Below are 143527 nucleotides of genomic sequence, written 5' to 3'. Positions count from 1 at the left end.
CCAGGAAGTCTTCCCTGAGCATTCACCTGCCCTCTGGTCTGAGTCTGAGCCTCGCTTTGGTGCCCCCAGGGCGGCACCCCTCCCTCCTCGCGCTATGACAGTGGAGGTGGCGGGGCCCCGCCGGCCCCGCGCTGCGTGTCCCAGGACTGGACACCGAGCATTTGCTCAGGAAAGAGAGTTTCTGAACAGAGAAGTAACCGATGTCCGGAGCAGTTCACAAGTCTGAGGGAACCGACTTCCCCACCATGCAGGAGGGGATATTATTAAAGGGACTCCGAGAGCATTTCCAGCTCTCACATTCCATCAACTGCCCTTGAACTAAGAGCCACGAACACAAGGCTTGGCATAAAAGGTCCCCTTTCCACGGGCTGCTGGCCGCTGTCAGCATTTATCACCATCCTGTGTGCCACGGGGCCGCGGGATCCGTGACCCGGGGAAGGCACGGCCGACCCCACCAGCGACCCACTAGGCATCTCATCCACCATCACCCCCCACCCCTGCCGCAGGCCATGACCCTCAGACCTCAGTTCTGGTCTCAGCTGTAACAGGAGTCGGGAACCATATGCGGCTCGTGGCCTGAGGCACCGAGGGCATGTGTAAGCGGCTCACACTAGGGAAATAATGTGCGAACCCATCGTACAGCTTGTTGTATTTGCGTTTTGCATGTTTTCCCCGTTTCCTCTGGAAACAATCAAAGCTGCATGCCTTGGGATGGTCCTTTCCAGAAACACAGTGTCACTGGAGCACATGGGGAAAAACAGGGGTGCTGTTAATAGGAGCATCGCTGAGATTGGCCACCACACGCCAGCAGGGAGGGGAGAGGCCTGCGTCCCTTTCCCCGGGACCCACGACGACATCCGCTGCAGGGGCCGCCTTCCCTGATTCAGTCTTTGAGTTTTCAGACTGCACCCGGGTGTGTGAGCTCATATTGCATTATTCTGTGTGTGCGAGCGTGGGGTCGGATATTACATACTCCTTTAATGCTGATCAAAGCAGCCCACGTAGAGAGTTTAAATTGATGCCACACTTCTACATAACAGCTGGTACCACCGTCGCTTGAAGTGCCAGCGTGAGGCTCTCGGGACTGGCTGTTCCGGAAGATGGGGACCCCACGGCCGCACGCGCCCTCCTGGCGTGGTGATGGGTAGGTTGATGGCATTTTGGTTAAGTCTGTGTTCGGTGCTCACGTTGTGACCGTGGAGACCCTTCTCGCGGCCGAGCCCCAGCTTGTGACGTCACGTTCCTTTTCCTGCACGGTTCTCCGACCTTGTCGACGCCTGACTTGCTTTCCATTCACTCCGTTTTCTATACCCATCACCCGGAACTAACACCCAGAGCCCCCGACGGAACTTCCCTCCCCGACACGGTCACACCACCGCCAGGGAACCTGTCCGTGGGGTCCTGGGCTCTGGGCTCCCTTCCTTGTCGCCGTCCTACTTTGCACGTAACACACTCCCCAGTAGCTCCCGAGACAGCGCGCCGTGGAGACCCTTTTTGAGGCCACGTGAAACTGAAAATACCTTTATTCCATCCTCGTATCCAGTTGATGATATGACCGGGGCTCCAGGTGGGAAGTCACTTTCCCTCTGGCTTCCTAAGGCTTTGCCCGCTGAGTTTCGCCTTCATCTTTGGTGTTGAGAATCGTGGGGTCACGGGAATGCCCCCTCACCTGTCCCCCCGCCTCCCCCCGCCCCCACCCCTCCCATCACCCCCCGCGCCTCACCCACAGGGAGCGCAGCTGACCCGGGTGCCAGCTACCCTGCTCTGAGGTCCGCGACCGCACATGTGCAGCTGGGCCTCCCGGGGGCTGCTCCCCGCCCCGGGGCTGCGCGGGAGGCCAGCTAGGCGAGGATCCCCGACCCTGGGAACTGTCCTTGGCCGCACAGCTTCCCTGCTCCCTCCACATCCCTCTGCCTGCAGCCCAGCCTCTCTGGCTGCCCCAGCCCTAGCTCGCCCGCCCGGCGACTGCCCTGTGAGATCCTTGTGCAGTAGGTCTGTCTGCAGCCACCACTGTTCCTTTCCCTTCCTCTTCTCTCCGTCTTTACGTGTTTATACTTTTTTCAAATTCTCACTCTAGTGGAATTTTGGGGTTGTTTTTTTTTTTTTTGCGGTACGCAGGCCTCTCACTGTTGGGGCCTCTCCCGTTGCGGAGCACAGGCTCCGGACGCGCAGGCGCAGCGGCCACGGCTCACGGGCCCAGCCGCTCCGCGGCATGTGGGATCCTCCCGGACCGGGGCACGAACCCGCGTCCCCTGCATCGACAGGCGGATTCTCAACCACTGCGCCACCAGGGAAGCCCCGGCTATGCATTTTTATTTCAACCAATTATTTGGCCTTTCCTTACAAGTGATCTTCTAACTCATTTACTGCCCTTATCGGTAAGCTGAGCTGTACATGTGACTCGAGCGCCTGTTTCCCCAGGAGCCTGGGGTTCTAAGCTGCTGGCCGTGGCGCGCCCCTTCTCCCCACGCAATGAGAAGAGCTAGAGACCACAGATGTCTGAAAACAGCTCTACATTCACAGAACGACATCACTCGTTCTCGGGTCGGCACCCTGAACACTGCTGCAGCCTTTGCAGAATCCAGAAGCCTGAGCCTCCCTTCCTTCCCCCAGAGTGGGGCTGGCCAGGCAACTTGGAGCAGAGAGCCCTTCAAAAATATTCGGGGCTTCCCGTCCCTGGTGGCGCAGTGGTTGAGAGTCCGCCTGCCGATGCAGGGGACGCGGGTTCGAGCCCCGGTCCAGGAGGATCCCACGTGCCGCGGAGCGGCTGGGCCCGTGAGCCGTGGCCGCTGAGCCTGCGTGTCCGGAGCCTGTGCTCCGCAACGGGAGAGGCCGCAACGGTGAGAGGCCCGCGTACCAAAAAAAAAAAAAAAAAAAAAAAAGAATTCAGGCTTGAGATTTTAAAACCCCAGTCTTCTGACTTTCAAACCTGAGTTCAGGATCTGAGAAACACGGCGGGGGCGACGGGGAGGGAACCCGCGGTCGGGGGGGCAGTTCCGGCGGGGTTCCCACATCCAGCGCTACTGTTAAACCAAGAGCGATTTTATTTGTCTCCAAGTGTTTTAATCAGATTGCAGAGACGCTTTACTGCCTGAAGATGAAAGCAGCACCTGTCGGAGTAATTTTCCATAGTTCTGCTCTTTTGTCCAACGAGCTCAATGAGCACACCGGCTGCCTGGGAAAGTAACTGCATTCTGTATCTGTGGGAGCCTCAAAAAGCAAGGGAGATGCGAGACTTCCGCAATCACTGAGACACGCTCTGCTAGTAGAAACGTGTACACACTCTACCCTCAAAGTCCTGAAGCGATGGTGTCTGAAGTGACCACAGTTCCTCTTTGTCGAGATGCCAGCCGGCGCCTCTCTGCAGAAGGTGGGAGACTCTCTTGCCGCCGTGCGGAGCGGGCGACAGTCCTGAGACTGACTCATCTGTCGTGAGCACCCCTCGATTGCAAAGCTGTCCCTCAAAGTCCACCGGTGTCCCCTTAGTCTCGCAGTGCCCACGCGGGTAGGTATGTCACAGAACAGGCACAGAGACACGTCCAGCTTTGGGACTTCTTCAGACCCGTGACGGCAAACCCGCGAATGCCTGTCACCACTGAGCTGGTGGGAACACCTGGACCTCGGGGTCCCACCGACTTAACTGGTGGCCGGGTCCTAGGACAGGGGCTCCTCATGCTCTGCAAACACATAAACATTGCAATGCCCAGCCTCATGTTGATTCCTTGGTTCCCAGGGCTCATTTCTGTATTGTTTTAACACCCATCTGATGGACTGAGAGCTCCTAGTGAGAAAGGCAGCCTTAGACAAAATAAACTATTAGGTTGAGAACGTGGGTGTCCACACAGGCATATCTTTCTAAATTGCAAATTATTAGCTCGTTCCCAGACTTTAGCTGTGACAAGCATAATGCCTTGTTTAAGTGGCCTAAATGGGTTTGTTTTGCTCTCAGAGATCAGCCTCAATGTTCTCCCAGCAGGAAGTTTATTGCCAAAAGAAAAAAAAAAAAACAAACATCTTTCTGACTGGAGAGGAAAAGAAAAATGTGCATCTTTCACCGTATGCTAAAAGATAAATATCTGAGAAGTCACATTTCCGGTTGCAAGTGACTGCAAAGTGTGTCTGCGTTTGCTCTAGTGTCCTCACTAGGACACCTACACAAAACTTGTGTGAGAATAAAAGAGAATACGGGGTACAATTTTGTATTTCTAAGTACTCTTAAGATACTGGTGTGGGTGCACTGGAAAGATATGAATGATATGCAAAAATGTGTCAACTCGGTTATTTTATTTTATTTTTAGTTTTTTGGCTGCACCATGTGGCACGCGGGGTCTTAGTTCCCCGACCACGGTTCAAACCCGCACCCCCTGCAAGTGGAAGCACAGGGGCCTTAACCACTGGACTGCCAGGGAATCCCTTAGTTATTTTAAATGAACAAACAGAGCTGATACTTAAAAATTACGAAGCATATTTTTCCCAACTGAAAAAATTCCTTTGTAATGCAGTCAATCAAGTTCTAATTTTAAATTATCCACTTCATGCATTTGGAGTTTGGGGAACCTTGTTTTCTTAAAGCAGTGTCCTACACGGAATAGTTTGAACTCACCTACTCCCCACCCATTTTCCCTTTGAATAAGTGGAAAAAAGAAAGTACACAGCATTTAATGTGATGACTCCTTTAGGAGTTCAAATTTCTCAACATTCCCTAAAGGACTGTTCAAGGCCCCTCTATAAAACATAACAAGATCTGCAGATCTTCTCCTCCTCCTCCTCCTCCTCCTCCATCATCATCATCAAAGTGGTTACAATGTTTAGAAATGAGAGAAGAGAAGCAAATTTTGGATCTGGCTGGTTTTGGAGAATTTATTCAATCGTCAATCCAATTAACTGGCCATCTTTAACAACTTATGTTTATAAAATGCATTACATATTACCCTGACATATGAAACAGGCTTAAATCGTCAAACATAATTCAGGCCATGTTCTAAAAACAGGTCCTTTCTCGAGAAGCTGTCCACGTGCAGTGCTGACAGCCACCAGTGGATGTCATCCCCACGGCTCACACACAACAGTCAAGTCACGGAGAGGGAAATCCGGGTGGTGTTAGGTGCCTACTGTGATATTGTCAGGACATCTGAGAAAGGCGAATTATGTTCTCTCTTTGTTTTTTCTTCCTAAACATATTTGACAACCGATCTTGTATTAACATTTGTGTTCTTGAGATGATTCTTTTGTACACCATCTATGCTATTTCAGCACAAGGTATATCAATCATGGATTAAGGACAAGGTCCTGTATAAAGAATATTTATGTCTTAATTGTCTCGAAAGCTTGGCATAGTAATTGGAAATTCAAAGGTCAAAAATGCTACTGTGTTTTTCTTGTTTTTCAAGAAATCAAGAGGGCAACAACACAAAGATTGATAGAAATACATTTTTGCCTTGTCTCTTTTGCACGTTATACTAAGTGGAAAAAGGTGTCAGGCTGTCAGGACTTTGTGATGTTTCCCACCTAACGGTGAATATGTCTTAGAATGCCTACTAATAGAGATACTTACTGCCTTATAGGTAAAAAGACTAACAGACAAATCATGAAAGAGGTCATACGAAGGAACGTGAACATTGGAAAACACATTTAACCTCAATAGCAATCAAATACAAATGAAAGCCCAACCTGAGATGTCATGATTCACCAATCAAATTATCACACACACAAAATGTATTAATCACAAGTACTATATGAGAGAGGATAAACTGATCAAATCTTTCTGGGAATCTAACCCAAGAAAAGAATCTCAAATCCAAAGATACATGAAGGAAGCTGTTCATTCCAGCAGTATACATAATAGAAGAACACAGGACACATTCTAAATATCACCAACAGAGCAGATAACTAGATTATGAAATAGCCATATGATTATATAGAGTTAGTCAATAATATAATGTCTATACATACTTTCAGAGATAAACATCAGAATAAGAGGTACAAACTACTATGTATAAATTAAATAAGCTATAAGGATATATTGTACAGCACAGGGAATATTTTATAATAACTATAAATGGAATATAATTTTAAAAAACCATGAATCATTATGTTGTACACCTGAAACATAAAATATTGTGAATCAACTGTACCTCAATTTAAAAAAAGTAAATAAAAATCTCATGAGAGGACTTCCCTGGTGGCACAGTGGTTAAGAATCCACCTGCTAATGCAGGGGACACGGGTTTGAGCCCTGGTCCAGGAAGATCCCACATGCTGCAGAGCAACTAAGCCCATGCGCCACAGCTACTGAGCCTGCACTCTAGAGCCTGTGAGCCACAACTACTGAGTCCACGTGCCACAACTACCGAAGTCCGCACACCTAGAGCCTGTGCTCCGCAACAAGAGAAGCCACTGCAATGAGAAGCCCACGCACTGCACTGAAGAGTTGCCCCCGCTCGCTGCAACTAGAGAAGGCCCACCCACAGCAACGAAGACCCAACACAGCCAAAAATAGATAAATAAATAAACTTGTAAAAAAAAAATCTCATGAGAGAGAAAGAAAAATGAACCATAACTTGCACCATAATAAAAATGAACTCAAAATGGATCACAGACTTAAATGGAAGACCTAAAATCATAAAACATCTTTCTAGACGAAAACATAGAAGAAAATCTTTGCAACTTTGGCTAGGCAAAGATTATGTAAGACCCCCAAACCATAACCCATAAAAGAAAAATGATTGATAAATTGGACTTCATCAGAATTTAAAACTTCTGATCTTTGAAAGATACTAATGATTATGAACAGACAAGCCACTGACTTGGAGAAAGTATTTGCAAAACGCACATGTGATAGAGTCTTGCTTCCATGACATGAAAAGAATTCTCAAAACTTGATAATACGAAACAACCCAAACTTAAAACAGGCAAAAAGTTTGAACGAAGATATATGGGTGACAAACAAGCACATGAAAAGATGCTCAATATCCTCTGTCATAGTAGGGAAATGCAAATAAAGCCATAATGAAATACCACTGTGCGTCCATTAGAATGGTTAAAGTTTTTTTTTTTTTTTAAAACCTACAATGCCAAGTGCCAGCAATGATTCGAAGTGACTTCTTCTCTTGTAACCTGCTGATGAAATGCGAAATGGCACAGCCGCTTTGGAAGCCAGCTTGGCAGTTTTTTACAGTTAAATGTATCCTCATATTACTCAGAAATGTCACTCCTATTTACCCAAGGGAAATGAAACTTACGTTCCCTCAAAAACCTGTTTGTGAATAGTGACAGTGCTTTCTTCCTAATCACCCAAAACTGGAAACAACCCAAGTCAGGTGGGGGTGCATGAAGAAATGCGTCTGTCTTTACAGTGGAATCCTACCCTACGCTGATCCATTCAACAGAGCACATGCCTCTCCCTGCCCTGTGCTACATAAAAGGGCACACCTAAGAGACTACTTATTGTATGATTCCGTGTATGTGATTGCATTTATACAACATTCTGGAAAAGACAAAATAAAGTCAAAAAGCAGATCAGTGGTTGCCAAGGACTGGAGGACCGGTGACCAAGAAGGGACAGAAGGAATTTGGGAAGATTTGAAACTATTCTATATTGGATTGAGGTGGTGGTTATATAATTCTACACATTTTTCAGAACTCGTAGACTAAAAACAGTGAATTTTGCTCTTTATTTTTATGAATAAAGTTTTGTAATTTGGGAGAAGATGAAAAGGTTCTGGACATAGATGGTGGTGATGGTTGCACAACAATATGAATGTGCTTAATGCTACTGAACTGTACATTGTAAAATGGATAAAATGGAAAATTATGTTTTGTATATTCTACCACTATAAAAGTAAAGTTTCAGGACTTCCCTGGTGGCGCCGTCATTAAGAATCCGCCTGCCAATGCAGGGGACACAGGTTCGAGCCCTGGTCCAGGAAGGTCCCACCTGCCGAGGAGCAACTAAGCCCGTGCGCCACAACTACTGAGCCTGTGCTCTAGAGCCCGTGAGCCACAACTACTGAGCCCACGTGACACAACTACTGAAGCCCGTGCGCAGAGAGCCCATGCTCCCCAACAAGAGAAGCCACTGCAATGAGAAGCCCGCGCACCAACGAAGAGTAGCCCCTGCTCGCCGCAACTAGAGAAAGCCCGCATGCAGCAACAAAGACCCAATGCGGCCAAAAGTAACATTAAAATAAATAAAATTTTAAAAAGTTTTATAATTGCTAGTCATTGATTTTTTTAATATCCTATTTTACCTTTTGGTAGCAATTGTATTGTCGACTGAAAAAAATACACAACATGAGAGTCGGGAGTTAAGTTTTATTTGGGGCAAAATGAGGACTATAGCCCGGGAGACAGCCCCTCAGGCAGCTCTGAGAAACTGCTCCAGAGAGGCAGGGGGGAGGTCAGTATAGCTGTGATTGTGGTGAAGGCGGAGTCCATGCAATCAAGCGCGTATTTTTTTGCAGAAGGTGACTGCTCGTCACGAGGAGCAGACGTCACCATGAAGGATTTTGTGCTTTTCTAGATACGAGGAGATGCAAGAATTGGGCTCATAAAATCTTCTCCTGAGAATATCCAACTATCTGAAGGCCTGTTCTGCCTGTTTTTCCCAGAGCACAGAGGGCCTCCTTCCTGATCTCCACATGAACTCCTTTCAGGGGGTGTTGAAGGTTAGCAGCTGCAGCAGCACGTGATTTAATCCTCGTAAAGGCAGATGGCAAGTGCCAATTTGGAGGTGACGGTATTTGAAGCACATTCATCTCCGTCACATTACCAATCCTACACCATCCCAATGAAGCCCACTGGGCTTCAGATGACCCCATTTTTAAAGTCAGGAGACAGGTCCATGTAGGTGTTCCGAAGATGCAAGGCAAGCAGCTTGTGGTGGCACCCTTGCCCTCCGTGTTATCAGCATCCATCTGGCCATTTCGCCTCCAGAAAGATAAGTGCTCCTTGCTTTTCCTTTGCTGAATGACAGCAGAGGCGTTTCCTGAAGCTCCATGCGGATTTTTGGAAAGAAGGCCAATTCGGTTACTAATTAATTTTATTCAGTAGCCCGGGCAGAGATTTGAGTCCACAAGATTCAAAGCTCACTTTTTTTTTTTTTTTTAACATCTTTATTTGAGTATAACTGTTTTACAATAGTGGGTCAGTTTCTCCTTTACCACAAAGTGAATCAGTTATACATATACATATGTTCCCATAACTCTTCCCTCTTTTGTCACCCTCCCTCCCACCCTCCCTATCCCACCCCTCTAGGTGGTCACTAAGTACAGAGGTGAACTCCCTGTGCAAAGCTCACTTTTAACAAATGCCTCTGTTCCCTTGGTTTTCTGTTACACAGGAAACAAAAGTTTCATGATGTAACGCTTTAGCGAGGTGCAATGATCCTGATGGTGTGTATTCTGCTCTATACTATCTGGTGTTTTTTTTTAGGTGCTGATCATGACCCACTAAATTGACATTATCATCCACTAATGAGTAGTGACCATGGTTTGAAAAACATCTGTAGTGAGCCTGGTGACACACCCTTTAGTGTCTCATTAACAACTTTTGTAGGGTAAAGACTCATGTTTACACGAAGGAGCCTGTTCATCTATTTGTGAACTGAATATACTTTAAAAGTTTAAAACTATTGAAAAAAAGTCCTTACCTTTTATTTTATTTATTTATTTATTTATTTTTGCGGTATGCGGGCCTCTCACTGTTGTGGCCTCTCCCAATGCGGAGCACAGGCTGCGGACGCGCAGGGTCAGCGGCCATGGCTCACGGGCCCAGCCGCTCCGTGGCATGTGGGATCTTCCCGGACCAGGGCACGAACCCGTGTCTCCTGCATCGGCAGGCGGATTCTCAACCACTGCGCCACCAGGGAAGCCCAGTCCTTACCTTTTAGATCCTCGTTTCCTACTCCTGGGACCAGCACCATGGCTACTCTAACCACATAATGACCTTGCTGTTTCTCACGCCTCCACGCACTGTCCTGCCTCAGGGCCTTTGCAGTGGCTCTTCCTTCTGCCTGAAGCATCTTCCCTCAGATATCCCATGACTAGGGCCTCACCTCCTCCAAGCCACCTTCTCAGTAAGTCCCTCCCTGACCACCAGGTTAAAACAGCAGCCACATTCTCAGTTAGCCTTGCCTTGCTGTTTTTGTGCTATTCATGGCATTTTCACCTTCATTATTTAGTAAATTTATGTATTGTTTATTGTCTGTTTCTCCCAGTTAGACTATAACTCCAGAAAGGCAGGGATCTTTGCCTTTTCTTCACAAATACATTTCACCTGGAATGGAGCAGCATCTGGCCGATATTTAACGCCGGCTGATGGAATTTCTTAAATATTTTCTACAAATTAGAATGAATTGATGGCAAGCTTTTCATTGTACCTGGTCTGGTGAAGAGGAGCTGGGCACATGGTTCTGGGTCTCACCCACACCCCCCTCCCGCAGACCCAGGCTGATATGCTGATTCCCAGAATATAAGCCTCAGAGACACCTGCAGCAGAATCAGTCATCATGCTTACTAAAAATGCAGATTCCTGGACCCCACCCAGACCTACTGACTTAGCCTATCTGATGGCAGGACCAGCAGTTTGTATTTTAAATAAGCCCCAACCCCCACTAGCTAGCTGTTTGGACTTTGAGCTTATCAGCATGCTGCGAGAGTAATCCAGACTGTGTACACTCTGCTAGCAATAGCTAGATGGTGATGGCGATGGTGGCGGTGTTGGTGGTGAAGGTGGTGCTGGTGGTGAAGGTGGTGCTGGTGGTGCTGGTGGTGCTGGTGGTGAAGGTGGTGAAGGTGGTGGTGGTGATGGTGGTGATGGCGATGGTGGTGGTGTTGGTGGTGATGGTGGTGGTGGTGGTGGTGGTGGTGGTGGTGGTGAAGGTGGTGGTGGTAATGGTGGTGGCGGTGGTGATGGTGGAGATGGTGGTGGTGGTGCTGGTGGTGCTGGTGGTGGTGGCGGTGGTGATGGTGGTGGTGGTAATGGTGGTGGTAATGGTGGTGGTCCTGGTGGTGATGGTGGTGCTGGTGGTGCTGGTGGTGGTGCTGGTGGCGGTGGGGCTGGTGGCGGTGGCGTTGGCAGTGGTGGGAATGACCAGGCTGCAGGCTGGCCAATACCTCCCCAATGTCAAGCACCACTTAGGTGCGTTAGCTCATTTAATCCTGTCCATAACCCAGAGGTCAGCACGATTATCACCCACCATCAATCTGAGGACAGGGATGCAGAGAGGAAGGACGCAGGTGATTTGTTTGGGGTTATGGGCTGGTGAAAGGAAACCCAGTTGTAGCTGGTCTGGTTTCCTGACTGTACTCTTTCACGGCCTACAGTGTGGTTCAAACTGCTATTTCTTTAAAATGAAAATAAAGAAATCTTATTTTTCTCATCTAGTAGGCTAAAAAAAACATCTACAAGTAGGTCAAATAAAATCAAGTAGGAATTACTCAAAAAAGGTCAGTTTTTATAAATTCGCACTGAACCCACAAGCGGCGGTCTGGTCCTCCCGGGCCTCCCTCCCCTTGTCTGTGGCGCTGCAGGCAGCAGGAAAAACGCCTCGCACGCTCTGGGCCCTGCTGGGCCATCCTTGGGGCCCGGGGAGGAGCCCTGCGGCCAGGCCGCCTGTGCCCTTCCAGGGAGACCGCAGGTTGCTTCAGCTCCCCGCCATTAGGTGAGTTGACACCTGGGCCTCAAGCCTGAACAGACCCTCCCTGGACGCCCCTGCTCATCCCAGGTGACACCTCAGGGTCCCCTGGGAGCCCAGGCCAGCACTGGCTCGGCCCCTCAGGAGCAGCTGTATTAAACTTCCCAAGTGCAAGCTCTCCATCTGCGTGTGTGCTTCCTGTCTCCCCCTGCTCTCCAGACCCCACCCCTGGGGCCTTGGACTTCGCCGAGGGACACCTTAAAAGTGCTCTGGACAATTTCAGTAAACATGTCCCTTCAACCTCCCTTTGAAGTCTTCATATCCACGCTTGCGGTCTTATGTTTAAATAGGGCACATGGCCTGTGGGCTGAGTGCTGTGTTAACAGCATGGAATTGTGAAAGCGTGTGTCCAGATCGGGCTGACAAGGAGGACGTCCTGGCACTGCCTAATTGCCATCTGTTTCTACCATTCTGCAGGAGAGCTTCAAAGATTGGAATGGCAGTTATTCTGGAGTATTTACTCCACTGTTTGGGACAGTGATATGTAGATGGTCCAGCCAGGGCACCGCCCACTACAGCTTTCACGTCTCAGAGAGTTCTTTGTGCTCCCAACGTGAGCTGACAGCAACAAAGGTAGAGGTGAGTTTCCGACGAAAACACCCGAAGGAGCAGAGACCCCAGATCATCACCTACCCGAGGAGGAGGGATGGCATCGCTGACAGGTCCCAGACACTAAATAACACAGGGCACCAGTGCACGAGAAAGAGGAAAACTGTGCGTGTGTCTACACAGGGAGCTCCTCTCATCTAAGAAGTAAGGAGAATAAGAAAACATACCAGTTGCCTGTTGCAGAAAAGAAACCCGGAAAAGGGGAATCAGGAAACATTATAGAGGATGGTGAGCACGGAGTGCAAAAAATGGGGGAATGGGAAGGGGGTGTCGGGGATGGGGAGGAACCCCTCTCTGAATATACCCTTTGTATGATTCTGACGGCGTAGAACCAAGTTAATGTTTCACATTATTGGATCAGTAAGGAGGGAAGGAGACCTCCAGTGAGATACACACAGAAACAGAGGAACCCCAAAGTGTGTTACACATGAAGAACATAGCAGCACAGAAGGGGGTGGGCAAGGAAAGAACTACAGCTACATTCTTTCTCTCATCTTTCTGTCTTGTCAGATCTGGCTGCTATAATAAAGAACCTCCAACCTGGGCATCTTAAACAACAGACATTTATTTCTCTCCGTTCTGGAGGCTGGATGTCCTAGATCAAAATGTCGGCAGCATTGGGTTCTTGGCGAGGACCCTCTTCTGCCTTTCAAACGGCCGCCTTCTTGCTGTGTTCACATGGCAGAGAACACATGGCATGTGCTCTGCAGTCTCTTCTTGTAAGGGCACTGATCCGTCATGAGGGATCCACATTCATGACCTCATCTAAACCTGATCACCCCCTAAAATTCCATCTCCTAACATCGTCACACCGGGGGGTGGGGTTTCGACATAGGAATTTGGGGGCAGACACAAACATTAGCTCTATGACATACTCTAAAGCTCAAGGCAAAAGGATACGGATCCAACTTGAAGGGTTTTCTTATGGCCAAATCTGTGACAATTTGAACATAATAAGTAATGATAATAATAGATTATAATCTGTAGAATAGAATACAAATTCATGAGTCCACACGGATATAAATAGATAACTGAATAAATAAATGAATAGGAAATAGTGAAAGCTCTTCTTACGGCAGTATTACAAGGGATGAATGCAGAATCGTGGACTTAGAAAAGCATCAGTTGCCAGCCAACATCATCTGAATCAATTCAGGCAAGAATAACCAATGAATGTAAACTAGCGGGCAATGTTTGAATAGAAACAGGATATTTACACAGTCTCAAAGTAACTCCTTATGAGACACTTATCAACTGCAAAGGGAAGAAGAATGGTACAGTGGAGAAAACTAGTAGACACCTCTAGGGGTGGACCAGCTGGGCGGTTTCCTGAGGTGTCAATCTACACACAGAGAGACCCACCAGAAATGTAGAAGGGTGGCAAAAATTATGTTTACTAGAATTCCACTGAAGGGGAATACTATTTGTGGATAGAAATATACTCCCAGCCACTCCCCCCCCAACCCAGAAGACTAGGAAAGGCAGCCCCTGACAGGAAGGGGGGCAGGGGTGGCTCTAAAACACCAGAGGAGAACCCGAGTGGCCGCCCTCACATCTCCACCGTGCAGACCTCTGTTCCTTCTTTCAATATATTATTTTTAAGCATTAAAAATATTGGGTCACACCTACTGTACAGCACAGGGAACTATATTCAATATCTTGTAATAACCTTTCATGAAAAAGACAGTGGAAAAGAATATATATGCATATGGAGATTTTGACAGCAGGACAAGTTCTTAGTTGACTTCCCATTTTCACACCTATCCAGGTGCTTGGCACATAAGCACATGCTTGGCAGATATGCAGGTGTGCAAACTTGTCTTTTTTCTTCTGATGGGCAAAATTTGGACCTTAATCTTTTTGATCAATTTTCCCCAGAGAAAAGCCCGAATGCCCTATTTTGGGATTACTTTTGAGTTGGAAGGAGATTTAACAAATCTTTAGTTTAAAAAGTAAGATGGAACAATACAACTTTCCTGCAAAACTGAAACCAACCTAGAGAATGTTCTTAGGCATTCTGATTCAATAAAATCTCTCTTTTTTGATCAGTTACATCTCAAACTAGCCTGAAAAATCAGCAACCAGTTGATAATCAACAGTGTGATGCGTTTTGCCTTCACGCTCTTTCTATATTTAACTCAAAAACCAATTTCTAATAGAATATTACTTTTTGATTTTCAAGTGTTAAAAATTTCAGACTAATAAATCTGATGCTTTTTGATACTTATAATGACAAATGCTTACAAATAAAACTGCTCAATGGAAAATAAAATATTGTGATAGGAAAGAAGTCACAGAATTCAGAGGGTTCGACTACCATACAGATATTGAACAAAAGCCTGATTTATCATGATGTAATCTTTCAGACATACACTACTTTGTAGAGACTGAAGTTTGAGACACACCTAGCATAAAATACATGGACCCTGTGACTGTGCAGCCCTTGCCCCTGTGCCCTACCAGGAATATTTATCATGCAGGGCCACATCTTTACACCTTGGCTTTGTATGAAAGTTTTCTCTGTATACGTATTTTTTTTTTTTTTTTTTTTTTTTTGCGGTATGCGGGCCTCTCACTGTTGTGGCCTCTCCCGTTGCGGAGCACAGGCTCCGGACGCGCAGGCTCAGCGGCCATGGCTCACGGGCTTAGTTGCTCCGCGGCATGTGGGATCTTCCAGGACCAGGGCACGAACCCGTGTCTCCTGCATCGGCAGGCGGATTCTCAACCACTGCGCCACCAGGGAAGCCCTCTGTATACGTATTTTCATCTTTGTTCATTTTCTGTTCAACACTCTGATCTGAGGTCTTTCCATTTTGCCATGCATAGCTCTGGTTCACCATTTTCACTTCGTGAGTATATCACAATCTATTTTTCTATTCTTTTTCAAAATGTGCATTTGGGGGCTTCCCTGTTGGCGCAGCGGTTGAGAATCCGCCTGCCGATGCAGGGGACGCGGGTTCGTGCCCCGGTCCAGGAGGATCCCACGTGCCGCGGAGCGGCTGGGCCCGTGAGCCGTGGCCGCTGAGCCTGCGCGTCCGGAGCCTGTGCTCCGCGACGGGAGAGGCCACAGCAGTGAGAGGCCCGCGTACCGCAAAAAAAAAAAAAAAAAAAAAAAAATGTGCGTTTGGATACTGTGTTTGTTCTGTGTTTTTATTCGTTTGGGAGCTTTGTTTGTTTTTGCTATAATCAACAACGCTGCAAGCATGTTCTGGTTCTTAATGCACACGTGTGAGCATTTCTTTAGGGTGTGTACCAGCAGGGAGATTGCTGGATAGGACAGCATGCTATGTTCTTCACTAATTAATAACTTTACCAGATATTACCAGTCCCTCTGCAGAATGGTTGTTCTACTTTATGCTTCTGTCTGCACCTGCGGCCTCACCAGCACTTGGTATTGTCCAGCTTTAAAATTTCTCCCAGTCTGATGGGTGTGAATTTGTTTAAATTTTTATACTCCCTTACACAGAGTGAGGCTTCCCGGCTTCTCGTATTGTCATTAGTCATTTGAGAGTCCTCATCTGTCATCTGTGTGTTTATATCCTTTGCCTATTTTTCTATTGGGCTATTTGTTTTTATTATTGTTACCAATTAGTGTGTATATGTTTGTACTCTGGGTACTAATATTTTGTTAGTCATACATGTTGCAAATATTTTTTCCTAGTTTATGGTGTGTCTTTTCACATTTAAGTGACATTTTTAGATAATGGAGCAGTTTCAAATTTTTATGAGCTCCAATTTACCAGTCTCTGCCTGTTTTTGTTTTATGTTATTTTTTTTTTTTTTACGGTACGCAGGCCTCTCACCGCCGTGGCCCCTCCCGTTGCGGAGCACGGGCTCCGGACGCGCAGGCCCAGCGGCCATGGCTCACGGGCCCAGCCGCTCCGCGGCATGTGGGATCTTCCCGGACCAGGGCACGAACCCGCGTCCCCTGCATCGGCAGGCGGACTCTCAACCACTGCGCCACCAGGGAAGCCCCCCCTTTTATTTTTTATTTTATTTTATTTTTATTTATTTATTTTTTTTGCAGTATGCGGGCCTCTCACTGTTGTGGCCTCTCCCGTTGCGGAGCGCAGGCTCCGGACGCGCAGGCTCAGCGGCCATGGCTCATGGGCCCAGCCGCTCCGCGGCATGTGGGATCCTCCTGGACCGGGGCGCGAACCCGCGTCCCCTGCATCGGCAGGCGGACTCTCAACCACTGCGCCACCAGGGAAGCCTGTAAGTGATCTTTTTTAAAAAGAAGATCTTTGAAGTGCTTAGGTAACTAATTCAATACTGAGGACCTGAAAAGTAACAATGGCTTAGCATATGCTCTTGGAATGGATTACCCCATAAATCCAGACCCTGCTCCCCTAGATCCGTCCAGGCTGCTATTCCCTGAATGCCTCCCTTTCTTCCAGCTACTCCTCCAATTGCTTGCTGTTGCTTCACATTGATTTTTCCCTGGTTTCTTTAGCCACATTAAAAACTCCTGACCAGACATAGCTTCAACTGCTGTTTTCACTCCCAGCACTCAGTGTAGTAGCTTATAAATGGAAGGCAGTAAATGAAAAATTGAACAAACATTTGGCGTACGCCACTTGGACAGGATTGTTTAGATTTCATACAGCTGGTAAATATTTATCTACAGCTCAGAAAGCAGCGATCCACATTCGCTTTATTTTCTGCTGGTGAAGATTCCAACCTTTGCGTTGTACAATATGTTAGCCTGACTTTGAAGTCGTGAGAAGTTATTTTTGGACTCTGTCATTCCTGTCTCTTCCTTCCCCTCTTTTGAGCCCGGGGCTCCTGCCGTGGGAAGGCCATGGCCACTGGCATCTTTCAGGCCACATTGTCCCAACCTCATTGCGTGAAAGGCTATTCCCCCCACCCCACCACCAGCCGCTGTGTGCAGTGACCTGAGGGCCCCGGCTTGGGTTACATACCCACCCCTGCGGACAGTCTTGAAGGTGGTGGGAGGGGGAGAGTGACTTCTGTTCTATTATGCAGAAGCTACAGGAACTTCAGAGCGCGCTTTCTGTGCTCACGGCATGGCACTAAGTGCCTTTTATGCATAAATGAGGAAATGAAGGTGCAGACATGTAAGTGGCTGCCATCAGGTTAGACACCATAAAAGGCACCCCAAAATGCTCAGGGCGCCCACGGAGGTGTGGGTTCACGAGATTTCTCACTAGTCAAAATGATAAACAGTAGTTTTAATTTTTAGTTGCAATAATCAATAACCATATTTCTTTTTCCAATCTACAGTCAGTACTCGAGGAACTAATTATGGGTATTAGAATGACAGTGCCAGCTATGGAACGTGGGGATCTCGAATTTCCTTCAGTAAGAACGTGTTTTAATGACTTGGTCTTGCAGCTTCACTCCGGGACCAGGCTGTCCTCGCGTCAAAGACGGGGAGACCCTGGGGCAGGGCAGGATCTTGGTCATTTTGGCATCTCCACTGCCCAGCCCCAGCCTGGCACACCTGCGCATGTGGTGGCTGGATGGGTAGCGAATGTTCATGGGAAACGAATAAGCCAGAAACTTGGGTCCTTCGCCCTCTGGAAGGTAACCTTGAAGGTGAGGAGGGGGCACCCAAGCAACTACTTATCAATTGGCATAATGGCGGAGGGAAAGGAAGAATGATGAGTATTCGGACAAGACAAATCATTTGGACTTGGAAAGATAAAATAATGTTAGCAAGAAAAAGATGGGAGCCTGAACGCACGTTGGAAGCGAAATGTGTAGCATGGACAAGTGGTGAAAGATGAGCTATATTCGTAAGCAGCTAGAAGAATTAATTTAGAAAGTTAACATTCCCACCTTCAGAAGCACTATTTTTCTTTTTGTTTTTACACAACTCTGTTTCGTTATTCACATTATGAACATGATTTCACACAGCTCTCCACAACGTGGGGAAGGATCAGACTGGAATCTCTCCTGGGTAGCCCGCTGAGGTAGTGAGGAAATCTTGTGAGCTTGGTCTTATTCTCTGTTAAAACAGTGAAGGAAGACGGTCACAAGGCTGGGGGACCAGCCACTGCCATCTGTGACTCCCATGAGCGCTGTCCAGATTAACACTTTAAACACGCTTTTGAAACACGACAGAAAGCACCAATGTGTGTGTGTGTCACACAAGTCACCATTAGCAAAAAGGATGAAATCGTGTTTCAGAAACCATCCCGGTGCGAGTGTAGTTTCGTTAGCAGATTTATTATACTTAAGAAGTGGGATAGTTTTTGGTGAGGACCTTAGGCTAAAATTGAGAGTCGGGCTTATCGCTGCTCTGTAATCAATTATCAGTTACCATCTTAGGCTTATACTTAAATCCAACTGAAATTCAAGCCAAGAGTGAAACTCAAGAGCTTGGATTTGCATACTCCTGCACAGTTGCTTGTTCAGGTGTGTATTTAACATCTCTTCATATTCCAGTTGCCACTACTAAATGCATTATTTGACATCTTAAATTGAAAATCACTCAGTTCATATGGGATATTTTAGTCTTATCAATATGCATCAGGGTGATATCCTTTTAACATCTTTATAAAGAAAATGTTCTTAATAACAAAAGAAAAAAATAGGCTAAGAAAAAAACCACCATAAAAAGAAAATTAACTATGTTGAAATTAATAACTGAGAAGTAAAATATAGGATATATGATTATGCAGTTTCTTTCTTTGTAAGTAACAGTAATGTATCCCTCGAAAGGATCATACAGCAGGTATTCGTTGTAGCCACAGCTACCTTCTTTGCACCCAAAGCTCCCAAGACCTCCAGTGCTGGCTCGTGCTGGAATGAGGGCTGGGGTGCAGAGATGTGTTTGTTTGTCCCCTGGGTCGGGGTCTTCTCTTTGCACTGCGCTCCCTAGAGAATGTCTTTGCAGCTCTCCCAACTGTATTCCCACTGTTAGTTTTATTTGACGTCTGTTGGGCTGGTGGCAGGAGGTGCGAGAGGGGAAATCCGATGTTCTCTGTCAGCCTCTTTGGGCCGGCACAGCGTCCTGTCCTGGGTCTCAGGGTGTGGACTCCAGTGTTCCTGCTTCCACCTGTTGCCTGGGCTCCCCTGCGAGCTGTCCCCTTCTCACAGTGGAAATGGGTTCCCCATTGTCCCGAGGCCACCGTTTTTGTTGCTTTTCCCCCCGAAGATTACAGCTTATTTTTAGAGGGAAGATGAGGAGGGGTGTGTATGTGTGTGGAAGGTGTTCTCACGTGGTAGCTGCTCCCTTCCTCAGCCTACACAACAAGGGGTGTGCTCGGGACTCTGCCCATCTTCCCGCTCAGTGCCTGGTGGGCTTCATGGAGAAGAAGCTTGCAAGACGGTGCACGTCTCTCTGCCTCTGTAGCCCTTAGGGGCTTCACGCTCTCTTGCTAGCCCACACGTGGCCTTTAGACGTCACTGAACATTTTTAGCCAAATCTTAGTTCCAGCTTCTACGGCATCCGGCCTCATCTGCCCCAGGTAAGCAAAGGATCAGGTCCTGCTTTTCTTTGCCGATGTCTGTCTTTCTCTCGATTTCCAGTTGGTTGCTCTGAAATCTTTTAATTCTCTGATTAAAGGCTCAAGAAAATGGAAGGGGGTTGTAATTTTTTCTTGTTGTGAGCTTGTGAGTGATGCTCCTTCCAGCTCTCTATGTCTCTCAGATGAAATTGGAAATTTCTAATCTGCTTTTATTCCTATGCACTGAATATTTAATTTCAAATATTGCATTTTTCAGCTCTAGAAGTTCCACTTATATCTTCTATTTCCTTCCTCATTACGGGCCCATTTTTCCTTAAATCCCTGAGCACATTTATAATTGTTAGAAATCCCTGGCCTGCTAATTCTGTCATCTCTGTTTCTATTAATTTTTCTCCTGGTATTGGTCATATATTCCTGCTTCTTCCCTTCAATAGTAGTTTTCTTTTAATTAGATGCTAGACTATGTGACTTTTATTTTATTGAGTGCTGGGTTTGTTTTTCTTTAAAGAAAAATGAAGTTTGTTCTGGTAGGCCATTAAATTACTTGCTGATTAGCATAAACTATTTCGAGAGTTGTTTTAAAGCTTTGTTAGGAGATTCTAGTACTGGTTTGTCCTAGTCCTAATTCACTGGCCCTTCTTGGGTCACTCCTGAATGTCCTGGGTGGTCAGCCAGGATCATCCACTCTGGGTGGTTGAAGTTCAAACATCTCCCAGGCTCTGTGTGAGCTCCGGGAATGGTTCCACTTACAGCTTTCTGGTTGTTCTGGTCCTCTGTTTATCCTCATGGGATTCTGCCCTGCAGCAGCACATTCAACGTGTCCCCGTGTGGATTTCTGGAGCTCTTCCTCATCATAGCTCCATCATTTCCACTACCACTTTCCCACAATGCCCCATGTTAGGCCCTCTAAATTCTGGTCTGTCTCCTCAAGTTTTTACGACAACTGTGTTTCACGTGTGTTTCCCCTCCTGCCTCATGGTCCAGAAAGTGTTTCCAGGCAGAAAGCTGGATGATTGTTAAGGCCAGCTTCATTGGTTTCCTTTCTCTCAGTGACCAAAGGCATGTACTGCCTGTGGCCCAACGTTGGAAAGGAGTTTTGTTTTCTCAAATTTGTCTACTTTTCAAGTTATGATGTAAGGGCAGTCTGTCCCAATATCTTCATCATGACCAGAGGTGGCAGTTTCTTTATGGTTGTTTTAAGATCTCCTTTGTGGATGCTGTTCAGTTTCACCACATATGTATAGGTGTGAACTTATTTTTCTTGCTTGATATTTGTTATGCCTCCTGTATTTGTGGGTTTCTATCTTTCACCAGTTCTTAAAAGTTCTCAGGAATCATCTTTTCCAACATTGCCTCTTTTCCATCCTCTTTTTTCTCTACTTTTTGGAACTCCAATTTGACATTCTCATTCCAACCTCCCAACTTTGAAAACTCTCTGTCATATTGTCCCTCTGCTCCCCCACTTTTCTTTGTGGCGTATTCTGGGAAATCTTTTCCTACCTGCCCGTAATTCTAAAATTCTCTCAACTGTCTTTTATCTGTGTAACTTTTCTTTTGCATTTTACTTCAACAATGAATTTTTTTAGTTTTATTGAGGCATAGTTGATGTACAAAAAACTGCACATATTCAATGTACACAATTTGATGTGTCTGGATATGGGTACATACCCGTGATGCTATCACCACAATTAAACAGTGGCATTTTTAAACAATGTTCTCTTTGGTTCTTTTTTGTTGTGAAGCAATAGAAAACAATATTTAATTTTATAGAAAAATTTAATATAGAGTAAAATTAAAACCCCTTTATTGCGATCCATTTGAGAATAAGTTCCTAACTTGAAACCCCATCACCCTCAAGTAACTTTGTAAGAGGGAAGAACAAATATGACTCCATACTGGATCTGTTTCTTTTACTTTAACCTTTGTATTCTATTGCTTTTGCTACACTTTAAGAATGTTGCCTATAGCCTGAACTATATAGGGTAGCCCATTCTCAGGGCTCTGACCTTTAAAGGTATAACACCTTTCCATTCACGTAGAGATAAAAAGTTGCAGAAGAGAGAATAACATTTGTCTTTTGGGAGGTTTATAAGGACATTGTGACCAGACCTCTGTGGACAGCTGCAAGAAAAAAGGATTCGGGCCCAAGAAGTTTGCAGTAATCAACCACACCCCCACCCCTTTAATATAAAAGAAGCCTGAATTCTAACTCAGGTAAGATGGCTCTTTGGGACACTAGTCCATCATTTTCTTGGTCCGCTGGCTTTCTGAATAAAGTCGCTAATCCTTGTCCCAACACCTTATCTCTCAATTTATTGGCCTGTCCTGCAGTGAGCAGTATGAACTTGGACTCTGTAACACTTAGTATTTTCTACAAAGACTTTCTTCCTGCATAGCACCTACAATCATCAAAATAAGGAAGTTAATTTTGCTATATAACTCCCATCTTATCTTCAGACTTCATCAATTTTTGCAACTTGTTCCAATAATATTCATTACAGTGAAATGATCCAGTTCAGAATCATGTATTGCATTCGGCTGTCATGTCTTTTTTTTCTTCAGTCTGAAACAGTTCCTCAGTCTTTCCTTGACTTTCATAACTTTAACTTTTGAAGACTAAAGGACAATTGTTTTGTAGTATGTCCCTCACTTTTTTTGTCCTTACTTCTTCAGGATTAGGTTCAGTTAGGTATCTGTGACAGGATTACCACATAAGTGATGCTGTTTCTTCCTATTGCATCCTTTCAGGTGGCACACAATTTTGATTTATCCCATTACTGAAAATGTTTACTATCATCAGTTTAGGTGGCCTTTTCTAGGCTCTTCCCACCAGAAATTATTCTTTTCTACTAATACGCCAGCACCCACGTGTACTGCTTGCAGATCTGGAATCATATGAAGTCATTGGACATCTCTGCACCTTTGCTCAGCCTTCTCTTTCTACCTAAAACGACCCCTTTCTCTCCCCATAATCCCCACATTCGTTGTTTTGGAACCAGCGACTGTAACTTGTGGGTACGTAAAGGCTTAATTACATTCACCCCCCCCCCCCCCGCCCCCCACAGGCCAACAAGTCATAAGTCGTCTTCGGATGCTTTATCCTGAGTAGCCCTCACTCTTCTCCGCATCACTGTCTGGTCCCCTTTCTGTCACTCATTAGCATCTTGCTCTCCACCTTTGTCGCTGCTGAAACACAAACTCTCTCGCACTCGTTTCGCGCCTTCTGTCTCAGGGCCGGCTCAGCGCACCCGCCGCTGCCCGCAGTCCGCAGTGCGCATGCCCGGCACCTCCCGGCCCGCCCCAGGCGCGCTCGCTCCCAGCTTAGGTCCACAGCTCAATTACTCCGCCCCCACCCCGCGCCGCACAGTCCGAACACAGAAACCAGGCTCAGGTCCCATTGCGGGGCGAGGGTCCGCTCCCTCCCGCGCCCTCCCACTTCCAACGAAACTTCCGCCGGCCGTAAAGCTCGGCGCCAACTGCTGCAAAGAGCCTTACGACAGAGCCCGGGGCCGAACTACAGCCGGCAACCGCCCCCGCGTTAAACATTAGGCTCTCCGGAGCCGAGCAAGGCGGCAGCTCCCGTGTTTGACTTCCGCGCTCGGCCTGCGTCCCCCGGAGGTGGCTCGGAGCCGCCGCCAGGAGGGGAGGGCCCGCGCTGGCGCCTCCCGGCCGCCATCATCCCGGCGTGCACCGCGGCGGCGGGCCGAGCCGGCCGCCATGTTGCGATAGTTTGTTGTTTTCTTCCTGAGGAGGAGCAGGCCGGAGGGCCAGCCACCCGCCGGCCGCGCAGCCCTCCGCCCCAAGGCCCGGCCCGCTGCCCCCCGCGTCTCGTCCCCCGCCCCGCGTCTCCGGGCCCCGGCTGGCCCGGCGGCCCCCCAGCTGGCTTGGTGGGGCGACGCTGAAGGCCGGGCCCAGCGAGCACTATGGCGGCCGCCCTGGGAGCGGGCGGAGGAACCGGCGCTGGAGGTAAGTGAGCGGCCCCGCGAGGGAGGCGGCGGTGGGGGGCAGCGGGCCGCTCTCGGCCTTCGTTGTGCTCTCGTGTCCCTGCCTTCGCGGCGGTGAGGCGTGAGGCTCACCTGAGGCGGCGGGCGGCCTGCGCGGGGCAGACAACGCCCGCCCCCGGGCCCTTTGGGGGAGGGTCGCGGCCCTTGGGTGGTTGTCCTGTCGGGCTCGGGGTGGCTGGCAGCCCCGCCCTAGACCCGGTGAAGACTCATCTACGTGAGGGGATGTGTTTTGTGCGGCTTTTCGGAGAGCAAGGAGTCTGAAAAAATAATCTCCCCGGGCTGGTCTCATTTTCCATGAACTCCTTAGTGGTCTGATACCGACCCATTAGGGCTTCGTGATCAGCATTTTACAGAGATGGAAACGGGGCCGAAAAGGGTCAGGTACGGATGCAGTTCCTCTGGGTAGTTTCTCTCGTTTTCCGAGCGTAGATGAGTTTGATAGGGGATCTAACTCAAAGCAGATTTCAGGTCAAATCACTTTCTGGTTGAAATCACGTTTTGTTGATTGAGGTTTTTTTTTTTTTTTAACGTGAGGAGAACACTTAAAAGTGACTTTTACGATTGTTCGAAAACTTTGATAAAGGAGACCCTTAACTGGTAAAGTATGAACAACAGCATGTTTGGGCTTAGTTCTTATTATTGGAAGGTCAAGCCATCTTACTGCGTGTTCTTTAGGAATGCTTATTTATGAGTACATTGCAATAATCCTGTCTAGGTCTAAGTATTTTCGTTTAAGTATTGAAGCGCTCATATGGCGCAATGGAAAAACCCACAGAGATTAAATGCAAGAAATGTCACTTCTGGCAGTATGATTTCGTGTATGCCATTTTTCTGTCACGTGATTTTTTTCCTGAGGTTTTCTAGTTAAATTTTGAAAATACTTGGTTTACTTTCCTTACTTAGTTATTTTCTGGGGTTCAAAATCATGGTCCTGTATCATTTTCAAAGTGTAGTCTGGGAACTCCTGGGTCAGAACTGTTTCCATTAATTGTACTAGTGTCATTTGCATGTTTCGCTCTTTCTTTGGAGCATAGTGGAGTTTTCCAAAGGCTGCGTGACATGTGAAGGCATGGTTGTACAGGTGGCCAATGGAATGTGTGCTTGCATAGCTTTTTGAGTTTCTCATTTTTAATTTCAAAAATAGCAAATGTCAGTGAATGTAATTCACATAAACAAAAGCTTTTTGGTGTCCTCAATAAATTTGAGTCCAGAAAGTTTTTGAGAACGGCTATTTTAGAGGATTAAGTAGGTTTTGTTCTTGATGATTTGGAGTTTTTCCTTCCATTTTGTCATAGATGCCTGGTTTCCCATTGCTCTTAGACTAAAGCGAAACTCCTTACCAAGATTCGTGAGTTCTGCATGACTTGGCCCCCCAGCCTCCCCAAGCTCTTGGGTCAGCCTACTTCTCTCTAGGAGGGCTGCTCCTGCCTTCCCTCCGGCTCTTCAGCCCCCAGGTCTCAGGCTCCTTGGGAGGCCTTCCTTGAGCATTCTTCTTTCTGTCTCCAATATGTCCATCTCTTGCTTGTGTGCCTCCCTCACCTAAATTCTGTGGCACCCTTCTTCAGAGCATTTATCTGAGTTTGTGATTTTATTTGGTTATCTCTTTACTTTTAAAAAATCTCCCTTCTCCAGTAGCCTGTAAGCCCCCCGAGGACAGGAATGCTGCCTGTTTTACCTGCCGTGTATTCCAAGTTCCCGGCATGTAGTGTATGTTCAACAAATATTTGAGAAATTAATGATTAAAGAATAAAATATTTTCTTTATGAATGCCTTGGCACACTTTTCTGTGCATATGTAAGTTGCACATTTACAACTGTGTGGTTTTTTATGGAATGAATGGAATCACGTAGTGTGCCCTAGTTTGCTTTGTTCACTTAGTTGTACGTCTTGGCGATCTCTCCTGTGTGAGTAGGTGAGAGTTACATGGATCCACCATTTATTATTGATTAACCATTTTTATATTGATGGGCATTTTAGTTATATGTCCTTTTCCACTGCTGTGGAAAATTCTGCACTGAACGTCTACAGACACATCTTAGTGTGCTTAAGCGAATATTTCTGGAGGATTGATAACTCTGCAAGTGGAAGTATGGTGCTGTAGGCTACATATGTTAAAACATTTGTGTGTGTGTGTTTTTTTGTTTTTCAGCCTTGCCTCTTGGCACGTGGGATCTTAGTTTCCGGATTAGGGACTGAACCGATCAGGGATTGAACCCAGGGCCACACCTGTGAAAGCCTGGAATCCTAACCACTAGACCACTAGGGAACTACTCCCTCCCAAGTGTTTTTTCATTGAAGTGTAGTTGATTTAGAAAGTTGTGTTAGTTTCAGGTGTACAGCAGAGTGATTTATTTATATATATTTACACATATATATATATTTTCTTTTTCAGATTTTTTTTTTTTTGTCACTTGCTTTCATAAATTTTTTTGTAATGGTGTCTCCATGCCAAGAGTTCCTCTGTACTTCTAATACCTTATGCTTCTGTGCTTTTTTATGTTGAGCTTTTATTGCATATGGAATTTTATTTTGGGTGTGGTGTCAGTTTGGGGCTTCTAACAGTTCTAATATGATTTATTGAATTCTCTATCTTTTCCAACTTTATAACATTAAATTCTCATTCATAGTTTTAAAAAATTACTGCTCCATGGTGTGTGTATATATATTATAGCTTTTTTTTTTTCCAGAAATTTCGATTAGCTCTGCTTTTAAAAAAAATAAACTTCAGAATCATCACATTCTATAAAGAATTCTGCTGAAATTCTTACTGGGATTGCATTGAGTTTATTAATATAACTTTGGGATGATGGATACTTTTACAGTATGGGTTCTTTCATTCAGCAACAAGAATGTCTCGCTGTCAAGCTCTTTTTTGCCCATCAGTCAGTCATCTGCCACATTTCTGAGTACCTGCTCTGTGCTGGGCACTGATCTAAGAGGTTGGAATACATAAATATTGGAATAGAAGAGATTGCAGATATGAAGAAAATTTTACTTAAGGTAAGTTCCATAGGAGAAGGGATCTCTGTCTTCTATGGACCTTACCTTAGTAAAATTTTCTTTATATAGTTTTCATACATTTATTGTTTTATTCCTAGATATTTTGTATTTGTTGTTGTGGATGGTATAGTTTTTCATCCTACTATATTCTGAAATTTGTTGCTGATCTATTATAGAAAAACTTTTTTTTTTGTTATTGTGTACAACTGGCTTATTGGAATCTTGTTTTAAGAGTTTGGTGCTTTAGATTTTCTAGTCAGACTGTCATATCTGCATTCTCTTCTATTTCAGTATTTATGTCTCATTTCTTTTTCTTGTACTTCTTGTTCTAGAACCATTCCTTGTCAAGTCCTCCAATATAATGTTGGGTAGTAGGAGTGATGACAGGCATCTTTGTCTTGTAATCTTGTCACGAGTTTAACGAGTGTTCTTCTAATGTTTTACCAGTGAGTATGGTGTTTGCTGTAGTTTTCTGGTAGTTTTTGTTTGTTTAACTAAGAAAGTTTATTTTTTGAGTTGAGGTTTTAATTTTATCAAAGCCTTTTCTGCATCATTGAGGTGATCATGAGGCGCCTTTTTTAATATCTTACTGTGATGTATTGATAGATTTCCAATGCTGAATCAATTATGCAATCTTGTGTTCAAAACCTTCTGGTTCTGCAGGTCCTTTTCAGTGTTTTGTTGCTTTTCCTTTTAGGATTTATGTGTGATCATAAGAGAGATAGACTTATAGTTTTGTATTTGTGTGTGCACATGGTGCTATCCTGTTTTTTGTAAGATAGGCTTACTTCCTAGAATGAGTTGTGAGATTTTCTGGATATTGTAAAAATCTCTTTATGAAATGTCTGAAGAGCTCTTGTCTGCAAAGCCATTTGGATCTGTTGCCTGTTTATTTTTCGGTTTCTTCTGATATTATTGGTCTATTTAGCTTTTTTAAAGCCATGGGTCAATTTTGATAAATTTTTCTGGGAAAATTATTTATGTTTATATTTTCAAATGAACAAATATAGAGTTAAAGGTTTCAGTTTCCTAAGAGTGGGTGTGTTGAAGGTAGGTAAATTTTTGAGACCCATGCATGTCTGAATTACTTTATTTTCATACTTGATTGATGATTTGGTAGGGTCTCGAACTCTAGATTTGACTTAGATTCATTTTCCTTAGATTTTTGGTGGTACTGCTTTGTTCTTTTCTGGCTTCCATTTCTTCTCTTGAGAAGTCTGATGACATTCTGATTCCCTATCATTTGTATGTGACTTTTTTTCTCTTCCTGGAAGGTTTTAACAGTTCCTCCTTATTGTTATAACATTCATTAGCATAGGTCTTTTTCTGTTTCTTGTGCTGCATTTGGTGGATATCTTAGTCTGGAAATATGCATCCTTCAGTTCTGGGAAATTTTCTTTTTTTAAAAATAAATTTATTTATTTTATTTATTTTTATTTTTCGCTGTGTTGGGTCTTTGTTGCTGTGCGCAGGCCCTCTCCAGTTGCGGTGAGCGGGGGCCACTCTTCACTGTAGTGCACGGGCCTCTCATTGCCGTGGCCTCTCCCATTGCAGAACACAGGCTCTAGGCGTGTGGGCTTCCATAGTTGCGGTTCGCAGGCTCAGTAGTTGTGGCTCGTGGGCTCCAGAGCACAGGCTCAGTAGTTGTGGCGCACAGGCCTAGTTGCTCTGCGGCATGTGAGATCCTCCCGGACCAGGGCTCGAACCTGTGTCCCCTGCATTGGCAGGCGGATTCTTAACCACTGTGCCACCAGGGAAGCCCCTCTGGGAAATTTTCTTATGGCACTGCTTTTCTCCTTTCATTTCCTCTGTTCTCACTTTCTGAAATTCTTATTATTGGATTTTGATGCTTCATTTATGTACAAAAGATAAGTATGATGAGGCAGTTCATTAAGATTCTTTTGGAAGGATAGATACTTTGGTAGTTCACAGAGTCAGATAAAGGAGTTGGACAACTAAGACTGCAGAACAACAGAAGTCAGGGCGGTGTGGGCCTTGGGCGGGCTTGCAGCTGCTGAAGGGGCTTGCTCCAGCTGGGCTCTGTGGCTGCCACTTCCTCTTCAGTTACTTTTCTTGTAGACACAGGAATTTTGTTCCCGTTTGGCCAGGTGCTGTTCATCTTTAGCTGATTTAGCTACAGCAAAATGTGGGTCCACTGTTCTAGATCTTTTGATATTTTTATGTTTTTTGAAAGAAGCTGTAACTGCGGTACTTATATATAATTATATGTTTAAAATATTGGCAACCAAGTTGATTAAAAAAAGACGACATGGGGCTTCCCTGGTGGCGCAGTGGTTGAGAATCCGCCTGCCGATGCAGGAGACACGGGTTCGTGCCCTGGTCCGGGAGGATCCCACATGCCGCGGAGCGACTAAGCCCGTGAGCCATGGCCGCTGGGCCTGCGTGTCCGGAGCCTGTGCTCCGCAGCGGGAGAGGTCGCAGCGGTGAGAGGCCCGCATACCGCAAAAAAAAAAAAAAAAAAAAAAAAAGACGACATGATTCAAAGAGAGTGTGTGTCTTCTAGGCCACCAGAGTGCAACCTGTGCCTTAGAGTGATTCTGCCTTCATGATCTTGTAGGTTCCATGAATTAGTGATCTTCCTACCTAAACATTGAGGAAGTTATGGTTACCCTTTAATATTTTTACATAGGAAATCAGAGGGTTTGTTACTGCAGTTGCTTCCTGAGTAAATTCAAGAGCGTTGTACTTCGTGTTTGGTAGACCAGAGTTTAAATCTGATTTTGCTGTTTACTAACTTTGATTAGTCTTATTTTTCACATCTGTAAAAGGAGAATTTAGGGATAGATTAAATGAGAAAACAAATATAAAAGTGCTAGCTTGCTGAAGTAAAATGAAGCCGCTCTTCAGTGCTAGGCTTATTTGAGCTTTATCAGTCTTGATTTAGTTAGGACAGAGGCCATGCTTTGCATTTCAAGTATGAAGGGTTTTAGCACAGGAATTAGAGGCTTGTACAATCCTTGGAAAGACTGGCGATGTGACGGTCAGGAAAACTTAGTCTGGGTATCTGATACTGATGGTTGGGAGCTTTCCCGGAAGCCCTTGTAACTGAAGACTATTGCGGAAGCTCCAGTGGACAGTCTCAAGTCTGCAGTACTGGAGGTGTTGACTTCTGATGGTATGGAGTCTCAACAAGCCCCCACTGACCGTCACAGATCCTGCAAGCCCGGATGCCGCACGTGGTTTTCAAGAGCACATTCTGACCTCTGAGAACCTCATATCTGCTCTGTGTGTGTGTGTGTGTGTGTGTGTGTGTGTGTGTGTGTGTGTCTAACTCAAAACCACACAGGGAAGGAGGCTTTGGGAAGTCTATTCCTCCTATTCTCTGCACCATTGCGTAGAGCGGTGGGGACCACAGTCTCAGCAGAGCTGTTACTTCTGTCTGTGGAAGGAAAGACAGATGGGTGGAAGGACTTTCTCCCTTTCTTTGACATTTCTTCCCTTACACTTCACCAATTTAGCAACTAATCTTTAGCAATTGAGAAGGCACTTTTTAAAAAGAAGGTGTGGATTCTTGGGAAAAGAAATGGGGTGTCATTTTCTCTAGAGTCTTAGTCATGATGGGAACATTCATTTGGCTGAGTTCAGACTTCTTGTCCTCTCCCAGCCTGCCCAGGCCAGCAGAGAACTCAAGGGTCTAGCTTCTATGGCTTCCGTAATTGGGAGGCAGAGCCCTGCTCTGTCTTCCTTCAGGACTCATACTGTGATTAATTTCCAACACAGGAAGAGGAAATTCAGTTGTAAGACCCGCAAACAAATTGTCAGTGTGCACTGCCCTTGATAAGCGAAATACAAAGTTCACTTTAGGGAAACCTCTCCAGGGTCCCATGAAAGTAAGACTTTTAGAACAAGACTACAAATAATTTTTCAAGTACATGATGTAGGGGTGCTTTCTGAAAATTTTACTTGGTTACTCAAAATTCGATAGTTATACTGTAGGGCAGAGATGCTCACTTTGAGTGTTCTTAAATATTAGTCCAATTCCTTTCTCTAGTTGCTGTTTAAATAAAGGGTCTGGATTTCCTCACTTGTAAAATATGGAATTTTGACTCTGTTAGTGATTCAGAATATGAGCATGTATACATGAGAATGGTGTTGAGGCGAAAGAAAGAAGGTTAGAACCTTTGGACTAGAGCAAAGATTGGCAAACTTCGTAAAGGGCCAAATGGTAAATATTTTAGGCTCTGCAGATCACTGGGCTTCTCTTGCAATCCTCTGCTCTGCCTTGTAGCTTGAAAGACCTAGAGAGAATATGTAACTGAATTACCATACAGTGTTCCAGTAAAAGCTTATTTACATAAGTCGGGCAGTAGCCAAATTTGGACAAAAAGAGGTGGCAGACCCTACGTGGCCTGTGGACTGTAGTTTGCTAACCCTTGGACTAGACAGTTGCTAGAACCCCGTTCCAAGCTAATATTGTATAAAATTTCTAATCTAAGCTCCAGGTTCCTGGAAAGGAAATAAGAATGGTAAGTAAAAGAGTTGTGTTCATTATAGATATCTAATTGCTGTGTAATTGAAGATTGTAAAAATTCCAGTAGCTGTTTTTAAGTCTTGCAGATGAGGAAAGTTGATTCCCTTAATAGCATAGCATGTCTGGTATAATGTTTAGCCTTAGAAGGAGAGTTTCTAGGTAAAGGCATTGACCACTCTTGTCTTGCTGAGTTAATCTTCCCCTTGGTCTTCAGGGATGCGCTGTTCTTCCTTTAAAACTCTGGATTATTGTGGACATGTTTTGTTCTCTTGGTTCTGCTCAGTATGACAGATATAAACTAGAACTTTAAAAAAAAGGATTTGTTTATATTGTAAAGGAGAACAGAAGGGAAGTGATGCAGAAAATGTAAGAAGAATAAAAATAGGCATACAGAGTTCTTGTCTTAGTTTGTTTCTTAGGATTTTGAGTTAGAGGTCTTTTCGTATCCATTTTTACATTCCATATTCCAGGTGGAAAGAGAGTATGTTTTTGTTTTCTGCTTTATGAGGTGTGGTTTTTCCTTTGCTTAATGTGGTTTTGTCCAAGCACAAGGTTACCCACATTTACAACCTTTCGTGTCTCCTTTTGGGAATTCTAGTTATTTTCCACTTCCTTTAGGTATTTCGTTTCTCTCCGCAGTGTTTCATAGTTCTTAATTTATAGGTCTTTCACAAATTTTATTATGATTATCCCTAGTATGTATTTCATATTTTTAAGCTAGTGCAAGGATTTTTTTTTAATTGCCAACTGCTCATTCCTTGTATGTAGAAAAACTATTGATTTTTTAAATATTGTTCTTATATTCTGTTCTTATTTCATTCACTGAATAGTTTCAGTACCTTTTTTTCATAGATTCCATATGATTTTCTCCATAATTGATCATGTTTGCTGTGAATAATGACAGTTTTACTTCTTCCTTTTCGATCTGAATTCCTTTTATTTCTTTTTCTTGTCTGGTTGCACTAGGTAGAACTTCCATTACAATGCCAAATTGCAGTGTAATGGAAGCCACAATCCCAGTCTTGTTCCTGATTCCAGATGAAAGCACCGAGTCTTTGCCTTTACCTGTGATGTTTGCTATAGGTTTTTCTTACAGATGCCCTTTGATCAGGTTAGGGAAATACCATTCTATACTTAAATTTGATAAGAGTTTGTATAAGGAATGTGGATATTGGGTTTATTTTAAAAATAAATTTATGTGTTTATGTATGTATTTATTTTTGGCTGCGTTGGGTCTTCGTTGCTGCATGCGGGTTTTCTCTGGTTGCGGTGAGCGGGGGCTACTCTTCGTTGCGGTGTATGGGCTTCTCATTGCAGTGGCTTCCCTTGTTGCAGAGCACAGGCTCTAGGCGCGCGGGCTTCAGTTATTGTGGCACGTGGTCTCTAGAGCGCAGGCTTAGTAGTTGTGGCGCACGGGCTTAGTTGCTCCACGGCACGTGGGATCTTCCCAGACCAGGTCTTGAACCTGTGTCCCCTGCATTGGCAGACAGATTCTTAATCACTGTGCCACCAGGGAAATCCTGGATATTGGGTTTTGATTAATGCTTTTACTTCTTATGTTGAGATGATAATTTGGTTTTCTACTTTTAGTTTGTTATGACACATTACATTGACTTCAGAAAAGTATTGATTTTTGGATGTTAAACGAACCGTTCATTCCTGGGATAAACCCATGTGGTCATGATGTGTATTATCTTTTTAATGTATTATTGAGTTCTATATGCTAATTTGGGGGGTGCGGTACGCGGGCCTCTCACTGTTGTGGCCTCTCCTGTTGCGGAGCACAGGCTCTGGATGTGCAGGCTCAGCGGCCATGGCTCACGGGCCCAGCCGCTCTGCGGCATGTGGGATCTTCCCGGACTGGGGCACGAACCCGTGTCCCCTGCATCAGCAGGTGGACTCCCAACCACTGCGCCACCAGGGAAGCCCTGTACCATTTATTTTTAAAACAAGCTTTGCAAAGTCTTAGATTTCTATTTAACTTCCAAATACTCTCTTAACTTGATTATGTCTGCAGAGACCCTGTTTCTAAATAAGGTCACATTCACAGGTAGGGGAATGGGGAGGTAGGACTTAAATGTGTCATTTTGGGGCACACAGTTCAATCAACTACAGAGTCTGTCAGCAACAAATTTCTTCTGTTTTTGTTTAGCTGTGAACGTCTTTTTTTTCACCTTTATTTTGATAGTTTTGCTGGATATAGAATTCTAGGTATATACCTCTGACTTCCATTGTTTCTGATGAGAATTAGCTGTTACTCTTACGCATTTGTAAGTGATGAGTTATTTTTCTCTTGCTGCTGCTGAGGTTTTCTCCTTGTCTCTGAAACATTTTGACCAAGATGTGTGTATTTGTAGATCTCCTTGTTTATTTTACTTTGAGTTTATTAAACTTTTTGAATGTGTAGATTAATATTTACAAATAAATTTGAGAAGTTTTCAGCTATTATTTCTTCAGATATTTCTTCCTGCTTCTATTTCTCTTTTTCTCCTATTACACATATATTGGTGTGCTTAATGGTATCTCACGTTTCTCTGAAGCTATGTTCATTTTTCTTCATTTTTTCTTTCTGTTGTTTGGATTGGATAATCTCTGTTGATCTGTTTTCAAGTTTACCAGTTCTTTCTTTTTTGCCAGTTCAAATCTGTTGTTGAGCCCCTGTAGTGAATTTTTCATTTTAGTTATTTTTCAATTATAGGATTTCTTTTTGCTTTTTAATAATTACTGTTTATTCATACTGTTTATTTGGTGCAACATTGTCATCATACCTTCCTTTAGTTCTTTACCCATGGTTTCATTTAGTTATTTGAGCATACTTATAATGGCCAATTTGTCTGTTAAAGCTGACATCCGTGGCGTGTGGGGTCTTAGTTCCCTGACCAGGGATCAGACCCATGCCCCTTGCATTGGAAGTGCAGATTCTTGACCACTGGACTGCACAGGCAGTTTCTGTTGCCTGCCTTTTTTCTGATGGGTTATGGGTGGTACTTTCCTGTTTCTTTGCATGTCTTGTAATTTCTTGTTGGAAATTAGACATTTTAGATAACATATTGTGTCACGTCTGAGTGCTGGTCTCCCCACTTCTCCACCGCAGGCCTGTTTTTACTTGCTTGTTAACCTTTTTGGTGACCAGCTGGGTTTTAAGTGAAGTCTGTTCCCATCCCACACCCCACTCTGGGCAGTGTGAATCTTCTGATGTCACTCCTCAAGGGGGCCACATCCTTGGGCATACCCACAGTCACCCTGGGATGGTGGTGCTTTGGCTGGGCTCCTTCTGTCTTTTTCTTTGAGCACACCTTCCACAGTGCCCTGGGCCATAATTTCCTTTACAGACTGACTAGTCAAATTCGGGCTCCTTTGATTGGATAGTGTCTGAGGTCAGTAATTGAGATCTGTTCTAAGTAATTGAGGGCACTGGCCCCTGTCTCCTCACTTCTCTCTGGTCCACTAGGCATCCTGCAGTTCAGTCCTTATCTCCAGTGACTCTTATCTTTCTAATAATCTCTCTCCAAAACCTTCACTGTTTCTGAGAGCACCTTTTGCTTAGGACTTTTTTTGTACTCTGTTCATAACAAAGTTAGTTACCCTGAGAGAGTTTTGGAGCTCTGTTGTTACAAGGTTTGCTTTGCCCCTTGGGCTGACTCTGAGCCCCAACTCTTGTGCTGTGGGTGGGGACAGTGATATACTTGTCTCTTGGGTGACACCCTTGCTCTAGGAGCTGAGTGCCTGGGTGGCAGCAGGGTGGGGGGCAGCAGGGTGGGGGGCGGGTGCTGGCAGTAGCCCTGGATCTGCTTGCTTACGTCTCGGTATGAAACCCCCACCCCATGAGCTGGGGCAGGGGTGATCTGGGCGCCGGTGGCGTCTGTACCACACTTGGGGCCTGGGTGAAAGAAGGGAACCACCGCCTCCTGCTCACTCCTGGGAGTTAGCCTCAGCACCAGGCAGGCAGGTTGTGTAGGGGGAGGAATGCGGAGGTCTGTGTTCTTGGCTGCACTGGTCTAGAGTGGATGGAGTTGATGCCTCACTGAGCTGCTAGGGGGAGGAGTGAGTGGGTCCTGTTTCAAAAACCACAGAATCCTGTAGCAGTTCTTACCAAATTTGAGTAGATTTCTTGAATGAGTGTTTTCTATTTAATGTATGCATTTAGAATCAATTCCAGAGACATTAAATAGTCATTTCATTAAAAATAATTTCCACCAGTTGCACAGAGAGTGGGTTGGTGGAGCTCCTCCTGATGTCATACTGGAGGCAGAATTCCCCAAGGATGCTAATTCTTTAATATCTCTCCTTTTTTTAAAAAAAGCACCTATTCTGTTTGGTAGTGTATGGTAGGAATTGATGTATTACCTTGCTATAACTTTATTGGTTAATTTCTAGCCCCAGGCTGGAAAGATTCCTGGGGTTTTATGCTTATATCATCTCACTCCCCTAGGTGGTAGACTCTCTGGGGAGGCATATGCTGCTGCTTCTCAAGCCTCTTTGCTTGCATGTGTTCTAAGATGAAAAATTTAAATTCCAATTCTTTGATCTTCCTAATAATAAAAATAAATTTGAAAATGAGGTAGGAGATGGTGGTATATATGTGAAATATGCATTCAGTATGGAAAAAATGTAAAATATCTTAATTTTTTCTGTATTGAGTACATGTTATAATGATGTTTTTGATACACTAGGTTAAAATGTTGTTAACATTTAACCTGTTTAAATTTTGTCTTTATTTAAATTTTTTTTAAAATTAATTAAAAAAAATTGAAGTATAGTTGATTTACAATATTGTGTTTCAGGTGTACAGCAAAGTGATCCAGTTATTTTTTTTCAGGTTATATTCCATTATAGATTATTATAAGGTGTTGAATATAATTCCCTGTGCTGTACAGTAAATCCTTTTTGCTTATCTGTGGTAGTTTGTGTTTATTAATCCTGTACTCTTAATTTGCCCCTCCCTCCCTCCGTCTCTGTCCCTTTCGGTAATCATAAGTTTGTTTTCTGTGTCTGTTTCTTTTTACTTTTTAAAATGTGAACACTAGTAAAATTTAAAATTATGTATGTAGCTTGTATTGTATTTCTATTGTTTGTTAATTCTCTACATTATCCCTACTGCCCTTAAATAGGGTCTTCATTTTCCGTGATTAATTTGGAAAAATGTAAAAATTTCAAAAAGTATTAGAGAAGTCTCTTTAATTTTTGCAAAGTCGGCAGTTTTCCCCTTTTATATAGTTGTAGTAAAAATATGTACTCAAAAACCATTGTTTTATAAAGAAAACAGTTTTAGTTAAATTTATGATTAAAAAAACCTATTCTGTCAGTTTTCATGTCTAACAGTGTTTAGTAAGTTGATTTTCTTTAGGTAGATATGTGCTTTAAAATTTTTTAATTATTAAAAATGGCTAAAGCATTTATAATTATTGTATATGAAATTTTAGTATTTTAAAATGTCGTGTCAGGAATCCTTAAATGAAACAAGTTGTTTCAGTATTTGAATGTGTGTCTGTTTTAATTTAGTAAGACTGACTTTCGTGGCCTCTTGCTCACAGATGATGACTTTGACCAGTTTGATAAGCCTGGTGCAGAGCGGTCCTGGAGGAGAAGAGCTGCAGACGAGGACTGGGACAGGTGCGGAAACCCCTGGTTACGTTCAGGGTCCATGCTGATTTATCTCCTGTCGCTAGGCCACACAGAGATCTTTACTGAAAGCAGTGTGTTAGCTACTGATGCTCTTTCCTGGGTAGGCTGGTCCTTACTGGGCTAAAGTAGGGCCGAGGTGAGCACTCCAGGTGGAAGGCTTTGTAGTGGGCTTCTCCCCCAGGCCTGGGCTGTCTCAGGGCTGCCAGTGGAGCACTGGGTGTCTTATCTCTCTGTTTTTATACAGTGATGGTATTGACTTGATGGGCATCCAGCCCTGTTGTTGGAGTAGTTGTACGCCTACAACAACGATAGCGACAGTTCTTCCTCCTACGTAACATTTGGCTAGACATTAACATTTTTGCTATTTTAATTTGTGTAATATGGTATCTCGTCGTTTAAATGTGTATTTCTCTCATAACTAGTGAAGATGGAAATCTCTCTTTAGGAATACACACACACACACACACACACACACACACACAGAGTATTAAAAATGTCGACAGTTAATGATAGATGTCAGTTCCATGCAGTGATTACTTCTGGGAAGGCGCTCTAGTAGGGGTTAGAGGGATATGCACTGGAGAAGCACACAGAGGCCTTCATTTGAGTTGGGGGAGTTCTCAAATGATGACTATTTGTTACATATTTCTTGTCATCTTAAATACTGTGTTGAAAATGTGAACATTACCTTGGAGTTGCAGTCAGAACGTTTGGTAATGAAAGTCAGTAGACCTGAATAACGAACAACAATGATATACTGCTGTGAAAAGAATACCTGGTTGCCGTTTGAAAACTGTGATGTCCCAGAAGTTTTACTGAAAAATCTACGTTAAAAACTATGTAATTCTTATAGTCTACGTAAAGTTGATTACCCTCAATGACTCTTAAGGTAGTCCATACAAAAGTGAGAGCTTAGAGCAAAGTTTTCTATATAAGCAGTGGTCCTATTGGGAAGTACTGATAACTAGTTTTATTTAAAAGACTGTGATGGGGAGCTGAGTAAAATCTTGTGTATTTTCATAGGTTACTCATCGCTTGGACTTTCTGTTCTCTTAGTCATCTGATAATATTTATGTCTGTTTTTCTTTTGGGTTGCTTGTCTTTTCCTTATTGATTTTAGGGATTCTTTATACTTTTTGGAATTTGTTTTTTGCACTTAGAGATATCTCCTTCCAGTCTGTGGCATGTATTGTCTTAAACTTAATAGTCTTCAAGTAGATTTTTATAAATAATATCATTATAATCTTTTCCTATATGTTTTTTGTTTATTTTTTAAAATTAAAATATGAAAAATATATTTGGAAATCATTTTCAGACTTACGGGAAAGTTGCAAGAATAACCCCAAAATTCTTATAAGCCCTTCTCTCAGACTCACAGTTGCTTTTTGTCATATTCATGTTATACTTTCCCTCTTTACACGCTCACATACATACACATAGAACATTTTTCTTTCTTGCACCATTTGACACTAGTTTGCAGTAGTTTGTATCATGCCATTTTCTTCTGAATCTACATTGGTTATCCAAGGTTTGTCAGTTGTCCCAGTAATGTGCTTTCTAGCTTTCTTTTCCTCCTCTTTGTTTCTTCATTTGGAAGAATTCTGTCTTTAAAGACTTCTATAAAGCCTTCTGTAAAGCCTTTGTCTTTAATGACTTTTGACGTTTCTGAAGAGGGCACACTGTTGATCTTGTAGCAGCCCTCAAGTATGGCTTTGCTAGTGTCTCTTCAAGCCTCGATTCAGGTTGTGCATTTGGTAAGGAGCGCTCTTTGGTGACACTGTGGCCTTCCTGAGGGCACCTCTTCAGGAGACATGTGATGTCAGTCAAGGGCTTTCTGCCTTTTGTCCTCAAGAAATTCTTCCCCACCCTGTACTGTGTATGTTCCTATGAAAGTTTTAAAGTGTTTTTTGGTCTCCATCACCCCTCCCTCTCTCCCTCCCTCCCTCCTTTTCTTCCTTCATTCCTTCCTTCCTTCCTGAAATAGATTAAATTGATTTTTTTTTACTTATTGAGAATTTCAAGTGTATATGAGAATAGTACAGTGCAGGCAATGTACCATCCTTCAGCTTCAACAGTGTCAGTAGGAAGCACTCTTGTTTTATCTGTGATCTCTGTAACCCTTCTCACGTCACAGACATAATTTCATCTGAAAATATATCAGATTGTATCTCTCTAAAAAATAAAGGATTTATAAATATAGCCATAATAGAGTTATATCTAAAAAGAAGTCCCTTAATAGGAATGTTTTATTAATGTTCACATTTTCCTGATTGTCTCATGTATATATAAGTGTATTACAAATACACACACGTATAATGTGGATATGTATCTGTGTGTTCTTTTATAGTTTGACTTGGAGTCCAAATAAGATCCATATATCATAATTGATTGGTAGGTCTTTTAAGTATTGTTTCATCTGTAAGTTCTCTCCACAGTTTTTGTTAGTTCCCTGCAGTTTTTGTTGAAGAAACAAGGGGTTTATCTGGGAGAATTTCTACTTTTGGTGGTTGCATCTCCTGGAGTGTTTTTAGTATGTTCCTTCATCTCTTGCATTTTCTGTAAATTCATAGTTAGATCTGGAGATTGGTCAGATTCAGGTTTGAATTTGGGCAGGAGTAGGGGCTCTGCATTGTCTTAGTTGGTGGTATATTCCTCCAACAGGAACTTCACAATGTCTTGTTAACTTTTTGTGGTGTTACCAGCCATTAGATGATCCAAGTGGTGATATTCTCATTCTGTCATTCCTTCTTTTTCTGTTAGTTGTGGTAATTCTGTAAACTACTTGGTTCCTCTGAGGTACAGAGTAAGTGCTTGATTCTTTACTTTTATTTACCAGTTTTCAAAAGAATGGGTCAGTTCCTTAGCATCCTCCAGAAGTGAGTTCTATTTTTGAATCATTTCAAATTCATATTTAAATAGTGCATGTGTTTTTTTTAATCCATTGTAGTTACTATTCTTATTCATGTTTGAATTGTCCCGGTATTTGTTCAGTGGGAATTTATTTCGGTTGTCATGACATTAGTTGGTCTTCTGCTATGATGGAATTGGGTTTTGTTTGCAGTGAGACAGGGCTCTAGTTTTTCTTGTTCTTTCCAGTGTGACTAGCATTTGTCCCAGTGTCCTCTCTTCACTCATCTTCAGTGCATGTTTGCATATGAAGATTCTGTATCATATGTATTTCTTTATTTGATATTTTTAAAGCATAAAATAAACTCTTCCATGTACTGGATGGTAGAGGAGAAGTTTGAAAGTTTAGGAGAAGAGTGAGTCAGAAACCGTATCAGTGTACGTCCTGGTAGGAAAGAGCATGTTGAGAAGGTCTCCGCTGAAGGTCACTTGATGATGGGCGTGTTTACAGGGCAGGCCTACAGGAGCAGGTGTGGCGCTGGGGTAGCGGCAGCAGGCCTGCGGGGAGGGGTGTCTGAGGGCCCAGCCGGGTCTGCACCTGTGTGGGGGGTGGAACTGAAGCTGAGCAGCTGGGGGGGGGCAGTCTCTCCTCCTGCTTTGTGACATTCCGTTGGGGCCTCCCATGGCCGAGCCCATCCAGGAGAAAGGCCGGGGGAACCGGAGAGCCCATGGGAGCCATTCCCGGAGACCCCATCCAGGGCCTGGAGCCTGCAGGGACCAGACGAGGGTGGCCTGGGGTGGGGAGGCACAGAGACGATGAGCTCACGTGCAGTCTTTGTTGTCATTTAGATTTCTCATTTTGAAAGGCTGCAACCAGGTGACTTCCTGCAAAATACCTGTTTCCTGAAAAAGTCTTTTAGTATGATTCTGTTTGTTAGTGAAAATGTACTTGCTCCCTAAGAGCTGCTTGTCTCTCATCTTTGGTAAGAAATACTCGCCAGAGGTGGTTCTTCCTCCAGTAGTGTTTACTGGTGAAATCTTGTGGGAGCTCTGCAGTCGAGTGCAGGAAGCCTCCTCATCCTTTTGGTACTCTTTCACTTCCTAACAGTTACCGTTACTGTCCACGAGCATTACTGCTCACCCCTTTGACAGGACTTGATTTGGACCATTCAGTCCCATTCGTTCATTGTTGTTTTTGGTGACCCTTGGTGTAATTTTGGTAGTGTTTTGTATTTTACAAGTTTCTTCCCTTTTGTGTACCTCTTTGTAAGGATCCAACTTTATGATAACAATAGAGGACTAACTACATTTAACTTTTGTGGGGTGTGTGCATAGTAGTTAGTATTTGGATTCTGGAGCCAGACTGTCTCAACTCATCTACTGGTTTCTTACTTGGAAGCAGGGTGACCTTGGGCCAGTTCTTTAACATCTCAGCCTCTTTGTTTTCACGTTGAAAAAATGGAGAATGATGTAGGTGTCTGGTTGCTGGGGTTGTGTTATGTCAACAAAAGAGCGTGTATGTGTGAAACGCGTGGAGTGATTCTTGGCATGTAGCACACTGAATGGGCGTTAGTGATTTCTTGAGCAATAATTTTATGCGTATTGTAGTCGCGTGCACTCAATCCTTCTGTCTCCCGTCTTGCTTTCTTATTTCACGCTATTATTGCCTTTGTTAGTCATGGAAACAACTGTTCTCCACCTCTGTACACTCCACTCTTTTACAACTGGTAAAGTTTTCATTATCTTCTTTTAAAAATTGCTTTTGTTTAGAAAAAGTAGATGGTGGTCCAAGACTGATTTCGTATTTCCATATATTTGTCAGCAACAAATACTTTCTAGATTTTTGCTTGTATGATTACCAGCACCTGTTCATATTATGGTTTTAAGAGTTCTCCTCAATTAGTTTCCCCTAGGCAAATGGTATTACCTTCCCTTTTCAGTTATTTAGAGTGATGCTCCAGAGGGGTGCTTGTCCTCAAGTGGATGCTTATATTTTTGGGGGGTTATCTAGAATCAAATTCTCAAATGTGGTTATTGTAAATATTGTGACTAGAAAGCATTTTTTTCTCATCCATGGAAAATGATTGTAACACTGAAGATACAAAAATTGTATCTGAAAGATAATTAGTGGATTGAAAACATTGGAAGAAGTTATACATTAGTCTCTAATAACTGTTTTACTTACAGAGGTCCATGAAAGATTTTTTTCCATGAGCTGAGTTCTCATCCTGAATCTGTCTCTGCTGTGTGACCTTGGGCAAATCATGTAATCTTGTCCTTATTTCCTCTATCTATAAAATGATGGTATATGATTTATGTAGGGTAACATAAAATAATGAAAGAGGTATTCAGTGCATGAATGAAATGACTTGTTGAGTTGTTGCTGGTTCTAAAAGGTAGTATATAGAATTTCTGTTGTAACTTCATATGTGCATTCCAGGATATTCTGGCATTCTGCACAGTAGCACACTAGAAGTAAACATGGGTTTTGGGTAAAATAGCGCTCAGAACCTATAGAACTTATAGATATTTGTAACCAGAGCCCTTATTTAAAAAGTAGCAAATCATAATAACATTGGTGCAGTTAAATCTCCATTGGCATTTGTACCTAGAATCATAGTCTAATTGCGTTTCCTCCTTCTAGATGTTTGTCCTTAGTCATTTGCTTTTAAAAGACGTAATTTAGTGGTAGCCACCTTCATCAGTTAGAGAAACATAGTGGGAAATGTCTTCAGGTTTTTCGTCTGGTAAGGGTTTCTATTTTAATTATGAGAAAAACTTCTAATTGTTTCAAAATATAAACATGCTGACAAAAAATTGCAGACAGCTCACATGACTCCCATGTTATAAAGATCATTCTCTTAGTTATGATTTACTTGAATGTCCTCATCAGCATTGATTTTTCACTTTTAAACTTCTTTAGTTTTCGCAGTTTGAGTGTTAAATGGTCTTTCAATGATTTTGGTTTTTAGTTTTCCTAGTTTATGATGTTGGGCATCTATCTTTTCCTATTTCATTGTAGGTAAGAGAGAGCATAGGTACTGGATTATAATTTCCTCTTTTGCTCATTAATGAACAAGTCCAGAGAAATTAAGATCTCATACTGAGGTGAAAAAACTAAGATTAGAAGTCTAGTGAGAGCCACTAGTTATAGCAAAGCTTCCCATACTTAAAGGACCAGATGTTCGCTATATATTTGAAAATATGTTTTCATTATTAATAAAGGAAAATGTAGCAAACTTAATGTGGAAGTACCCAAACCCTAAAGTCCTGGATAAATTTCCCAGTGGTCTACAATCTTTGCATTGTGTAATAGGAATAATTTGTCATGTCTCTTTTTTCCACAGTGAACTTGAAGATGACTTACTTGGAGAAGACTTGCTCTCTGGCAAAAAGGTAAGAAATACAGGTCTTCCTGAAATTAAATGATAGTTATTTAATTGCATTTAAAATATAGGAATACATCTTATGCATGGGATGTGTTACTGGAAAGTTGGGTATAGATTAAAATTTTGTGAATCAAATTACTTTATATATATATATTTTTGTTGTTGTTTGTTTGTTTTCTGTACGTGGGCCTCTCACTGTTGTGGCCTCTCCCATTGTGGAGCACAGGCTCCGGACGCGCAGGCTCAGTGGCCACGGTTCACGGGCCCAGCCGCTCCGTGGCATGTGGGATCTTCCCGGACCGCGGCACGAACCCGCGTCCCCCGCATCGGCAGGCGGACTCTCAACCACTGCGCCACCAGGGAAGCCCGAATTACTTTTTAAATGCACAAAGAGTTGAGTGTTTAATTTGTTAGTAAGTTCTTTGATAACTTAGAATTCAAGCCCTAAACCCTTTGAAGCAAGTACTTTAAGCTTCTGCTACGCCAAGGCACTCTAGCAGGCACTGAATCTATGAAGGCGGCAGCTGCTTCCTTAACATTCAGTGGTTAGTATTTGCATACTGGAGCTGAGATTTACTTTTTGGGAATATTCAGAGATAAGCATACTCGGGCTTCCCTGGTGGCGCAGTGGTTGAGAGTATGCCTGCCGATGCAGGGGACCACGGGTTCGTGCCCCGGTCCGGGAAGATCACACATGCCGCAGAGCGGCTGGGCCCGTGAGCCATGGCCACTGGGCCTGCGCGTCCTGAGCCTGTGCTCCGCGATGGGGAAGGCCACAGCAGTGAGAGGCCCATGTACCGTGAAAAATAAATAAAAAAATAAACATACTCACATATGATACATACTTAGATAAATAAGGATAAAAGTCTAAAACCTGATGTAGGGTTTCCTAAATTCTTGATCAAGTAAAAACTTGGAAGCAGTTATCGTTGATGTGTATATCTATTTATATATCGTGTGTGTATATGTACATATGTAACTACATGTGTATGTGTGTGTGTGTGTGTGTGTATATACACACACACATATATATAGTGGTTTTCTTGTTTTTGGCTGCGTTGGGTCTTCGTTGCTGCGCGCGGGGTTTCTCTAGTTGTGGCGAGTGGGAGCTGCTCTTTGTTGCGGTGCGCAGGCTTCTCATTGTGGTGGCTTCTCTTGTAGAGCATGGGCTCTAGAGCGCAGGCTCAGTAGTTGTGGCGCATGGGCTTAGCTGCTCCGCGGCATGTGGGATCTTTCCAGACCAGGGCTCAAACCCATGTCCCCTGCATTGGCAGGCGGATTGTTAAGCACTGCACCACCAGGGAAGTCCCCTGCCAATATATTTTGAACAGTATGAAACATTAAAAATAAAAAGCCAAAGATTAAAGTGAAATACTGTATTTTTATTTTCCTTATTAACAGTTTAAAGACACTTGTTATTCTCACTAAATATCAAGATAGCTCTTCATACTTAGTGTTTTGGAGTCTTCAGGTTGTGATGGCTCCTTACTGTCAGCAGTTACATTCCAGCCCATTGCACTCGTAGGTGATTGGGTCACATCGGTTGTCTGATTTATCAGACCCCATGAGATTTTCCTTTTCCTTGTGTAATTTAGTTGTTGAAGGTCCAGTACTAGACGTGTACCAGCTTTGCCATTTTCCTATAACTTACTAAGTTACATTAACATCTTCTCTAATACATGAATTTGCTGTAGCCGCTCTCTTTTCTGTTTCTTATTGCACCATAGGCCTTCAGGTGTCTTGGCTTTGGCCTCCCCCAACCTTTTCTCCTTTAAAAAGTGGCTCTGTCATCACCTATAACTCTAAGTAAGGATTAGTTCCCGTTACCTGTAAACCCACTTGCTCATAGTGACTGAAAGGGAAAAACCAGGGAGAGTGCCCCTCAGCCTGCCCATGTGGAGCTTGTGCTCTGGCCTCAGGATGCTGCACGTGTGGTGTGATTTGGGGGGCCAGGGCCAGTCCTTCCTGTGTCATGGTCATAGAGGGGAGGGGAGGACTGTGTTCTTTCTAACTCAGTGAATTAGTTTGCACATCCTTGAACTGCACTCACTGTACTTGGGACTCCACTACCCTAACATAGATACATTTTTTTCCTTTGTAAGTATTTAAAATGCTTTAGTGAGGAATACCAATTACATGTTAAAATGTTTAAATGTAGTAAAGTATTTGGACATGAAGTTGGAGTTCTACCCTTGGGCAAGGCTGATGTATCATAGTTTGCCCTGGGTTTCTATCAGGGAGCCCACCTGGCCTTAATGATTTCACAGGCATTCTTGGCCACTTTCTCTTACTCTTTTTTTTACCCTGCTTTCCTGCAGACCACGCTGACCAGAGTCCTCCCTAGCTATTCCACTCTTGCCTGAGGAAACACTTCACTCCAGTTCATCTTTAAGTAGAAACTCCAGTCTTTTTTTCCTCCTCTTTCTTCCCTTGTGTGCGTGTTGTCGGGGAGTAGTAATGCACATTCACCACAGAAATCATTTTAATAGGGTAGGGAAGTGAGAGGTGCCCCGGGATCTAAGAGACTGGCACGCACGCGTGCAGTGTAACAAAGCCTGGAACTGTAGAAATTTGACCAGTTGGCAGAATCACTAGGCTGCTTCTACTGACTGATCTGATGAGTAGACAAGCCTGTCAAGAACAGGAGAGAGGGTCTAAGTTGTGTTTATTTTCATGTGTTCATCCGTACTGGACAAAACAGAGTTTTCTTTTAGTCCCTTACGATTTCAGTTGGGCACTCTAGTTATCTAAAATCCGCTTATTTCTGAAATTCCACTATTTTTTCTTTTGTCGTGCTAAATTTAGTCAAATATTAAGGATACCATTTTTTTTATGATAAGAAAAAATTATTTGTTTATAGGATACTGCCAAAGGACTCGTTCCTTTTTTTTTCTTTCATTAAGAGTTATAGTAAATATGATCATTATGCTTGCAGCTTCTATGCTTATTTGACTGTGCATCTAAAAATTAGTCTGGGGCTTCCCTTGGTGGCACAGTGGTTAGGAATTTGCCTGTCAATACAGGGGACACGGGTTCGAGCCCTGGTCCGGGAAGATCCCACATGCCGCGGAGCGACTAAGCACGTGCGCCACAACTACTGAAGCCCATGCACCACAACTACTGAAGCCCATGCACCCTAGAGCCCATGCTCTGCAACAAGAGAAGCCGCTGTGGTGGGAAGCCCGTGCACCACACGGAAGAATAGCCCCTGCTCGCTGCAGCTAGAGAAACCTGTGCACAGCAATGAAGACCCAACACAGCCATAAATAAATAAATTAATTAAAAATAAATAAATAAAAATTAGTCTGGGGTAGTTAGCCAGTACGCCATATGTAGGATCTCGACTGTCATATGGTTATATCAAACTGAGAAAACTTTCTGAATGGCACATGTTTTAATAGCAAGGTTAGAAACAATCCAGTCAATGTAATTTTACACTTCTGTAACAAGTCTGTTTTGTGGAAGTGACATTCATTAATTAGATTTCTTACTTTAATTAGAATCAGTCGGATTTGTCAGATGAGGAGCTAAATGATGATCTTCTACAGAGTGATAACGAAGACGAAGAAAATTTCAGGTATTCAATATTAGCTCATTAAAAATGTTCTTTAACTAAATTTCTAGTAATTAATTTATAATTATGGTGGGATATAAATGATAATGTGGTACTGTATCTTTAACATATGATTATATTGTAAACAGGATATTAATGTAACTGATGTGGAAGCCATATATATTTTTCTATAAATAGATCAACTGTTTAAAGTCAGTGTTGGTCTTGCATTTAACAACCTCTGAGAGCTCTGTTGAGTGCTGGTTATAAAAGTTCAGTACAGGTATATGCACCGTTTTTTTAAAGAATTCCTTTATTTGGACGGGGGGCAGTGGCCTCCGACTCTTAATACTGTTGGTCACAGTTTGATGTTACTGCTTTTGTTTTCATTTTAGACCGTTTTTATTTATACATATCTAGTAGCTGAATTGCCATTTTGAAAATTCCTTTGGACTGTACTTCGACTCTAGTTGACTATCTGAATATAGTTGTTTTAGTCTGTTTGGGCTGCCATAACAAAATATCATAAAATGGGTAGCTTACAAAGAACAGAAATTTATTTCTCACAGTTCTGGGAGCTGGGAAGTCCAAGGTCAAGGTGCTGGCCTGGTTGGGTTCTAGTGAGGACCCCCAGCCCTCTCACTGTGTACCCACATGGTTGGAAGGTGTGAGGGAGCTCTCTGGGGTCCCTTTTATAGGGGCACTGATCGCGTTCATGAGGTTCCACCCTCATGACCTAGGCATCTCCCAAAGGCTTCACCTCCAGACACCATCACATTGGGTGTTAGGATTCAACACATGAATTTGGGGGGGGGGCACAAATATTCAGTGCATGGCAATAAAGAATATCTTTCTGTTGCTGACATAGTAGCGCAATTGTAAGAAGAGGATAAGGCATTTAGTATACTCTGTTAGGTGGAATAATTTTTTCAGTTTTATAAGGAAACATTTATTGTGAAAATAGAGATACTTCTTGCTTATAAATATAGTTAACAAATATATTCCATTCATTGTTGAGCTATAGATTTGTAATAGTTTTTCTAACATAATTTTTATGGATAACAAGTTTTAAATTAATTTATTGTCAGTTATTTGTTTCCCAGTTCCATTCTGTGACATCATTATTATATTTTGATCTTTTGAGTTAGTTAAGCTGCCCTTGAAATAAACCTTTGGAATTTTTTTAGCCATATGTCTTCAAGTGTATGTGGCATGTTCAATTTTTTGTTAGGATTGGATACTTAATAAGTGTAAACTTAGATATAGCTACAAAACCTTGCATTTTAAATGTTATTATGCATTTTTAATTGTTTGACATTTATCTGTTGTGATTTAACAGGTGGAATATGATTTCTTTTTTTGCAGTTTTAAAACTGCCTTCATTTATTTTACTCAGAAATTAACTGTTTTTAAAAAATTTGTGGCTAGTATAAACTTTAGTTGAACATTGAAATGTATTTTCATGCAGATTTTTAATATTTTTATTTTTTAAATAGGAGTTTATAGTTTGCATCATAGATTTTTAAAAAGAAAGCAAGTTGTTCTTAAAATTCCATCTATGATTTTCTGTTGATAGAGTAATACTCCTAGTTTTACCTGGATGTTTTAGAAAATAGATACCACCCGTTTCATTCTGGAAGTGAGAATGAAACGTAGTCTATTTGCTTTCAGTCCTGGACTTCTGCCGGGTAGACCTATTTCTCATGGTTGGTCTGATTCTCCCGGTCAGATAAGCTGCAGCTGATGATAGAGGGGGCATCTTATGCAGTAGGAGTCTGGTGCTGGCCCTGTGCGCTGTATAGCGCCCTGAGCTCTGCGGTGCGCAGGAGGAGTTTGTAGTGCTGGCTTAGTAGGCGGCACATTGAGTTTTGCTTTCAGTCGTTGTTGTCAGGGTGCCTTTATCAGTCGCTGGAGTAACTTTTCACCCGTCTTTCTAACAGTCAACTTATGCAATGGTTTAGTTTTGAGCTTCACTCCAGTTGCCTGCCTTTCTTTGTATTTCTGTCCCCTCTAGTTCTCAGGGTGTCACAATTAGTCTGAATACCACATCTGGCATGGTCACATCATTTGAACTGTCTGACAACACTAATGACCAGTCTGGAGAACAGGAATCCGAGTATGAACAAGGAGAAGATGAACTCGTTTATCACAAGTCTGACGGATCTGAACTGTATGCCCCTGAGTACCCGGAAGAAGGACAGTATGAAGGCCACGGTGCTGAGCTGGCGGAAGACCACATCCAGTACGTGGAGGAGCCGGAGGAGGAACAGCTGTACAGTGACGAGGTGTTAGACATCGAGATCAATGAGCCTTTAGATGAGTTCACAGTGAGTCTTTCTCCTTTGTATGGCCGAAGATAGCATGGCTGCCTGCGTATAGGTTTCTAGACTGATTTGAAATCTGTGTCCCTCCCTTGGGAGGGCTGGAAATTAGACCTTATTATCACTGTCTGCCAGTTTCTTTATCTGCGCTATGACAAAGTTTGTGTTGACAGCTTGTTTGGCCGGAGGTAATGCTCCTTTGTCATCCTGGAAGGCTGCACAGAATCGTGACCTTGAGGAAGAAAACAGCTTTGTGTGGTGGAGATACACTGTCAATTGTTAGAAGTACTTAATGCAGGGCTTTTATCCAGGCTTTAGACAAGATCTGATAAAGTCCTTCTAAGGTGAAAAGATTATTGACCTGCTAAAGACATCTTTAAGGTGCTAATATTCCAGAGTGATTGATGTCCTGTTCATTCATCCTTTTTTGTAACTGAGAACTGTCTAAACATGAATAAAGAGATTGGAGGTTAGTTTAGGAAATGTCACACACAGTTTGTTATCTGTAATCAGGAAGCAAAGATTGTGCTGATTTTTATTTCAGAAAGGTGGTTTTGGTTGGTAGCTTTTTTTTTTTTTTTTTTAGGTTGAACCTGTCAAGAAAGAAAAAGTTAATAGTGAAAGATTGCTCCTCTGTCTTCATAATATATCATTAAAAAAGATTTGTTTTTGAAATAAGCACTTAACGAAATTTATGTTGGAAGGGCATGACCTCCGTAGGTGCAGTAGAATCTTAGGGTTTTGGGGGTGCCGGTCTCCCCCTAGGTGCAGTGTGAGTGGGGCTGCTGGAATGGGGTGGAGGCATGCAGCATTAGGGCTAGAGTTCTGCCTTTATCGCTTAATGTTTCCATTCAGAGTAGGTGATTTTTCATTTGAGAAAAAATGTGTGTGTTTGTGTGTGTGTAGTTTTGAAAGACACTAATTGTTTACGAGGAGCCTTAGAATATCTAGTTCCAAACACAGTTGCATTTATATATCGCAGTGTTATTTTTAAGATTTATTCTTTTTGAATGCTTTCTCTTTAGTAGATACAGTAATGAAAAAAGGTTTCTAGGTTTGGTAAACAGAATCCTGTAAAAGGCATCATGGCTCCTGGTTGTTTTGAGAACTCTGTAATGGTCTGTTTTGGTAATAAATCTGCAGTAGTGTGGACAGGTGCTCTCTGGTTTACTGGTGTGTCCGTATACTATGTTAAAGTGAGACGCTGTAATTTAAAATGATTCTTAAAAATTAAGCCAAGATCTTTCAAGAATGTGCCCCGTTATTCCCGGTTAGAGAGCATTCTAGTATTTCTGCTGCTTATCCCTAAAGGAAGATGGTCGGTCAGTCGCATCCCTTGTAAATTCAAAGGCTCAGCAGATCTTTACCAGTGTCCAAGCAGTGGGGACGCAAGTGTTGGTTGAAATATGAAGCATGGCTCCGCCTTCTGTGAACTTAGACTTTAGTGGAATAAATCACAGTGTGGAAAGTGCTTGAAAGCACTTATACATGGTCACGTAAGAGGTATCTCTCACTTTGGTGTTCTTGCAGAGTTTGTTGTAAAGAGAATTTTTAGTAAGTGAGGACTTTCCTTCTCTTATTTTCCAAACTTGAGGTTACATTTAGGCCCCTCGTTGTATAAAATCCAACTTAACTGTGCAGCATCTTGTGGCTAAGATTCAGGTATTGAAAAGAAAAACAGGAAATTCAGTATACTCACAGTACTTCTCCGCATTAAAATAAGTTTTTTCAGAATTAAAAAGAAATCGTAAATAAATTTACTTAACTGAACGTGTCCAAATATTTTCACAGAGAGTTGTAAAGTTTAAAGGTACAAGGCGAAGTGAAACGTCTTTCTGTGCGCAGTATCAGCTCACCTCAGTATATCCAGCTTTATAGCCACACTCATTCTTTCCCTTCTAACCGGTTTCTTTAAGATTATTGGTTTCTTTATAGTTATCACAGTGGTAGAATCTGGCACTGCCTCTTCTTTGCATAGGAAGAGAAAACTGGACTTAAGCTGTGAAATACTTTTCTCCAGCTCTGCAGTGCGGGCCTCTTACTGTCCTCTTAGGCTGTCACTGGTGCACAGATTAATTATTCAGTATTAGAGTAACGAACATATGAGTCGATGGCAGTCCTGTGTGTCCCAGTGGTATTTTAGTTTATTAAATGTTTTATTTAACTGTGGTTCATGTCCTAGTTAGGACTTGTTAACTCATACTCTAAAGCTAGAATTAACTCTGTAGTCATCACGAGTATGTTCTGTCTATTTGAGCTCACACGTAACGTCACAGGGAGGAATTTTGTGTATAACTGGGAGTGGAATCATAAAATTGCAGAATTTTACAATTGGAAGGGACAGTCTTACATATGAAGAAACTGTGTTTTCCTGTAAAAAGTTGGTAGTAAATTGTGGTGTTCTTTCCTTTCATACTCAAAATTTTTTTTTTGAATTTTGCTGTCCTAATCTTGAGAGTGAATTGGGATTTGATGTAAAAACTTGTGTTCTTGTATTAGGAAGAGATGTATATTATTTATTATTCAACAGAATAGTAGAACACTGTCAGATGATTTATACTTTTGAGCACAACCAGATTTACTTAGTGCCTTTAAAGTTAACATAGACTGAGATTTCAAAAAACATTGTCCTGTAAAAACAATTTCAGATTGGTAATTTATGTAAAGTATAGCAGACTTTTGTTTCCCAGTGACAGTTCAGTGGTGTAGATTATTCTCCATTGTGTGTTGGCTGAAAATTTTGATTAGCATCGTATGGCCTTATTTGAAATCCGACAGTTCTGTGCTCAGTGAATCATGGGTAGTGATAGTTGCTCTTTTAGGTAGGATGGTAACAGTTTCTTTTGGGAAGTAAAATGCAGTGTGTTTGGACAGTCTTGAGAGACAGTTGTGGGGACTAAGGTGGTCTGTCACTTTGGGTACAGCCGCTGTTCTTTGTAGAGAGACTCTTGGATTCTGTGCAGTAGGGCTGTGCAGGTCCCGCAGCTGGTCCGCTCTTCCTGCCTGCCTGTTGTTCACTTGAGCTGGTGGCCAGGGGCACTGGGGAGTTCAGCTCCCGTGGAGGGGATCAGATCTTGTTACTTGTAGTGATACCTGTAGGAGCCCTTCTTTCCTTGCAATTGTTGTTTCTAGCCAGCTTGCCTGCTTCCTTCCCTGTGCCCTCAAGAGATGCCTGCCTGCTGCCATGCCCTTAAATTTCACGCACACCTGGAAACATCCTTCTAGTTCAAGGGAGCGGCTGATGGAGAACCTAATTCTAACATGTCATTTTAATACAGCTCCTGAGTTGAATTGAATTGCCCATACTTTTGTTGTCTTCTGTTGCTATAAAAACGGTTCGAATTGGGCATGATTCCAGCCCCCGTACTGCTGCTGAGCTGCTCTCTGCAGGCACATACACACTCTTTTTAAGATTATATTTCCTTAGTGTTGGATTTGAAGAAGAGCTACTTGTCAGGGCCCTTGGAGGTTGAAGCAGGGTCCATGTGACCCTCTGTAGCGATTGGGTTGGCATATGCTGCTCTCTTGCCCTCATGAACACTCGGGAGGCCCCATTCCGGTTTTGTGCTTAGTGCTTTTCTGCTCAGTCTGATAATTGCCGTAGTAAAATCTGCTAACATAACTAAGCATGAGTCATGAAGGTGAAAAGTGCTTAAAAACCCCAAAGCTATATGAGAAAAACTTACTTTCTCTTTAATGGCTGTTAGGATGAAGAATACTTGCAGGCTTGTGGGCAACAAGGGATGAAAGAGCAGGAAGACTGTGTTGCTGAAGAGGAATTAGATGAGATTACTGACTCCCAGGTTGCTCCTGAGACTCAAGAGGTATCTGTTCATCTTTTAAAAAGAGTCCAAAAGTTGGCTGGAGTTTTTTTTTTCTTCCAGATTTAAAATGAGCATCTTTTTAATATTAGCAAAAAGTTGATACATCTCTTCTTTGAAGTATAAGTGTAGTTAAAAAAAAGAAAAGAAAAAAAACAAAACCCTGAGCTTTCTAGAATCTTTGGACAGTGAGTTCTGGTTAGCTGTTTGCCAGATAGCTGTTTGCCCTTTGAGTGTTAAGAATATTTTAAATGTTTTATGGGAGTGTGGGTAGAAATGTCTTGAAATGCGCAGTGTATGTTAGTGCTTTGAAAGGAGTGCTGTAATTATTTTAAATTAGTTAATGTTAGTTAATTTTGACCATTATTCAAAAAATACTGCCGAGTTCCCTGGATTTAGGCGCTGTGTTAGGTATTGAAGAAGTAAGGATGATTGAGAAGCTTGGCTCTTGTGCTCAACGCACTTGCAGCCTCATAACAGGGAGAGAAGACGTGGGCAAATTCCAGTGATGTAAACGCAGAAGTAAACCTCCCAGAGGAGAGGCTCAGGCACATGCTTTAGCAGCTCACACAGGGGTCCTCTCTGGTTGGGTGTGTGTCTTGAGGATGGATTGGGGAACCGGGATGGGATGTGTTGAGGCTTTATGGAAGGGGTAGCCTGTGAAGTAGGTCTGGAAAAATAGATGTCATTGGACGAATAGAGGTGTGCTCTGAGACGGAGGCTTATAGATTCTGTTTTCCAACCTTAGAACTTGTCCCATGGGTCAAGCATGTGAGCCACAAAATCATTCTATAGTCTTAGAACTTGTGGGTTAAAATTTTTTTTCCTTATTAATGTTTTTTCTCAGTTATTTTCCTTAATACTTTTTTCCCTCTTTTTCCCAAGAGATCATGAAAATTGATATTTCACTGGCTTAGGTCATTTCCTTTAGGTCTTACACCAGTGCTTTAGAAACTCAGTATACAAAACATTTACCCTTTCTTTTCCCTAATATAATGCTACAGCAGAGTTTATGAACACATACAGACACTTTCTGGGACACATCCTTGCTTTTCGCCAGAGAGCTAAATTTGACTTCTCTTTTTGTGCTTTCTCTCTATCTCTCTTGCTATTTGAAATAATTTGAAACTTAGAGAAAAGGTAGAATAGTAGAACGCTCCCTTTTCCCAGATTCTTCAATTGTAGGCAAATATGTTTAGCCCAAGGAACCAAGACAAAGTTAAAGAAGATGTTAAGTAAGAAATGGCTCTCCTACTAGTGACTGCTCTGCTCTGAGTGATGAGCCACTGAACCGAGGCTCAGGGAGACCAGATTTATGCGGGTCATGTTGAGTGCTGCGCTCTGCCCAGTGCAGAGCCAGCTCGAGCCCAGGCTAGGCCAGACCTGTGGAAGGGTGTTTTGGCAAAAGACCTCTGAGAGAGAAATCTAAGAAGCTGTTAAGGTGGGCGGGACAGATGGAAGTGGCCGTGGAGGTCATTCTGGGGGTGAGTAATTGAAAGGGAAACCTGGGAATCCAGCTCTCATTAATTAGTTCATGTCCTCTTCATTAGTTTGTAGTATTTTGTAGTTGGAAAATTAATTCCATTGTCCCCCCCCCCCCCCCCAGTAATTTATTCTTTCAGCATTTTAGGTAATACCTCTCCTTACTCTGATAATGTATTGTAGCATATTTTAGAGTGAGAAAAGGTTTTGTAGATCTTAAGCTTTAAATGATCTTTGGAGATATAAACTATTTTATTGTAAAGCAGTTAAAGAATAAGAATGCTAGTAGGTGTTATGCTATTGCTTGGGTGCCTTCTGGAACTGATAAGGTATGACTTGTAGATCTAGATGTTTCTGACTTTGGTTCCTGAACTGTATTCATTAAACTATTGAAGCAAAAGGGGATTATTATTTTAAAAAATGGTAATCTTACCTTCCATTTTCAGTATCTTCTGAACAGAGAGATTGAGGGAGAGAGTTATCTTTGGAAGAACATGAATGATCAGACCCAGCCCTCAAGTAAATGAACTCATAACATGTATGAGTTAATATAACAATATCTCAGACATACTTAGGAAGGCTTAATCATTGGGGGAAAAGTTAGATCCCTTCCTTGTACCTTATGCCAATATTGATCTCAGATTAATGCACACCAAACTTTACATGTATTCGAAAAAATGTTTTAATGTTTTAATAATGGTGTGTTAGCCTTAGGCTTACCTGCAAAACAGAAAACTCACCAAATAGTACAAGTTTATTTCTCACTGATGTTAAAAATTTTTAGAAGGCATTTCAGATCTGGTATTGGCCTCACGAGGTAATCAGGTACCCAGGCTTCTTCGAGACTTCCATGGTACGACTCCAGGGCTGCTGGTCTTACCATGGTCCACATCCAAGCAGTGGATTGCAGGAAGACTGAATGAGACCATGCCCACCCTTTGAAGACACGTCCCAGAGTTCTGAAACAACACTGTGTAAACATCTCATGAGTTACGTCTTAGTTACGTGGCCATACCTCACAGCAAAGGAGACTGGTGAATATAGTGTTTTCTTAGGTGACAGCATGTTCAGTTAAAGCTGGGAGTTTCATGATTAAGGACGTGATAGAGAATGAGTAAAATGAGTACCAAGTTGTCTTGGTTTCACTACTTTACTACTCTTGGTATTAGGCCTTTTTAAGCCGTAAAGGAAAAGAATGATTTGATCATACAGAAATACCCCAAAACACTATAAACAAGTTTAGACAATATGAGGAAATATTTACACATGAGCCTAAGAATTAATATATGTAGTAAAGTTAATACGTTCGGTATGGAAAAGTTAATATATTCAGTATGTTCCGTATATACAGATGAGCACTCCTGTAGAAAGAAAGGTAAATAATATGAGAAAGTAATCCAAAAATAACATAAGCAAATGATCACTAAGTATATAAAATATATTCAATGAAATAAAAATTATAACAGTTGAGAATTCTAACCTGTCCTAATATTGGCAAAAATCAAAATTATTGGTCAGGTATTTTTTATTTTGTTGGGGGGATTATTTTGGATATATTGACTGCCAGAAGAATTTTCCACAGTTCTATCATGTCCCTGCATGTTTGGGGGAGCAAAGCACCTCCTTTGTTCCTGACAGTCTTTTCAAGGATGTTTTTGTAGCAGCATCTAGGAGAGACGCATCTTTCTCTGGAGCAGGGGCAGCCATGCCCTCTTCTCATTCTAACAGCTCCCTAAACTCAGTGCCCCTCCTGTGATACCGCTACCTTCGCGCAGGGTCACCTGGCCCTCTTCGTCCGATGGCCCAGCGGGAATTGGGGCTTAGGGAGCTGGACCCAAATGCTACTGCTATTGTTGAGAGTAATAAATTGTCCTAGTCTGTGGCTGGGAGTCTCGTGCCTTCTCACAGCCTCTATGAAACAGTGGCAGGCTACGTTATTAACTTGCAAGAAGAGTAAAATTGCAGACCCTACACTGTTCGTGACAGTATCAAAAGCCTGAGAGTCCTTTGGCTCAATAATTCCACTTTGATGAAGTTATCCAAGAGTTAATCTAAGATGTGTTCAAGGATACACGCACTGGGTATTTGTTTGCAGTGCTGAAAATAAGTGGAACCAATGTAAATAGATTTTTCTAAAAGGTTGAATAAATGATGGTCAGGGGACTGCAGGTTGCCAAAGGATGCCCTTGCTCTATTGGACATGGAAGGAGCTCGTGATGCGTTCAGTGAAAAGAGCGAGCTAACAGATTTCCTCCCCTTAGGTTCTTCCACAGCTTTGCACGTCGAAATGTGTGTGTGTGTGACTCTCAAACACATGTCTGGATGGATAAAGACAGAAATGGTGGTAGTGATCGCCTCTGCATGGTGGGATTATTTTATACTTTGTGTGTCAAATATTTTTAAATGTTTTTGCCACGAATAAAATAACTTTTGTGAACAGGGAAATACAGAGTGGTAAAAATTTGACCTTTGGTGATTTGGAGGGGAAAGAAGTAGAATGCATTTGTTTAGCTCCTGTGGTTTCTAGTTTCTGCTAACTCTCACCTGAAACATCTTAATGCTTGTTTTCTATGTGACTCTTTTTTTTTATTTTTTTGTGGCACGCGGGCCTCTCACCGCTGTGGCCTCTCCCGCTGCGGAGCACAGGCTCTGGATGCGCAGGCCCAGCGGCCATGGCTCACGGGCCCAGCCGCTCCGCGGCTTGTGGGATCTTCACGGACAGGGGCACGAACCCGTGTCCCCTGCCTCGGCAGGCAGACTCCCAACCACTGCGCCACCAGGGAAGCCCAGAGACTCTTTTTATAGAGAAGAAAGTAAACTCTCATCCAGATTACATAGTTTATACCCTCTGTTAAGAGGTATATTATCTGCTTTTTCTTTTAAACTGTATGTTCCATAATTTAATTTTATATATAGTATTTAAAGATATTTTTAAAAAGTCACTCATACATTTTCCTTATCCTCTGTCCTTGATTGTTGGTTTGTTTATCACCTTGTTTATGTTGCTTGTTTTTGTACTGACTGAAAATTCTTTCTATTGCTCTTTGCTCTCAGGACTTAATAGTCCTTCTTGGAGGCAGATGTTGTGCTGGTCTTTTCTCCTGGCGACAGATGTTTTGGGCTTGTTTTCTTCCTCATAGTGGAATCGCTGAATGTCAGTCAAAGAGATCATTATTGAGAACTTGTGTGCACGGTACTGTTGTAGGTGCTGGGAGGTATTATTTCAGTACCTTTTGGTAGGCTTTGCTTTTGGAGGGCTGTCCTCCCATCATTTTTAGAAGTATAAATAAATTATATAGTCCTCAGGGAAAAGCAGCAGTTTTATTTTGCCACATACACCTGTGTTTTGGTGTCTTCCTAGTTTTTTTTTTTTTTGCGGTACACGGGCCTCTCACTGTTGTGGCCCCTCCCATTGCAGAGCACAGGCTCCGAACGTGCAGGCTCAGCGGCCACGGCTCACGGGCCCAGCCGCTCCGCGGCATGTGGGATCCTCCCGGACCGGGGCTCGAACCCGTGTCCCCTGCATCGGCAGGCAGACTCTCAACCACTGCACCACCAGGGAAGCCCCTTCGTAGTTTTTTGACCCATTTTCTTAAATTAACTGTGTGCAGCGTGTTGATGAACCAAACCTTTGCACTCCACCTTGCGTGGCAGCGTTCATAGCTCTGGGTTGCTTAAGACGGAGGTGGAGCATATTGCAGTTTTTCAGATGACTTCTTTCTAGGAGTTATGTTTAAGTACACATTAGAATCTGAATTATGGAACTAAAAAGTAATTTCAGTTGAAAAGTCTATTTTCAGTGGCTCCTTTTATTTAACTAATGTTCTTGCTTGGTTAATACAAAGGAATCACTGTACTCGAAACAAATTAGAAAGACCTAATTATGGAGACTAACTCTCAAGCCTTTCTAATTATACAGCCACTTCAGTGTCAGGGATGCTTTTGTCTTCAAACGTGGTTAAAAAGGTTTTGGCCTGTATAGAGGAACAAGTGAGAAGTTTAAAAATATCTTTGCACTATTTAAATTCGAAAGACTTTAAAAATTGTGATAACATTTACATGCAGTGATAGGCACAGATCTGAGGTATACGTTCAGTGTTTCGATACATGCATACATCCAAGTTACTGTCCTTCTGTTGGTGAGAAACAGTTCATCCCCCCCGAAAACTCCCCCTTGTTTCTTTCTAGTCTGTCCTGACTCCTCTCAGAGGCAAGCCGTGTTCTTAGTCTTTCCTAGTCTAGAACTTCGTGTAAATGTAATCATACATTTTTGTGATCAGTATGTGATGATGTAATGCTGTGTGTCCAGCTTCTTTTGCTCACCGTAATGTTTTTGAGGTTCATCCAAGTGGTTGTGTATGTCAGTAGTCAACAGTTCCTTCCATTTTATGGGTATACCTTATTTGTTTTCTCTTGATAATAGATACTTGGGTTGTTTCCAGTTTTGTTATTTTTATTATGAATAACTCAAAGCTTATTTTACACATCGTTTTGTGAATGTAATTTTTTGTTTGCCTTGGCATTACTGAGACAGGGTAGCAGTGTGTTTCATGCTATAAGAAACAGCCGAATGGTTTTCCAAAGTGTTTGTACCGTTTATACTCCCACCTGTCGTGTATGAGAGTCTCAGGTCTCCCATTTGTTTATCTAGTTTTTGTACCATTATTTGTTGTAAAGGCTTTCCCATTGAGTTGCCTTAGTGCTTATGTTGAGAATCAATTGACCACAAGTTTAGGTCTCTTTCTGGAATCTCCTTTTTGTTCTGTTGCCAATACTACACTGTCTTGATTACTGTGGCATGAAATCAGGAAGTGTAATTCACCAGTTTTGTTCCCTTTTCAAGATTGTTTTGGCTATTCTAAATCCTTTGAATTTTGCATATAAATTCTGTAATTCACTTGTCAATATCTATTAAAAATCCGGTTGGGATTTTTATGAAAATTACATTGTATCTTTAGATCATATTGGGGGAAAACTCACATCGTAATAACCATGTTGCCTGTTGATAAACACAGTTTAATTCTTCCTGCTTGTTTTTTTATTTCTTTCTTTGGCTGTGATCTCCAGCACTATGTAGAATAGAAACATTGAGGGCACTCGTTTTTGCCTTGTTCTTCATAGTAGGTATAAAATATTCAGTATTTCATCACGTAAGTAATATAAGCTACTTGGAGGTTTTTCAGTCAAGTTGAAGTTCTTTTCTATGTCTAGTTTCCTGAGATTTTTTTTTTTTTTTTAAATCAGAAATGAGTGTTGAATTTTGTCAGTGCTTTTTCTGCATCTGTTAAGATAATCTTGTGACTTTTATCCCCCATTTTATTAATGTGAATTAAATTGGCTTTAAAAACTATTAACTATGTTCCCGAATTAATTTCCACTTTGCACGTTTCTCCATTAGTGTCCTCTTTGTATTCTGGGGTCCAGCCCGGGGCACCACGCTGTTGTCTCCTCTGGCCTCTGGAACAGTTCGTTGGTCTTCCCTTGAGTTCACGACCTTGACAGTCTGAAGAAGTACTGGCCAGGTGTCCTGTGGAATGTCTCCCAACCTGGGCTCCTCTGATGTTTTTCTCATGATTATACTGGGGTTATGGGTTTTTGGAAAGAATACCATGGAGGTTCGGTGTCCTCATTCCATCATACCTCCCTGGCAATGTCACCCTTGATTATGTGGTGAGGTGGCCTTTGCCAGTTACAGATAGTAATTCTGTAAAGTTACTATCTTTCACTTTCTCGGCTCTGTTCTTTGGAAGCAAGTAACTAAGTCTAGTCTGCATCCAAGGCAAGGGAGAGGTGGGACTTAAGGTCCACCCCTGGAGGAGGAGAGAGTATGTACATATATTTGGAATTCTTCTCCAAGTAAGATTTGTTAAATTGGTTATTGAATGTTAAATCAACCTTATGCTTCTGGCTAAACCTCACTTGGTCATGACGAATTTTCCTTTTATTTTTTGCTGGATTCCATGTGCTTTTATTTTCTTAAGGAATTTTGTGTCTGTATTCACGAAGGAGGTTGGTCTGTAATTTTCTTCTCTTGTAATTTTTGCCCAATTTAATTGCTCAGTCTTTCCAGCTTGTAAATTTTAACTGTTGGTAGAATTAGATACTTTTTGTACTTCATGATATAGTAAAGAAGTATTCTCTATCAAATATTTTGTAAGCACTAAAAACTTTTGGGAAGTTTTTTAAAGCAGTGTTCTCTATAGTTGTTTTCTATTGGGTTGGCCAAAAAGTTCCTTCAGTTTTTAAAGTAAAAATAAAAGACGCATTTTTCACGTTCATCAAGAACTTTATTGAACAACACATTCACCCTTTAGTTCCACTACCTTCTGCCCAGAACTGCAGATAACTGGTTCCAGGTGCCCTTTACAGTCTTCCAGGGAATTGAAATGTTTTCCATTGAGAGAAGTTTGTAAATGGAAATCCGAAAATGTAATGTCTGGTGAATACGGCAGATGAATTAGAACTTCCCAGCCAAACGGTAACAGTTTTTGCCTGGTCATCAAAGAAACACGTGGTCTTGTTTTACCCTGATGGAAGATTGTGTGTTTTCTGTTGACTAATTCCAGACGCTTTTTGTTGAGTGCTGCTTTCAGTTGGTCTAACTGGGAGCAGTACTTGTTGGAATTAATTGTTCGATTTTCCGGAAGGAACTCATAATGGACAACTCCATTCCAATTCCACCATATACACAACGTCACCTTCTTTGGATGAAGACCGGCCTTTGGTGTGGTTGGTGGTGGTTCATTTCGCTTGCCCCACGATTTCTTCCATCCCACATTATTGTACAGTATCCACTATTCATCGCCCATCACAATTTGTTTTAAAACGGAACGTTTTCATTGCAGTTAAGTAGAGAATTGCATGCACGAATACGGTCAGGAAGGTTTTTTTTGCTTAACTCATGTGAAACCCAAACATCAAAGTGATGAACGTCACCAAGCTGGTGCAAATGATTTTCAGCGCTCGTTTGGATATTTTGAGTATGTCAGCTGTCTCCCACTTGGTATAACATTGATTGTTCTCAATTAATGTCTTGATTTGATCGCTGTCAACTTCAACTGGGCTACCTGACCCTGGAGCGAGCATAGTCAACGGAGAAATCTCCAGCACGAAACTTCGCAAACCACTTTTGACACGTTCGATCAGTCACAGCACCTTCTCCGTACACTGCACAACTGCACAAATCATTTTTTGCATTTCAGTTGCGTTTTTACCTTTCTTGAAATAATAAAGCATAATATGCCAAAAATGTTGCTTTTTGTCTTCCATCTTCAATAATTAAAATGGCTACATAAAAATTCACCAATTTTGATACTTTTTTTTAAACGCATGCTGATATGACAGCTGTCACAATACAGTCTAACAAAATTGTTTTGAATGAAGTTAGAGACAACTACATGCTCCTTGGAGCCACCTTACGGGAAAAACCAAGCGAACTTTTTGGCCAACCCAGTAGTTCAGAGAACTGCCTAATTTTTTTTTTTTTCTTCAGATTTGGGATGGAATATTGACATTTCTTTCAGAACACTGAGATCACAAGTTCATTTCAGAGTTAGCTGGAGAATGTAACAAAACATACAAGTCTGGGTCTTGCTACCGCTTAGGGTTTCTAATTATTTTTGTATTGATGTTACGGGAAAACCCGAACGAACTTTTTGGCCAACCCAGTATATATGGTAAGACTTCAGTGGACTTGTCTATTTTTAAAGAACTTTCATGATGGTTTTCATATGCACCCTCTATTAAGCATTATAACTACATGTTTCCGGTTTTCAAGATAATTAAATAGCTAAAGATCAAACCTCCAAATATTTCTGGCAGTGTCTATGATGAAATCAGAGATTTACATACATATTTAAATTCTTACAAAATATAATCTGAGGCTAATTTAATTCTTATATTGTTATCCAGCACCACCCTTCAGTGAATGGAATATTGTGAATATGTATGAATGAATAAGTATTCATAAGTATTTCTCTACAGAGAAAGTCAGCATTTTGGCAGGTAGGTTAGTTAGTTAATTCTGTAAGCACATAGCCAAAGGAGATGCCCAGTATTTAGAATAAGAGGTAGTGACCAGTGGCTGAAGGAGCGAGTTTAGCTTAGTGAATGTTGCCAGGTGGCCTATACTTGAGGCAGCTGAGGCCAGGCAGTGTTTCAGTTTCAGCTCAGGACTTGTGTAATCCTTGATGTAGTTCAAAGCTGAACTGGACCCTGCGACTTGGATCAGAAGTTTGCATTCTAGGACATTCCATCTCTCAAAAAGCTACCTTGTGCCATCCTTTTTGTAGTCAGGCCCTCCCTCCATTCCTCATCACTGGTAACCAGTGCAGTTTTGTTTTCTTGGAGAGTGTCATATATGTGGAATTGTCGCAGAGTATCACCGTTTGAGTGATAAACCTTTTGACTTCTCTCAATCAGCATGATGCCTTTGTGATTGCATCCCAGTTGTTGTATCAGTAGTTCATTCTTTTTATGGCCGAAAGAGCATTCCATGGTTTGGATGCACCATAGTTCGTATATCCATTTACTGTTGTTTCTGTTTTCGGTGATCCAAAAGAGAACTATAAACATTTTCCTGTAGTTTTTTACGTGAACATAAATTTTCATTTCTCTTGGGTAAATATCTAGCAGTGGGATTGCCGGGTCATAGACTAGAATTGTTTGTTGGTTTGTTTCTGGTAGCCTGTAGTATTTGTTTCAAAGAAACAATTTTCAACTTGTCTGTATTGTATTTAGATTTCTTAGATGGAGATTTGTATGTAGAATAAACTATTAGCTTCAGGACTGTCATGTTTCATGTTAAACTTGCTTGGAAAGTGTTTGAACTGTAATTGCTTTTAATGGTTGAATTAGAAATGACTATTGTAATAGAATCTTTGCTTTATTGGTAGTGATTTCTTTTCCTCCTCTGTGGCCTTGCTACTTAAAGTGTGGTCTGTGGACCTGCACGTTGGCTTCACTTGGAGCTTCTTGCAAATACAGAATGTCAGACCCCACCCGGGACCTGCGGAATCAGAGTCTGCATCTTAGCAGGATTCCCAGTGATCGGTATAAACCTTAAATTTGAGAAGCACTGCTCTGGAGCATTAATGGCGGTGGAGAAGAGTATTTTGTAAATGAGTTGATGTTTGCTCAGTTTGAGTGTAGTGCAGCACAAACGTAGCTGGGTCCATCTTGCACATCACTCATTCTTGGTTTCAGATATTCAGTAAGACAGAAGTAATGGTATTAAAGCAACAAAATGCCAACATTTTGGTACTTTAAAATTCTTTAGTGGAGGGGCTTCCCTGGTGGTGCAGTGGTTAAGAATCCGCCTGCCATTGCAGGGGACACGGGTTCGAGCCCTGGTCCGGGAAGATCCCACATGCCGCGGAGCAACTAAGCCCGTGTGCCACAACTACTGAAGCCCCCGCGCCTAGAGCCCGTGCTCTGCAGCAAGAGAGGCCACCGCAATGAGAAGCCCACGCACTGCAACGAAGAGTAGCCCCCGCCCGCTGCAACTAGAGAAAGCCCACGCGCAGCAACAAAGACCCAACACAGCCAAAAATAAATAAGTAAAATAAATTTTAAAAAAAGAAATGGACTAAAATATTTAAAAAAAATTCTATAGTATGCTGAGTATCAGAATACTGAAAAGTGGTTTTGCAATTATTAGGCTAAAAGTTACAGTTTACATTCATTATTTTACTTTCAGGCATTTGATTCTCTACTTTAGGGTTTATAGCAATGAGTGTGCATTTTTTACACAGAAAATGTTGGGGAAAGAATCCAAAATGATTGTATCTTTTTTTTTCTTGCACACTTTCTAATGAAGTAGTTCATATTTGTTTCTGTTAAAAGTAAAGGACATGTAAGAATTACGAATGATGAGACTAAAGGAGTAGTTTCTGGGTCTTTTTTTTTTTTTTCAAGTTTACCAAAAGTCTAAGTGAACCTAACCGTCAGTAGGTACCTACCTTATTACCTAACAGTAGGTCACTAAGATGTAACATGAGGTGAAAGTGATTAGTGTCAAAAGGAACATGAGTTATACAGAAAGAATTGTTGATGAAGAAATTACTTTTAGTTTGGGACCAGATTAGGCAGAATTTTTGTAGAAATCCTGATGTAATGAGATATAAGATAAAAACTGGTTTTAGTGTGATGTGAATGAAGAAGAAAATAGTTTTATGGTTAATAATCTGAGCCAGAGGTGGTAATGAGTGAACAGTAGGCAGTGGAACGAAGTAGAAAGGGGTGAGAAATGTTACCGGGAAGATTATGGAGGCTGAAAAAAACCAAATCAATCCAACAGCAGATTTGGAGCGCTTGCCTGGCATTGAAAGTCAGAGTAGATGGGGTCAGGAATTACAGGAAATGTGGAACTTGTTTAACGGGAAGGAGTGTGCTGTCATCTCATGTGAGTTACAAGGTGGGTTATATGCTAATAAGCTCATGGAACGCTAGTGTTAATTTAATTACTGTATTGAACTTTGTTTAGCTCTGAATTAGACTCCAGGCCAGCAGGGATTTTTGGAATTCATGTTTGTTCTCTTAGAAGTATAAGTAGTAACAATGTGTAAGACTTTGTATATTAACCAGGAGTAGGAATTTGAATTTTTTCTAACGTTGTTAATTTTTAAAGTTTGAGATTTTGTCTCCTGGGATCAGTTTAATGTTTCAAATGGCTTTACAAATAGGACATTTTGCAGTATTTTTACATCTTAAATATAAAGAACTTTTATGTGTGCATACACATATGTGTATACATAACCATTATTCAATATTTAATTCGAAAGAATATGAACTTACTTTCGCTCCTCTTGTTTTTTGTATGTCTGCAATGTAGGGAGGCATGGAAACTTTGGAGCTGCAGAAGGACATGAAAGAGGAGTCAGATGAAGAAGAGGATGATGATGAAGAATCTGGACGATTACGTTTCAAAACTGAAAGGAAAGAAGGAACAATTATTAGGCTCTCAGATGTAACTAGAGAGAGAAGGAACATTCCAGAAACTTTGGGTAACTGTTTTTTGCCTGTCTCCCATCCTTCACTTCCATTTCAACTTCCTCCATAGTACTGTTATGATTAATGAAACAGATAAAAAAAAAAGTTGCCTTTATAGAGTATACGCATGGCATTCAGAGGGCGGATGGTCTGTGTGAGGTGAGAGCTGAGTTACGGTGCTGTAAAGGTCAGTCTGTAAAAATGACTTGTCTTCTGGATTAAAACATGTTTGAATAAAATATTTGATTGTTTTTTTTAATAGTTATTCTTTTGGAGTCTGTGGCTTAGACCAGCTCTCATGCATACTGTTTGGTTCCTGGCTGGCTCTGGGAAGGTGGTGTGGGGTGGTACAGGGTCATTTTACCCTTCCTGAGACTGTCCGGGTTGCCAGGGCTAATTCTGGGGCAGACTGTTTTCCTTTTGTACCTTTTAGTGTTCTTGCCACCATCTCTTTTTGTCGTTGTTGCTCTGTGTGCCATTCTTGTCAGTGTTCAATGAGACCAGATGACGTGTTTGTAGCCCAGTCGGTTGAACATCATTCCCGTTACAGACCTACCGCAGGCAGGCCGTTGCTGGTCAGCAGAGCCTTTTCCAGTATCGATCCCCCCGCCCCTTCTCTGTGGCTCTGCCTAGTGCCCATTGCAAAGAATAAAGCAGTGTTCTCACATGAGAGCAGCAGAATCACCCAGAGGACTTGGTAAAGCACGTGTCTCTGGACGCGCTCTCAGCTCTTCTGATCTGGGGGGTTAGGGCGGGGCCCGCGAAACTTGCGTTTCTGGTGGTTCCCAGCTAGTGCTGTTCCTGCTGCTCTGAGAGCCGCTGGGAGGTTGTCCCGTAGTCTAAGGAGGGTGGAAGGGGGGAGGGACAGGGTGGTTGTTCTTGTTCCCTGGCCTTGGTCAAAGTGAAAGTCAAGAAACTATCAGTTACTGCCTTTATTACTTCATAAAACTGTTACTTGTAGCCGTTTTCAGTCCAAACCCTGAGCGTGTGTCTTTAAGTGGCAGATGGGAATTCTCTGTCAGGGCGCTAAGCTCACAAGATGCCAAAGTTAACAGTAGTGAGCCAGTCTTATCATGTTCCTTTACTAAGTGAGGTTTGTGGAAAGATTGACCTAGAGACTTAGTGTTCTCCATTTCTTCTCCCTCCAGTTTCCTCCTCCTACCTTTTGGCCCAGGATTTCCCTAGACTGTTCTTAAGTTATGGTATAAAGTTGCCGTTGGTCTGAACCAGTGCACCATAGGTTTCTAAGAAAGCAGAGCTGAGAAGTTGGGCTTGGGTAAAAGGAGATGAATCAAAGGTCTTAAAACGGGGCCTTCCCTGGTGGCGCAGTGGTTGAGAGTCCTCCTGCCGATGCAGGGGACACAGGTTCGTGCCCCGGTCCGGGAAGATCCCACATAACCGTGGAGCGGCTGGGCCCATGACCCACGGCCGCTGAGCCTGCGCGTCCGGAGCCTGTGCTCCGTGATGGGAGAGGCCACGGCAGTGAGAGGCCGGCGTACCGCAAAAAAAAAATAACCCAACAAAAAAGGTCTTAAAACGGGGATGAAAAGACCAAAAGTATCAGTCAGCAGGAGTAATTAGTAACATTACAGAATAAGCTTATTGGAATAGATAAACATCTCAATCTTGGGCTGGGATAAGGTGAACAAAGGAAAGATGGCGCCCCTGACTGAACACCGGAGGGCAATGGGCAGCGGCTTATTAGGGAAGGAGGGTGCCATGTGGGGTGGGTGGTGCTGGTGAATCATCCCTTTTCTGCTTCTGTGTAGCTGGGCTGTGGCTTTGTTACATAAATTGGGGAACATCTGTGTCAGATCTTAAAAACTGGGATAGCTACATGTTCTAAGGATGTGAAATCACTTCACAGACACCGTCAGGAATGGTGGCCTTCTCTCTCTGCAGCCAGCTGCTTATGGGCCCTGGTGCATTTCATGGATCACCCTCCCTGCATCCTCAGTGCCCTTGGCTTCTCCTGTGCCCTGGTCCTCAGCTATGGTCTTCTCATCTCTTTTCACTTTACCTTGACCCAAGCACTGATGTTTTCTGAAATGTCCAGCTTGCCTGTGTTCATAATTTGTACTTGTTTCTTTCCTGCATCTCTTTCTTTTCAGGATCTTTGTCTCATTTCATTCTTTTCAGGGCCATTTGTACTTCCTTTACTGAAAAGAATTTGTGTCGAACCTTTTTTTTTTTTTTTTCTTTTTTTTTTCTTTTTTTTCTTTTTAAGACATTTTTCAGTTGCTATAGTCATGTCATCCTGAGACAGGAGGGTGGAAGGGGGGTAGTGATGGACAGGTTGGCCCTTTACATATGGGCAGAGAGGGCCTGGGGTTCTTAGAGGCAGAGTGTCTGAAGCATAAACAGTTGGACCATTTAACCATTTCTTTTTAATATTAAGAAAAAAGGCTTTAAATGCATTTTTGCAGAATGATTCTTTGGCTAGATAATAGGGCAAGTAAAAATGATACTTAAAAGTATCTTTCTCTGTTCCCTATTTGTAAGCCCTAACTTGAGACAGCTTAGTGTTTGAAAACATGAGTTTTCTAGTAACTGAAAAGTTAGGATTATTCCCAGTACAAAAACGATTTTCCTGTTCATTTTAGAGATTGGTTTCCTAAAGCAGTGAGGTCCCTTATTTCCTTAAGACCCCCCCCCCAAACAAAAGGTTATTTTTTTTTAAACCCCACATTTATTTATTTATTTATTTTTGGTTGTGTTGGGTCTTTGTTTCTGCGCGAGGGCTTTCTCTAGTTGTGGCAAGCAGGGGCCACTCTTCATTGCGGTGCGCGGGCCTCTCACTATCGCGGCCTCTCTTGTTGCGGAGCACAGGCTCCAGACTTGCAGGCTTAGTAATTGTGGCTCACAGGCCCAGTTGCTCCGCGGCATGTGGGATCTTCCCAGACCCGGGCTCAAACCCCTGTCCCCTGCATTGGCAGGCAGATTCTCAACCACTGCGCCACCAGGGAAGCCCAAAGGTTAATTTTATACGGAAGAATATTCAGTGAGAAAGAGAAGCTACTACAGTATTTGGTATACTAGAAATTCACATAAATTTGTACTCATCACTTTGTATACTCCTGGTGATAGAAATATCAGTTTCAGGTTCTGTATACAGATGCTTGCACTTACTTGATTGTATAAAGCTGCTTATCTACTCCTTGTAATGGGATTAAAATACCTTGCTACCAGAGTATCTATGTCATCTCATATGATATGTGTTTCTTGACAAATGATGTCTTTTAACATTCTGAATACAAATAAAAGCAATTATTTTGTGATATCATTGATTAATGTTAAGAACACTCCACTCTAAAATGAAGAATGAAATGATGGTCTGGCATCCCCCATTTCTGACCCTTCCATCTGCATGTGGACTAGTGAGTTCTTTTCAAAATCTGGAAGGGCATTTGATCACTTTTAGTCTTCTTTACATTCAAATATATGATGTCTTCCTTAAATATGAAGAACACTAATTCATATTTATGACTGTCTTGACCATTGTAGAGCCTAATTCACAGTTGTTGATCTCTATTTTGAATTACAGGTTGGATTAGATACGGAATTTTGGGCTTTTACCTGAGTTACGATCTTAAGTAGTGAGCTTTTATCCTCAACCAGGATTCTGGGAATTAAATACCTTAGAGAAAATGTGACTGTTTCTCAGTTTTCCCAAGGATGGTGCAAAACTACTTACTTAGGAAATACATTCATTCATTACATAAAAAGGACCCCACTGGGTAAAAGGGCTTAATTCTCTCACAGAATGCAGTTGAGAAGGGTTTCTCGCACATGCATGTATAAGGGAAAGATTTATTTTGAATGGAAATGTCAAAAGCCATCTCTAAAACGTGGGTGTCATTGACCAGTTACCCTGGAGTGTCAGCACAGCAGTTCAGAGCTGCCAGTTCTTTTGCCCTAGGAGGTGGACCTCAGATTCTCTCTGGAAGCAGTACAAGCAATAAATGAAAGACTATGTTTACTTTAGTTAGGCTTTGACAATTCTTTGTCTTTGAGGAGGCATCTAGATTTTGCCATATTCTCAGTTTCATTGGCACATGTAATATGTTAAATTATGTTTTACTGCTTTAGCCTGAAGACTACTGTTATTATGCCCGCATAAAGTTCTCTTGAAATAATATCCTCGGCTAATTTTGCTTAAGGCAAAGGATCTTTGGGAAAAATATTTTCATCTAGTAATAAACAGTTTAAGGTCACCTAGTACCAGCAATAGGATACTGCCTTCAGTTTACACGATGGTCCTTGTATTTGCAAGATTTCCACAAATTTCTTGATTCAGTTATCTGTTTAAAAAAAAAACAACTCAGACTGTCATTTGTTTTTATTTTGCCAAGTAAACAATGTTTTATAGATATTCATTATGTATTAGTTCAACTCTTATAAAATTATATATATGTAAATTGTTTTTCTTAAGCACATTTTAGAAAGGGACAACACTGTAAGCCCGTGTTACATTGAGCTATATCTCTTTACTTTGGAATATGGACATAGTTCAGAAAACACTTAAAGGGAAATTAACATTTCAGTTGAAGTTACAAATGTAATTTCCATCCTGTCATATTTTGGTGACCTTTTGTGACAGCTTGTCTCAATTGGAGGGAAGCATTTTTACTTGCTGATTAAAGATGTCATTTGAAACCATTTTATTACTGGGGATAGTGAAATTAATCTTGACACTTAGAACCACTAGCAAAATAATTGCTGATTCACTGCATAAAATGTGTATGTGAACCAATCATGTAGTCAAGATGAGAATAAAAGTCTGTGCTTGTTAAGAAGAGATTAAATTTTCTTTTGAACGGAGTCAGAGATTCACTTGAAGGGGAGGGGAATACCATAGAAACAATTTCAAGAAAATGAAATGTGGCTTAGAGATTTTGGAAGAGTTTGGAGATGATTATTGAATCCAAGGTAGGAGATAAACTGGTAATATTTAAAATTTACCCTTCACTGTGGAAGAGGGCATAACAATGCTTCTTAGTAGAATTCAGTGAAATCTTTAGAAGGTATTCATTTATTAATGGAAGATATATTATCATAACTTAGATAATATTTAAAAGTAAAGGAACCATATTTGAATAAGTTAGCATTTTTCTTCTAGGAATTCAGAATAATGTGCCAACTGAAGTTTCTTAGGGCCAGAGACTCTATGTTTCTTGTATCCCTAAAGCATTGGTCAGAGACGTGAGCAGCACCTACTGGTGTCCCAGAAATATCTGCATTAATGGGTTTTTTCTTTTCTGGCTTTGCTCTCACTTGCTGTAGCTTCCCTATCAGACTGCATGGATATAAGCCTTTCCTCACAGAGTAAAGTTGTTATTTAAAAAAAAAATAAATCTGAAAATCTGAAATGACAGTATTAAAATAAGTTTCCATTCTTTATGAAATTAAGTATTTGACTTGAGAGTGATTTTATTAGTTTTGCTTTTAAAGCAGAACAATCAGGAACTTGTCATTTTTGAGTCTCTGTGCCACTGTTTATTAACTAATACTTGTCCTGGTTCCTCTTAGAAGAGTGTCCTGGTTTAAGACTGGGGGAGCCAGGTCTTGACCAGCATCATCCGCCATCACTGCAAGATGCCTAGCAGATTAAGGGCGGTGGTTGAGTTGAACTTCAGCTCCTCCTTTTTAGCTTCCCTCAGCACAAATGAAAGCACTTTAAAATTTACAGGAGATCCTTGAATTTTATTACAAGGGAAAGGCATGTCTTCCATTTAACTGGTCTCACTCATGGGGCCTGAATGTCTCTGTGGTTGTATCCTACTTGATGCTACTAGTTGAGTTGTTTGTAGTGGGTGAAGCACTTGCTGTTCCTAAGTTTCATTGTCATGTATTTCTTTCCTGTTTTTCCCTATAAATCTGATTTAGGCTATTCGAAGGTATCTAACACATATGCATCTTTTCAAATAGAGCTTTCAGCAGAAGCCAAAGCTGCATTGCTTGAATTTGAAGAAAGGGAGCGACAGCATAAACAGGGACGCTACGGCTCAAGGCGGGGAGGAAGGAGAGGAGGTTCGTCCATGTGTCGTGGAGTGGGAGACCAGAGGAGAGAGAACAGTGAGAGAGGAAGAGCCAAGGATCACAGGCCCGCCCTGCTGCCCACACAGCCACCTGTGGTGGTGAGTTTTATAGTTTTATTGTGGGAGCTTGCAACTTTAGAACAAATGAAAATACGCTTTTGTGTGGGTATCATATTTTGCATTTATCTTAGTCTGAAATTAAAATTTAGTAAAAGGCGTAATGGCTCAAGTTTCTTTGTAATTTATAGTATGATTTTGTGTATGGTCACACACATTCAGTCCTCTAGTATTCAGGTAGTGCAAACTAATTCTCTGCACACTACTGATAACGGGAGAGGCGATAAGGAGACCTGGTGTCCTCTAGTGGCCGAACCACAGGGGAGCCTTGCTTTTACCTTCTGCTTGTGGAGAGGTGCTGCTCCTACGAGCACCGTTCTGAAAATACTGAACGTCTTACGTCTAGAATCTAGCAGTAATGGTGTATTTTAGAAAATATTTTTCCTTATACACTGCTTACCGTAGGTTTTTCCTTAAATGTAGAAGTTTCTCTTACAAGTAACTATCATATCCTATCCATAAAAATGGAGATTGTCATATCCATAAAAAGTTTTCGTAATTTAGGAAGAAATCAAGTACTTGTAATTTCAACTTCATTTGAATTTCATCTCTATTTCAAAGATGAGACATCTCAGGAATAAAGACAGGAATTGTAGTGATTTTTTTGTTGTTGTTCCTTCAGTTAGCTTCAGGATTTTATAGCTTTTTCCTTCAGAAGTCAGTCTTCAAGGACAGATTCATTTAATATAAATATGTGTCCACACTGTGGACACACATCCCTCCTACATTATTTGAGTTTAGGGGAAAACCACACTTTGCCTCCGTGTAGAAATGTTATGTTTTAGGAGGCATTCATTTGTGAAATAACAAAGTAGAAAAGATGACTTACTGTTTATTTTTGTTTTGTTTTATTATTATTATTACTTTTAATTAATTTTTGTTGGAGTACGGTTGCTTTGCAGGGCTGTGTTAGCCTCCACTGTGCGACAGGATGACTCGGCCGTACACGTACAGGTTTCCCCTCCCCTTTGTACTTCCCTCCCATTTAGGTCACCGCAGTGCGTTAGGTAGAGTTCCCTGTGCTCTACAGTGCGTTCCCATCAACTGTCTATTTTATACACAGTATTGATCATGCAAATGTGTCAATCCCAGTCTCCCAGTTCCTCCCAGCCCACTCCTTTCCCCCTTGGTATCCATACATTTGTCCGCTAAGGATGACTTAACTATTTTAGCATGGGAGTTCTAATTTTGATATACAGGGAAGAGAGGTAGGTGGGTTGATTACAGCATAAAGAGGTTGATGATATTAACAACTGCTGTCTGCTCATACAATTGTTCTTAAGCTTCTCTGATAGCGAGAAGACTGGCCCTTCAATTTTTTCTTTTTCTTCTCCATCCCGTCTCCTCGCCCCCTACCTCTACTTGCCGTGTACTGAACAGCCACCTCCGTTATTTTGGCCTCCTGGGGGGGAACCAGCCACACAGGAGACCAGTTTTTGCATAATTGTGTCTCCATAATCCTGGAAAAGTAACTGAACTCCCTGTTTTCTTTTCTTTTCTTTTTTTTGCGGTACGCGGGCCTCTCACTGTTGTGGCCTCTCCCGTTGTGGAGCACAGGCTCCGGACGCGCAGGCTCAGCGGCCACGGCTCACGGGCCTAGCCTCTCCGCAGCACGTGGGATCTTCCCGGACCAGGGCACGAACTTGTATCCCCTGCATCGGCAGGCAGACTCTCAACTCCTGCGCCACTGGGGAAGCCCCTCCCTGTTTTCTTATCTGCATAGAGGAAGTATGTGCCCATATGTGCTTCCTTCAGAGAGGCTCAACTGGGAGATCTGTGAGTGCTTTAAAAACGTTGCCCAAGTGTAAGTTGACCTGAGTCCCTCCCGACAGTGATGCCATATCTCTGGAATTCTGTAGATTGCTAGGGCTCCCAGTGAACTGGGACTGAACCCACTCCTGGAGCTTTGGCATATATGCTCTACGCTCATCTTTGCTAGTCGGTGGTGTTTTAAAGCTGCAGTTTACTGAAATGGTGACAGCTGTCTGAAATGACCTTCACCTCGCTCACACTTGCGTCCACCCTTGATCCTGGCCACTCCCCATCCCAGAGCTGTCTCTTTGACTCTTCACCCTCAGAGTTCTGGAAAGAATAACCTTTGCTCACCGTCTTTGCTTGTGTCCATTTTCTCGGTCCATCCCTTGCTGCCTGGACTTGGTTCTTTTCCCTCTCCAGAATGTGCTCCCAGAATCGCCACCTGACCTTTGCAGTCCGTCCTGTTGGACTGCACTCTGGGACCTTGGGCATCACCTATGAGCTCCTCTTTCTTGAGTCTTTCTTATTTTGAGTGTCTGAGCTTGAGGTGTACTCTCTTCTCTTCCAGCAGGGCCCCTTCCGTCTCTCCTGTTCCTTTGGCTGCGTTGTTCTCAGGCCTCTTTTTAGTCAGCTCTCAGTCGGCAGCATTGTCCTTCCTGCCATCTGCTGTCTCCACACGAGTCTGGGTCTGTAGCCCTAGCCTCTTGCCAGCTCAGTTTCTTCATTTCCTAGCTGCCCTGGGCCTCTCTGCATGGGTATCGCCCAGGCCCTCAATTCCCCTTGTTTAAAACACGCGATTTCCTTAAAAATCCTTTGCGCTCTTGAGTGAATGGCCGTGCACTGTGCCCAATCCCACTTCTGTTCAGATTTAGCTTAGCTGTCCCTCGGTCAGCGTGCCCTCCGTGTGGATTCAGTGGTGAATGAGATAGAAAAGACTCCCGCACCGTGTGCAAATGTGCACATCACAGATGTCATGAGTTAGAGGAGGGAACAGACTGGTTTCTGGGAGCATATGTATGTATCCACGGATTTAAGCCGGTTCCAGAATCTTTAGAGAAGTCCTCCCTGAGGAAGGATAGGTTAGACAAGGTCATGTACACTTTGGTTTCAAAATTCTCATTGTTCCTTTGAAATGCCTTCTTCCTGCTGCTCTTGTTCAGACCACGGCCGTTGCTTCCATTCAGCTCCCGCCGTAGCCTGTTAAATGGTCTGTCTTCTTCCATCCTCTTTCCCCCCGTCCATCTCACACACTGTCAGTCATCGTCGTCATGCATGCTGGGACAACCGAGGAGCCTCCGTAATTTGGCGTCATCCCGGGGAAAACAGCTCAGTATACGAGACACCTCGCTCGGTAGTAGCCTGCTGCCTCCACTGCTGCGTGTGGCCAGTTTGGTTAGTGGCTACAAGCAGGACTTGTGGAATCAGATTCTCTGCTCTTCTGCTTACCAGCCACTTGATCTTGTAAAAGGAGAGTCCTAACGGGCCCACTGCATAGGGTGGTTGCGAGTGAGTCAGTTCCTCCACATGCTGACCTTTGAGTAGGTGCGTAAAACACAAGAGCCCGGTGCTCTGCAGCTGTTGCCGTGGGCGGTGGTTTCCTGCTCTCCAGCGACTCTTCCATGAAACAGCCCGAGATCCTTGACCACCTTGAGGGTGTATTTTCCCACCTTCATGTCCTCCGGTCTTCAGATGTGGCTGTAGCCACACTGGTCTCCCCCTCGTGTACCCTGCAGGCATGTGTTTCTGCCTCTGCTGCTCTCAGGTGATTCTGTTCCCCTCCTGGCGTGGCACGTCTCCTTCCCCTCCTTCCTGGTTCAGATGCTGTCTTCTCAGGAGCTGCCCCCACTCCCTTCGGGGAGCCCTTTGTCCTTTTCTGCAGCCTGGTTTCTAGCAGGCTTGTTTGTGCACGTTCTTGCCCGGCTCACTGGGCTTTCTCAAAGAGGAGCAGGGCTGCCTGTGCCGGGACAGCCCAGGGCAGGTTGTGTTCCGCCCCCAGCGCAGCGCTGGGCTCGCGGTGGGCAGTTTTGATGGTGGAACTGCACTCTTTTTCCTTTTGGAATCCTTACGTGTTATTCTGGGGCTGCTGTTTTTCCCTCCTGGCCCTGAGGCTGACTCGGGTTGTCCGACAGTGGCCCTTACTGTGAGCAGGCCGAGCGGCGTGTCTGTCCTGCTGCTCTACACAGGCTGTTCCTGGAAACTCGTTTCCAAGTCAGAACGTGTACAGTTCAGTCCACATGAGATCTGTGAGGCACTGGCTTCTTTTCTTCTCAGGGTTGATCTCTGTGAATGTCTCTTTTCCGGTGCTTTTCAGGCGCACTCTCCGAGGTTAATTCCTCCTCCACAGCCTCAGCCTCCCCCTCCGCCGCCACCGCCGCCGCCTCAGCAGCAGCCAATCAGAAGTCTGTTCCAGCAGCAGCAGCTCCAGCCTCTGCTTCCCCTGCAGCATCCGCACCATCCCTCCCCTCCTCAAGGGATGCATCTGCCGCCCCAGATCGAGGCCCCGAGGACGATGATGACCCCTCCTCCCGTGACTCCACAGCAGCCCAAGAACATACACATAAATCCCCACTTCAAGGGGGCAGTGGTGACGCCGGTTCAAGGTACGTGTCTCCATTGCTGTTGTAAAGTTCCAGGTTCCTCTGGCAGATGATTCTCACGTGCAGGCCTGTGAGGACCACGTGGATTCCCCGACTCTTCCCCCACCGCTCAGATGCGCGCTGCCTGGCCAGGCCACGCTCGTCTGCCGCAACACGTGCGTCTCTTGTTGTATCGTTCGGTGGCGGGTACTGAGAAGACACAGTAAATGTAAAGGGCATCAGAGGTAATTGTGGAAGTGTCTGATTGGTGTTCTTCATAAATTCCCAGGTGGGGATGTTTGCAAAGTGAATGTTCTCTTCAGGTTCCACTCGGTGTGCTTCCTTTGAGTTCCAGAGGTACAAACCCATCTTTTAGTTATTCTAAGTGAGTAACCTCTTCTGTTACGATTACAGATGCCTGTTCCTGAAGCTGGGAAACTAGTTTTGAGCAGTTGATATGGAGCATATCTTCATGCATCTGTTCAACACAGTGTTGATTGAGATCCTGCTCTCCCTGGCATTGGAGATATATTGGTGAACAAAACAGACAGTGCTTTCGCAGTTGTGACCTAGCTTTCTAGCAGAGACAGTGAGCAGTAAACGTAATAAAATAAGAACGCTGTGTGGCGTGTTAGAGGACGAACATACAGTGACACACACGTGCAGGGTGGGGGGCATTGGGGTGGGCTGCAGCTTTCCATGGGGTGGTGGGGGCCGGCTTCATTGAGAAGGGAAGAGTTGAAGGTCCAGGAGCGAGTGACGTGACGTGACTGTTTCGGGGGAGGATATTCTGGGCCCAGGGGTCGGCAAGTACAGGGGCTCTTACTTCTGGTGAGACTATGCCTTTTCTGTTCAAGTAACTAAAAAGAGACCTTGTAACATTAACGGAGTGATAAAGGTGGAAAGAAGTGCGGGAGCTGGGTCAGCTAAGACCTGGGAACCATCCTGAGAGCTTTGGCTTTTGTTCTGAACGACACGGTCTGTGATTAGAGCAATTTGAGCAGAGGAATAACGTGATCTGGTGTATGTTTTAAAAGGGTTATTCTTGCTGCCGTGTTGAGAGCGGGCTCGTTAGGGTGGCAGGGCTGGAGACCAGGCATTCAGCGAGGAGGTGTCTACGGCAATCCAGGTAACAGATGGCACGGCTCGGGTCAGGGGTCAGCTGCTGGATGTAATTCAAGATGGAGCCTGTGGGCCGGATGAGCATGAGAGGGGAGAAGAGGCAGAATGATGCCGAGGGGGCTTGAGCATTTGAGGGGTGGGGTTGCCTTCTCCTGAGAGCACGTGGGGGCGAGCGGGCTTTCAGGAGCAGCGCAACAGAGGGCCCGCGCTGGAGGCGCCGCCAGACGCACAGGTTGCGGGGGGCACATGGGGAGCCAATAGGGAGAGTTGGGACGAGGGCTCTGGGCGCAGAGCAGGGGTGGGGGTTTGTTGGCACAGAGGTGGACCTAGAGTCTGCACCCAGTGGGAGACGCAGGTGTCATCGTGTCGGGGAGACCGAGGCCTGGAACCTGGGGCCCTCGACGTGGCAGGCGGGGGCCCGCAGGGAGGCGGAAACCCAAAGAGCGTAGAGGCCGGGGCAGCAGGCGACCCACTGCTGCTGGGTCGTCGGGGATGGGCTTCAGGCCACATGCTGCGCGTGGCGGTAGAGGGGTCTTTGGGGTATTGACAGAGTGGTTTTGGTGAAGTGGTCGCAGTACGTGCCTTGCCGAGGTGGGAACGGGTGCACAGAAACGGGAGATGGTTGTACTCAAAGTTGTCGAAGGTGTCCTGTTGAGACAGAAGCTGGGGAGTGGAGGTGCTGGGCAGCATTGACGCCCACTCGAGCTGCGGGGCCTGACCGGAGACCCGGCCGCGCGCTTGCATGCTCTTCTCCAGCCACACTCACCTTTCTGTGTCAGGTGCAGCCTAGACAGAGCTGGACTTGCTGGAGTCCAGGTGTTGGCAAAGCAATAGAGAAGGCGCCTTGCTCATAATGAAGGGCCGTGGCGTGTACAGTTTCAAGGGGCCAGGAGATCTTTGAGGGTCCAACAGTTGGAGGAGCTGGGGTCCTGGAGGAAGTGGAGTGCAAAGGTAGGAGGTAGTGTAGTAAGAAAGGGGAGTCATAGAGATTGCATAAGGTCGTGGATAATGACCAGCTCTCAGGTGTGGTGGAGCTGGGACGGAGGATGGCAGCCGAGCGCCGGGGCGGTGGGCGCTGGAGCGTGGGCGTCGCTGCGGGACCTGAGGCAGGGCTGGTGTTGGAGCCAGAGACGAGCTCGGAACTGACCTCGGAGACACGAGAGAGCAGTGCTGCGGCCGGCGCGTGGGCCACAGAGGGTTCCTGGGCTGCGTTGTCCCATAACATGAGATCCAGATATGGGGTGTGAAACGGGAGTGGGCGCCAAGGGGGGTCCCCAGCCCGCTCCAAGCCAGTGCGGAGAATGCTGAGGGAGAAAATCAGCCTCATCCTTTGGGAGAGTTAGATGTCCATGAGAGCAAGAAGGGGAAGAGCTGAGGCCATCACAGGTTCTACTGATGGTGAACTTGGAATTCTAAAGGGTTAGGAAGTTCCAGAAGTTGGAGGGAGGCCTGAGATAGGACTTGGAGTATGGGAGAAAGCCAGGGCCTGGCGTCACCATGAAACTATGCTGTGGCCTTGGAGCAGAGGGCTGTGAGGGCAGCTGCTGGCCGTGGGGGTCAGAGTCCGCATGTGGCTGTAGGAGTTGCTCTTGTTTTACACACCCGGGAGGGTCAGAGTCGGGTTGGTACCTGTGGGTCCCGGAGCCTCCTTCCCTGGCCCCTTCCCTTGTCCCCGTGCTGTGCTGGAGTCACTCGTTGGCCGCACCGCCTCCCAGGGCTCTGAGCTCCCAGGGGCAGGCAGTATGGCTGCTGCACTTACTAACCTTTGTAGGCCCTGCAGCTAGCGCACTGGCGGCCTGGGCCTCCTTCAGCAGCTGTGGGATGAGGGAAGCAGCACACGCTGCGTGAGCGGGGAGGACGACTCACTGGGGAAGCCTGTTCACAGCGGCTTCCCAAGACATGCAACTGTAGTAAATCTAATTTGTCGAAATAATTTTGCCGATGTCCGCATCTGTTACTGTGTATTTCCTTCTAAAATTGAATGGAAAACTGGCAGTTGGTAAGGTGCACAGATTTTCTTTAGCTTAATGAAAGTAAACAGTGTTGGAACTACGCAGTGGGAAAGCTATAAGGAAACCCCGAGCTGTCCTCTAGGCTTGAAAATAGTGTGCCTTGCGAGAGTCGGTTGCCAAATGGGTACAGAACGCAGGCCTTGCATCCCAGCGCTCGTGCCTGATTGAGTGAAGACGAGATCAGCTTTCTGACAAGAGTTTTTAAACTCTTAGAACCAGCTAACTGTGTTCTCCTCATGAAGCCAGGAGACTCAGCGCCCCACCTACGTTCCTTCTCTTTAATGTACCTTTGATCTTGAGAACCCTGACACAGGGAGAGAGAGAAATTGCCTTTGCAGGGTATACACTCAGAACACTTCCGAAGCAGTTGTTTATTCGATATTAAATGAACGGGCTTAATTAAATAGAAAGCTGCCATTATTCTTGAGAGGCTGAATGTGTAGTGGTCTCCTGTACCTGATAGACAGATGAACCCATGATCCTCAGCGCCTCAGGCAATGAAGAGGTTTTTTTAAAAACTGTTTTTAAAAAATTTAAAAATGGATGCACACCTTTGCCTGATAGCACATATTTTCTTTTCAAGGATGAAGAGTGTTCTATCGTATTGTAATTAACCAGTTTTGGTGGAAATTTAACTTGTTTTTCAGACTTTCAGTATTAATACTGTGGTAATGAATTGAAACATTAATCAATTTAGTTCATTAATTCGTGGGACAATATGGGAAATAGATATTAAATATCAAATATAAAGAGTTCAAAGTTCAACTAGAATCTGTTAGCATTACAGGTTTTATTTGACTTACTTATTTTAAAAATTTATTTATTCATTCATTCATTCATTCATGGCTGCGTTGGGTCTTTGTTGCTGTGCATAGGCTTTCTCTAGTTGCGGCGGAGCTGGGGCTACTCTTCTTTGCGGTGCACGGGCTTCTTATTGCGGTGGCTTATCTTGTTGCGGAGCACGGGCTCTAGGCGCCTGGGCTTCAGTAGTTGGGGCACACGGGCTCAGTAGTTGTGGCTCACAGGCTCTAGAGCACAGGCTCAGTAGTTGTGGCGCACAGGCTTCGTTGCTCCGCGGCATGTGGGATCTTCCAGGACCAGGGCTCGAACCCGTGTTCCCTGCATTAGCAGGCAGATTCTTATCCACTGTGCCACCAGGGAGGCCCTAGCATTACAGGTTTTAAATTCTCTCCTGTTCACAGTGAAGAAGGAGGCAGATAAGTAGAAGTGTTCTGCTTGCAAACAAGGTCATGGGCTATGAGACTCCTGCAAAGATGCTTTGCAAACACCTTGGCAGTCTGACCACAGCCCCCCCTGGGTTTGGCTAGATTTCTGATCTGCTCCTATCACACCTGTTCTCAGATGCTCTCTTCTGTCATCTTTTGTTCTTTTTTTCTTTCCTTGCTTTTTACAGTTGATTAAAAAAAAATTGCCAACTCATCAGAAGGCTTCTGTGTAAGAAATCTATTAATTATGATGGGATTTCTTGCTCTCATCTGTCCCCGCTCCGCCCCTCCCCCCGAACTTAGAGAGACTTGAAATACTTAACCCTTTCATTATATTGGAATTATTTGATAGGAATTGATGTTTAAATCCCAAGTTTAAAAATAAGTGGTACATATTCTTGGAGATCTGTGTATTTTCTATTTGGTACTTAATTTTAAAAACACTGTCTTTATATTGTTTACTATGTAGTTTTTTTTCTTCCTCACTTTCATTATAATCTTCTGAGGTCAGAGATACTTTATTAGTTTTTTCTTTCTCCACTTCACAATCTAATATTTTGCTTCAGGTATATAATCCACGTACCCCAGTGCCTGTTAGCTAGCTGTATAAAATTTTCTATTGTCTTGCACAGTGACCCACTGTTACTTTGAAATTTTGACTCATTAGATTAGACTGTCAAGAGGGATGGACTTCTCCCATTTTTACATTTTATCAAAGGAAGTTTCTCTCGGTCTCACTTTTTGGCTTTGGTCAGGCGATTGACACAGGCCCTTAACACTGTATCACTTTCAATTGGACCTGTGGAAGTGTGATGTTAATTAGAAGCTGAGTTATGGAATTCTTTGAGTAATCATAGTAACTAAAAAAATTCATCCTTAGCACTCTATTTAAAAAGTAATTTTGATTGACTTTTAAGCTTTATTATCACTTCTATGTTTCTCATTTACCAGAACTTTTATTATATCATTCTTGCTAAGTTCTACAGGGTTATCCCTTTGTGTGTGTCTGTGATTCGACGTCATCCTCTTCCGAGGACGTTGGTCATGTTGGATCAGGGCCCACCCATGACCTCATTTTACTCAATCACTTCTTTAAAGCCCCATCTCCAAATACAGTCACTTTCCGAAGTCCTCGTGGTTAGGACTAACATATGAATTTGCGACAGGGCCACAGGTCAGCCCACAGCCTCTGAGCGTCTGAGATCTTACTGGATGCATTTGGCAGGACGTTTTAGTGGAAGATACAGTGTGCTACCATGTAGCAGTCACCACTCGGGTGGGCATTCTCTTCACCCTCAAAATCAGTATCAGGCATATGTTTTAAATAGCTTAAACAAATCTGATGTAGCCCCACGGTGTGAAACTAGCATCTGGCTTCTTCCCTATGATCAAATGTCTGTTTTAAAATTATTTGGCTCCTTGTTCTTCTGGTAAGTTGATGAGAGTTCAGCCTGTTTAAACACAAAACTAAGACAAACTGGTAGTCTTGGCATAGCAGGTTTTTGAGTAGGTTATTCTTTGTCACAATACCCTGGGTGTGTGTGTATTTTCCTTTCTCTGCCTGCTTCACTTCCTCCTTCCCTCCTCCTCTCTCTTTCATGATCCTAGAGGATTTGGGTTTAAATTCGTATTTGATTGGAGTCAGAAAATATAACTCGGATTAGATAGCCTGGATAACCTGGGTATGGATGTCAAAAATAAAGTAGGCTTTTTATTGTAGAAGAATAATACCGCCTTTTGTTGCAAAATATTTTAATTCTAAATAAGAATTCACTGTTGAAATTTAAGCTCCTGCTCATGCTATTGTATACTGAAGACAGAAGTTCTCTCCCCTTTCCCTTTATGGAATTGTAAAAATATTCAGCACATAGCTTAAGTGTAAGCTTATCGTATGTATTATACGCATAGTATATATTTTTTATTAAGCTTAACACGTTGTACTCCTTTTCTGGTGGGTTCGGACGTGTTTGTAACCGAAGGTGTTTTTCTTGCAGTGCCCTTGCTGCCAGTCCCGAGCCAGCCGAGACCTGCTGTGGGGCCCCAGAGATTCCCGGTGAGTAAGTCGCGGCTGCCCCTGCTCGGCTAGCGGTGGGCATACGCTGCTGAGGGAATATTAATACAGCCAGCGTCAGTGGTGCCGGCTATAGGTATAAGTTTAAGGATTCGTAAATATTGACCGTAATTTTTGCAGTGGAAAGTGTTGGTTAAAAGCTTAAGGTCAGTGGATTTTTGAGAACGGAATTAATTGTATTTAACTGTAAAATTGTTGAATCAGGATCATCAGTAGAATGCCTTTCGTCTTAAAGAATATGAATTTTGATTTTATTGTTGCCTTATGTTAAAGTGAAAAAGGGCCTTTATTCTCGTGCGTGTATGGGGAGCACGTGCGTTTGGGTAAGCACGGGTATGTGTGTGCAATTGTAGGGAATAATAATGATATGTCTACTTGTTTTTTAAAAAAAACCCTCAGAAGTCTTCATGAGCCATTGGTTTTATATTTTAAAATGGAGATTTTCTTTTTAAAATATCTTTAAGAGAAAACACTCCTCCCCACACTTTCCTGTAGTTCCCATCACTTTATCCATTCTTGTAACATGTTTTAAGTAGAAGAAAAACGTCCATTAAATAGTTATATCTGTTTAAATAAGTAAATTTCGTTTTACTTGAGTTTTTGGTTTGATTTGTAGTTAGTTCATGGTTTTGTGAAATCAGTGAGAACATGTTCTCTCTAAGAACAATTTTGAGGAAACAAGGACCAGACCATAACATTTTAATGTAGTTTGTGTATAAAACAGGTGTAGTTTTGTTGAACCCAAACAATCTGATATCCGGGAAATGCCTAAATGACCTATTTGACTCTAGCTTCGCTGCTTCAGTAGGTACCATAGTTATGTGGGGCATTTAGCAAAAAGGTTTTAATGAAGGATATCTAGATGTGTAGTCAGATGATTATTCAAAAAATCAGTATTGGATTTAAGGTTCATAGTGTTTTTAAGAAAATTCCTTGATTTGTAATTATTATTTATGAATTATGATTTCTGAAACTGATTCTTACTGGTTTCATACCCTGTATTAGCTAATTTTAAAAAATTACTTATCAAGTTCTAAAAACTAGTTATTTTTAAAAATTAGGTGACGTTTATTGAGTACAATTCTGTATTTGAAGCACTTGTCTAAATAGCTAAGGTTTATTAATTGTATTACCCAAGGATAAGCGGGTATGATTTTAGTCATTAGATATATTTCTTTTGGTGAAGTAATTTAACTGCTAGTTATTGTAAAGCACTGACATTTAAAAAAATGTACTTTTTGCTGTTTTCAGAGTTGTGAGCTTCTGCGTTAGAATCCTCATTGGACTTGTGTTTATGTTTTATTTGCAATATAGCGATAAAACTTGATGCGAAAAAGCAATTGTAGCTTAAATCATAAAGCAATGTTGTATATAAATATAAAATTAGAATAATCATTTGCAGTTTTTATCTACTTATAATTTTTGATTGTGCAGATATAATTGTATCTGATACTGGAAGAAGCAAACCTCATAATACTTGAGGATTTTACGAGAGGATAATAAAACAGAATTTCTTTGTGAGAAATTGAACTTATTTTTAAGTTATATTGTACTCTGAGGGTGGTAAATATTATTGAACTGCTCTTGGAAGTTTCTGCAAGGCGTAATGTTTTGTTACTGCTTTTAAGGTGGGATGTGTTTGGGGCTGATGGGAAGGAGTTGGCCTAGAAACTAGTCATGTGTGTGATATAATTTCAGAAATATTTACCACTGTTTATTATGTATCTTTTATTTATTTACTTATTTATTTATGGCTGTGTTGGGTCTTTGTTGCTGCGTGTGGGCTTTCTCTAGTTGCGGCGAGCGAGGGCTACTCTTGGTTGCGGTGCGCGGGCTTCTCATTGCGGTGGCTTCTCTTGCTGCAGAGCACGGGCTCTAGGCACACGGGCTCAGTAGTTGTGGCTTGCGGACTCTAGAGCGCAGGCTCAGTAGTTGTGGCGCATGGGCTTAGTTGCTTTGCGGCATGTGGGATCTTCCTGGACCGGGGGCTCAAACCCGTGTCCCCTACATTGGCAGGCGGATTCTTTTTTTTTTTTTTAAGATGTTTGGGTTGGGTGTTTATTCATTTATTTTTTCTGTGTTGCATCTTTGTTTCTGTGCGAGGGCTTTTCTAGTTGTGGCGAGCGGGGACCACTCTTCATTGTGGTGTGTGGGCCTCTCACTATCGCGGCCTCTCTTGCTGCGGAGCACAGGCTCCAGACGCGCAGGCTCAGTAGTTGTGGCTCATGGTCCTAGTTGCTCCGCGGCACGCGGGATCTTCCCAGACCCGGGCTCAAACCCGTGTCCCCTGCATTGGCAGGCAGATTCTCAACCACTGCGCCACCAGGGAAGCCCGGCAGGCGGATTCTTAACCACTGCGCCAGTATGTATCTTTAAACCGCAAATGCTGGTTCTTAAGCTGAAGTTACAGTAAACTTGTGATCTTGAAAATGCAGTGCTCTACTTAATTCTGCAATCAGTCTCCCTTAGAGAGAACAATCGGATGTGGAATCTATTTTTTTTAATTACTTTAGAGGTGTTAGGTTTTTTAATAGTCCATCAAAATATTGTTGGGCAGGGAGAGTAACTCTAGGCCATCTCCTGTCATTTTACGTACGCCAAATGTTTTTTTAAAGAATATCTTTGTGAGTATTAATTTTTAGTTGTATGTAATTTTAAAGGTTTCTTTCCATTTACAGTTACTACAAAATATTGGCTATATTCAGCATGTTGTACAGTGCATCCCTGAGCCTGTGTTACACCCAGTCGTTTGTACCTCCCATTTCCCCACCCCTGTATCCCCCCCACCCCCCGCCCCCACCCTTAACTGCTGGCTTGGTCTGCATATCTGTGAGTCCTGCTTCTTTTTTGTTATATTCCCTAGTTTGTTGTATTCTTTAGATTCCACATGTAAGTGATATCGTACAGTGTTTGTCTTTCTCTGTCTGACTGACTTCACTTAGCATAGTGCCTTCCAAGTCCATCCATGTTGCTGCAGGTGGCAACATTTCATTTTTTTATGGCTGAGGAATATTCCATTGTATCTATGTACCACAGCTTCTTTACCCATTCATCTGCTGATGGACACTTAGGTTGCTTCCACATCTTGGCAATTGTAAATACTGTTGCTGTGAACATTGGGGTGCGTATATCTTTTCTGAGTAGAATTATTTTTTTCCTTTTCTGCTAATAGATTATACTTGGATTTTTATCAATGTAGGTGTAGTTTTGTGACCATTTAGTGAGTTTCTCCTATGCAGAATGCTCTGCTCAGAGTTAGTCCTTAAAACTATGAAACGTATAAGCATAGGAGTCAGTGACGCCTGACTCTCCTCCTGAAGACAGTACTGTTGTGGCTTAACAAAGCCCCTTGGCAATTTCTGACCGTGGCCGTGCGCCCTGCAGGCTCTTTCTTGGTACTTTTCCATAGGGGGCTTCAGTCATTTGTTAGGCTGAATTTTGCTTCGTAAAATGACTCTACACGCACACACACAGGGCGCACGCGAGCACGCACGCACACACACGTTGGTAAAACATGTTAGGAAACCTAACTTCAGTTTCGTCGTAGGGTCTGTTTGAATCCGTGTGCTTCCTTGGCACACAAAAAGATTCGAGTCACAGAAATATATTGAGCAAAAGCAAAGTTGATTTTGATCTTGTCTTTCCCCAGCCTAAGCCCCCGTAGTGAATTCCCATTGCTCCTAGAGTAGGTCATGCTCTTGTTGACAGCTTCATACTTGTATTGATGTAAGGACCCGAATCATGTCTGTACAGAGTCCCCGGCATCCTGTGTCTTGCGGAGCCGACCTGACTCCAGGCCTTGTGCACAGAAGTCCAGATAAATAGTTGCTGAATAAGTGTATACAGGGATTTAATGTTGAGTTATCTTGCTATTTGTTAGGAACCTACATAAAATTAATAGTGTAGAGAAGGGGTGTATACTTCAATTTTTTACTTTTTGTTGTTTTCAAGAATACATAAATGAATTTGCGCAATAGAATTACATTATCCACATTTAACCATACAAGAATTCAGCTCTACCCAGTTGACTAAAGAGTGAAAAAGGCAGGCAGTAGACAGAAGTACCACTAGATTTCCCAGTTTTAATGGGATTAGGATACAGTTGGTATTAATGCTAAGATATTCCTTCTCTTCCCCAACACTGGTAAACTTTACTTTCTTAATGGTCCAGTTCGTTTGACAATTTTGTGAAAACTCGAGAAATTCTTAATTTAGAACCAGTATGCCTAGAAATTGTCCTAAGTGATAACACATCCAGTTTTTTAATTAAACAATCACAGAGGACTCTAGACAACCTAATATGAAACAGTGTTTTTACAGAATTATTTCGTTATTTTTTAAAATCACAATCTTAGACCAAAATATGGTATTCTACGCTATGCTTAATGTAGCAATACTAATATTTTTATTTCCTGTTAATGAATTTTATTTACAGAATTGAATAAACAGTTTCTGAAACAAAAGTTTGAATGTCAAAGTAATAAATATAATAAGAAAAGGATTCCTTATTTTTGATCATTTTAGAAAATACTGCTTAAGCTTTTAAGCTCACTGCCAGCACTTCTTTTGTCACGTTAGTCTTTGCATCCAGATGGGATTTTTTTCCCCTTCTTTTGTTTATGGAATTCAGTGAAGTGCTTTGTAATTTAGGTTTCTAAAAATTAGATTCACGTATTTAATTTTAGTTACAGATACAGCCATTAGTGCTTTCTTCTCAAGCTTTTATTGCCAGGACTATTTTAATTTTTCATATCAGAGTTATGAATCTTTTTTGGAATCGTAAGTATATCTCAGTTGATAGCAAGCATATCAGAGAATGAATCTTTTTCATACTTATTTTCATATCAGAATATTAATCTGCTGAATGTAAAATGTACCTTAGAAATAGCAACTACTTACAAGAGCAGATTGGCACAGGAAGGAAGCACGTGCCTCGGGAGATCGGGGGGCCATAGAGTGACTGCTCGTCCTTCCTCCATTTCAGCTCCTCCTCTTCTGCCCCATCCTGCCATCTAGCCGCCTACTTTCCCGCAGTCCACTCCTGAAGCATTTTTGTTCATGCCATGACCTTTGAGTGTGATTTCACAGGACAGTTGTGCTTTTCTCGTGTGTGTGTGTTTTTAAAAAATGCATTTATTTCTTTATTTTTGGCTGCATTGGGTCTTCGTTGCTTCACACGGGCTTTCTCTAGTTGCAGCAAGTGGGGGCTGCTCTTCGTTGCGGCGTGCAGGCTTTTCATTGCGGCAGCTTCTCTTGTTGCGGAGCACGGGCCCTAGGCGCGCAGGCTTCAGTAGTTGTGGCACATGGGCTCGGTAGTTGTGGCACATGGGCTTAGCTGCTCTGCGGCATATGGGATCTTCCCGGACCAGGGATCGAACCCGTGTCCCCTGCATTGGCAGGCAGATTCTTAACCACTGTGCCACCAGGGAAGCCCTCTTTTTTCTTTTGTTTTTGCAAGGGAGCAAGGATGGGGAGACTAGTTTACCTTTCTGCAAGTCAGCTTCTGTTTTTGTGTCTGTTTGAATTCTGTTTTCAGTTCCATGTTTCACACATTAGTTTAATAGATCTCTCTTTTCCACAAAGGCTGTTTCTGATGTTCTTGTCATTGAAGTTTTAAGTCCTTTCCTTATCCATAAGTATGGCTATCCAGTTATGTATTTGTCCTCAAAGAGATGTTTGTTGTTTTTAAACTTTGTCCTCTTGAAAAAGCAACACTGAAGTGTTGACTAATAATATTTTAAAAAGTGTTTTCAGTGTCAGGTAAGCATACAGATAAATTTCAAGTAACTCACATTGTGAAGATTCTTGACCTAGGCTATTTTAAAACCTATTTAGTCATTCATTTTGCATTGGTGTTTCTGGTAAATGCTGCTGTTTCAGGGTAGCCAGTTAAATACTGAGTAATTTGGCTACTGAATAATTTCCTAGTGAGCTTTGTTTAAATTAAAACTAAAAATTATGTTTAAAAAAGACTACCATACTAAGTTTAAATTAGTCTCCTTAGTGATTACCTCATTAGGTCGACCCAATAAATGAGATTTCCACTTGTGTGTACTGTGTAGTTATAGCACCTCACAGGTAGGTCTCACTGCACGGTGTTTCCATGTAACGCGGATGCATGGTATCAGGTGGTGGTGATTGACACTTCCTGGATGTATTTTATATGGCATTTCATGCAAATCATGTTTGATGAGACTGCTGCATCAAATTACATTTCTCTCTGATTATAGCCCTTGCAGATGTGAGTCCAGACGTTATTCCGTCTATAGGAAAAGGAGGTCTTTCTTCTGAACGCTTACTGTTTTTACAACTTGCCTACAATGCCTTGTAATTATTAGCACTTAAGATGGGTAAGGAATGATGGGTATTTTCTCTTCTCAGGTCTGAGCAGCAGCAGGTGAATGTGGGGGGAGGTCCTTTCCCCGTCAAACAGTGTCAGGCTTGCAGCAAGCGAATGCATTTTACAATGCGGGTGACATAATACCCAACATCCTCCATTTGCTAGTGGGTTTCTGATTAATCATGATTACCATACATCATCATACCATCAGATTTAATCATATCAGTGCGTTCCCATCTGCAGCAGTAACAGGAGCAGCTAAGCACTGTGGTAACGGCTATTAAATATGGTGGTTATAAAATTCAGTGCCCTGTTGACTTGACTTGCTGTCCTGTCAGCAAATGTTGTGTGCGTTGGGTGGAGAGAGGGTGATGGGCATCTACACCAGTAATTCGAAGGCCGGGGAATGCTCATTGAGGTCATTAAGTCACAGTGTAAACACTGCATTGTAAACGTGTGATGCCCTGTTTGGTTTCATTGTTGGCTAAGTAAGACTGTACGTTGAATTGAGTACCTTTCATAGATCCTGCAGACACAGCGCCATTCATTGTATGGTAGGCGTGAACTTTGAGTACGACTTGCCCGTCTGTAATTTAATAGCTCGGCCAATGAAATGCTGGCAATAACACAAAGTTTCAAAGTCTTAGAACTCCTTCCATGCCAAGAAAATCTGTCCTGTTTTTACTGATTTGTCCTGCAAAGCACACCAATTTTTTTTTTAATGTTTATTTTTCCAGGAGTCCTTGAAGATCCATAGTTCTGTTTAAACTTTGAAAGTGGCCCTGTTTTATTTTAAAGCACCTGAAAGCACTTCTTCCAAAAGATTTGAATTTTTTTAAACTTTAAAAATTTTGTCCTTTTGATGTGCACTCTGATTTTTAACAAATACGTACAGTTGTGTAATCACTGCAATTAAGATAGAGAACAGTTCCATCTCCCCAGAAGACTTCCTTGTGCTGCCCCTTTGTAGGCAGCCCCCTCTCTCCACCCCGGCCCCTGGCAACCATCGATCTGCTTCTTGCTCCTCAAATCGTGGCGCATAAATGGAACCACGTGGCATGCTTCATTTCAAGCCTGGCCTCTTGCTCCCAGCACAGTGTATTTTTGAGGCTCGATCATCCCTTTTGTCGCCCCTGCCAGTGGTTTGTCCTTTCTTATTGACCAGCATTATTCCATTGTGCACACGTAGCCCAGTTTGTCTGCCCAGCCACCATTTGGACATTGGAATTTTTTCTGGTCATAGTTGTCAGTGAATAGTTGGGAGTGGGGATTGCGGGGCATACGGTAGGTATATTCAGATGAGAATTTTGAGACAGACTGTGTGCTTTCAGTCGATATAGAGCTGATACTGCTGCTTTGCTTTCTTAGTCCTTTACTGAATGAGGAAATACCATCTTCCTAGAGCATATATTATTGACAACCAGTGGGAAATGAAGAGCATTATTGAGTGATTACAGTATTCCAGATACTGCTCGAAGCTTGTGTTCAACAACCTCATGAAGGTACCATTTTCTCCACTTTACAGATAGGGAAACTTTGAGTCTTGGAAAGATGAAATCGCTCAAGTCCACATAACTGGGTGCAGGAGGTAGGATTTTTGAAGCAAGGCGACCTGAGTCTCTTAATCATGCTGAACCTTCTCCCTTCCTCTCTAAATATTAAAATGCACCTCAGTAAACCGGGTAAAAATGATTGGATCTGGTAAGATGAACCTTAACTATGCAAGATTGTGACTGCCAGGAGTGCTGAAGTGGAGAGGTTTACCACGGTGGGGCCTGACAGGGGCGAGCTTGTTTCCGGAGGAGAGTTGGGGGTGAGGTGTAGGAATAAAAGGCTGTTCGTTTTATGAAAAAACGTAAACAGTCTTCAGTAGGTTCATCAGAAACAGTGTTTTGTACTAAAGTAACAGTGTTCTAACTTGCAGTGCCTGCTCTAGCTTCACCACTTGAACCAGTAACCTTAAATACCCTAGCGTATTTAAGTTCATGCGGTGTCCTCCTCCTCCTCCCCCCACCACCTCCAGTGTGAAACCTAGCACTTGCTGCTGGGTATATGGTGCTTCAGAATGTTAAGAATGCATCTGCAAATACACGAGTACCTTCTAGGAAGATGAATGTAGGTATTTAAACAAGGCATAACCTGAAAGAAAAAAAATCTGTGGAAAATACTGAAATAAGAGGATTAACATTGTGACAACGGGCTATAATTCTAATTACGTGGGGGGTCACTAGTGGTCTTGATTCTTTGCACTTAACCCATCATTGAATCAGAATTAACTGAGAGGCATTCAAGTGTCTATTGGTTTCTTATATAGTTCTTTGCATTTTAAGTGAGATTAATAAATGAAAACATGTTGTAGCGGAGGCTGTAATTTATTGAAAGATTCATGAAGTTCCAATGACATTGTTAAGGTATTCAATTAGTGTTATTAAAATATACCAACTGACCCTTTCAGGGAAGCTGATAAGTCACATAATAGCTGTTAGAGCCTCTTTATTCTTTGCATTGTATGATTAACTCTGTGCTAAGCAGTTTATGCAGAGTTTTCATCTTCCTGTTTTTGTAACTGAAGTTATATCAGTTCTTCCTGAATGGGATTAACATAGATAACATCACATAATTAACAAGAGATGCAAAAGAGAAAGTACAATTTGTATAAGAATTACATGTGGGAGAATGATAATTTCTTACCTTGGACTTTAAAAAGGGATATAAAGAGAAGCAAAACAGCAGTTATTTGAAAGGATTATGGTAGCTTTTTCTTTCAAAAGGCAAAATTACGGTAGTCATAAAAGTTCTGTTAAGTGAGGTAGTTACAGCTCAGTAACAGTCTTAAAATAATTCTTCATTTTCTAGAGAGAGTTGGTCATTTATTATCCTTTCTACTTGTGAAATGGCAGATGCTATCACATGAATGATCGCGTCAAGAGAATTTAGGTAGTGAACGCCAGACTCGGGAACGACGGTTATATTCAGCATGATCTGAGGACAGGTTGGCCGCAGTGGAAGCAGTGCACGAGGGGCGAAAGAGCGTTTACAAACCACAAGTCAGTGTAACTTTGGATAATTGTTTAACTCTGTAAACCTGAGTTTCTTCATCCCTTAAAGGAAAAGTTACTGGTTCTGCCTGATTCTTGGCACTGTATTTATGAAAGAAACTTGGTTTCTTAGTTTATCAGTCAGGATGCGAATGAGGCTGCAGGTAACGGAAAACTCAGTTAACAGTGACTTAACAAGCTGAGTCTCATATTTTTTGCATAAGAAAGAAAGTTCTTCTGGGTGGGTATAGCAGTTCTGTGGTGTTGTCAGAGATCCGGTTTTTTGCCCTACCCAAGTTACAGGCTGAAAGAGGAGGAGGGTCAGGCAGCCCCTAGTGAGCTTTCCCGGAGGCCCTGTGCAACTGTGCCGGCTCGCCTCGTCACAGGCGGGGTTGGTGGGCTTCTCGCTGCATACAGTGTTGTCCTTCTGTTACCAAGGAAGAGGTGAGAATTTGTTCTAGGTAAGCAATGGGGAGTCTTTTCCGTGGGGCTAAAACTTGTGGTCAGAGTTTAAGTTGTGTAAGTTGAGAAAAAGAAAGTGACATCTGTGTTCAAAACAGAACAGAAAACAGGAAAAATGGTATGGTGAGCTTAATGATACCTACTATTTGTTAAATTTTTATTTCATAAAGCCAGTACTGATAACAGTCAGTAAGCAGCTTCTAGGACCTTAAAGCTGAAAAATTTTCAGTTTGTTTACATATTCAGGTGCTCAAGTTCTGTTATCCATTGAGGCAGACGGAGGCAACTAGGGGCCGGCCCGCTTCTCTTCCCAGATGGTTTCTCCCTAGTGTCCGACACGGTCTGACATCACCAGAGAAGTAGCCGTTGTCACTGTGGTTTATTTCATGTATCAGCCATTGTCTTTCTTTCGGAATAATATCTTGTATTATCTGCCCTCTTCTTTCTAATCCTCTTAACGTAGGCGGTTGCCCTCTTGGAAATGGGCTTGTTCCTCGATGGATGCGCTGCATTTATCAGTAAAGCTGTCTCTGCCAGTGTCTGCCTCCCTCGTTTGTACACCTCAGGGTGGCCTTCAGCGTCCCGGGGGTCTGCGGGTCAGCAGCCGTGATCTTAGCTGGCACCCGCTGCCTTCCACCTGGCTGTCCCAGGTTCCCACACCTTGCTAGTGTCACTTAGTTTCAAGGTTAAGCCCACAAAACCCCTCTTTTTCCATTCTTATTCTATTGAGCCACCTTCCATCCAAAGCCAGAAATTTCCTTGTTTACTCAGCTTGAGTCAGCTGTTTCTTTCTAAGCTGTCGATAGCATCTCTGGTCCTCCCTCCTTTATCAGTCTCTCAGGTTGATCAGATAAGAACTGCTCATTTGTATTAGCCATTCAGGCCAGCCTGGAATGTCCATGGCTGTCTGACTTGACTGGATTTAGTATTTAGCTGGTTTTCTTAACTCTAAAGCGCACACACACTCTCATGCAATTACGTATACATACGTGATTGTAAGGAACTGAGACAGGTAAGGGGATGTGAGAGTAAGTCCCTGCCGTTTGCTGTTCACAGCAGGCAGTAGATAGCATGGTGGCTGTGTGTCCGTGCTCTGGACATAGGTGACCTGTGCTTTGTGCAGGTGATTTCAGTGCTCAAAAGATTTCTGTGACCCCAATAGCTCCCTCATAGGGCTGTTGGCAAGACTGAGGGAGATAGCAGAGGGGCTCTCTGCAGAATTGGCAGCAGCAGGGCCTGGGAGGGGCATTTGGGGGGCCCGGGACTGTGTAAGGGCACAGGGGATGCAGGATAGGAAGGAGGGGGAGCCCCCAGGGTCAGATGAGTTTTCCGCTAAGAGTCCCCAGCCCTGGCCTGACCCCCAGAGGGTAGGGCTCTGGAGCATAAGTTGTCCACCCGGGGACAGAGGGCCGAGTGCGTGGCCGTGTCAGGCGGTCCTTGGCGAAGGATGGCGTTTGCAGCACCTGGGGCATGTGGTGCTGGCCCGGTGAAGGGGACTCGGCGATGGCCCCGGAGCGTCCAGCGTGGGAGTATCAGCCAGAGTGGACTGACTGCACGGCGCCACCGGGGTGCCTGTTCCTCACTCAGGCCACCCTCTGGGCACCTTCCTCTGGCCCCCAGGGACCTCTCTCTGCACCCTCTGGCAGGTGAGGACAGAGGGCAGATTATTCACGGGAGGCTGTCTTTCACCGAGCGGGCCTGGCGCCAGCCCACATCACTTCTGCTCACACGCCGTCTGCCGGGAACTTGGTCGTGAGGCCGTATTGGCTCCGTTCATCTTACAGTTACAGGTGCGTGGTTCTTCAGCTGGATCTACAGGCAAGGTGGGGGGGACGCTGGCCTGGGCTGTGTTCCTTAACAGCAGCCCTGGAAGTGCACCCCACCCACTATCCACCTCAGTTTCATTCTTCAGGGAGCAACCCTCTTCTCTAAAATGAGGGACGTGGTCATAGGGTGAGGACGAGAGTCTCCAGGTTCACGTCACCTTTCCTCTCTCATTATATTACGTCATTACAGGACACGTCACAGCAAATCCTCTCCCACAGTTAGGTTGGAGAGTCAGGGTCTGTTGGCCTTGGCCGCTCTCTGGTTCTGCTGCCCTGTCTGTGCTCCGGGTCCGCTCGGCTCGTGAGCCTCGGGGCTGGTCGCCGGCGCCTTGGCCAGCGCGGTCCGCCCTCCTCTGCTTGCTTCCTGAGGCTGTCAGCCGTTCCCTGACCGCGTGCTTCCTGGGCAGCCGGTTGCCGGGCGTGCTGTGGCATTCTCCAGCAGATGTGGGGCCGGGCTCCCCTCGCCTTAGAGTCAGGCCAGTTCACCCATCCCTTACGTGTTATGGGCCTCTTTGTGCCAAGCTCCGTGCCGAGCGTGGAAGTGCGCTGGTGAATGAAACAGTCGTGGTCTCGGCCCTCGTGGCTCTGTGGGTGAAGGGTAGAGAGAGGCGGGGGTGGACTTGAGGGAGATTTAGGGGGTAAAATTACCAGGACTTGGTAATACCCGTTCTGTGAAGGCTTTCCGGTTTGAACTCAGAATGAGAGCACAGCAAGGGGATCTGTGCTGATTTCTCTTTCACCTTCCAAGGAAACACGTTAATGGCCTGAAGCTGATGTATTTATTAATTGTAGTAATAATAATATCAGTATAATATACTATATATTGTATAATAGGGGGTCACTTGGAAGTAAGAATAAAGTTCTAGTTCAATATTACTGATGGAAAAAGAATTCCGGGGCTTTGTTCTGTATTGCTAACACTTGGATGCCTGTGTATATGCAGTTAGCACATGGATGATTAGTGAGAGGGAAGAAGGCTTGGGGAGGAGATGAAAGTCACAGTATTGAAGTTCCGAGGGGGCAAGCTTTATGATCCCAGTGTATTTTCAGTTTAATACCCAAAAATGTCTTTAGAAGTTAGGAATATTCAGTATAATCTCCCAGGAAATCTGAAAGACCCAGGAAGTAATGTACCTAGTTCTCAGGCAGCTTGAAATTATCAGTCTCTCTTTGAGTTTATTCTTGTAACTCAGTGACTACTTCATTTTTTTTTTTTTAACTTTTAAAAAAAATTAATTTATATTTGGCTGCATTGGGTCTTTGTTGCTGCGCGCGGGCTTTCTCTAGTTGCGGTGAGCGGGAGCTGCTCTTCGTTGCGGTGCGTGGGCTTCTTGTTGCGGTGGCTTCTGTTGTTGCGGAGCACAGGTTCTAGGTGTGCAGGCTAAGTAGATGTGGCTCGTGGGCACCATAGTTGTGGCTCGCGGGCTCAGTAGTTGTGGCTTGCGGGCTCTAGAGCACAGGCTCAGTAGTTGCGGCGCACGGACTTAGTTGCTCCGTGGCATGTGGGATATTCCTGGACCAGGGCTTGAACCGGTGTCCCCTGCATTGGCAGGCGAATTCCTAACCACTGTGCCACTAGGGAAGCCCCCTGCTTCCTTTTAGAAAAGGATGAAGGGGCTAAGGGGCGAACACTTGCCCTGATCTCAGCCTGTGGCAAGGGAAAAAAATCAAGATTTAGCAGACTTTCTACTTACAGTGGAGGGAAGCTAGTCTACTTTTCCATACATTTTGCCTTATCTGTAATGAGAAAACCTATCTTTGGGAGGACTTGAAATTAACTGTCTAATGGAAGGAGGAAAAGAAGGTTATAAAGAGCCCTGTTGCAGCAGCCACGTGACCAGTGCCTGTCAGAGCTTCATCAGCAGAGGGTGAGGCTTGTGGCACTAAAATGCACTCATGGAATTTACAAATAGCTACATATGTCAGGAGAAACCGAGTATTTTCCCAGCATGATGTGAGCCTGCTAAGGAAAGTGGTAATAAATACCAGGGCTTCACGTGTTAGATAAGGAAGAAAGCGGTGTTTATTAGTCAAGACAGAAAAGTCAGGAAGCTTTTCCAGGCTTCTTCTACCTGTGAGCTGAATCAGGGAAGTAAGACAGAGAGAGTCTGTCACTCCCTGGCTTCCATGAAGCTGAGTGAAGGAGCAGTTCCGGAGTCATTCTTACGGGGCTGAGTTCTGCCTTCTGGGTATTGGCAGAGCCGGTGTCAACACTGTGCAAAACCCCACGTGTCCTGCAGTCACCCACACCGGACGGAAGTGGAAGTGGGCCGAGCTGGGGTGCAGGAGCAGTGCTGGACTGGGGCCTGTGATTACAGTGGTTCTGAACAACAGAGGTTATTGCTTTACCCCTTATGGGAATCGGCGAAACATTTGTAAGTTAGTAGAAGTTCCCACAACGAGTGATGCTGCTTTCTAGCCATTCAGACAACACAGTACTGAAGGGCTGAGTGGAAACAGCCCCAGAGGACTTTTCCTCTTTCTCAGAAAATGCATTTTACTCTTCCCGTCCTCCTTTCTGACACGTGTCCCTGTGTCTGTCCTTTTTTGTCAACTCATTAGCATAGTGGTGACTGATACAGCTAATGCGTTTATGAGTCCTGAAGTGTGCTGACTGTAGTTCAGATTGAAAGCTTGTCAGCAAATCAGTAGCGTAATACTTTCAACTGCTGTTATAATTCAGCATACTGGTTCTATTTTTTAAGTGAAAAGTCTGACCAAATGCAGTAATAGAATGAGAATTAAAATTTTTAACAAATAGACTGCTGCTAAAAATTAGCAACAAACACATGATTCATGCCAGAAAATTCTCTGTAGTTGTAGCTGAATGAAAGCGGAGGGGGCAGAAAGGAAGCGAGAACGCAGAGAGCACTGTTGGCCCCACGGGGGGTGGTGGGGGACACCTGACGGGGGGTGGGTAAGAAGCATCTTACCTGGTAGATGAGAGGGTGAGAGAGGGCAGGTCAGGAGGCTGAGGGACTAGAAGATGCTCAGAGAAGGGAGAATGTCCTGGGCAGTGGGAGGGTTGACCAGGAGGAAGGGAAACTGTAAGGGACATTGCTGGGCCCGTTAAGAGTAAATAGAGACTCGGCTTCCCTGGTGGCGCAGCGGTTGAGAGTCCGCCTGCCGATGCAGGGGACACGGGTTTGTGCCGCGGTCCGGGAAGATCCCACATGCCGTGGAGTGGCTGGGCCTGTGAGCCAGAACTACTGAGCCTGCACTCTAGAGCCCGCGAGCCACAACTGCTGAGCCCGTGCGCCACAACTGCTGAAGCCCGCGAGCCTAGAGCCTGTGCTCTGCAACAGGAGAAGCCACCACAATGAGAGGCCCGCACAACGCAATGAAGAGTAGCCCCCAGAGAAAGCCCGCGTGCAGCAAATGAAGACCCAACACAGCCAAAAGTAAATAAATTAAATTTTTTTAAAAAAAGAGTAAATAGAAACGTAGAGTGAGTCTGATTCAGCTTATGGAGAATATTACCCAGCAGTAACTCAGCAGCCTGTAGAGAAGTGGGGTGCTGGGACCCACGTGCCTGCAGGGTCTCCTAAAACAGTGTGGTTGCAGGACAGATGGGTCAGTGAGAGAGTGAAGGAGGGACGGGAGAAAATGAAGTTTGTATAACGAGGGCTCACATTTTGGCTGAAACAGAAGTATAGAGTGAACATTTCCTGAAGAAATCAGTAGTATATGGAAGTTTGTATAGGATATGATGGTTTCCAGAATTCATGTTCTAGATGATCATTTTCATATCTAAGTCGGGAAAGTATGGTTTTTAAAATCCCCAAATTTAGTCATTTTGACAAGATTTATACCATATGAGATGAAATTTCCCCTACCTCCTTTTAACTTGTTTTTCTTGGGTATTGGAAGTAGGACACACCCCCCCGATGTCACTGTGCTGTGCGTTCATGAGCTCAGGTGGTCAGGGGCTCCGCACAGGGCCTGGCGGGCAGTCTGTGAGCCACAGGTGGGGGAAGCTGCTGCCGTCGCGCCTGGGTCCTCATTATTTCTTACCGTGAAGCAGAGGCTCACGCGGCTTCACCAGGCTACCTGTGTGAATCCTGTGCCAGTCGCTGCGGTCGTTATCTGCTGTACGGTGGGAGCGTGTCGGCAGCACGGCTTGCTCACACACAGGCTGAGGATCCGTGTGAGTAGAAGGGATTGTCTCCCGCGCTGGTCGACGGGGCCCGGACCTGAGCTGTGGTTCAGGCTCCGGCCTGGCTTCTTAAACGGGTCCTGCGTCTCACCAAGCTCCCCCAGGGCTGTCGGACCAGCCAGAGAAGCAAGAGAATTGACACTGAATCCAGGTGACTACACCAAATAAGCACCCACCGAGTCCCAGCCCCTGCGTTGCACCAAGCCGTCATCCCCCAGGTCTCCCTGTCCTGCCTGGAGCCGTCCTGATGCCACCCCGTGCCCAGCTCAGCACATGGACCTGCAGGTTGCTGGTTGCTCCAGCGCCGGCCCAGGTTCACAGCTCGGTCTTTCAGCTTGCCGCCTGATTCTCAGAACATGGACGGGCCTGAGGTGCAGGCCCCGTTCCTGGTGCAGCAGTCCCCCTGCTGTGGGGCACTTCCATATCCAGGGGGCATTCTGAGGCTTCGTGGTGCCGTTCGCTCCCTGGCTGGGATCTACCCCACCAAACCCGTATCCAGACAAAGCCTGCCCTACTGATCTGATGCAGGCTAACACACATCTGCTTGTAAGTGATCACAGCTCAGGTATTTGAAGAGAGCTATCATTTCTTAATACACTTTAAATGTTTTCTGTCTTCAAGTAGGTGTTAATATTTTACTATTTGTAAACTAAAGCCCCATGAAAAATACATACATTTCATTTTTAAAAGATTTTAAATTTCAGTGATTTCCTTTACCTTTTACATCCCCTAGATTTGTTTTAGGCTTTGGTGGTGTTAATGAATCTTATCTGGCCCTTCTGTATTTATCTGTTTGAAACTCCTTCTTGGTGTTCCCCCTTCCAGAACAGGGACAGTCAGGCATACATCAAATTAGTTTAAGGAAACAAGCCGTGTAGCTGAAACCGGGTTTTACTTAGGTGAACGTTGCTAATTTATGTAGTCAAATTGCATGGATTGGAGGCAGCGTGACCAGTCAAACCTTGCCACAAGCCAGAGGGCAGACAATTGTAAATTTTATTTTCTGGGCCACTCCAAGAAAAATGGTTTAAACATTAAAAAAAAAGACTGGGGACTTTCCTGGCAGTCCAGTGGTTGAGAATCCGCGCTTCCACTGCAGGGGGGCGTGGGTTCGCTCCCTGGTCAGGGAACTAAGATCCCACGTGGCGTGGCCAGCAACAACAACAAAATGACTGGACCTTGATTGCTAATTTGTTATCATCCAGAAGGTTTTTTTTTTTTTTTTTGCGGTACTCGGGCCTCTCACCGCTGTGGCCTCTTCTGCCACAGAGCACAGGCTCCAGACGCGCAGGCCCAGCGGCCACGGCCCACGGGCCCGGCCGCTCCGCGGCACGTGGGATCCTCCCGCACCGGGGCACGAACCCATGTCCCCTGCATCGGCAGGCAGACTCCCAACCACTGCGCCACCAGGGAAGCCCATCCAGAAGGTTTTGAGATACATGTATACATGAGGGAAAAGGCCTGTAAAACTATACACAGGATACTAATGCTATATTTTATAAAGAAATAACTTTATTAATAAATGTTCTTTTAAAATTACCTGGCAAAATATCCATGCAAATGCACACCACGTATTTCATCGGCTTCACACAAAAATAAGAGTAGTTTTTTGGTTTTTGTTTTTTGTTTTTGCGGTACGTGGGCCTCTCACTGCTGTGGCATCTCCAGTTGTGGAGCGCAGGCTCCGGACGCGCAGGCGCAGCAGCCATGGCTCACGGGCCCAGCCGCTCCACGGCACTTGGGACCCTCCCGGACCAGGGCACAAACCCGTGTCCCCTGCATTGGCAGGCGGACTCTCAACCACTGCGCCATCAGGGAAGCCCAAGAGTAGATTTAAAACGAGGAAAGAACGCGGCAGTGGAAGACAGAAGGCAAGTCCATTGAAACTCCTAGTGCTGATGTAATCAGTACCAATGTAGGATATCCGATGCTATTAGAAATGTGTTTTTCTAGCGTATTATTACCATAGTAAAAAATAGTAAATATTGAAGAATATCCATATCAAAGCATCATATTAGTAAAGTCTCAAACATTGTAATAAAATATATATATTTATTAGGGGTAAAACGCTTTATGGTTTAGTATGAGTATATACAGTATGTATTCTCAGTTATAAATCCAACATTTCTCTGATGTTGTTTGCTTCAGTTGTATCTTAATTGATGCCTTTATCTAGAGTGAGAAGTGATGTTTCCTAATGTCATATGTCAAACATTGGTGAGGTGAGAATACCCTGGATTTCATCTAAACTGATAGACACAGACTACAAGAATTTAAGCTTTGCAACTTTCTGATCCGTATGTTTCAGTACCATGTGTTTTTATGAAGATGTAATATTTGTGTGTAAATCTAATTTCGTGAATGTTATATAGCCAGTGGTCATATGGGTTTGTGGTGTTTATTGTGTTCCTTTTGCATTCTTACAACACTATAGATAGAGCAGACCTTTAAAGAGAGAAGGAAGGCAAATGTAGTTTGCAAAAGCATTTTCAGTGTTATAATATGATGTCACATTTAGAAAGAACAGCTGATTCGTAATAAAATGACAGAAAAGTCATTAGAATTTTAAGTTTATGAGAAAGAAGTGTGGTTTTTGAAAGTTGAGAAATACTTCAAAGAATGAGGTGTTATTAAATGAATATTATTTTGATGATACAGTATGTATAATCAATGAATTTCTGGATGAAGAAGTGAAAAAAAAGTTGTGAGGCTTTCTTAAGTAAATGTGTTTTAAAAGAATCTCCGTAAGTGCTTGAAAGGCCAACTGAAAAATGAAGTAATTTTTCAAAATTGAGATATAGTTGATTTACAATATTAGTTACAGGTGTACAACATAGTGATTCAAAATTTTTATAGATTATACTCCATTTAAAGTTATTATAAAATATTGGCTAAAAAGTGAAGTAATTTTAATTTGTCTTTGTAGAGTTCTACTGGTAACCTGCGGTTATTGAAAAATGGTAATCTGTTTTAAGAGTTCAGAATTTTTAGCCAGTGGAATCTGACTGTATTATTTCTTTTGTAGTAATGTGGTTTCTTAAACATTTCACATTTTTCTGTTTCGTCAGAGATTGCTGATTTTTGTTATGGTACACATTCAGTTTGTTTTTCTTCTGTTGAAATAAAGCAGCTTCATAGCTGTGGCTTATGGTTGTGTGGAAAAGGTAGCGAAGAATAGCATATTTGAGAAGATGAGTGTCAGGAACACTGAAAGTAGACACTTAGTCTTTTGGATTAATGGGCAGGAAGCTCAGTAATTGCATGGATTTCAGTAAGCTTCAAAATAATATTCTTTTGGTTTTGTAGTGCTGTTAAAACATTGAATAATTTTTAGATGCTGCATTTTGACATTTGACTGTTTCATTATGGCAGAATCACCTATTTTATAACATGAGGGTGTGTGTGTGTGTGTGTGTGTGTGTGTGTGTGTGTGTGTGTGTGTGTGTGTGTATACACGGGGGTGGCGGCTTCAGGAGATAAGTTCCTTGACGTTTGCAGAGGAAAACTTAAAACATGTACACCTTTCTGAAAACTACCGTTTTATTTTCCCGCCTTCCACCCTATTTTCCTGCTGTGCTGTAGGGCCCTCCAGAGTTCCCACAGCACACACCTGGACCTGTTCCCAACAGTTTCAGCCAGCCCCCGCGGCTTCCTCTTCAGGACCAGTGGAGGGCCCCGCCGCCTCCCCAGGAGCGAGACCCTTTCTTCTTAGGAGGTAAAGGATGGCGCAGAGTAACAGAGCAAAGCCGCGTGGGGTGACGTGCCTGAACATGCTTATGTTTTAAATGGTATTTAGCTCCCCTAGGAGATTTTGTTAAGAGTGTCAGATTTTTGTCCTGTAGCCCTTCTGCCTGTGTCATTTCAGATGCTAAAATTGGACAGTATTGGTATCTGAAATGTGAAAATCTCATACAAAGGAGGAAGTCATCTATCTATCTATCTATATCTTTCTATCTATATAATGACTAACGAAGCAATCTAGAAATAAGAGGCAAAATGTAGAATTCTTTTCAGACATTCACACCCAGCCACCTCTTGTAATTTTCGTCCATAGTAAGACAGTACGTAAAACTGATTTCTGTGAAGTGTGTGTTCTGTGTGACCAGAGGGCAATAACGTTGCAACGCCATTCCGTTTCAGGTGAACCAAGGTTCCCGAGCCATCTCTTTCTGGAACAGCGAAGTCCCCCTCCCCCGCCACCTCCTCCCACGCTTCTTAGCAGTGGTCACCCTGTGCCCACTCCCAGTCCCTTACCGTTCACCCAGCCTGGACCAGCGTTTAATCAGCAAGGACAGCAGCCTGTGTTCCCCAGAGAGAGGCCCGTGAGGCCAGCCCTGCAGCCACCAGGGCCGGTGGGGATTCTGCACTTCAGCCAGCCAGGGTCGGCAGCAGCACGGCCCTTCATCCCTCCTCGGCAGCCCTTCCTGCCCGGCCCAGGACAGCCCTTCCTGCCCGCCCACACACAGCCTAACCTTCAGGTAGGCGTCAGGGCCTGGTTTTGTGTTTCAGAATTCAAGTTAAAACCTTTCGCATTTTTATTCTAGTCTGCCGAGATGTGGAGATTATTTAAAGAACAAGGGTGTTAAACTTAAATTATGTGCTCTTTATTAAAGACAACTTCCTTAACAATATTGCTTATCTCCTTAATCATAGGAGAAATGGAGAAAGTGATTGTCATTTTTTGGGAAATGAAAAAATTCAGTAGTAAGCTTTTGTAAAGGATATACTATACACTGCTAATGAAATTAGGGCATGTTTTGATAATACCTTTGCTTATCATTGCAAGATTCTTAAAAGGTTAACAGGAAATAAGGTTCTTTGTCAAATTATGTTCCTGCAATATGTAGTGGGGAAGAAAAAGGGTTGCTGCACCCTCATTATTTGAGAGATTTGAGTGCCCTCTGCTGGTGTTTTATGTTTCATCAGCTGCCTTGAGTCTGATACCTCTCTTACCCAGTATGTTTTTTCTTGTGTTTTAAGTTTCCTGTTCAGATATGTAATGGTGATGTGCTTGAACCGATTATTTAGAAACACGTAGAATATGTACCTAAAGTAAGAACAGGAAAATGGTTATTATAGAAGGTGTTACAGTAGGATAAAATGTTTTTTTCTTTTTATTAAAAAAATATAATTTGGGAATTTCCTGGCGGTCCAGTGATTAGGACTCTGTGATTTCACTGCCGAGGGTGCGGGTTCAATCCCTTGTCGGGGAACTAAGATCCCACAAGCTGCTCCACACAACCAAAATATATATAAATGTGTGTGTGTGTGTATATATATAAATATATATATAATACAGTATAATATAATATATATAATTACTACATCTGCTTTGCAGAAATAAGTACAGATAGGAATTTGAAAAGGAAATGAAGTCCTCCCACCATCTAGAAACAGTTACCACTAACATTTGGGTGCACACGTCTTTCAGTCTCTTTAGTGCTTGCATCCTCATCATGATGGTTTCTTTTCCCAGTTAACACGTTATTACCATCTTCTCATGGTGATGAGTTCTCTTTCACCACGGCATTTGAAAACACTGCACAAGTTGACGTTTTATGGCTGTCGCTATTTCTGGCATGTGTTTATTGGTTTCAGTCTTGGGTGTTAGAAACAGTGCTGTAGGAGACATCCTTGAGGTGGTGTTCGCTCGCACCCTGAGTTATTTCCTTAGGATAAATTCCTGGCATTTCAGAATCTAAAGGATTTAGGGCAAATATAAAATGCAGGGTAGTAGCTTTTGGCTTATCACTGCATTTGAGATAGTATCCCGGGCTTCCCTGGTGGCGCAGTGGTTGGGAGTCCGCCTGCCGATGCAGGGGACAGGGGATCGTGCCCCGGTCCGGGAAGATCCCACGTGCCGCGGAGCGGCTGGGCCCGTGAGCCGTGGCCGCAGGGCCCGTGAGCCGTGGCCGCGGAGCCCGCGCGTCCGGAGCCTGTGCTCTGCAACGGGAGAGGCCACAACAGTGAGAGGCCCGCGTACCAGGAGAAAAAAAAAAAAAAAAAAAAAGAAGATAGTATCAGCTTCATCAACAAATCTAAAATGAAATTTTAGTGCCCCTTGAAGCTTCTTTCTGGTGTTGGGGTTTTTAAGGAAATGGCTGAATTGGAACACGAGCAGTACATACATGATAAACTGTTGCTTCTCTCTTTTTGGCCTGGAAGGGGCCCCTGCACCCCCCGCTGCCGCCTCCCCCACAGCCCCAGCAGCAGCCCCCGCTCCCGCCCCCGCTCCAGCCACCCTCGCAGCACCAGCCGCCGCCGCCGCCGCCGCCGCACCCGCACCAGCACCAGCACCAGCACCACCACCTCTCTGTTCCTCCCCCGCCCCTGATGCCTGTGGCTCAGCCCCAGTTCAGGCCTCACATGCAGACGGGGCCGCCTCAGCCAAACAGCAGTCGGACGCAGTGCCCCCAGCGCCAGGGGCTAAGGCATGTAAGTGTCCAGTGTCCTCAGCTGTCTTCCGGGGGCACCTTTTATGTTGTGGGGCCTTGTGTATCAGATAGATCCTCCTGTAGTGCGAGATGGCCTTAGGAATTGACGCATAACTTCAGAAAGTAGTTTTGGGTGATAATCATTCTACCTTTGCCAGTGGTTAATTACTTGGTACTGAGATTCTGTCTATCTCCTTGGGCCATGAATGCACAAGTAAATGAATTCAGGAAGAATTTCTTGAATATCTTTTGTTGTCAGGCACTACTCTTGTTCCTGGGAATACAGCAGTAAGTGAGAGAGACACATTTCCTGCCTTCGTGGAGCTTATAGTTACTCGTGGGGGATGAACAGCCTTGATTTGTGAGGTTACGCTCTCGGGGTACCATCAGCAGACACGTGACTTGTCATGCATTGAAAGAGACTGGGAGATGCATGTCGCTTTAAAAATCAAAGACGAGTCATGGTTACTGTCTTATCCTCCATTAAATAACTAACCCCGTAAAGAGTCTCAGGGTTAGAGTTCCAGGCTGTAAGGTGAGATAGTTGAGTTTTCCCTTTAATACTGGTCCTTTTGACCTTGAGCTTCAAGCATGTCACTTACCTACTTTTAATCTCAGTTTTTTTCATACCTGCCTCTTTGTTTCTTAAAGTAACATTGAGACTAAAATGATGTAAGAAATAAGAAAGGATTTCTAGATCTGGAAAGAGGGTGCTTTGTAACCTGGGCTTCATTTTGTAAGAACAGTGGCAGACGACACCCCCAGCCTTGAGCTGAGCAGCCGTGGAATGCAGCCCTCCTCCAGCCGTCCCGCAGATCTGCACGCGCCTCTAGGCGCTGGGCCTCTGTTAGGGGTCCTCAGCGTGAGCGTGCCTTGCCGGTCTCCTCCCCGATGAGAGCTTTGGGCATTTTTCTCCTTTTTCTTAGGGCACTACCTTCATGCTTCGTTCTTTCTTTGTTCTACCTTCAATTTAGGGGACCCATTGACAGTGGTGGTGCCATTCACCCAGCTGACTCCTTGTGCGGGAGTCTTTGTTGCACAGTTGATTCTGTTAAAAATGTTTGTCCCCATCCTGTAGGTCACCTGGTGTAATATCCATAAAGAGGAACCTGTCTGTAGGCAGGTATGGTACCTTTCCCAGGCCCAGTCCTTGTCAGTGGTAAGGGTATGTTACTACGTAGAGCAGGAAGCATTTATGCAGGAAAAAATTGTTTACCAACAAGAAGGTATCTGACCCCCAAAGGAGAAGTCACTTACTCAGTTAGAATGATTTTTAGAAATATTTTAATCTAACGTGCCTTTTTATGTTTCTTCTCCCAAGTTTCCAGTTGTAATTAGAATTTCTTTCTTCTTGTGATGATAGAACACAACTTCTCAGAATGTAACCAAACGACCAATGCAGCAAATGCAGCCAACTGCTCCGAGAAACAGTAATTTGCGTGAATTACCAATAGCACCGTCACATGTTATAGAAATGAGTAACAGTCGCTGCTCCTCCACACCGGCGGCTCAAGTAAAGCCCATTATCAGCACGTCACCGCCCACGAGGCCTGGGGTGGGGCCCAGGACGGCTGCGCAGGGGAAGGCGGATGTGAAAGTCAAGCCCGTGAGCCCCGTGAGCCGGCCTCAAGAGGAAGCCAAAGCAGAACCAGAGGTAGGACTTGCCTTTTTCTAATTCAAAAATAATGTTTGGTCTCAAACAGGGGGACCTTATAATCAAGGTCTGTACCTCTTATCTCAGTTCACTCTCACCCAGTGAGTTCTTCACAAAATCTTCCCACCTTCTTATAATCTAACAGCCATATTCATATGAGGTACACTTTCATTCTCACTGGTACTATATCAGATTATATTTATATATTTACACAGTTATAGTTGTGTGTTACAGAAGCTGTGTCTATCAGGGATCTTAACCACCTGTTTCTCTGAAGATCCCAGATAATAAATATTTTAGGTTTTATAGTCCAAATTGTCTCTCAGAATTACTCAACTCTGCTGTTTTATCACAAAAGCAAACATAGACCGTCTTACATCAATGGGCATGGCTGTGTTTTGGTAGCACTTTACGACAAAGTCAAGTGTTGGACCAGATGGGCTCATGGGCCGTAGTTAGCTGACCCCTTACGTTTACTCTTATGTTCCTGTGGCTTTTCTGGTTTTACACTGTGAACTTGTAGAAGGTAGGACCAGTTTGGACCTTTAAATAAGTTGGGGAGGGGTGTTTTGTTCTGAATTGTGTATATTATTGCTGATTTCTAAATAGGTATAAATGTTGTAAGAATAAATAATAAATGCAAGTCAGTATTCTATATGATTTCCAATTGAGATGTTATTTGTACCTTGGTTTAGTTTTGGCCACTTGGTTATGTTTTGCTTAGAGGCAGTTCAGTGTTAATGCAGTATTAGTCATGAACTTTTACATTTTTAAAAAAAATTTCTTTACGTCAGTAAAATTTATGCCCGAGACAAACCCCTTGAGGCCCTTGGTCTCCTGTAAAAGAAGTGAATGTGCTTGTCTCATGCTTCCCTGAAGTCAGGATTCCATTGTGGGCTGTTCCCTGGAATTATAGATATGAAAGTTGGACAGTGTCTGTATAATGTAGGTTCTAGTGAAGCATAGGCATCTAGTGCAGCACAGGTTAGAGTGCGGCCTTGGAGTGATGCACTGTCGCTAGCAGTGCGGCCCTGAGCCGGTTACTTCACTTACCCCAAGCCTCAGTTCCCTTAGCTGTTGGGCGTGTGTGCCTGAGGTGTGGTGAGAGATCAGTACACGGAAGTGACGTTAATAATAATAATGTATGTAACGTGTAATAAGCAAGTATATCTATTAACTTTATGTATAAAATAATGGCACAGAGTTTCCTTAGATGAGAATATAAGCCCTTAATCATAATAAAGACAAGCGTTAACTGGTTTTTGCCTTTCAGTCAGTTAAATTGCAGGGGGGGGGGTGTTCAGATTTTCTTCTAATAAATTATTATAGCAGCTGTAATGTAATGTTTCCAAGTCAGAAATGTAAGTATAAATTGAAAATACTGAGTTAACGTTTAATAACATCTTATTAGAAAAAGGGTGACATTTCGGTTTTAAAATCAATACATGAAAAAATGTAGATTTACAAACGGGATTGGGATAGTTTATAAAAAGAAATCATTGCTAAAAATTTTATCCTGCTTTTAGTTTATATAGCTAGCTCCTAACTCATATGTATAAATGGATTTGGCTCAAAAATGAAGTCACATACACTTTTATAGTAACAGTGGCTAAATAAAATGAGAAAAGTGACTTTTTAGGCATACCACTAGCCATGTTTGTCTGTCCCTTTCATAATAGTTGATTTAATAAGCAGGCTTCTGAAGAAGTCTTCTGTAGAATAAAATGGATGCTTTGTGCATGAAGTGGAACTTGCAGGTGGCCATAGTGTAAGTGGTGCGTGTCTTAATTTGTTTGCTTTTAATTTTCTGTGCACATAGAATGGGACCAGGAGTAAAGTTCTCTTTATTTTAAAAAATCTTCCATTTGTTTTTCTTAGGTAAGTGTGGTTTATCTTCTTATATTCACCAAATTGGTAATGATATAATGAAGGACAAATCTATTTAGAAGTATTTCTACCTATATTCTTGAACATACTTTAACTCTTTTTTGATTACATGGGGAAAGATCCTAGTGAATATTAATTATTCTTGCATTTGAAACAATGGGCCCTCTGGACCTGTTACTATTTCCCCAGAATGCCCTGCCCTGGCCCCTGTACTTTTTGAACTTCTGTCTTCCCCTTAATGTCACTTCTAGCTCTGTGTAGCCCTCATCCAGCTTCAGATTTGCTGTTTCAGGTCTGTCCTAGACTTTGAAATTAGGTGACTGAGTTGATCAAGATTGCTTCTAAAATGACAAACAAGCCCCAATGAGGGGGCTTGGCTCTGTGTCTTGTAGGTGAAGTGCACGGGCTCTGGGGGCACCAGCCAACTCTTCAGCTACATTTTGGTCTTATAATTCCTAACTTCTAAGGTTTATTTGTTAACAGCTGAATTCTAGATAGAGTAAATCCTATTATATTCTTTTGCAAAGGATCTGTGAGTGATGATATCTATGATTTTTTTTTAAGAAAATTATTAAAATTTTAAACAAATGCTAAACGTTTAATAAACGTCCCTCTTTGGATGATTTTTTTAAGAAAATTATTGGAGTTTTACAAAGATTCTTCTGATAGACTTTCAGAATGGTTTGGCACTGGCATATTAAAGGCATTCCTTTTATACCATTAACATCCCAGTACTGCACCCGGCAGCGTTTTGAGTCTGAGGAGAGTGCATGAGTTCAAGGTCAGAGAGATTGACTTGCGCTATTCATTATAAGCAATTATTCTGTGACAAATGAGTTTGAGATCAGGCTGAAAATTCTGTACGAAAAATCAATAGTTCTAATCAGGCCCTTTCAGGTCATTTACACCCCACCTTTTGTTGGTTCGTCAGAGGAGAGCCAGATAAAACCTGTGTGACAGCGAGGCCCTCCCTACTGTTGCAGTTTCCGTTTCAAACATATTTTGATATCTCAAATGAATAGTTTAATTGGTTTCAAAGTTGTAAATGAGTGGAAATTTACATTATTTCATTTTTAATATTCTGATAAGATTTTCCAAATTAGCTTTAGCTGTGTCATTTTTTTTTTCCCTCCCCAGGGGAAGGAGTTATACTTAAAGTCTATAAGCAGATTTTGAATGGCTTCTTTCAAATCCCGAATTAAAGGGTTTTTAGAAAGTGCCTTTTCTTAAGTTTGCTGAAACAGACTGGAACCATCACGTAGCCTTGTACTCTAAAGTAAACCGTGCGTCTTTTCTGCTTCAGTTTCCTGATGAAGATGAAGAAACGAGGTTATACCGCTTAAAGATAGAAGAACAGAAGCGCCTCCGGGAAGAGATCCTGAAGCAGAAGGAGCTGCGGCGGCAGCAGCAGGCGGGCGCCAGGAAGAAGGAGCTGCTCGAGAGACTGGCGCAGCAGCAGCAGCTCTGCCCCCCGCCAGCCCTGGCCGGGCAGGGAGAACAGCTGTCGGCGCCGTCGCCCGCCAATGGGAGCCCGCTGTTACCCTTCCCGGGGGCCCAGGCCAGACCGCATGTGAAAAACAGACTTCTCGTGAAAAACCAAGAGGCCGCTGTTTCAAACGTTCCACCCAAAACATCCAGTTTTGTGCCATCTGGTGCTAACACGCAGTATCAAGGACAGCAGATGAAACCGCTGAAACATTTGAGACAGGCCAGAACCATACCTCAGTGTCCAGCTCAGCACAAAGTCCTGCAGGTAAAGCCTGCAGACGGGGAGGGGCCGCCACCCCCCTCACAAACTGCTCGAGCCGCGTCCCTCCAGGGCCGGCCCCCGGAGGCCAAGCCTGGCGCGAAAAGGACTGTCATGCATCGGGCCAACAGCGGTGGTGGAGACGGGCCGCACGTCAGCTCCAAGGTCAGGGTGATTAAGTTGTCAGGCGGGGTAAGTTGACGAGGTCACCAGTGCCTCTTGGAATCTATGTTTCACTTAGTATGTCCTACCTCCCAGAGAGGATTTTTGAAGGAAGGGAAGTAAAGTTGCCTGTGTTAGAATCATGTGGACCAGCCTCTGAGGCGCCCCACTTGAAGCTGGTGTAAGAAGTGTTGTTTAAATCCTGCTTCCAATTGGGACCCATGTTTCAGTTGTCTCTTGAGTCTTAGTGAAAAACCAGTGTGACAGTTCCTAAATTAGACGTTTCTTAGTTTTAGCTTCTTTTGATAGATAATTTATGCTAGAATCATCAAGTTTGTTTTAAAAATAAAATTTCCTTTACCACAGGACACATAATTTGTTGTGTGTAGCTTTAGATTCAGGGAGCATCTTTGGCAGCGGGGGGCGGGGGGGCAGTGTGTGTGTTGCTTTTAAGCAGCGTCGTTTCAAAGACTGTTTCCCGTCTTCCAGTTCAAGCTAATTGTCCACCACCCCACCCCCATTTGAGGGAAAGAGGGATTGACAGTATTCTGAAGTGAAATTATGTGTGATCCTACCATGTGCTTTCAGAAGTGGGGCACCCCTCATTTCTTTCTTCACCTCAGAACAGTGCCCATTTTAGAGCATTTTCAGTAAAGCACAGTAATTGCAGTTTGGATAAATTCAGTACTTAAACTAAACAGAGTTGCTGCAGATAGATTCCCATTGCAGGAGATTCTCCCATCAGCGTCTGTAGAATACTTGCTTCCTTAATTCTGCCGTATAGTCTTTATTTATTATATTATATTTATTTATATATTTATTTATTATATTATATAATATTATTATTATCTCTTGCTTTAATTATAATGGATTCTGCAACAGACTCTCTTTGGCCCAAGTACCTGTCGTCGTCTCTGTCTCAGCTCCCTGTTGTGTGCAGTTTGTGTTACAGACTGGGGAGGAAGGGGGAGAACCGTAAGACGCGGGCTCTTAGAGCAAAGCGGCTGCAGATGATTACTTTCAAAACCACGAAATGTGTACGGTAAAAAAAGAAGGACTTCTAATTCTCAGGTCACCCAGGGAGAGCAGCACTGCTAGGAACGAGCAGGAGTTGTTTGCTGTGCTGGGTTAAGGGCAGCTCCTCGTTACCTGCTTAATTAGTTGAGTTTTAATTGCTTTTGTTTCTAGGTTTGTAGACTAAGGTGTGAAGTTTTTCACATGCCATAAGAAAATGTGTGATAGAGCAAATCTGTTGTTTCTCACCTCCATTCATTGTGATTCACAACACTGATGAGTAGATGACCTGTATTATATCAGATTGCTTAAATATTGTATGAATTTATTATCTTTAGGCGAAGACCCAAGTGTTCATCAGTTTCCGGTGTCTGTGTGGCCTTTTGCTTTTGACTGTGTTTTAATCATACTTTGTCGGTGTCTCGTTTTTTTTTACTTGAGTTAGAAACTTCTGAGGATGGGCCATGGGGCGATGGTTTGGGAACAGGCCTTTTCCCTGGGCAGCCACAGTGGCGCAGTGTGGGCTTGGGCACTCCGGGCTCCGGCAGACTAGGAGGTGCGGGGCCCGGCTCTGCTGTCCACAGGCAGCCTTCGGCGAACGAATTTATCTACCTCGGCAGAATTTATCTACCACAATTTTTGCTATCTTTTTTCTCCAGTGGAAAAAATATAGCTTTTATATCAGACCATAGTCCAAAATCATGCTATATAATTTTACAATACACAGGAAAACAGCAGAAGAATTTTACATGAAAATAGCTGTCTGCCAAACTTTGAAATGGTTTTTTAGCTCCCTTTTTAGTTAAGTATTAAGTTAATTAACCAACATGTTCTGTATATTAGGATTTATTCCAATAATTCCTCCAATAGCATGTTGGCAACTTGCACCTTATCAGAGGAGAAATGTCTCTTGTTTGTTTGTATCTCTCTGAATCAGAACAAACAGTGTTTCCCTAATGGCCTGGGTTTTTGTGTGTGTTTTTGGCGGGTAGGAACTATTTGTAACATACCCATTGTGCAAAAAGGAGACAGTTCCTGTAAGTGCTAAGTATGCTCTCATTTTTCCTTTTATTTGTGTCCCTGCTGGGCCTTCTCTCCTTTCATGTGCCATGGCATTAATGCCCAGGGCTGGGTGTGTTGTGTGCCTGGAGCTGAACCAGCAACCCTGGTGAGGGTCTGACAGGGGCTTAGCATCTGGGAGGATTGGTTTGTATATCGTACCTGTGCAGAATATTATTTATGCATTTCAGGTTTATAGTTACTTGTTTAATAAAAGCATTTCTTTGTCCGTTCACGTTCTTGTATTTTGCTGTGAGCCCAGGACTTCTTCACATTCTGTTAGTGCAGAAGTACAATAGATATTCTATTTATAAGGTTTTCTAGAGAAATTTACTTTTCAGAGAGTCAGTTTGATTTCTTTCACTTTTTTCTAACCTCAACTGGCATCGAATGTATTAACTAAACTATTATTTGCATTCAGTGGTCTCCTCATTCTAGTAGTTGGTCTTCAGACAGGACACAAGACTATCGCAGTACATAGTGCTGTTCTAGAAATTGTGCTCTGGTGGTGATCACAGTAAAAAAATGAATCTACAGGATTGTTAGGAAAGCAGAATTTTCTTGGCAGTCTTATTCTGATGTACAAATTGAAAATATGTTACAGCTTAAATTAGGTTTCTTTAGGTGCACTTTTACCTGTGAGGCAATTGTGAATCAATAAGGTCTTCTCTTTTGTCATTTTCCATATTTCATTATCTGTAATTAAATAATTTATCTTTGGATTTTATTAAATTGGGTTTTTTGAAAGGTGAAAGAAAGAGCCTGAGTCTTAAGACTATAGGTTTTTCAGTCTGCCCTTTCATTAATTATACTATCTTCAAAGTGATTTTAATTCATGCTGATCATCGAAGGAGAATTTCTAGTCTTTTTATATTGTTCCTCTTTGTTAGAATGAATGCATTACGGACATGGGAAGCATTTTCAAAAAGAACGTAATGAGAAGTCTTTCTTGGTGTTGGTTCTCACACGGTCCCTGACCAGGGTGCGGTCTGGGTTTGTAGCTCGCCGAGTAGTACCTCACTTTCTTCGGGGGCCGTCTTGGCATCACGCCGTTCTGAAGCTCCTGTGTGTGGGGCGTGGAGGTTGAGGCCCTCAGTCACCGGGAGGGTGTGATGAGGTGAAGACAATGTGGCTGTGCTTGAGGAAGACCCGTGGCTGGATGCTTGTCTGTTATTTATTGTCTTGGGGACCCTTTGTAACACGTAGAAGGTACTTTGTAAATGTCCATTTTCTTTTTGGAATGCTCCTAAGGCCCCTTCTAGAAATGCAGTCCCTGAGTTTATGCTGCATGATAGGTAGTAGCTGCTGTTTATCAGGTGTTAGCATGTATTCACAGCATCCTTAGGAGTTAGATCTACTATTGCCATTTCATGGGTAAGTAAATCGAGTCTCAGATAGTAGCCCAGGGCCACTCAGCTGCTAACTGGTAGAGTGAGGCTTCTGAATCCTGTGCTTTTTACCATTGTTTATCATAGCTACTTTTGCTGCTCCTTTTCCTCCTGTGTTTCTCAGTTCTAGATTGGGGAGAGCAGTCTCCTTTCTCCAGTGAGTGTTTTAGGAGGGGCTTCTAGGGTTAGGGGGTGATCAGGCTCCATTTTGCTTGCCGACCCCGGTTGGTAGTGAGTGGCTGCGGAGTATGGTGAGAAGCGCTTAGAGGTGTGCCACAGCACCCCGACTGGGGAGGGGCGTCGGCTGCGGGGTCAGGACGGGGGAGTGGCTGGGTTTTCATCGTGCCTGTTTGGGAACCTGTGTGGAGTAGCCGGGTACGGTGAATTAAAGCGAGGGGCGGTGTACCCCGGCTGAGTGTAGCTGTGACTAGCTGTGTGCTAGAAATGTGTCTTTGAACATTTCTGTGTAAATCAAAATCAGATTTTATATTTAAAATTGAAATCATTAAGGGAATTTGAAATTTAAAGAGACCTTTTGTTATGAGGCTAATCAATCTCTTTGTGAATTTTAGTTTTTTCCCATTTATATTGTCTGGATTTGTTGGGTGAGATTTAAAAAGGAAGAAATTAATGCTATTTATAGAGTGTTAAATGTTGGTAAATATTGCTTCTAAAATTTCATGTGCCTCCCTGAATATTATTTATATAAGTAATCTACTTAAAGAATTTTATTTGATGGAATGGTTCTCTTTTTATTATTTAAAACATAGGAATAGTCTCCATTTGCTCATTTCTCAGAAAGCTTTTTTTTTTTTTTTTTTTTTTTTTTTTTTTTTGTGGTACGCGGGCCTCTCACTGTCGTGGTCTCTCCCGTTGCGGAGCATAGGCTCCGGACGCGCAGGCTCAGCGGCCATGGCTCACGGGCCCAGCCGCTCCGCGGCACGTGGGATCTTCCTGGACCGGGGCACGAACCCGCGTCCCCTGCATCGGCAGGCGGACTCTCAACCACTGCGCCACCAGGGAAGCCCAGAAAGCAAAGCTACTTTTAAGTATTTAATTTTCAGAAACCAAAAGAGCAGTCTTGTTAAATCATAATTTCTGAAATTCCCTGGTGATCCGGTGGTTAGGACTCCATGCTTTCACTGACGAGGGCCTGGATTCAGTCCCTGGTTGGGGAACAAAGATCCCACAAGCTGTGCAGCCTGCCGTGCCCCCCTGCCCCCAATCATAATTTCGCTCATAACCAATATGTAATCCAGAAAAACTCTTCAGGTAATAACAGAGCATCTATAAAAATGTAAAATGTTTACTTAGTGTAAACTTAGTATAATCATTCTCAGCCACGTTTTGTGATTAAACACCAGAAAAAAGAATTAGGACTAGCAAGTGCCGTGCAAAATTTGTTTATTCAGGAATTTAATTAGGCCTGCAGCTCTGTCTTCCAGTTTAGGGGAAATGGGGAATCTTTGCGATGTTTGCATCCGGTTACCTGGCCCAGATGAAGCCGTGTCCTCCTCAGAATGAGGCTGAGCTTCTCCCAGGGTGGCTGTGAGGGTTATAACTGCCGTGACATGGGTGAGATGGGTGGCACAGTGCTTGGGCACATGGCAGTGGCTCAGTAGATGTTACTACCCTTTCCTTTTAGTTAAAGGCAGAAAAAGTGTGTTCTTAGAGTGTTCTTGAAGAAAATGAAAGCAAATTCTGAATTCAGCTGCTTTATTCTAATTGAGGTCATGAAAATTTTAAGAATTTGGCAGCAAATTAAGTAAAGAGCCCTTTGTTCTGCTGGCCACACAGAGAAATGGGAGAAGCACAGAATGCCTCAGCAGGAAAGCCAGCTGTCCAGTCGTGATACTCTTGTATTTTACTTTTAAAAGGCTGTCAAAATGCTTCACGTAGAAGGTCCCAGTTTGTTCGTGTGAGCTCTCTTTTGGGGGTTGGTGTGCATTTGTAGATTTCTTCTCTTCCTCAAAAGTTATTCTCAGATCTTCTCTAGTGCGATGGTGTGTGCATACCTGATCTTTTTTTGTGGAGTGGAGGACGTTTAATTTTGATATACGTAATCTGAATTTAAGAGAAGTTGCAAAAATAGTATAAGGAGTTTCTTACACTGTGTATCAGATTTACTAGAAACAGAAGTGCTGGTCTTGGAGTCATCTGCCCGTCTTCAAGGACTCTAGTCTGAGAAGGAGTCGCAGGTGGGGATACAAGTGGTCACCCTTGCGGCCGCCCGTTCTCTGGACGTGCCCTGTTGTTCTGTGGTCTGGCCGCCTTGCTCTTGCAGTTCTGTCTCCCCGCTCCGTCCACACTCACACTGCGCCCTTTTTGGCACCGCACCTGCGCGCCCCCGCCATGCCCTGCCCTTCTCTGCCCACTGCTGGAGCTGTCTCCTAGTCACTGCTCCTGCCTGAGTCTGGGTTTTCCGCTTCAGTTCGTTTTTTGTCTCAAATACGTTATAAATATTTAAGAAACGTTTGTTGAAATAATAGAGAAAAGAAGTAGCTTCTCCCTTTAAAAATACAGGGATTGTTCACAGTTTCTTTATGGAAATATCTGAGGCGTTAACACAGTGTTGTGTCGTCCGTCCCCGTCCCCCCGCCCCCCAGTACTTCTGATTATAAAAGTAATAGCTGTATATTGTAGACATTTAGATGACACTAGTAAGCAGAGTATGATAACACCAAAAATAGCATTAGTCCTTGTTAATTCAGTTTACAAGATGCGATTGTGTCATACATTTGGCTGCTGTTTGATGAGTCTGTGGTGATGACGCGTTCCTGGGGAGACCCACGCCCCAGGCCAAGGCAGAACAAGGCGTACGTTGTGGATGTCATTCTGTGACTCGCCAAGCTGCCTGGCCACGGCTGGAGGACTCAACTGTCCCGACTCATTGGTTTCTGGTGGAAGCTGACTTGATGCCATGGTTTCGGGCAGTACCCAAGAGCTGATGCCGTGCTAGAGGACCAGGAGGAGAAAGCAAGTCAGATGAAAGTGAGTTGGAAATGGGTAGTAAAGGACAGAACTGCAGTGGGCTTGTGATAGAGAAACACCTCTGGGAAGCTGAGTGTAAGAGAAGCTGCTTTGACACAGGTAGGGGAGCCAGGAGAGGCCCTGCCCAGATGGACAGGGAGTGGGGGTGGGCGTGGAGGCGCCACCGTGCAAGGAGGTGAGAGCCCAGACTCCCATCTTGCTGACCCCTGGTTCCCTCTCGTCCTGCCATCCCTCTCCTCTCTGGTGGGGAGAGTGGCCAAGTGGCTGGTGGTAGTTGGGCCTCATTTGTTGCCCGATCGTTTCGCTGTTAGAGGAGCTGATGAGCAGTCAGATGGCCGAAGGGCAAATAAGAGAGGAAGAAAAATGGGGCACGCATCTTGATTAATTGCTTGTTTGATAAGATGTGTATTCTAGAATCTTCTTTTGGAGGAGAAGCTACTGTGCATAAATAATGTTTTTAAGAGCTTTGAAACACTTCGGTGGGAAGAATTGATAACTTCTAGAGGCGTGACATTTTAAGCATTCTTAAACATGTGACCTCTAAATTTGGGCAAAATAGACTACTGTTTATTAGAGGACAGAATTCAGTTTTAATGAATTAGAATGTCTGCACATGAATTTGTAGGTGTTTTTAGGCATATGGTGTTTCTTTCAGAGCGAAATAAGTTAAATCAGAAATAATTCTCTTGTAATTAGGAATCAGGATTTGCTAACCCACCTTCTCCAGCAGAAAAAAGGAATCTGCTTTCTCCAGCATCTTGGGTAACTTCCCTCTCCTCACTTCGAACGGCTACCGAGAACAGGAGCCTCGTGGTCTGCGCGGGGAGGTCGCCCAGCGCTCTAAAGTAGCTCCTTCCCAGCTGCCCATCGGGGCAGATTGGAAGCGTCTGCTTTCCAGAGTCTGGAGCTTCAGAGCCCTGTGGGGGCACTCTTGCTGGCGAAGCCAGAGTTCATGGGCCCCTGCTGCTGGGTGAACCGCAGTGCCACTTCTAGCAGTCCTTTCCTTTTTTTAGATTGGTAGGTCTGTGCTGTAGGAATTGGAGAATCTTGGGGCATCAGATTCCCCTCACAGGCTCGGGGCTTTGGTATATTTCTCCAAAGGCCAATTAATTTTGCTTTTAAAAGATGCCCCAAACCTAACTAGTTTCAGAAAGGTAGAATGTTGAGAGAGAGAGAGAGAGAGAGAGAGAGCGAGAGAGAGAGAGAGAGAGCGCACTTGAATAACTGTGCCGTGTGAACACCGTAAGGCGAAATCCTGGTGCACCTACCGGTTGAATCCTTCTTTTCTTCAGGATGCCCAAGCAAGCACTTGTGAGATCCCTTTAATCTTATGGATTTTGTTTCAGTTCAACCCGTGTAGACCTGTTACTGGAATTTTATAGGAAGCATTTTAGATTTAAGTTGCTGCTTTTGCATGCTTGCCGTATGTAAGGGTAAATGATTGCATAGAATAGATGGACACTGCACCTGTGAAGTGTCCTCACCTCATATCATATTGCAGCAGTTTAATCAGGGAATTGACACACGAGCCTGGATAAGAATGTTACTAGCCCGTTTATTTTCTTTTATCTTTTCTCCTTTAAGTAGTAGTCTCAAAGACAAGCTAGAGCATGGAATGCATTTGTGTTTAGGAGCTTCGGAGAGCGCGTGCTCATATCACTTATCGTGCAGACTCTGGGTGAGCTTTCTGAAGACCACAGGGCGAGGCCCAGCGTTGTTGCAGTTCATAGACACCTGCTCTGTGGGGTCTGCGGGCTGGCAGATCAGCAGCATTGCCGTGACGGTGACGTAGGCCTTATGCCTTATCGAAAGGAGAATTCATAAGAGGCTGCCCTGGGACCCCAACCACTGTCCTTCTCTGTGTCCCGACAATGTTATCTGTCCTCTCAGTATGGAGTATCAAATGTCTGTCATGAGTACAGAAATTAATTTAATGTCACCTGAAGACATGCAATTAATCTTTTAGAGGTTTTCATAATACCTTTACAGAAAGAATTGCCATTTGGCGGATTTGGATTTTGGGGTTTAGAAGAAGATAAGGAAAATTAATTTTTCATCGGGGTTAATACAAGCTAGCAGGGCCACAAAGGCTGAGAAAAATGGTTGGGGAATTTGTCAAGTGTTGTCACTCTAGAATAATGCTGCTTAACGTCTGATAGGTGTAATCAAGAGTTGAGATTTCTATAGGGAGGGATTAATCAATTTGCTCACGAGTGAATGCGAGCCAGCGATACCACTTCTTCATGATGTTTAAGAATGAAAATAAGATTTGATCTGTCAAATTGCAGGATACCCTGACAGTATCAATGGGCATTTTTATCTATATGTTTAAACAATTTGTTATAAATAAATTTGTCATGCTAATGTTGGTGGCTACAAACCTCATTTTTTGTAACGATTAAGCTGATAAAAAGTGTTCCCTAAGCTTACTTAATTCAGGAAGTGCCTTTTATATTTAAGAGAAACTGCTCTCAGAAGACATTTTTATAGTATTCATTAAAAGATAATTATTTGTAGAAAAAAACCAAGAAAATACTTCCAGGTTGGTCTAAGACAGGCCAAATTTCTTTTCTCTTCACCTGTTTTGGAGGAAGTAAAAGGTATTTAAAATCATGTCTAAACCCACTGCTGTGTAAGGAATTTAAAAGGGAACTGTGCCACCCTAGAGAAATGCACTTTCAAAGTGGATTTCCTTTCTTTGAATGGAATGTAATCTGCCATCCACAGACGACTAGCTGTTTCCTTACATTAAGATGATAATGTAACTTAATAAGTTTTTAATGAAACTTTCAGCTTTCTGAAAGTCCTAATTTGAATCGACAGTATTTTTAAATTTACATAACTAATAATTTGGGGATCTCCTTCAGTGCTGTTAACTATGTGCACAAGTTGTAGAAGACTTCTAAATAAATAGGTGGGTTCGGTTTGGCTTGGTTCTCATTCACCTTTTTTCTGTGTCTGTGAGTATGTGAGAGTAGGTGTAAAAAATATGTTTCTGGCCACAGCCTAGAAGTGAGTAGGTTGAATGTTGCCTAGTGTTAACCAGAATAACTGGGATTTAAAATTTATCCTAAGAATTAGCTTTTCGTTGTGCTAATTTGAAAGAAAATAATTGTTCTCGCAATTGAAAAAAAAAATCTGCTTTTCTTACGCAATGAAATAATTTTTTACTTATATTTAAGCCTTGAGTCCTCAGCATGGTTTCCAGAAAAATGTCAGCGCCGAGCATTATAGTAAAACCTTCACTTCCTGAAAATGACTTAATTGCATGATGATTAGTCCCTTTGTTTCCAACCCTGCTAAAAATAGTTACGCCTGGGAGGTTGTGTGGAGTCCATGCTTTGGAACCACTGAGACAGGAAGTCCTAAAAGCACTTACTGTGTGACCAAGGCTCTCGGGTTTTTCATTTGCCAAGTGAGAATAATAATATTTACCTTGAGGGAGGATTGAAGGAAAAGAGTCTCTGCACAGACCCTAGTGTATGTACTGCTGGTCAGATTGAAGACATTCAGCAAACAACTCCGTCCGTTTCCCGTGAGTGGAGCGTGCTGACGCCATCCCGCACGGCGATGGAGAGCCTGGAGAGCCTTGGACATTTTGTTACAAAGTTTATTACATCATTTGTAGCTGTAGAAGTTGTAAAACATTGTCCTGAATGTAAGTAACTCCAGAGCTTACCCAGACCCTCCCGTCACTTGTCAGTAAGCTGATGATAGCAGTTTTTCCCCAAAGCTGGGCCTTCGTCATAATCCCTGCCTGAAACATCCCTCTTTCTTGTTCATCGTTGGCTCACCAAGCGCTGTCGTCTGCCTGCCCGGGGCTCGGTCCTCTTCTCTGTCCTGAGGATGCCGTGGTGACCGGTGCTCCCCGCGGGGCATTCTTGTGAGCATGACAAGACTGTGGGTGGTGATTAATGCTGTGAAGAAAAATAAAGCAGTTACGTGGCCTGGGAAACCTTAGGGTTGGACGTGCTGGGGGCGCCCTCGGGTGAGCAGGTCAGGCTGGCGGCTGCTGAGGCTCCCCGGGTGGGGAGGAGTAGGGGTGCTCACCGTGCTCGTGAGTTTATGAGATGCAGACAGAGCGAGGAGACCGCCAGGCGGTGAGGTCCAGACCTGCAGGCTCTCTGATGACAGACGCCGTGTACTGTGTCTTCTCAGGCCGTCTCAGAAAGTCCTAAATGGAGAGGCTTTACCTGTATTTCTGAACTGCAGATGGGAATCAAGCTTACTTTAAAACATAAATAAACATGTTTTGAAAGGAAAATAAAAGTTTAGAACTTTGTTTTTCAGGGTGTTTCTCTGACCTAATATTGTCAGACATAAATTATCACCAGTCTCTTAACTCAAAATAGCAGTAAAGAGAATTTTTGTTTGGGGTGTTTATTGACTAAATGTTTCTGTTCCCAATTCCCAGTTTAAAAATCATCAGGTCACCACAGCATTACATATTTATCACCCAAATACATACACACAGTGTATACCTTAAAAATAGGCAGATATCCTACTTTTGGTGCAAGCTCTTCTTTTTAAATAAAAGTTTAGTATCTAGATCATCTACGTTTCTTTTTTTTTTGTGGCGGGGGGTGGGGGTGCTCCTCGCGGCTTGTGGGATATTAGTTCCCCAACCGGAGATTGAACCCAGGCCCCCGGCCGTGGAAGCACAGAGTCCTAACCACTGGTGGCTAGGGAATTCCCTTTTTTTTTTCTCTCTCTTTCTTTTTTTTTTTTTTAAAGATCATCTACGTTTTTAGTTCTGGGTTGCTAAAGAAAATATCTGCAACAATATTCACAATGTTGTCCACCGTATATATGGACGTCATTCCTTTTAGACCACATGTGCCAGCTGGTTACCGATTTGTACAGCATGACAGTATGTTTTCTGATGCACCCAGTATCCGTGCTGAACTGAAGGCTGGCCTTTTTAGTAGCACAGTGGCATTTAGTAAACATGGATGTACTAATTGACAGTGGTTATAACCTAGTATCCTGATACTGTAATCTTTTTTTTTAATAGCACATTCAGAACTATGTAGTATTTAGAAGCGTGATCTACCATTGATTGTTTTATTTGGTAAATATCTCAATGCCATCTATATGCATAGAGAATTTTGGCTTGGTGAACAAAAACAGACTCACCAAAGGCTAAGCCACTGGTTTCTCTAGACCCTTACAAAATGGCATATGCTCTAGGTGTCCATAGACTTTGCCCTCCTCTGATGAGCTTCCAGGGAGTCCGTAAAATGGAAGACTTTCCCCAGAGAGCTAACCATGCATAATAGCCAGTTCATTTATCCACATTGGTGAAAAAGGTAGATGGTGGAGAACCAGTCAGTAGACTGTTAGGTAGCTGAGCTGTGTGGAGAATTTAGTGACCCAGTGCCACCTGCATCTATGGCACAGCCTCTGGTGGGACCTGGGGGCTAGTGTGAAGTGTCAACCCATGTAAAAAGATGTTTTTAAGAACAGTGAGACTTAACACTTGAATAGTGAATTTATGAATCTTATACTAACATAATGTCAATATGATTTTAGGTATATTAATAAGTGATGCATTACTGGCTTTTAAAGATAGGAATATTGTATGTCCTTAAATTTTTCAACTTTTTTTTTTTTTTTTTTTTTTTCGATATGCGGGCCTCTCACTGTTGTGGTCTCTCCCGTTGCGGAGCACAGGCTCCGGACGCGCAGGCTCAGCGGCCACGGCTCACGGGCCCAGCCGCTCCACGGCATGTGGGATCTTCCCGGACCGGGGCACAAACCCGTGTCCCCTGCATTGGCAGGCGGACTCTCAACCACTGCGCCACCAGGGAAGCCCTTCAACTTTTTAGTATAGAAAATTCCAAGCATATACAAAGAGTGTTCACATAGCTTTTCAAGATAAGAACTTTGAAAAATTATGCGGTGAGAATAGGCCATCCCTGCCTGGCTGGGGTACCTGCTCACACCTTTTGGATAAAAGATGTAATGGAGAAGTTTCAAGAAGCACAAGAAGCAGTCTGACTTTATGTGGATCCTGGTCCTGCAGAATGGCCTGCCTTTCCATACATAGTGCTTCCATTTTCATTTGGGGAACAGTCTTCCATCAGGCTGGAATAACTCCCAGGAGGATCACATTTCAGGCAATTATAGCCGACATTATAGAGTCACAGAACATTATGGGGGTCCCACCTGGTTCAGCCATCCTCAGCCCTGGCTGGACAACATCCCTGGAAGAGCCTTTAAAATATGCTCATGTCTGGGTTCCAGCTCCGGAGGGTCTAACTGGATGGTTCTGGGTCAAAGCCCAGGAACACTTAACACCCGACAGCTCCCCGGTGACTGACGTGCCGGTCGAATGAATACCCCTGACTGGTCTCACACTAAGCATGACGTGAGCTGTCGATTTCGGTAGATTTCCTTTATCAGGTTGATCTGTCCCTTCTGTTCCTAGTTCATGGAAAATTTTTATTATGAGTGCTTTTCCTGTATCAGGGCAGGCGGTCATGTGGTCTTTTCCTCTACTGATGTGGTCTGATGACTGATTTTTGAGTGTTGAACCAACCTTGCATTCCTGTGGTAAATCTTACTTGGTTATGGTGTATGATTTGTTTTCTGTGTTGCTGAATTTAGTTTGCTAGTGTTTTGGTGAGAATTTTTTTCATGTACATGTATGAGGGATATTCTTTTGTGGCTTTTGTTTATTTTGATGTCTTTGACTTTTGTAAAAGGGTAATACAAGTCTGAGAGAATGAGTGGGAAAGTTGTCCCTCCGCGCCTGTCTTCTGAACCAGAGTGTGTAAGATTGGGAGTCTCTCTTTCTTAAATAGTTGGTAGAATTCACCAGAGGATCCATTTGGGCCTGGGTTTCTCATTTCTTAGCCTGTTCTCCTGGGGAGGCAGCCCTGTGGCTGCCTAGCTCAGTGGTCAGCCAGCGTTCAGGCATCGGTGGCGCTTGGTGTCTCGCCCTTGGCCAGCGATCCGTGTGGGGGCTGCCCCCTCAGGCCCCTCCTCAGCTCTTCTTCCGGCCGTCCCCCCGTGGTTCCCTGTCAGCCACGTGGGGAGGACTTGTCTGGGCCTCCAGTGACTCTTTCAGTTCTAGAATTTCCTCATTCACTTTCTCAGGTTCCTGGCTGGTCTGCCCTTGTTCCAAGCGGGGCCGAGGCCGGAGGCCAGCCTGTGTGTGGGTGCCTGGGACTCAGAGCAGGAGGGGCGGCCCGGGTGCTCGTCGGCCTGCGGGCGCTCTGGGGGGCCCAGGTGCCCAGGGAGGAAGGCACTGGGACACGCCCAGGACTTCAGCCAGCGCCGGGGACAGCGGCGCGAGTCAGGGTGGTGACCCACTTTCATCAGGTTTGAGTGGGAGTTAGAAACCACTGCCTGTACAGACTGTCGCATTTTAGCAAGGATGCTCGTGAAAATGGAAAAGGCATGTTGAGTATGAGGTATTTTTAAAGTCAAGCACTATTTCACTGAACTCAACAGCACTTACTTTAGTAGTTATAGACCTCTTGAGTGGATACAGTAATTAAAGATCTTAGTTTTAAATTTGAAAAATACCATTAAAACCCAAACACCCGTCAAATAAGAAATGTCCTTAGTGGCCCTAGTGAAATGATGGCAGGCTTGATGGTTTTGCTTCTGAGTTGAACACTGATCGAGGTGGGCCCCGATGCTGGGGAGGGATGCCTTCTTGTGTGGAGACTGACCAGCGTGCTGCCTTGGTTTCAGCAGGGAGGAGAGAGCGATGGCTTCTTTCACCTGGAGGGCCAGCCTCAGCGGCTCCCTCAGCCCGCAGAAGTGAGACAGCAGCCTGCCCGCAAGGTGACGCTGACCAAGGGGGCGCTTCAGCAGCCCCAGCACCCTCAGGTGGGGGCCCACGTGCACTCAGCCGGCCCTCCAGGCATCAAGAGCATCCAAGGAATTCACCCGGCCAAGAAGGTACTGCCTGTTACTGCCCCGTCCCAGGAGCGTGGCGCCATGACGCCAGGGCCCCGTAAACCCACTGATGGGAGTGCCGGGCACAGCAGGAGTGCTCAGATCGTGGATAAACGAACCATAGCCTCCTTCGCCCTGGCTTTGAAAGCTAACGCGTTCACAAAAGCGCTTTCCTCTTGTGACTTTTTTAGTGGTGTGATGCTGGGAAATCACCCTAAAGCCAGGCTGCGGGTATTTGGGGCGGCTCTGAGCTGTGCTCTGGGGACAGCCCTGCACAGAGCCCAGCCCAGCGCTCCTTCCTCCCCTGCCGGCTGCTCCTGCAGAGACTGCTTCCTGCTCGGCAGCCCAGTTCGCAGGTGGGAAGCCTTTGGGGGTGAAGTACGTGCCCGAGAAAGTGCCTCTCCCCCCGGCTCTTCCCTCCTCGCTCTCCCGCTCTGGGGGTCGAGGGGGTGTTTTCCTTCTCCGAGCTCAGTGTGGGAGACGAGGCGTGGGCATCCAGTACCCCTTGTGAATTTAACCTTCCCGAGGAGAGGAGCGTCCGCCTTGTTCCCGTCATGTCCTGGTGGGGACCTTCCCCCCCGCTTCTGGTGAGGGGGGGCGTCTTTGTAGCTTTCCCACGGCGCCCCTCTCTGCCTGACAGCAAGGTGTCCCCTCTTGGCGCAGAAGCCAGATGCCCCTTGCCTGATGACCTTAGGGTGGAAGAGGGGCAGCAATACCTGCTCTGAGTTTCTTCTAGAAAAAGCTCTGAACTCTGCCAGTTCATCCTCTCTGCTTGCCTTGCAGTTGATATTAAGGAGTAGTTTGGCCTGAAGACCATTCTAGCTCTTTGAAGTAATTCAGTTAGTCTGGATTTATTTTCTCATAAATACCTTATGATAGAGGGACAAACAGAATTGGGACATATTTGCTGCCGGTGGCACAGGCACAGGCACATTAGGTCATATCTTCAGATAGACTCTTCTAGAATTGCTCCAGTCTAAATTTTCTTCAGCCAGGTGTTGTCCCTGGGCAGGCGATGAGAAAGACCGTAGAAGCCGCCCACCCCCACCCCCACCCCACAGCTGTTGTACACATAGATAAAGCACTCGCGTTTCTTCATCTTCAGCCTCAGGTTACTCTCCTATGAAAGTGAGGACAGTAATCTTTCCTGTCTTATTTAGGCTCTTGTGAGGATTTTATAAGAAGATACATGGTGCCTGGAATGTAAGCCAGCACTCGGTAGAGGATGTTGTTATTAATGTTACAGAACAGAAGAATAGTTATTTGCTGCTGGTGTCCAGGCAGTGAAGCTTGCACTTTTTGATGGTGTTTTCCCGTGTGACTTCTCTTGAAATACCCTTCTGCACTCCAAGAACTCACTTCACAGGAGTAGTTGTGTCACCTTCAGTGGAATGTTCAGAAGTGTTGCGTTTTTTTCTCCGTTTCCCTTTGTGTGGTACCTGTTCATGTACTAAGGTTCCGTTCTGATTTCTGTCTGCCTTCCTCCTTCCTTTTCTGTGACGCGACGGGAGGTCATCTTTGGCTCTTTCTACCCCGAGGCTCGGGCAGAACCGGGCAGGATGTCTGGAGAACCCAGTGAGCCCGGTCACATCCGTGTCTGTGTTTCACTGTTGTCCTGATCTGGGGGGCGCTGGTGCTTTTTCTAATTTCCGGGTTAGAAAAGACCAGAAAGCTCAGTTGTTCCTTCTTGTTTAAAAGATCCCAGAACAGTGGTTTTGAGCCCTGGATGGGTTTTAAAAATGCTAAGGTCTGGGCCCTACCTTAGGCCAGTGATGTTGTAATTTCGGTGGGGGACGGGGGCACTCAGTCGTTGTAGTTTGGGTTTTTGGTTTTGTTTTGAAAGCCCTGCAGAGGAGTGTCACGTGCAGTGGTGCAGCCGGTGGGAGACTCCTGCTGCAGAATCTGCCCTCCAGGGCACTAGTGTTGTGGCTTGGCTTGACAGGAAGGCGGCTGTGGGGAGCGCCATGCCCCGTCCCCCGGTTCCTGCTCGCTTTGCCTGGGGTACAGGGGGAGAAATTTGGGCTCTGGGGCCGATAAGGACTGGACCCAGATCTTTCTGTTACTCGCAGCAGGTTTCTGAACCCCTATGATCCTGCTGCTTCGTCTACAGAATGATGGTAGCACAGAAAGTGCCTACCTAGTACCATGCTTGGCACCAAGATGGGTGCAGACTTTACTACTTCCTTTTCTGTCACTCCAGTTTGCTGGGTACTGTGGTCTTATTTAGACATTCAACCCTTTTCTGATAGTGGATAAAAGACTACAGAAGGTCCTGTCGCTCACGGTATATTTTAATGGATTCTGATTGGTTCACTTTTGTATCTTCGAAGCTGTGAACAAAACCCCAAGCTTCAACCTTGAATAGTTCTTTTTGTTGTTGCCAGGTCGTCATGCACGGGAGAGGCCGGGGAATGGCAGGTGCGATGGGCCGGGGCCGCCTGATGCCGAACAAGCAGAATCTCCGGGTGGTCGAGTGCAAGCCTCAGCCCTGCGCCGTGTCTGTTGAAGGGCTTTCTTCATCCACTACTGACGCCCAGCTGAAGAGCCTGCTGATGTCAGTAGGACCCATTCAGGTGGGTCACCCGGGGCCCGTTCTGTCTGTGCCCTTTGTCCTTCCCAAGACTCGGTTATTTCTTCATTTAAAATCCCTCGGTGTTGGTTACTTCATGTTAAAACAGTACTCTTGAAAAGAAAGACAAATATTTTATCTACTGTGCATACTTGATGCCAGAACTTTTGCCTTAGGGTTAGATTATTTGGAAATTATCAGGTGCTCAAAAACATTATGAAATATTTATTCTAGCTGAACAAATTATCCTTTGAAATCCTCAGATTATCCTGAAGTTCTTATATGCACCCAAACACACAGTCTTTTTGCTCTATCACGCACTTGTTTTGTGTGTAACAATTTAAAAATTTTAAAGTATTTAGCCTTTTGACCTTAATTTTCAGAAATAGCCTCACATGTTAACACCTGTGGAACTTGCTTTAGACTTTACAAGTGTGAAATAATGTGGACAGTATTTTGGTCTCTTAATTTTAAAACTGGGTAATTCTAAATGCGTGAAGATCTCTGCTGAGCTGGCTGCAAATAGGTCTCCAGTTGTGTTGTAAACAAAAATTGCCACTGAAATCCCTGATCTCTCCAGCCTCTAGAGACCTGGAGGTAAACCAGCGCAGTGGGTAGACCTGGTTCTCCTTGAGCGGCGTGTCTCTAGTCCCCAACTCTGGCCTTTCCTGCCAACCCCCACCCCCCCACCCCCGTCACAGCCGTGAGCAGCACACCCCTCCATCCTGCGCCAGGATCCGCGTCTGAGGCTGGAGCACTCAGGAGGATGCTTGATGCAAATCGTAGGACGTGGAGTGTGAATGTTAGATTTCTGAGTAAAAAGTGCACAGAAAGGGGACTTCCCTGGCGGTCCAGTGGTTACACTGCAGGGGGCACAGGTTTGATCCCTGGTCGGGGAGAACTAAGGTCCCGAAAACAGCATGGCCAAAAAACAAAAAAGAACACAGAAAGCACAGAGTGCTTTCTTTTAAGGTCTCTTGCTTCATGGGTTAATGGGGAAGCAGAGTTGACACAAGTAGTTAATTTTTAGTGTATCTTAAGCCTTCATCTACCATTGGGTGTTGACAAGAGTGAGGCGTAGATGGAAGCCCTTCCGAGGTGATTTCGTTGTTTAGGTTTAACGACTTCTGCCTCCATCCTTGGACTCTCGGAGAGACGGTTAAGCTTAGTTTTCGTGTGTATGTAATAGTGAAACGTTACCCAGAGGCTCTGGCTTCTGTTTTTAGTAGGGCCGGCTTGTCAGTCATCAGGAGGCACTAAGCTCAGGGCCAAGGACAGTTGCCCTTGGACAGTGCGTCGTAACGCGGGTTAATTTGCAGGAGCAGAACTGGCGTTGGAGAACTTCGATGCATTAAAATATGGTTATCCTGAGTGGATTCTCAAACAAATGGCGGTTGAAAACTTGGGCTCAAATCACAGCTCACCAGGGAGCCTGGAGTTAAAGACCCGGCGCCTAGTCCTGTCTGTCCTCTGAGGGCTCGTGCTCCTGCTGTCTCTGTTTGGGTGGGAAGTGGGAGCACTGTTGCTTTCCCCACGTGACCCGCTCGTTTTCTGGGCTTCGCTTCCTCCTGCGCAGTCGTGATAATTCTGTTGAGCGTCCTTGAATGGGACTCCGTTTTCAAGAAGTGTGAATGGTCGTGCTGTCGCTGCTCAGAGCGCTGCGTGAGGTTGACTGCCCTGCAGAAGTTAGCTTGGAGCCACTGCTAAAACACCTACCCTTGCTTTTGTCCACCTTAAAAACTGAATTTTGAGTTCTGCATTTTGGGGGCCATCTTTCCTCCCATTTGCCTTTTCTAATTTTTTTTTTTCTCCTGTTCTGGAAAGAAGGATCAGAGATCATTGTGTTAAAGTCTAACTGAGGGCACTTAAAGCCAGGCAAAAACAATGTCAGGTATTTTAAGGGCTTCTCTTAAGTAGAAAGGGAGAGGAAGATAGGAAAATGAGGGTGGTGTTTTCTGAGTTACATCAGGTACCCTGAAAATGCCACCGTAAAAAATCCCCGAGGGTGACGAATCTAGCACTTACTCAGTAGGGCATGTTTGTCCGTCCCAGCGAGCAAGAAGCAGAGCTCTCATTTTTGCCAGTCTTACTTAGTTCCGTGGAATGGTTTTGGGGGAGAGTTCATAGATTTTTAAACACTGCATTCACAAAGTGCCGAGTTTCTCAATTTAAAAACAAACATCTGTCAATAATAGCAAGCTTCTGCCAGCATTAGATAGCTAAAGAATGATATTGCTGGGTATAAACTTTTTAAAGGCGTTTATAACAAGACTTCGTTGTGGTTTAACTCTAAGTACACTTCAGAGGGATGGTTAGGGGACCCAGGCCCCCCGCTCCGCTGCGCTGCGCTGGCTGAGGAAGAAACGTGTGTCAAGCCTCTGGTGGGCTGGGCTGTGGTGCCACCTGGCGTTCACTTAGTGTAACAGCAAGAGGTGGTGACTGGACTGGGAAGGCCCGTTCCTTCGGGCCTTTAATTATGGGAACGGCAGCCACAGCGCGTCAGCTCTGCTGCTTTACTGCGGCGGCGTCGCTCCCCAGATAGTGTGCTGTCCCCTTAGCCTGTCCTCTTAAGCCTCTCCAGAGAGTCCTTTTAAAGATACTTATCTGTAGTCTCCCTGACAGAATAAGGAAAGATGATAGGATTTTGTAGAAGTGTTGTGACCAGCGGTAGAAATGACACAGGAAGCATCACAGCGCGTGTGAGAGTTTCAGGTGAGAGGGTGCAGTGAGCGTAAGCCCGCCTGGTACTCTCTAGCAGCGATAATGGAAAGAATCAGAAAGAAGGTTCTGCCGGGACTCTTAGGGAAGGGAGGGGCCGGCTGGGTGCACGTGGGGCTCCGGGAGGCTGACTTGTGCGGGGGCATGGGGGCTGCACAGACCGGTGAGCCTTGCGCAGGTGGCCCTCCGGCGACCAGCGCGCGTTCCCACGGAGCAGCCTCCCGCTGCGTTCCGGAAGACTGAAGCCGAGTTAACTCTTAGGGTCAGGAAATAAGCTGCTTATAACTTCTGGGCCCCTTTGCCTAGTTATCCTTATTTCCCTGTTTGTGGGGGTTTTACCTAAAACTGTTAAGAAAAATGTGTTATCCTGTAGAGAAATGAAATGCCGTGGTGTAAAAATGAAAGTATTTTCCTTGTTGTGGTCGCCACTAAAACCAAAAGGCAGGCACTGGCCACGAGCAACGGCAGTAATAACAGCTGAGGCTTAGATTAGGCCAACACGTGCCTGGCGCCGTGCTGTTCACTGCTCCCCGGCTTCTTTCCTGATTTCTCCAACAACCCTGGAAGGCAGTCAGTAAACCGAGAGCCCGAGTGACCGGAGTGGCCATGGCGGCTCATCCTTGAAGCTGCCGGGCCCTCCAGGACGCGGCGGTGCAGCAGCAAGTGTCGGGCTTTGAGAGGAGGCTTCAGTTTGGTCCCGAGTCTGCCATTTATCAGTGTGCCGCTTCCCAACCAAGTACTTCAGCTCCGTGAGTCTCGTGAACCACACAAGCTTGCAAGCGCTGTCTCCTACCTCTTTCACCGTTCCCCGGCGTCACCCGGAAGGGGCAATGCAAGAAACACGGAGGCGTCCACATGCCATCGAGGGAAAGCGTGTACTCTCGAAAGGCGGCCTGTCGTCCCAGAGCAGGGTCCTTTGGGGGGTTCGCTTCAGGCTGCTGAGGAGAGGCCGTCCGGGACCCACCAAGTTGACCAAGCTCCCAACGCGGTGGTTCCAGGGAACCAGACACTTGGAAAGCCCTCATTCTGGCGGGTATCTTGGGCCGCCCGGTGAGGGGGAGCCCTTTTGAGCGGTCGTGTACGGTGGGGTCACAGAGCATCTCGCCTTCTGGGATTAGACCATCTTACCTTCTTTGCGGCTGGCTCTGACTGACCGGGGATGTCTGGTGGGTGACGTGGAGAAAGCTGGGATCTCGGTGAAAGCAGTTCAGTCATTTTGAAGTTCAGGACGTTTGGGAAGGAAAACACCAGGCACAGTCAAATGTAGACTTTCCGAAAACCGAGGTCACGAGGTTTAAAGAAAATACAGGCGTGGCCACGTGATCTGGAACGGTAATGGGACAAACTGTTAATTGGAGGCTCCCACACAAAGTTCTGAAAACATAGTTGTAAGTAATCCCAAAAGAAAAGAGGGTTCCAGGCAGACCGTGTGAGGAGACACGGGCTCTTAGCTGCGGGGCACGCTGGTACAAGATGAAGGTGGGTGTGGAAGAGGAGGGCCTCAGAACGTCTTTAAACCGTGTCAGGGCAGAAAGAACAGCCCTTACGCCGTGGACACAAGGAAGCCCAAACGTAGGAATCGAGGGAAAAACAGAATCGGCATCAAGAAAGACCACCCACGCTGCGATGACGAGTTCAGTATGAAGGGGCGCGGGAGCAGCGTTGATTTCCACGAGAAGCGGCGTGGGGGGGGCAGCCTGAGACGCCCCGTCACCAGCCAGAGGGTCGGGGGGGCTGTGCACAGGAGAGGGTCCCGAATGAAGGGGTCCCGCGCCACGGTGCCCGAGGACTGGCTCGAGGGGCCCGACTGCGAGGCCGCGGAAGAAAAGATTTAATGGGCACAGGCCGGCTGCCCCCGACTCGCGCGGGTGCTGTCACGCGAGAAAGGGGGACCTCGTGCGCATCCCTCCGTGGTTCCCAAGCTGTCTCTGGACTCTGGGCCCACCCGAGGGTGTCTTACCAGGTCTGGCGTGGAGCCCGAGGGAGTAGATTTCTAATGATTGATGAGTGGGGCTCTTGTTTGAGCGATTTCACTTGTTTAAAACAACTAATATCAGCATCTTTGGGGGCTTTACGTTGATTCACTTTGTTATGCGGCAGAAACTAACACAACAATATGAAGCAGTTATACTCCAATAAAGATGTTAAAAAAAAAAAGAATCCCCTTAATATTGTAATTTATTAGTATACATGGACATGAACACAAGCTCTTTCTAGAAAGAGGAAGAACTTTTCCTAATCAGGGAAAAAACGGCCAAGGCTCTGAACCGCATGGACATTTTTCTGGACTGAAATTGAAGGTTGTCACAGCTTTTCTACTGTTAATGGAGTGCCTGTGGCAGTTCAGCCAAATGGCCCCGAATGGGGTGGCTGAATATAAACGAAGGAAGCGACCAACGAAAGGAGTGTTTTTGTGTTTGTTTGTTTGTTTGTGTTTTGCGGTACATGGCCATCACCGCTGTGGCCTCTCCCGTCGCGGAGCGCAGGCTCCGGACGCGCAGGCTCAGCGGCCACGGCTCACGGGCCCAGCCGCTCCGCGGCACGTGGGATCCTCCCGAACCGGGGCACGAACCCGTGTCCCCTGCATCGGCAGGCGGACTCTCAACCGCTGCGCCACCAGGGAAGCCCTAAAGGAGTATTTTACCTGGTATTTTGCTACTTATAGTAGCACAGTTATTCTCAAATTTTCTGCAGATGTCTTGTCTCTGAAAAATGAGAAGTACATCAGGGTGGGCAATGGGCCAGTACGGCATTTGTGGGGGAGAAGGGGCGGGGTCAGAGTGAGTGTGGACTGGAGATAAAGTTTAGCTCTTCGTTCACTCTGGGTGAATTGAAGTGTTTAATTATTGGGAAATGGGCTACTGATTAGCAGAAGCACATATTTTCAAAGTAGAAGCTGGTGGTCATAATAGGTTCTTAGCTTATTAGTGGACAGTGTCTTTTTTTCTCTTCCCAATACAGTGATCGCCGATACTTGTCGTTTTGGTAGATCAGAAATGGTTGAATATTGACAGTTTTAGCAATTCAGTGTTATATCTGAAAATAGGTTTTGTTTTTTGGAAAAGGGTGCAAAAATGTCAATAAAGGGGAACAGAGAGAAAACATAGTTTAAGACAGTGTTCTTATTACTTGTGTTGACTATTGAGAACCAACTCCTTCCTGTGATTTAAAAATTTCATTGAGGGACCTCCCTGGTGGTCCAGTGGTTAAGAATCCGTCTTGAAATGCAGGGGGGGGCGCAGGTTCCATCCCTGGTCGGGGAACTAAGATCCCACATGCCGCGGGGCAGCTGAGCCTGCGTGCCGCAACTAGAGAGGAGCCTGTGCGCCTCAACGAAAGACCCTGCGTGCCGCAACTAAGACCTGACACAGCCAATACATAAGTAAATAAATATTAAAAACAAAGAATTTCATTGAAAGTTTATGCTCTCTCGACTGATACCATCTCAATCAAATTGAGCTTTAAACCACTTGAAGATAAGCGCATCTTCTTACCTTATAAATTGGTAAATGGTAACGAGGAAGCTTCATGCCTTCCTTCCACATTGTGAAATCACCCGGAGGAAATGACATCTAGACATGCTTTTTCTCAAAAGAAGACCGTAGTATTTTCAAAATCCAGATTCCATCTGTGAATTGTAGAGTGTGGTTAATTATTTGTGGTATCATAACAAATTAGTCTTTTCTTGTCTGTTCCTAATTGAGCGATTTTTGTAGTTTTGGACAAAATAAGTTTAGGTAAGTTCTTCTAAGTCTTGTGGTAAGAACTGCCACAGTGCTGGCAGCAGTTAGCATGAACCTGTGCCTACACCCCAGCGCCCTCGAGCACTGCAGCCATGTGGCCGGAGGAGGAAAAGGGTGCCTGAGGCGCCCGAGATCGAGTCAGAAAGCAGGGCCTGGTGGGAGGTTCTGCTGCGGTGCTTGGGTTGGACTTGTGACTTGAAGCAGGCTCTTAACCCACATTCTTCTCTGGCCTCCTCTGGTGGTGACAGGACGGCACGGCATTTTCTCTTCAGGAGCAGTTCCAGAAGAGCTTCGACAACTGGAGATCGTTCAAGGATCAGGCAAGGCACAGAGTGGGCGTGAGCCGAAAGCTGGGGCTGGCAGAGAAAACAGGTCTTTGTCAAGTAACAAAAGTGGAATTTGAGAGGCCAGAAAAGCCGCATGCTGACAATGTGTCCAAGAGAAATTAATTGATGGCATTAATTAAAGACCAAGTTGCTGAGTTTTACTTGTCCAGTTAACTTAATAAGTGAAATCATCAAGAAAAATCTTCTGTGTCTGGTTTTTTTTTTTTTTTTGCTTACGCGGGCCTCTCACTGTTGTGGCCTCTCGGCTCACGGGCCCAGCCGCTCCGCGGCACGTGGGATCCTCCCGGACCGGGGCACGAACCCGCGTCCCCTGCATCGGCAGGCGGACTCTCAATCGCTGCGCCACCAGGGAAGCCCTGTGTCTGGTTTTTATATCTGAAAGAAGAGGAAAACTCTGGTATTTACTAAACTGGTTTCAGAAAAACAGGCAGACAGAGCTCACTGCTGCCTAGTGGCTGCCTCTGTCACCTCTGGGCCTGGTCCTGGCACTGGTCCGGGTCTGGTTGGTGCTGTGCCCCCAGACTATCTGACTGCCCCTCCGAGGGGAGTCTGTGTGTAAACCTTGGTGCCATGTAATGTGGAGACTTGAAACTGTTCATTTCTCTGTGAAGCCCTGAAACGCAACTTTTTGGAAAAAATATTTTTTTTTAGCGCTCTCCTGGTCATGTTTTACTCATGGGAGTTCTGTGTTTACTAAAATGGAGAGTGCTTATTTCATATACAGTATACATTTTTTGAATATATTTCAGGGAGTTGATATTTTGGCTGTGTGCTTTTGTTGTAGGTCTTTGAACAAAGGCTTTAAAATGAAACAGCCACGTGTGTAAACACTTCTAAAGGCCTCCGGCGCATCCCTCCCAGATCCTAGCAGCCTACATCCCCAGGCCTCGGGGAGGCACAGAGCTGCCCTTCGTCCTCAGGGCAAGTATGAGGGAGGACCAGGTGCAAGTTCACCGTCCCTGTACCAGTCTCTCCACTGGATGGATCCATCTTCATGAACTCATTTGGTTTTTACTGCAAACAGTAGCCTCAGGAATGGTGGTTTCAAATCCTAAAGCTTTAATTTTTTTTTTAAGATTTTTTTTGATGTGGACCATTTTTAAAGTCTTTATTGAATTTCTTACAGTATTGTTTCTGTTTTATGTTTTGGTTTTTTGGCCGCGAGGCACGTGGGATCTTAGCTCCCCAACCAGGGATCAAACCCGCGCCCACTGCATTGGAAGGCGAAGGCTTAACCACTGGACTGCCAGGGAAGTCCCCTAAAGGTTTAGTTTAAGATGCCACTTCTCTCAGACTTTTTAAAGCACAAACCGTGACCAAATTGTGCTGATGGCTGCCGCAGACACAGCCGCCCCTCACTGTGGCCCACCTACATATATGAAACCCTTAATTTATCCCAGTGGCAATTAGGAGGTAACTACCCACTCCGACCGTGGGGTCCCACTGCCTTGCCGCAGTTCTCCTGTATGATGAGTATTGTGCTTTTAAAAAGCTGATGGAGGGCCCCGTGGAAAATCACCTGACAGGAGGACGTGAAAGCAGAAAGTAACTCTCCAAGGACACCTGTCCTGGGCCTCCCCAAGAAGGTTTAGAGAGAAGATTGGGTGGCTGACGGGGCAAATGATGGAAAGTCTTTATATATATATATATATATTTTATTTTTTATTTTGGCTGCGTTGGGTCTTCGTTGCTACACATGGGCTTTCTCTAGGTGCTGCGAGCGGGGGCTGCTCTTCGTTGTGGCGCGCGGGCTTCTCATTGCGGTGGCTTCTCGTTGCGGAGCACGGGCCCTAGGCGCACGGGCTTCAGTAGCTGTGGTTCGTGGGCTTAGTTGCTCGTGGCATGTGGGGTCTTCCTGGATCAGGGCTCGAACGTGTGTCCCCTGCATCGGCAGGCGGATTCTTAACCACTGCGCCACCAGGGAAGCTCCCATGATGGAAGGAAGGTCTTCACACCAAGCTGGGAGGATATGAATGGTGCTGCTCAGGGCAGTGACTTACTGAAGCACTGTTTTTGGATAAATTATCTGGATAGATCACAAAAAGTTCCCAGGGAGGTAGAATTAGTTTGTTTTAGTGATCTAAGGGTTAGCCTGGACTCAAATTTTGCATTAAATCTGATGTAAATAAATAAACAAATGTATATATATGCATATTACATGCTATACAACAGGATTCTAAAGTATTTCTGTCATCTTCCTTCAGAGTTTACAGATGCTTCCCCAGCAGCGGAAAGCCATAGCCAAGTTCAAGGAACCCGCCCATGCATTAGCGTTTCAGCAGAAGTTCCACAGGTAGCCTTGGGTTCCCTGGTGACAGGTGGGAGATGGGAGGGGTCTGTGCTGCCACCTGCTCTCCGTCTCTGTGGAGACGCGCCAGGGGTGCAGAGAGGGCACGCCGCCTCCTTTGGTGACGAGGGTGGGTCCCCCTGGGTCTGTGTGGGTCTTCTCTTTCAGTGTGCGTGCTTTCTTCTCCTTGATTAGGTGGCTGCTGATGCGCAGAGGTAGCTTAATGGTCACTGTTTCTTTAAATCCCCACAGGCATATGATAGATTTGTCCCACATAAATGTGGCCCTGATTGTTGAGTGATTGCTGGCAGGAGAGCCTGACCGTATTACACTGCACACACGCCGTGGAATTTCTTCCCGGGAGCTGCCGCGCAGAGCCCCACGAGCTGAGGTCTCTCCGTCTGCGGCCCTGCGTGGCTGTTGTCCGGAGCGCCCAGCGGCCCAGCACTGGTTCCAGGAGAGCTGAGCTTACGGGACGCGGCAGACTCGACTCGGTGTTAGATCGCTTCACTTTCTCTTGTCACCACAAAGAACTACAGGTTTCGCTTTCTTTTGTTTTCAAAGTGCTTACAATGCATGTAGACATCGTTCTTCGTGATCTTATGTATGATCGATTACAGCGACTTAGAGTGAGGAAAGAACATTAACGTCACAGATTCTCAGTAGTTTTCACAGCAAAGAATACTTGATAATGGTTGCACTTATCTTCAGTGCAGGCTAGATGAGCGTTTTCTCAACCAGCTTCACTTGTGTTACCGTCTCAGAAAGCCCTCAAAAGGCTCTTGTAAAAACGTAGGGTAAAATTCGGGTGATTTTGATTGGCAGTTGCACATCCTGGAGAGCGGGGTGTGAGGGTGGCTGGGAGCGGTGCCGGTCGTGTGGCCGATTCTGCTGCTTGTAAATATACTCCAACAGCACCGACTGTGCAGTCCTGGTTCCAAAGGGGACGCCCTTTCTTATACTCGTCCTGGGTGCGGCGGAAGTGCTGCTGGGCACCGTCACGCGCCCCCGGGCTGAGAGCAGGTGTCGGGACGCCCTCACCTCCAGCGCTCGCCGGGCTCCCTGCTAGGCGAGCTGTGTAGCGTACCTGCCAGGTGAGGAGGGTAGGACAGACAGCCTGAAGCTTTTGCAGGCCTGTCTGGTTTTTTCCTCTTTTTAAATGCAGCCCCAAGTGGCATATTCATGTCACCGGCTCTGTGACGCATATAGAACATTCTTGGGCAACCTGTGATTCAGATTTTCCTTTTTGAAGGCCTTTTTGAGCAGGGAGGGGCTGCGCTGTCCTTCAGTGGACCCCAGAGCGAGGGGACGTTTGCACTGGCTCGTCACTCTCCGTGGCGTGTGGCGCAGTGTGTCTGGGGGATGCTGGGTAGGCCCCTTCTGGTGAGAGACGCTGCCTCCCCTTCAAGCCTCTAGTACAGTTCACTCTGGGCAAACGTGGAAAGAGTGCCTCACTGTATTTCTGCCCGTGAAGGAGTCTCACTGTTTCGGATTGATTCCAGCGTGGACCTGAGCTATTGGAGCAGATGGTACCGGGGCATACTCAGACTTTTTAGCTATATTTTATACTTAAGATTTCCTGGGAGACTTATGAATGGAACTAAGGGAAATAGAAGCCTGTTAGCACCGGTGAGTGCGTCTGGTCAGCCCAGTGAGGACCAGATGTGAGCAGGAAGCCCCCTGCAGCAAGGCGTCCCTCCTCCTCAGCCTTCTCTTGGGAGCTAAGACACAGGTCATGTGAACTTGTGTCTTCTTATTTTCACAGTTGAAATTTTATATTACTTTTTCAAATTAAGTTACCAGGACCAGAGCAGAGCATTTCAGACCCCGTGAGACTTTCTGTAGCATTGATTCCACTGTGGGTACTGTGTGCTAGGAGTGAGCCGGAATGTGAAGGTGGCTGTTGATGGCTGCTCTTCAGAAGATTTAGGTTCCAGGAAACTATAGGCACTCGTAGAACACGCTAGAATACCCCCGCCCCCCCCACCCCCCCCAGCTGAGGTGCCTGGCCACCCGTGTTCCAGAAAGCCCCTGCCTAACCCTTGGGAGGTGGTGGTGTGTGCCAGCCTGGCCCCGGGCGCTCCAGGGGAGCGCCCAGATGGCCAGTGGCCACTGCCCCCGTCCTCACAAGCAGTAGACACAGGTGTGCCCACAGCTTAGGGGCGTAGCTTCTGTGGCTCGGCCCGCAGAGAGCTGCCTTGAAGTGGTGACTTGGGTAGCATGCAGGCACCACATAGGAGAGATCCAGACCACTCCCCCGCCCTGGGCAGCAGGAAGGCTCACAGCTAACGGACTTATTTTTATCACCGAGGACTTAATGATGCAGTGAGCTGAGTGTACAAAATTTTACCGCTTTTTGAAATAGTCTGAGTGTGTTGTGTGGCTTTGAAACTAAAAATCTGCATGTTGTGTCTGAAAAGTAGCCGTTCAGGCATACTTTCTTCTAGTTAGTGGTAAGAAACGAATCCTATTTGGGCACCTTTGTTCAAGGCAGACCTCATGGCTACTTTAAGGTCTGTCTTTGTGTTGTCTGAGTCTGACAGGGGTGTCCCGGGACAGGTGTGTGTCTGTAACAGTCTACACACACAGAGAAGTAAGGTTTCTCTTGATAGAATGTTCTTGAAAGGCCAAGTCCAGCCGGGCCTTCCGGAAAGGACTGGTTAGAAAGGCTTCCCACGGTCGCCTCCTTACGCACACGGCCTCTGGGCACGGGCTCTGTTAGTGCCAGCCAGGCCTGGGAACAAAGGCTTGGTTTCCTTGAGGGAAACTGGAAAAGGAAAGAAAGAAGCAGAATTAGAAAGGAACGTTATTTCCATTTTCGGTGCACTTCTCGCAGTGAAATCAGACCACCTTGAGCTGAACCCTCTTGGAAGATCTGCTGCAACCATTATCTTTGTTCTTTCTTTATCATGCATTTAAAGGATATGCAGGAGCAGTTAACATACCATGTAAATATGGACCTCTTAAAATTAAATGTTATTGGAAATGCTTTCAATTCAGCAGCATCTTAGCTATTTGTTAGTTCTTTTGTGTTGTCTTATCAAAGTTTAATGGATACAGTTCCATAATTGTTGATGTGTTTGTGTGTATATTCGATTTTTATAAAGATGGTAGTAAGTGAATACATTTATCCTGACCTGTGTATTATTTGTTCACAAATTCAAGAAGTCAGTAAATATCAGTACATCTCATAAGGCAAAGACAGTAGGTGACTGTGTGGACCTGAGGTGCTCTTTCTTTTTGCGCATTATCTTGTTTCGATCTTACGCTGTAATAGAAGTTCACTTAGCTGCATACCTGAGCATAACCTTGCACTACCGCTGGTCTGGCCACATCTGTTAAATTCTGATACTGATAGCCTTCTTAAGGAGAAATACCGTCTCTTTTTTCCAGAAGAAAGATTGCGACTTCCCCTCTTTCTGGAGAGGCAGCATGCTAAGTAGGTGTCTGTGCCCTCTCCCCACCGGGGAGGGCGGGGGAGGGGACGGGGGGAGGGGAGGGGGGGCGTCATCATAACTATTTCTAATTGGGGGTCTTCCTTCTCCTGATTTGTAAAGGTCCCGGTTCAACAGTTGTTTATGCTTGTTGGTTCTGTAGCGTTTCTGAATTGTGACGGCTGAGATCCTGCACAAAAGGGTCTTTTTTTTTAAAGGGCATTTGGCTTAAGTATGCAAACGGACTTGTTGCTGGAAGGAGGCTGGGAGAGGTGGCCCGGGTGAGCCTAGAAGTGGGGCGAGGAGAGTTGTAGCCCGGAGGGGTGGTGACGAGGGTCCATCAGAGGCTTTATTCTAATGCGCTGGCTCTGCACGGGAGTCAGCCGGTCTGGTGGGGAGGCCCGTGGGCGGGTGGCGGGCACGGTGGGCTCGGTAGATGTCTGCTGGCGGCCCGGGCTCGAGGAGGGGCGTCCTCGCCAGGCCCAGCTCGTTGGGCTCAGTGGACTGCCGGGCTCTTGGACAGAAGGAGGCCTGGCTGGCTTGTGTGGAGGGTAGACGAGAACTGAGGCCGTGTTGTTTTGAGAACCTGTCACTTTCTTTTTTCTTTTTGTTTTTCTGTTTTTTGGGGGGTTTTTTGGTGTGTTTTTGGCTTCTGGTTTTTGTTTTGTTCTGTTTGACTTTTGTTTTCGTATTTTTTTAAATGTCTTTGTTGTTTATGGAAGGTAAGCTCAGTGTGCCCGTCGTCCCGTCCTGCGGACGGTCGGGTCTGGGTCGAGGTCTGTGTGCAGGGCACCTAGAGCCGCCCTCGGGGGCTTCTGTCCTCCCTTCTGCCCCTTAGACCCTGGAGAGGCCGCGGGCCGCTTGTCCCGAAGTGCGTCCCGGCGGGCCTAGGCCCGCGCTGCCCCTGCTCTCCTGGTGCCTCTCCGGGCTTCGCGCTCGCCCCACTAGAGCTGCTTTAGCTTTTTCCTGTGTCAGCTAGAGGTGCCCCGCCCGCCCCGTCCCCCGGCGGCCCAGCTCCTTTCTCTTTGTTTGTTGAGGGAGTGGGTGGGGAGCTTGAGAGGTATTATTGATTTTTTACAGGGTTTTAAGTAACAGAATTCTAAAAGGGGATTAACCCACAGAGGGAGGGGGGGGTGGGAGATGCGAAACAGGACCAGGAGATGCGATGCCCCCACCCCCCATGAAGGAAGCCACAGGAGTTTACATCGGTAGAGGGAAAATTTAGATGTTCCATTGTATTTAATGAGCATTTTAATTAACCTTCTCAACTCTTCTTAAAACTTGTGAATGATGCATTATTTTGGTCATTGGTAAATGTGAACTCTCCAAAGGCAGTCGGCCTTGACTTCTATTAAATCCTAAGGATTTTGTGTAAGGTTTTTTACAACCTATTTAATTTTTCTCATTTAAAGTGCCCATGGTTTTGTGTCCTAGAACCAAACAAAACTCACTGATTCATATTGGATCCCAGGTATACCTTCTGGTAGCGTGTGGTTGGGAAGGATCATTGGTTTTACATGTGTAACCTGCCCTTTCTAGAGAAGGTGCAGAAAATCTTAACTCGCTCTTTTCTGTGCCGTGTTTTGGTAGGAAATTTTTTCATTCAGATGGGCAGGCAGAACAGGTGTTTTTAGTGAGAAGTTGCTTTTTGCTTCTACTTCTTACCAATTAAAATGTAAAAAGGTCTCCATGTTGGTGTTTTGTTTTACTAATTTTGAAAGGTATGTAGAAAAATACAGGCCTTTTAAAAAGGAACATGATGTAGTCTTTGAATTTTAATATTTTCCACAGAGTGGACAAACAGTTGTACTGTTTTAATATATTCTGTATTTAGTAATTTATATACTCTAGAAAGTAGACCTCTCGCTAGCATGATTTTCTTTTAAACTATTTTTCATTTTAAGGGCACGTAATGGAACCTGATTTTTAAAGGACTATTGACATTGTGTGCACTCTGCAGTACTGTCTTAGAGAGTATAATTTATGTTCTTAAAGCGACACGCATGCATGCAACACACGTTTGTACTGTTGACTGAAGAGCAGATAATCATTTGTTTTTGTAATTCAGCTTTGCTTTTCACAGGCATGGGATCCAGAATTGTTCTTCCTTTGTGAGGATTTTAACTCCAAGGCTTTAATTCCACTGTTTAATTTTCAGGTTCACCAACAACACAGCCTGAAATCTGATTTTTCTCCCCACCCCCCCGCCCCATTTTTGAGTCGGTTCTCTTTGCTGGGCTCCCAGTCTGGTCTTGCTGCTGCTGCTGAGTGTCTGGGCTGCGCCAGCCAGGCCTGCCGCGCACCCTCCTTCCTTCCTTCGGGGGTCTCCCTGCCAGACCCACCATCCACCGTCCTCAGGCTCAGTCCCTTCTTTCACTTGCCATTGCTGGTGTCCACTCTCTTCTCCTGCCGTCTCCCCTGGTGACGGCTTCTTCATCTGGTGACGGCGCTCCTTCCTGGCTGCTCTGTCCAAGTGTTAACGTTTAGAATTCCACTCTCAGTGCCATGAATATCTTTGTGCTGTGTCGACAACTCGATTACATCTAAACCTTTGCTTTGACAGGTTTTACTCACGGTTTGTCCTTCCAGGTCTTTGATTGGCGAGAGTAACCTCTGGATTCTGTTGTTTTGCAGTCCGACTCGGGGCTGGGGCCCCGCGGAAGCCAGCGTCCTGCAGCGTGCGCCGGCCGTGCCATTAATCACCCCTTCTCTGTTTTTATCCACTTTTGCAGGACCTCTTTTGCATGAGTTCAGTGTTAGTGGTAGCGTGCCTCTTCTTCCCCTGGGAGGTGACGGCCTGTTTGACTTTGTTACCGCTCTCGCTGACTGTGATCCTTCCTAACCTTACTGCTAATCGCTGTGAGCTGGTCTGGGCCAGCTCGGCGTCGAGTCTGAAGCTGTGGTTATGGGGCGCGCATTGGGAGTTGAGACATCAAGAGCTGAGCGAATTGCTTTCCTCTGGGTGATCTACTCCGTGTTTTCTACCAAACGCTACACACATTTGCGGGAAATGATGTTGCCTTGTTTTACCCCCTTTTTCACTTTGCTCTAATCACTGTGACAGCTTTATTGGGAATATATGTGAAGAACAGTTGTGACATGGTTGGAAAAAATGTATTCTTGTGTGTATCATTTGTGTGATTCCATGCTGAGAAATGTTTTGAACTGTACTGTAATTTGAAGATGTGTTAATAAATATCTTGCAGTTTCTGCGTTTGTGTTCTGTAGCGTTTATTGTTTCTTGCACTCGGGTTCGGTCCGTTCCGCGTCTTACCCGTGAGGACAGAGTACGCTGGGGCCGTCGTCTCTCAGCGGATGGGGGCTGTCCCCAGGCCCCCCAGCCCCGCCGCCTCTGCTCAGCGCTTGGCCTGGGACAGGTGTCTCATTCACGGAGGGTCCAGGTGACTGTCCTCCTCACAGTCCGCGGCCTCGTGAATCTGAACTGACCAAGCAGACAGCGTCATTGTGTATTTGGTTTGTTCGCAGTGGGAGACTTATATTCTCTTCTTTAATTTTTTAAAACATCACGAATAATCTGTACAGGTTTTCAAAGGAAATCTGTACTCCAGCACTAATCGTAACACGGAAGGTGGGGAAAATCAGTCGCCCGTGCCTTTCTACCGCCGTTCCCTGGAGGCATCCTCAGAGCTTTTCACACTTCTTTCTACAGATTGCTCATAATTCATGGTCTATTTTGAAAATGTTAAAAAAAAATAAAGGTCCCCGTCCCCACCGGACACACACACACACCAAACATTGTTAAAGGAAAAGCTTGAGGAGGAGAAAACCGGAGGTTCCCGCTCCCACTTGCCGCCACGCTGTGCAGGCCAGGAACCTGGGCTCCGTCCGCAGACACCCGCTGCCTCACTGACAGAAATGAGGCTGACGCTTAAAGGTAAAGCTGTAGCTTAGCACTCCTCTCCCCGTGGTGAGGGTGAGGAGAAGGGTCCCAGGTCTCAGGTAAGGAAGGGAGAAGGTGAGAAAGAAGGCTGGTTTGGGGGAACACAGAAGGAAGTGATGTATCCCAGAGGTCGGTGCATCTAATCAGTTTCTCAGATCTGACTTGGTGGAATTTTTAAACCTCAATCAATCGGAAACTACCTAGTGGTTAAAGTCAAAGCCATTTGTCTTCTATTTTAATCCATATTCCAGGGATAAGTCATTCTTTTTCTAGAAGGCT

The 143527-nt window shown here is 44.3% G+C and overlaps 1 protein-coding gene across 9 annotated transcripts; it reads left to right on the top strand.

Annotated features, from left to right (window-relative positions):
- Window positions 1-23440: 23440 nt before the first annotated feature.
- RBM33 (RNA binding motif protein 33) lies at window positions 23441-139035 on the top strand. 9 transcript variants are annotated; one of them, XM_059073810.2, is made up of 19 exons: window positions 23441-23706; window positions 36771-36849; window positions 43056-43104; window positions 46598-46674; window positions 48665-48977; window positions 52679-52795; window positions 65106-65277; window positions 71192-71400; window positions 75485-75773; window positions 82104-82162; window positions 101585-101717; window positions 102143-102480; window positions 104168-104437; window positions 105800-106090; window positions 109281-109916; window positions 124043-124252; window positions 126634-126822; window positions 135831-135919; window positions 136166-139035. In XM_059073810.2, the coding sequence occupies exons 1-19, from the start codon at window positions 23664-23666 to the stop codon at window positions 136212-136214; spliced, it is 3612 nt and encodes a 1203-aa protein (XP_058929793.1). In that variant the 5' UTR covers window positions 23441-23663; the 3' UTR covers window positions 136215-139035. The 9 variants fall into 9 exon arrangements, with proteins under 9 accessions (XP_058929793.1, XP_066897856.1, XP_058929795.1 ...); XM_059073812.2 differs by having other exon boundaries at window positions 23570-23706; window positions 104204-104437; XM_059073811.2 differs by having other exon boundaries at window positions 23570-23706; window positions 124046-124252.
- Window positions 139036-143527: the final 4492 nt, after the last annotated feature.

This window comes from Kogia breviceps, chromosome 9 (genome assembly GCF_026419965.1).
Source record: "Kogia breviceps isolate mKogBre1 chromosome 9, mKogBre1 haplotype 1, whole genome shotgun sequence".
Classification (NCBI taxonomy): domain Eukaryota; kingdom Metazoa; phylum Chordata; class Mammalia; order Artiodactyla; family Physeteridae; genus Kogia; species Kogia breviceps.
This window is presented reverse-complemented; position numbering and strand designations above follow the sequence as displayed.

Coding starts and splice junctions, on each gene's coding strand:
- RBM33 (XM_059073810.2), top strand. CDS start 23,664: ATGGCGGCCGCCCTGGGAGCGGGCGGAGGAACCGGCGCTGGAG. Junction 46,675..48,664: donor GAAGACGAAGAAAATTTCAG/GTATTCAATATT, acceptor TGTCCCCTCTAG/TTCTCAGGGTGTCACAATTA. Junction 75,774..82,103: donor AGTGGTGACGCCGGTTCAAG/GTACGTGTCTCC, acceptor TTTTTCTTGCAG/TGCCCTTGCTGCCAGTCCCG.